The following is a 104,051-nucleotide window of genomic DNA, read 5'->3' on the forward strand; positions in this document are numbered from 1 at the left end:
TATCTATCTATCTATCTATCTATCTATCTATCTATCTACCTGTTTATCTATCTATCTATCTATCTATCTATCTATCTATCTATCTACCTGTTTATCTATCTATCTATCTATCTATCTATCTATCTATCTATCTATCTATCTATCTATCTATCTATCTATCTATCTATCTATCTATCTATCTATCTATCTATCTATCTATCTATCTATCTATCTATCTATTTCTCTATCTCACACGTTTTAGGCCAATCACACACGTCATTGCCTGTCGATAGACAAGGGACAGTACTGCTAGTACGCGCAAGTATGACCCGTGATGTGGTCATTTGACCGAAAGCCCTTGCGGTCGAGAGACAATGTGTAAGAAAGGACAGTTGAGTCCAGGACAGCAAGGCAGTAAGGACTGTACAGTACCTTGCCGGAGGATATTCCAGCTACCCGTCGCCTCAGCGTGGCCCTCCGGTGGAAACATCCAGAGGTGGATCTGGACAGGCTAAGAACGAGTAGCGAACCAGGCCTTCTAGCAGGTCTCCCTGGGTGAGCTTTTGTTTTTTTTTTATCTCACTCGGGGTGGGGATGGAACAAGTAACCTGCAACCCAGTCCAAAAAGTCCGCCTCGCCGTTCCACAAAGGGGGTCGTCATCAGTTCCGGATTGCTGGATTGGCGGCCCTTGCACGGAACAGTGGCGGTTACATTATAGGAATATGAGACAAGCTCCCCGCAGTTAGCGCTGTCCCTGACACTTATAGCGGGTGACTTAAGAATCGGGGACGGTGGGCTGTGTACACGGCCCGGTTTTCCCATTCAGTCAACCAATATGGCCGCCTACCGTTGGGTTCCCTCAGACAGGACAGGGGTGAAGAGCCCCATGTCCAGGCCTGGTGGTTGGATAAAAGCCTTTCTAACCATCAACGGGATAATGGCGATTCCCTACTGGACCTCATCGAAGGTAAAGTACCTTATGAGTCCTCGAGAATGTACCTGTACGAGCTAGAGAGACTTGTAGTGTTTAGTTAGGCAGTTCTGTTGTGTAGCAAAGCATTTGAAGTTAGTGTAGCCAATTGTGTTTATTGGCTGTTGTTGATGTATTTGTAATTAAACCGCCACATTGTTTATTGTTGTCAAGTTCTTGTGTTAGATGTGCTGTGGTGTTTAGCAGTGTTTACAGAAGGCCTGGATAGAGAAAATCGTAACAATATATATAATTTACGCGGCTGAACCAAAATTGCGTTGAAGTAAATTATTTATGACACGGTGCCTATTTAGATTGAACTATATAATTTACGCCATAAATCTAGTAGCTTGAACTTATAAACTTAATACCATTGAGCCAACTTGAATTGAAATTATGAATATATAATTTTACCGTTGCGCAACGTGCTAAAATATATACTGTCTTAAGTCAGATTGGTAGATTCAAATATCTTATACTTTGGTAGTGTGGCATCTAAACGAAAGATAACAATGAAACAGAGCCTCAAGTATTTCAATAGTATGTCACCCTCAAATCTGATGACTTTGACATGCCAAACTAATTGTCCCAGGACGAGTTCTTAATATATCTATAAATTAGGCACTAGGAAGAATGTCAGGTCAGTTACCTACTAGCACGGGTAGGCCTACATAAATAGTCCGTTTTTGTCCTCTCGGTTGAACATTGCATTGAATATCGTATACACCTATCCCTCCTACCTTACCTGCAGGCCTTTTCACCAACCTTTCGCATTGTCCCTTTCTGCCTGTTCACTCTGGCACCTCTGACTTTAAAAACAAATCCATTAAGCGAGTTAGAATAAACATTAACTAGTCGACCTGCGGCGTAGCATACGCCGCTAAACATTAACTAGTCGACCTGCGGCGTAGCATACGCCGCTATTTTGCAGGGCCAACCTTAGGCCACTGCAACCTATGCGACCGCAGTGGGCCCAGCACTTTTAGGTGTATAAATTATTAAATTCAACCATTTTATATAACAGATTTCCTCGGCTTCTTTTCGATTTAACAGGAGGTCCTGAAAATCTACTGAAATCGAAAAATATACGAAAAAGTCCTGGAAATATCCGTAAATTATTAAAATCTCATACCAATCTCCTGAAATATACGGACGAAAATTGACTTTTTTTACACTTTTAAATTACCTAGGATAACTCCCTCCGTCCGAGTTGCAAAAATAAGTGTGATCTTTTCTTCGTGTCCAAACTCTTGAGCGTGCTCTGTCACTTCTAATAGTTACTACAGAGTAGATTACTCCCCCCCCCTTTTTTTTTAACGTGAGGTAGAAATAAAAAAAAAGAGGGATATTACAACGGTCCTGCTCTGCTATTGTGTGACTACGTGTTCTCCCCCCCCCTCTTGTTTTCTCGTGGACTATCCGCAGAGTGATCTTTCCTTTACTCCTTACTACTCGTTTAAACTGTTGAGGGAAGAAGAGAATTATATATATAGATTAGGATGAATGAAAACAAATATTAAGGTTTTACAACAAGGTAGGAGGGGGGTTGGCTGAGTGGCTTGGGTTTCGACTTCTGAGCCGAAGGGTGTAGGTTTTGGAATATCGATGAAGACTGAAATTTTGAATTTCGAGATCTTTAGGACGCCCATGTGTACACCAGGGGCGGACTGGCTATATGGGTATTCGGGCTAATGCCCGGTGGGCCGGTACTCAAATGGGCCTGTAGGACCACAGATATCTTCTTTTTTAAATCACATCTGTATTTTATAAGATAATGGCCGTTTAGATGTTACTAAGGCAGCTATTAAATTGTTTAAGGTTTTATAGTATTCTCTTACAAAAGGGGCTCTCAGAGCGACTTATAATCACTGTATGCTTGTGTACAGCTATCGATACATTATCAAACTTACATAATGATGTTGAGGACAGGTATACCTAGAATGAATGTCCATCATATAATATACAATTTATGGGCCGAATGAAATAGAAATGCCCTGGCCGATTGCGACACCCAGTCCGCCCCTGGTGTACACCCAACTTCAATGAGTACTATTTGTAAGTCACTAATACTATATACTCGGATAAGTCCATTATAGCACGGTCAAGGTATCTGGGAGTGTTCTTCAGAGTGTTCATGCCTGCTTACAAGCTGGTGGTATTTGTGCCAAAAGATGTTAGCTCAGAAAACACACAACTTTATAATAACTATTATTTTTTTTTATTGCTGTCTACATGTCTACCATTGGATATTGTTAGGAAAAGTTAAGCCAATGTGTCTTGAAACTCTAGGCCAACCAAACGAATAAGAGCTCCCTCTGCCGGCTTGCCTGAACAATTAAGTTCTGTTTGAGGTAGATCCAGTCCATGTTACAACCATCTATCAAACTACTATTTTCACAATCTCGGAAACTCAAAACGCACGCGACTACGGGAAACGTTGAGTGGATTGTTGACACGGTTGTAGGGCCTCATGAGTGGATTGTTGACACGGTTGTAGGGCCTCATGAGTGGATTGTTGACACGGTTGTAGAGCCTCATGAGTGGATTGTTGACACTGTTGTAGAGCCTCATGAGTGGATTGTTGACACGGTTGTAGGGCCTCATGAGTGGATTGTTGACACTGTTATAGGGCCTCATGAGTGGATTGTTGACACTGTTATAGGGCCTCATGAGTGGATTGTTGACACTGTTATAGGGCCTCATGAGTTGATTGTTGACACGGTTGTAGAGCCTCTCGTCGCAACTGCTCACCTTATTGTTTCCTCATGCAATCGTTTCCAACCGGCGCGATGTTGCGAATGGTGGCGTCTACCGCGTAAAAATAAGACTTCAGTTGCTTATAATTTATAAATACATAAATAAATATAGGAGAAATAGGGATAGATAAATATATAGGCATATGTCACCTGGATGGACATCTCGTATAAATATATGCAGCGACATAACACAACTCCATGACTAAGACAATATCACCGTCTTATGTGAAACAAATCTTTCGTTCAAACGTAATGAAAAAAAGTATGTTCTACAATCAAAAATACTTAATTTAAACAAAATCAAACATTACCAAACTGAACAATGTTCGCTCTAAAAATTATCATCATGATCAACAGCTTTTTGTCCAGAACATCAGCGCCAAAACGTCCTGATTCACACATTATTTTTTATATTATTATAGAATAGCCAACATGTGCAATCTGTTTATTGGTATAGAAATTCTAGATTTAGATTTTTTTTTAAATTTTCTCTTTTGTTGCCTTTATGCAGGCTGTTACCTCACCTTAAATCACAAGAACTGAAAGTGTTTTTACAAAGCTTATATCAACTCTGTCCCTCTGTCTGTCTGGTGAAAAGTGTGTACACGTTGTTTCTCCCACACCTATTCTCGGATCAAGCTGAAACTTCGCACAATTATTCACTGACATAGACAAGACATGAATCAATAAAAAAAAACACTAGACAACAAATTACTGGTAATTCATTATTTTGTTAAGTAGAAACAAGAGGAACTATTACTCCACTATTCATAGGTATGACTAAATTTGTTGGGCTTATTCCCCTTCAATAATTGTTAACACTCAAGTCTCCCTCAGGCATTCACATGCATTATCCGATCAAGGTGATACCTTAATTCTAGTGTCCTTAGAACATTATGAACAAAACAATAAGGTTTTAATTTTTCAGACGTTCTTTAGGTCCATTAGGATCTTTCATGGTTAGATCGTTAGATTCTAATTTCTGTGCTGTACGTTAATAGAATCCGCTGTAGTATCAGTAGCAGACGCCTTGGCTGGCTTGGCCACGTTCATAGAATGCCAGAAAGTTGACTACCACAAAAAATTCTGTATGGCGATCTAACAGAAGGAAGGAGAGCCGCTAGTCACCCACTTTTACGGTACACGGATGTATGCAAACGCGACATGAAGCTCTTCGAAATCGACACTAGCAGCTGGGAAAAAGTGGCACTGGATAGATCCAGATGGAGAGCGAGCATAAAGGAAGAGCTTAGATTACAGATGGCATACACAGCATTAGTAGAAAGAAGGGTGAAAATGAAAAGGGAAAGAAAAAAGATCGTCTCTCCAGACCTAAAATGCCAAAGATATTAATACAAAAATTCAGTTTTCTGGAATTTAAAGTCGATGCACTATTGTGTTGCTAGTGCAGCTCCGTGCGCTAAGAACTAGGACAGTGTTTCCCAAACGGTGTTACGCAGAACCCTAGTGTTCCACGAGACCCGAATAGGTGTTCCACGAACTACTGGAATAATTAACTATTGGGCTACCACTTAAATTAATGTATCTAAAAATTAAGCAAAGTGTTCAGCTATATACTTAGAATGTGGGAAGTGTTCCGTTAAGGAAAAGTTTGGGAACCACTTATCTAGGACATACTAATCTTCATTTATAAACAAATGTCTGTAAACGTATGAAACAAGCGTATAGTATAGGAAGTCTTCTTTGGCAGACTTGAGCATTAAATGACACACACTTCTAAATTTAGCTCTATTACGACAGGCCATAGAGTCATTCCACCACCCCCTCCCACTAGTGTAACCTCTGTCAATCAATCCTCATTTATAATCTAAGGACTTCGTTGATCTCATTGTTTGGCCCACCTTCCTCCACCTACAGATCTATATCACCTGTTTCGAAAATGTTCTCTATTGCATATAAGTTCATTAATTCAGTAAGGGCGTGGTGGCTGTATGGTTGAGCACTTGGCTTCCTTTTCTGGGTGTCCTGGGTTCGAATCTTGGTGAAGACTGGGATTTTGAATTTCAACCTACCCTAATGGGGTACCTGACTTTATTTGGGAAAAGCAAAGGTGGTTGGTCGTTGTGCTGGTCACATGACACCCTGCTCGTCAACCAAAGAAACAGAGAAAGTAAGAGAGAGATGGGGAAAGAGAGGAGAAAGAGAAAGAGAGAAAAGGAGAAAGGGAAAGAGAGAGAAAGAAAGAGCGAGAGAGATGGAAAGAGAGAAAAAAAAAGAGAAGGGAAAGAAAAATTAGAAGGGGATGTCAATCGCAGCTCGCAAAGACTTTTCTGCAGAGAACAGTACCAGGAGAAATAAGGAGAGGCTGACAATGGAAGCTATGAGATGACAACGTCAAATAATGGACCGGTCTTTCAATGAAATATATTCTTATCATTGCAAAGAAATGAAGACAGACGATCGATATTTTATGTGAGGTGCCCCAACGATCCAACAGACCAAGGAGCGGGTGAAGGTGAAAGGGCTAAAACTTGCTACAATTTGAAAGAAAATGTAAAAAAAAAATTAAAAAAAAAAAAATTTTTCCTTTCCTACCCTGTAGTTTATACAATGATTTAAAAAACAAACATATGTGAGTGATACATACATCATATAACATTTTTGGTTGGTGGTTCATTCAGGCCGAAATGTTGGTAACAATTGACGTCGCAGACATCTTCCTTAGCCTTAGAATGGTTAAGATTGAGGAAGTTCCTCTCATTACTGTTGGTAGAGCTAACATAGCCCGTCTGCCTCGATGACACTAGGGCAACAATGAATTTTGTTTACTTTTTAATGAATCTCGATCTTAACAGCTTCAGAGAATTTGAATAAATTTAAAAAAAATAAAGTAATAATAAGTGAAAAAAAAATCATTTTCTAATCCTCATTCCTCCTTTTTACGTATACCTGCCATGAACATTCTGTTATTCCTGCTAAATCACGTGACCGTGGAGAAGGGTTAGTGGGGAAGACAAGAGACGACTTGTATAAACTCTTACCAACAAACATGCAACTGAAAAGTCTTCAACCCTAAGAGAGAGTGACTGTAAGTGTGAGTTGACAGTGAATGTTTTAATGACATTAATGGCCCTGGGAAAGCAGGTAGATGTCATTGGATTTAGTGCTAGCAAGAAGAACAAGAGACCAAGACTCAAGTATTAAACAAAAACAAACAGAGAAAACATTAAGCAACCAAAGTTCATGGAGTGGTTTGTGTTCTTACAAATATACTTCCATTGTATTCGGGATTGTTGAGTCACTTTATGGAAATAAAACTCGGTCTTTATTGTTCTCTATACTTCTCCAAACTTTCTTTTATAACATAGATATAACATTCTCTTCCTCATTCACTTTCTCTCTCTCACTCTTATTTAATTCTCTAGCATTCTCACTCACTCTCTTCCTACACATTGCAAACTTAACGTCTTTGAGTCCCTCTCTCCATATATAACGTCCTCCTCCCTCTATTCCGATGTCACATACACAAACTCCCTCTTTTACTCTTCTCATATTCTTTTTTTTTTCCTTTGCTAACATTTTGTCACTGTTTTAACTCTTTTTGTCTCGTACTTTTTCAATAATCATCTCCAACACACTACCTTTAACCTTTAACCCAATCTCTATGTATGATTCTCCTCATTCTCCCATTCTCCTTCTTTCAGACATTCTATGACCTCTCTTTCTCTTTCTCTCTCTCTCCCTCTCTCTCCGTTTCTTTCTCTGTCTCTTTTTTCTCTCTCTCTCTTTCTCTTTCCCTCTCACTTTTTTTCTTTTTCTTCTCTTTGTCTCTTTTTTTGTCTTTCTCTTTGTCTCTCTCTTTCTCATTCTCTCTATCTCTTTTTATCTATTTCTCTCTCTTTGGTTGAATTTTGATTAATTCATATTTCGTTAGGAACAAGGAATAATTGTGCAAAGTCAACTTGATCCGAGAATAAATCATTGGAGAAATAACGTTTAAATAAATTGTACAAGACAAAGTGAGTTAATATTAACTTTTTATTCATAAAAGGAACACCTAGTTTTAAACTAGAAATACATTGAATCTCCTATGGTACCAAGGTAGTGTAGGAAATTTACCAAAATTAAATAAACAAAGAGTTCTAATCGGTACAAAACCATACTATAGACCCAGGAACGCTAATACTGAATGTCTCGACTAAGATTTAAATTCACTTTAACAATGGGACACCTGGCATTTACATCGTCACCGTGGAAGATATCTTAGCACAGCGGTAACTTCAAACAGCTCAGAATTAACCAATATGGCGACAACCTTGTCAAAGAGAAGGTCACCTATTATCAAGTCTCAAGCTGTCCGGTTTTCTTTCTGCTGCTGTGATCTAGTCTCAATGCAAAGTATTTTGGTGCAAGCATTTTTTTTTAATATAAGAAACACGTGAACATATAAGACATTAAAAGTTGGCCTTCTTCTGTCGTAGAACGACTAGGGTTCGTCTCGTGGAACACTTTGTCATGTGACTGTGGAGCCCTGTTCTCTAGAGACATTACCGTTCATATGTAACGCATGATAATGTGGCAGTCTCGTTGGTGGTAGAGGATCTTTTTTTTGGCACGTTTTTCTCTAAAGGCAGACGCCAATGCTCTTTGGCTGTCCATATATTCACCTTCTCTGTACATCTAATGTGGTCTTGTGCTCTGTCTTCCCAATAAAGTAAAAAAAAAAGTTCCTTAACCAATGTCAGGTACTCATTAGAGCTCATTAGAGCCCGAAATTAAAAATCCCAATCTTCAACAGGATTCGAACCCGGAATCTCTGGATCGAAAGCTACGCACTTAACCGCCCCTGTCCTCCCAATAGTCAGTATTAATATTCACTGCTTTAAGGTCCCCTTTGATTACATCCACATATAGGAAATGGGACAACCAGCTTTTCTCGAAACCAATCGCGAGTTGTCCGTAAAGGATGACTTTCGGAATACGATCAAACTCTATCAGGTGGACATAAAAGCTGACAATGTTTTTTTTTTTAATCGCGCGTTATATTGGCACCCCAAAATGACAATTTTGTCTATTTTTCGGAGATTTTTATGAGTTTTCAAAAGATTTTAATAATTTCAGATTTCCAGGACTTTTCCGGATATTTTGCAAATTTCAGGAGATTTCAAGGGGTCCGGGAAAATCAGGAGGTCGCGGAAACCATGTTATTATATATATATATATATATATATATATATATATATATATATAAGATATATATATATATGTATATATATATATATATATATATATATATATATATATATATATATATATATATATATATATATATATATATATAAGATATAATTTTTTATTTAATAATTTACACCTAGAATTAGCGCGGGTCCTATGAAAGTACGGGGCCCACTGCGGCCGCATTGATTGCATTGGCCTAAAGCCGGTCCAGTTAGCCATACTTTTTCAAAACGTGTATTCAGGTCCATGTACAAGCTATCGCAAAGTAGAAATAGTTTCAGAAATAAACGAGTCCAATTTGAAAAAAAAAAGAATGATTGCTTTGAAAGACAGATGCTACTTTAGCGTGTGATGTTTGAGGGGGAGTAGGGCTCTATAATTACGGGATGAAAGATGCTCTAAGAGAGGGTTGGCGACCTTTTTTTATGGAAGGACCTAAAGTTATAAAAAAATCTACTGTCGGGGCGCATGAAAAATTTGGAAATTGACACTCATCATTCTCTTAAGTCATTCTATTGTAAATGTACTCAGTACATGTGCATTAAATAGTTGAAGTTTTAAATATGTATTCGCATAAACATTTCTGTACAACATCATTGAAACATTTTCGGCTAATTCGGTATAAAGTAAAATGACACTATAAAAATAAATTTTCGGACACAAATCGTTTGCAGTACCACCTGTAGTAGTGCTTGACAAATTATCCCATTCCAAAGTAAGGTCTCTGTTCTTCGAACAAAGATCTTTTCAGCATGTGCTCGGATTACCAACAAAACGTGTCATGTTTCAATGCTAATAATTATGCCTAGTAGTATACCATCTGTATACTGTATATAGAAGAGGCAATCGGCGCCGCAGATAACATCCGCTGAGCTATTGGAGCTGTCGTTTTTATGCAGTGGGCGCCTTCACATTGCGGCGTGAGGGGCAATGAAACGGCAGACGCCCTCGCAAGGGAGGGTGCTATGGCAGCCACACACATCGAAGCACCAAGCACGTACTTACAAGCAACGGCACAAATCCGAGCACTCATTCATGAGAATTGGTTAAAGTCCTGGGAGGAATCCGACAGAGCACGTGGTGTCTGGCAGTGCATGCGTCACCCAGATCGCGACGATCCATGGTGGCGACTGAGGAGGTCAGAGCAGTCAACATTGTCCTATTGGGGCATACTTTGCCCGGTTCCGCACTAACTTTGACTCCCGATGTCCTCACTGTGGAGAGAGCGTCGAAACAGTGTCGCATGTCTTGTACGAGTGTCCCCAGCTCCGCGAGCTAAGGGGGGACTTGCCTGTGCAGTCACTCGACTTGTATGGTAGCTATGAGGCACTACGCTGGACGGCTAAGTTTCTTGCCAGAGCACTACGGGAGGACTAGTCCTTCCTGCTCTGATTTTTCAATAGGAGTTCATCTCAGGTATACTGTATACCATCTGTATATTTGTATACCAACAAAACGTGTCATGTTTCAGTGCTAATAATTATGCCTAGTAATATACCATCTGTACATCCATACTCTATTCATAATAAACCCCCTAAAGGGAAAAAATTCGTTTATCTAACTTTCATTTCAACAATACACTCTACTTCTATAAATGTACTTGTCTATGAAGATCCATTTATTTTATTGAACATATTCATACATATAGCTCATTTCTTTTATATTTAGTTAGGAAAAGTGTAGTTTAATTTAGCGATTTTGATATTAATTAAATTTCTAACAAAGTTACAAAGACAGTTTGTGTGGAAACACAAACTCAAAATCGGCCCACGAAGTAGTCCACCCAGGTAAAAGGCAGGTATCAATACTTTCAAAAAGAACATTAGAATGAAATTCAATCAAAGACAAATGACAGAGAAGAATGGAGAAAAAAAAGGGTTAGGACTGTGAAAATAGATTTGACCCTGGCCTAACTGGTATAATGAATATCTAATTGATGTAATTATCTTATAGAGGGTCAATCTCTTATTCAAATCCTCAAGAAAAAAAAATCCTTTTGGTTGAGTGTTCTATGGTTATCGTGCCACTGTGCAGTTCACGCGATTATATGAAAAACTACTTATTAATTGTTGTTTTAAACTCTGTGAAACTATTATGCATACTAAATAGATTTTTCTCTAAAAAAAAATTTTAAACATTTTTTGGTATAAATGTAGTAGTTAGTATGACAGAATTTACTGGCGAGACACATGAACACCCTTGGCTGGTATGTATGTGTGTGTGTGTGTCTGAGTGTATGTATGTCCTACTTATATAAAAGTATACGATCCTTAGCCGACAACCGAGTGTTGGCACTTTGGTAGAATGACTGGGACGCTTCCGATAAAGGGCGAGAGCTATATAGGCAGATGAGTAGAGCAGACCAAAAGGATTCATGGTGGCAACTTGATTGTGCGGAGAAGGCCTTCCTAGCCCTGTTCCGTGTCCAAAGGTGTTTACTTCGGACGGTTTCGAGAACACAACGACACACGGTGCCGCCACTGCACAGAGGATGATAAGACAGTAGACCACATTCTTAATGAATGTCGCGTTTTGATAAGGGGACAAGGCGACCCAAAGACTAACTGATTTCACGTGCTCTAAGGAAGTAATTTTCAACATGTTTGCTGCTAAAGCGGTTTCTAATACGGGTTACGAGATGAGCAGAAATTGTCTTAAGGGGCCAACACATTTTGTCTATAACACTAACCCTAAACTGGGAGAATATTTGTGTTTATCCTATTGAATAAAATATTAAAAGCATTTCTTAGACCTAGGTCCTAATGCGCCGTTGGGGGACTATAGATGTTTACTTTCTCCAGATCGTTTACCAGCAATCGCTTCAGTTTTAATCCAGTGGATCTGATGCTACATATAAACATTCATATAGTTGCCAAGTTGTTTTAAACTTTTTAAAATGTATTTTAATTCTTTTTTTTTTCATTATCAACCTTAACCCTCACCCCGACCTTCTTTGAGCTATAAAAATGTTACATATCCCATTAATTAAGTCTTTGACCGGAATCATCATCAGTTCAATCTGTTTTGCCTACATCATAAAAAAATGCAAATACTGGAACGGGAAGAATTCAGAAGTCTAATTGCTGTCAGCGACGCACTTTATTATATTGACAATTTTAACAACTACAAAACGATGACTTGGTTCAACTACTGGTATTAAAGTCATAGTTATCAGACGTTGCTACGTTGGACACTGCGGACTTTATGAAACATTGTGATTTCTTTCAGGCTGTTAAAGAAGATAATATGAACATGCTAAGTTTGCAGGACGGCAACGGTCACATAAACAAACTGACCAACGTGCACTGTAAATAGTTTGTTTACTTGTTCAGCTTTTTTTCTTTCATTTTGTGAAACAAACATTTACAGTGCACTTAAATATCGCAATGACAATCTTATAGAACTGCAGTTGGTGAACAGGTCACAGGTGTCTGGTACAGATGTGACGCCAGATTTTTTTTCTATAGAGGGGTGAGGGGGGGGGTCACCAGTTCGTTTCTTTAATATTCACCGTAACAAGAAATCCTCCAACTGATTGGTCCAAAAATGTTTGCGTTGTCTAAAACGGTGCATCTGTGCACTGCTGGCCTAGATTGAGGGATGAAAGTAAATGTAGTTGATCATCCTTAAGGAAATATAAAGTGAGTGAATGAGTAAGGGAGAGAGAGAGACAGAGAAAAATATACACACATGCTTACGTACACACATACATACTTACACACATGCATACTTACACACATACATACTTACACACTTGCATACTTACACACATAAATACTTACACACATACTTAGGTACACACACACATACATAAATAGGTATACATACTTAGGTACACACACACATACATAAATATGTATACATACTTAGGTACACACATACATACATAAATAGGTATACATACTTAGGTACACACACACATACATAAATAGGTATACATACTTAGGTACATACACACATACATAAATAGGTATACATACTTAGGTACATAAGAAACGCAGACAGAGCAAAAAAAAAACAACACACATATAAGTAGAACGTCTTCAAATTTGAAAGAAAATAATTTATAACAAAAAAACTGAACGCCTTATACAAACAGTTTGAGATCTACTACAAACAGTTTATGGTTTGGACACTATGTCACGACCTGCACATCAGACTGAACGCCTTATACAAACAGTTTGAGATCTACTACAAACAGTTTATGGTTTGGACACTGTGTCACGACCTGCACATCAGACTGAACGCCTTATACAAACAGTTTGAGATCTACTACAAACAGTTTATGGTTTAGACACTGAGACACGACATTTAAATCAGATTGTAATTCTCACGCAAACAGTTTGAAATCTACTAGATTCTAGATCTATTTGATGGTTTGGACACTGTGCCAGATAAAACGCCACACGCAAACATTTTGAGATCTACTAGATTCTAGATCTAGTTTATGGTTTGGACACTGTGCCACGACATGCAAATCAGACTGCACCAGCGTTGTTACCTTTTCGAGTCACATGACAACATACGTCAGTGAGTGGAAGGCTGTCGAGGACAATAGTTGTGTCTTCATTAAGCAATCTTCGAGCTTTGCAACATTCTTCGTAACATAAGTTGGATTATGTCAAAAAGATAAAAGCCAAAACAACATTAGAAATGTGAAACAAAATGGTAGGTACACATTAATTATTATTTAATAACATTCATTAATTTTTGTTTTCTAACATGCCTGCAATTTAATTAATACAATACATTTTGTTTTAAAGTTTGATCTTTTTTATTACCAAACATCCAGATATTGCTACGAAATTACAGAAAAGAAAACATTTAGATGAATTTCTTTCAAATCTTTCATGAACGATCCTATAAAATGATATTCAAGCTTTCTCTTTTTTCTTTCTCATCTGTGACTATGTTTATAGGTTAGCTTTTGAGAACTACTTTTAACTGCTGCGAGTTTTGTAACTTACTTAATCTCAAAATTATTAATAATTATTATAACAATAATTTAATTTATAGAGCGCTGTTAACAAACAAAATGTAGGCTCAAAGCGCTGAGATAACATTACAAACGTAAACACGAGAGCTAAAATGACATACTAATCTAAAAAAGTTATTAACAGGTAGGTCTTAATATCCTTGAATGTAGTGAAGCATGTTGTCCGTCTGAGGTCAATGAGGATTGGGTTCCAAGCCTTTGGTCCGTGCACTGAAAAAGCCCGCAGACCGTAGCTTTGGAGGGAGAAACGTGGCACCACTAGAAGCGTTAAGTCCATTGAGCGCAGGGCTCTCTGCCAACTTAAGAGGGAGTCATCAGTTCGCTAAGGCACAAGGGTATTGCTTTATTATAGATATACAGAAGACAAAGTGTGGCCACCTTGTAGTAGATTCTCTCTTTCACGGGAAGCCAATGGAACTTGTGCAAGAGCGTAGTAGCAGAATCTCGTCTTGTTTTTCTTAGGACTATACGTGCGGCGTTGTTCTGAATACGTTGCAGCTTGGATATTTTGTCATCGGGTATACCTGCTAGCAGTGATTACGGATGCCCAACCTGTGACCCTAGCTGTGCATCAAGGATTAGCTTTTTTTTTTAAATCCTATACTCTTAAGCGAGCAATTCTTGTATGTATGTATGTATGTATGTATATATATTTATATTTATATATATATATAAATTTTATTTCGAAAACGGCTCTAACGATTTTCTTTAAAAGTTCATGGTATGTGCATAATAGTGAGAAAAAAATTCTCAACTCATTGGCCACATCGGGAAAACTCGAGGTCGACCGTTATATCGGTTTGAAAATGCCTCATTATCGAAAAATTAGTTTTGGCTAGAATGTTTTATGAATGAAAATTTTCCATGACGTAAACGGGAAAAACGCTGCTTACGTCACTAGGCTTACCGCAGTACACTAAAATATTTCTTTGCAAACAATAACGAGTTCTAAAGAATCAATAGACCTAATGAAACATTTGCGCACCATCTTAATGTAGATTGATTTATTATAGAACTATGAAAGAAAAGTAATGAAATTAAATGTGCCGATATATGATTAGTTATTGTGTTTTAAGTGCTTAATAAGTTGTTTACACTTTAATTGTGTAGAGCGGTGTAGATACCTTTTACTTTGTTGTTTATTTTGCTGGTGACCTCCAGCTGTCTCGTTCTGAGGTTGCATGCAACCATGTGCTCTCTTCTATGTCAGCTAAGTCAAGTTTGCGCCATAAGCTGGTCTTTTAAGGGTTTCGGTGTTACGTCAACCACTTTTTAGCTCACCAAAAAAAACACTGCCTTTGGCATGCGTTCGTCTAAGATTCGTCTCCCATATAGGATACTGCTCTGTCCAGCGTAACTGTCGGACTTAAAGAATTCCCTCTATACAAAGGCCGCGGATACACATTTGAGACCAAAAGAAAATTTGCTGCCGAGGACAGACGCAGACGCTAAAAGAAAATCTTAATCGAGCATCGCGGACAATGGTTATGCTTGCCCTGGATGTGGCAAGATATGTAGGTCACAGCTGCAATCCTCGTGAGCTGTAGTTTGTCTAGACTGTAGAAGGACTTAAAAGACTTTAAATTTAATCGACATGTACAATTAGGCCTACAATTAGAACTAACAGAACACTAAAACAACTCTTCAGATTAGTAGTCTTTATCCGATCGTTCATTTTCGTAATTACAAGAATATTCCCAAAATGACTTCGGGTATATAACCTTCCGAAATTATTTAACAGAGCGAGGTTCGGCCACCTGGTACAAAAATATTCTCAAAATGACTTCGGGTATATATCCTTCCTTAACAAATTATTCATCCGAGCGAGGCTCGGTCACCTGATATTCATACATTAAGTTGCAAAGGGAAAAGATGTTTACTCGTGGCGTAAAATGCCACAGACACAGGTTAAAAAGAAATATGCGCTCCACCATGATAGCATGTACCTTATGAAATTACATCAACTGAGAATGTCCAACTGTCTCTTTCAGTTAACTGAGAATGTCCAACTGTCTCTTTCAGAGGTCATCTGCTGCCAGATACTTTCTTCTTTGCTATTTAGTCTGCACCTGATGATTATTCACAAACTGAACATAATCCAAGATGTCATTGACATGTTCTCACTAATCAAGCACTACACATCCAGTGATCATAAAAATACAGAGCATGTCTCCATTATACAAACTTGTATTAGTACGCATCATGCAGCTTTTGGGAGGGGGGCGAGGTGGCTGAGTGGTTAAGCCTTTGGCTTCTGAACCTGGAGTGCATATTTCTTTTTAAATATCAGAAAGTGCATCGCTTTCGATATGAGTATCATCATCATCATCAATCCTTTGAGTTCCTCATGAAACATAGGGCCTCAATAAAAACACGCCACTCTCCACGGTCTCTTGCTAGCTTTTTGATGGCTTCCCAGCTCTTTCCGGTCCCCTCGGATTCCTCTTGTATACTTGTCGCCATGTTCTTTTAGGTCTTCCCCTACGTATTGTTCCCTGTCGGTTCCAATAAAAGGCCTGCCTAGCTCTTTTGTTGGTATCTTTTCTAAGGATGTGACCAATCCATCTCCACTTCCTCTCTAAGATCTGCACTTCTATATTTTTCTGTCCACTCATCTCCCACAGTTTGGTGTTTTCTACTTTGTCATACCAGTGTATTTTTAGGATATTTCTCAGGCATCTGTTGATGAAGGTGTGTACTTTGACTATGATATATAGCATAAATAACGTAGATTGGTAACAATTTTGTTTATACACTTGCTGTTGCAATTTCTCCACAGAAAAAATGTCAGAAGCATTAGGACTAGGACAAGAAAAGACGAGGCTTACCACGTGACATATATAAGTGATACTTTTATAAACAAAACAACACAAACTTTACTTCTTTAATAATGTATGAATACTAAGGGATACAACAATAGTAGATAGTATGGCTTAAAGGACTTAGATTCTCCCTCGCCATGCAGCCCAATGGGCTGTAAGCTGTCCTAGATCTGTAATTTGTAATGTATAAAGTCTCCAAGTGGTGTCCACTGATTTGTGATACTACATGGAAGTGTGTGGCGCCATGTTCCACATGATGTCCACCGGATCTCGAAGATTCTAATGATGTCCAACCGGTAGGTGACAACTCTTTTAAAACGTGGGCTAGTTTACCGCATTGGATGTATCAATTAGTTTCGTTTTTTTCTGCATTGCAAGGCTTGCCATGGATGGGCGTAGCCGCGGGGGCGGAGTGGAAATTTGTGACTGATTGTTGCTTTGATTTTGTTTATTTTAGGTGTGATTTTAATGTAAAACCATCATTTGCCCCGGCGCAGCCAATTTTTTAAAATGATAAAACCCCTATTCAATATAAGACTAAAGCATACAACAGTCACCAGATACTATGACGGTAGCCAAGAAGTGTTTTGTGTTAAAAAAAACCTCCAGAGGGCTTTAAGTTAAAACCCCCTCTAGAGGGTTTTGAGTTAAAAAACCCCTTCAGCTGGGTTTGAAGCTAAAAACCACCTCTCCAATTTAAATAAACGCAAACTACACATACAAAATTGTATGAGCATAGCCAAGAGTTTAACCCACTCTCCCATAAAGGGTTTAAGTTTAAAACCCACTCCAGATGAATCGGAGTTTAACCACCCCCCTTACAGATAGCTTTGTGGTTAAAAAACCTTCTTCAATATTATTCTAAAACAAACTACAATCACCTAATTCTATGACCGTTGTTAAGGGGGTTTTGAGTTTGTTTGAAACAAAAACCTCCAGTGTCTGTTATTTTTTTATTTTAAAACCCCCAACAAATGATTTTGACCATAAAACTTCCCTTTTCGATACAAAATCTAAAGCAAAGTAAAGTCACCAAATTTCATGAGCGTAGCCAAGAGGGGTTACAAGTTTGTACCAGTCCTTTGTCTCCATTAATAAAGTGCAATGAATAGCGAATTTGGTTTTTGAAAAAAATGTCTTAGTAGCAGGATAATGCACTGTAGATACCCCAGTGTCACGCGCCGCTGGGGAAGGCCCCCTGAGAGGTGTGTTTCATTAAGATTAGGGGTGCACCGGATAGTACTTTTTGATATCCGGCCGGAGCCGGATATAACCGGATAGTACAATTAGATATTCGGCCGGAGCCGGAGCCGGGTACCTACATGACTCTAACAGCTCGTTGTACTGAAGTTTTTGCAAATCTTCTATATAACATACCTATATTCATATTATTTTGTTATTTACTTTCTTACTTTAAACTCTATCACTGATTGATAAATTAAAATGAACAGCATTTTTTTTTACAGATATGCTTATCATAAACTAATCTTTGTAACATGAGATGGTGTGTGCGTATGTATTGTAAAGTAGAAAGTGGGATAACTCATGCAGAATATATAAACATATATGTAACTAATGTAAATCTTTCAAAGGTAAAGTTCACTCTTGGTTTTATAGCGTAAATCTTTCTTAAGTACAATCTAAGTTGTATAGTGGGTAGATGTTTGTGTTCATGTATTTGACACCATCAACTTATCATTAGGCTCGTGTTTTAAAGGCCACAAATCGCTTCTGGTTTGTATCTAATACAGATAATGGCTTAGTAAATATCTTAAGTACAGCAAATTTGCAGCCGTATGCTGGCCATTAAATTTTGTACAATGCAAAACATAGCTGCTTCGGTCAAATGACTCATTCAACCAATGGGCAGTTAAACCAAAATATGATTCGGTGGTATTATCAGCTGTCCAAGTGTCCGTTGAGAAAGCGATGCTTTTAGCATCAGATAGCATTTCACGAAGCTTTGAGGAAATATTGTCGTAGATATCTGGAATAACACGTTCTGTAAAATATTTGCGACTAGGCACAGTGTATCTTTTCTCCAGTACTTTTAAAAGTCCAATAAATCCAGGCTTCTCAACTACTTGGTAAGGTTCCATGTCAGTTGCAATCATCTTTGCTATGGCCAAGTGAATGCGTTTAGCATTATCACTATTAATATCCCACAATTTAGCTTTGTCTAAGATACAATTAATTATTTTTAAAAATTAGCTTTGGTCCTTCAGTTCCAGGGGTTTCTAACGCCATCAGGGACCAGCGTGCGTTACAGATCGGAAACAGAACACACAGGTAGCATACAAGTGAGAAAAGAATCTCTTTAGTAAACAAGATGAAAATGTTTAATGTCATTAAAGATAAAAGGGGGGAGGGGTTACAAAAGTGAGGAGTATAATCCTACATCCTTAAGTAACATACAAAGTCATTAAAGATAAATGAGATCATTAAATCATCATATTGACTGCTGACTGTATAAATATGTAAATGCCCTATTGTTTGTATGACTTATTGCTTAGGTTCCTAGATTGGGTCGTTGTCTCAGAAGCTTATCCCTATGCCTTGGTGCTATAGACAGTGTTAGTATGAGCATCAGTTTAGGAGGTGCAAGCTCAAGCTGAAATACGGCGGTTGAATTAGGAATTTCAGGGCCGCTGTTGTGTGTCCTCCAAGTGGCACAGCGGCGTTGGGGCGAAATCAACGATGATTTTTCAGTCTGCGGGTGTTAAGTATTTTCAGGTGTAGAACTTCGTACTCTAGTATTTGCTGATGTTAGACATCTTCATCCAGTGACGGAGTGAAGGGAAGGTTCAACGGTAACAGCAGGAAAAGGAGTTTCGGAGGTCGTTGTGTCGAGCCAGGAGGCTAACGGGAGTTCATAAATAGTAGCCGGGAGGAATCGATGAGGATGCCTTAGCAGGCATGAATTCCGCATAAAACAGGAAGCAATCGGTGTCTGTAGTCACAATCAGGCTGAAATTAAAGCACCGAGCTAAGTACATTCATTATATAAAAGGGAACACTGTGTTTTCCTCGGGCATAAGCCGTCAATCATTTAAGTTCAATTAACAAACAATGCAAGCCAATTAGATCAGATCAATACAAGGGGAATGATCATAATACAAAAGGGGAAGGGGCAGAAACAAGAACAGTGGACAGTGGTCAGCGGCCATGACGCCATTGTTTACATACGGCCCTCGGCCATGAACAATGGAATATAGAAAATATAGGGCGCAAGCAAAAGGAACAAGGGGAGATAATTTACTAATCTCTTCTTAGATCAGTGCCAGTGCATTAGAAAGATGATCAAGGCGATCATCTCAGATGAAAGAAATAAAATAAGACTTACAAATATAACATTAGGTTGGGTCAATAGTCAATTAAGCAATGGAGCAATAATAACACCAACACATGGTGGACAAAGTTAATGCAACAAATAAATATGTACACATAAAGTGACAAATACACATACTGCACACATTAAACACAAATGAGACAAAATCAATCCAAATTACTAAGGTCCAGCAATAAACATAATCTTACCAGAAGGTGCAAGTGAATAGAATAGTAATCAGGGTGCACAATGAATGGAATCTAAAATGAACACCCCTCTACGCTCGCGGTTGAAGAGGTTTGATATATATAGGCCGCTTGGCCGGAAATAAGGATTGGGCAGAAAGCATGTGATGGTTCAAGATTGACAATGTCACATACAGTCAAGATAGGTCAAGTCAAAATAAGCGCTTCCCACATCTTTGCCAATAAGGTAATAAGAACGCCTGTCCAGAGGTCAAGTGTGTCGTGCGTCAGGGTCAAGACAAAAATAACAGGGGGGGGGCAGTCTGGCTGCTTCGCAAGATGAAAGGAGCTCAGATGGCGCTAGTGATTAAGTCAACAAGGACTGAACACTAGAATAGAGTAATGGTGGGCAAACTGGTGAGTAGTAAATGTGGATGACATAACAGGGGCAAAAAGCTAAGGAAAATGACAACGTGGTCGCCAATCTAGGGAGGAGAGAAAAAGGTGTGGTTTCGTAGTACAATACATTTTAGTACGGTAAAAATAATAATGACGATATTAAGAAATAAAAATTAATGCATTGATAAAATTGAGTGATACTGTCAGCAAGCTATTGGGCTGTGACACTCAGAATATGCATTTTTTTCGTTTTAAATACTGTAAATAGTGCTTGGCGGTGGGTCTTCGCCCCGAAACTTTTGGGAGAGTACACAGCGCTCTCCCAGACCCCTAGATGGCAAGGTCCGAGATTTGTACAGTTTTTCTACTAGCTCCAGTGGGAACTTATGAAAGAGTACAATATGTTTTCCGAAAGAATGAAGGGTCAGAAAGAAATAAAGATTTATTACGTACACCCCTAATCCCGAAAAAAAATTCTGGCTACGCCCATGTCGTCATGTATCGGGCATTAGACGTCCTGATGGATTTTGTCCAATACCTTTGGGGCTTCGCCGCCATCGCTGCATGTAAAATTATCTTTATGTTTGAAACCTCAATTGCTACAGAAACGGCAAACTTTTAACATACAAGACAGTCTGACCATAATGAGACATACTATTTAAAGTATAATGTATTTTATTCTTTTTTTTTTTTATTGTTCCACCAGGGAGAATTTGTAACACAAAAATGAATGACTCAATTGTGTTTTGTGTGTGGTTAATTGTATCCACAAGTGCAGTAGATGTAGTGCTCGAAGTGAATGGTATTGTGTTTCTCATCAATGACACCATCATAGTTCAGTAAGTATGTAAGAGCCATATTGTTTTAAAGAGGTAAAGCCTAGTTATGGAAATATTAAAAAGGAAATAATTAAATAAAATTATCCGTTTTCGTTCCCCTTCATGTGTATTCCCTAACCAACGCCTATGAAGAAACGTTAATATCATGAACCGCTGTATCGGACCAGTGTAGTGTACTTTTGTGGACTTACTAGAAAACGTTATTGTACCTCTGGTAGTAAGTTATCATTTTTTTGCACTATATTACAATTTTTGAAGTCTGTACTTTTATAAACCTACAAGCTTATGATCAATGTCATAAAATAAGTAGAACACTAGAGTTAGAAGAAAATACTTTTTCATAATCATTTATATGAGAAGAATTGAGAAAAAATTTATAACAGAAAATAACATAATTTGTATACACATTTCCAAGGTCGACTTCACTAATTCCATTATTATTAACTTAGAACTAACTTAGAACCGTGTCGTATTTCTTTAAAAATTTAATTCGTCTTTATTTGTTCATAATAGGGGAAAATCTTCCTTTCCTGATTCGTAATTCTTTGCAAATGTCTTGGTGGGTTTGGTCTTTTCATAATGTGCTTCCCACGTGAGTGTATGTATGCATTTCATTAGATTTATTGCAAGGGGCACAACTGTATTATTGTTCTCACAGAAAAGGAAGTACAGCTAGTTCCCTTCAATTGATTATAATGTTAGTATACTTTTTCATTCTGTACTAATTCTATACATTCATTCAATCTTTCATTCTTCTTTTAAGTTACATTGGTTTAATTAATTTAATTATTTTGTATATTTTTTTTTTTTGTTATTAATAAAGAAGTTACTATGTGTATTGAAATTAATTGTCTTATTCCTTGTACGTGATTTATATATTTTCCAAATCATGACTCTATTCAGATATACAATAAAGAGACATAGCTTCAAGATGTCTGTTTTTAGCTTTAGATACACCAGCGGTTGTTAGTATGCCCAGGTCAATAATTACATCATTCATACTTTTAGCTTGAACTATACTTGTGTGTGTGTTTTTTTTAATATTCTCAAACATCTGACATTCTGTAAACATGTTTCTGCAGGTCCTACGTTTCTTTCTAACAGATTTAACAATTAACACTGAAGAGCTACTTTTTCTGATAATGTTGCTTTAAATATTAGCTTTTAGGTCAAGTCCCGTGATCTCGGTCTGATCTTTTGTGTAAGTGCATGAATGTGTCTGTGTTTGTTTTATCTATTTCGGAATAAACACCCATACTTTTTTTTTTATAGATCATTAGCCAGACACCTACACAGTAATAATAATCTAATCTCTTTTAGGTTTGTCCCTAAGTATTAATTAGACTATTATTGTTGTGTAGGTGTCTGGCTAATGATCTTTAAAAAAGTATGGTTGTTTATTCCGAAATAGTGGGGCGTTTTGTTAAAGTGGGGAAAATTCTGTTGAGTCTTAGGCCAAAATACTAGATGGTTAAAGGGAAATTTTAGGGGATCTAACCAATCTACTGATACGTTTTAACCTAAGCGCTTGTAAAAAAAAAATGTAAATTTGTTATTACTTGTAGATTAAACTCCTCATTCTCTATTGTCCTGTACTAGTGTGTTGTGTTTTAATTAATAAAAAGTGATTCAGTCCGTCGATGGTTCTGTCGGGATTGTTATAGCATTGGTCTTGTTCTAACAAAAGGACTTTATTCTAAGCAAAATCATTTTGTCAATTTTGTTATAGTCTGTGTTTATAAGGGAGGTCTGAAGTCACTACGTTTGGTGTTGTTTTCAGATTTTTTAGGTACCGGTACTGAAGTAATGTATGCGAGGTTAAAGTCTTTTGGTATCTGTCATGTTTTTAAAATGTATTTGTGAAGTTTTACTAGTAAGGGCCTTATATGGGAGAAAACGTGTTATAGAATTTTAACGTCAGTCCATCCGGACCTGGGGATATTTCGTTTTGTGTCGTGTTTAGGGCAGCCCTAAGCTCGTCAAACGTAAATATCTATCTAGTAATCCTTTTTGTCTGTCGTCGTTACTGTTGTAGAAGTTTCTAAAAACAGGTTTTGTACATGTTTGCGTCCGTCTGTTCTTTTTGTACATGTTTGCTTTCTTCTATTTCCGTACTTTTTGTGTTGTCCTGTATTTCTGTTCCGTTTGTGTCTTCTGTCGTCCTTATGGTATTGTCTATTTGTATTTTTTGTGTGTTCCGGCATTAAACTTAAATCTAACTTTGGCCCCTTGGCCATTTTAAGGCCTTTAAGTCTAATTTCTGCTATGGAACCTGGACACGGATCTCAAAAACGGCTCTAACGATTTACCTATAAATTTAACAGTGGATGTATTTCACAAAGCTGAGTTTATTTTTAGTTCTCTGCAACCATCTCCATGGCAACGTCTAGATTGATTGTTGACGAGCTCCTGCAGCAGGCGTGCTTTCTTAAAAATGTAAGGATTCGATGACCATAAAAGGAAGCGAAGATTTAGCAGGGTAAAAGGCGTGGCTTATTTTGCAAATGCAGAGAGAGAGAGAGAGAGAGAGAAAGAGAGAGAGAGAAAGAGAGAGAGAAAGAGAGGTTACCCCTTAAAGTGCTGAGCTTTTTTACATAAGTATAAAAAACAACATGGATTTACAATGCTAGTTTTAGAGGCTAAAATATCACACGCGTCTAAAGGGTTAAGGAGTAAAACGTTTGGGAAAGACAAAGAAAAAGCAGTTGTAGAAAAAAATCTAGTTCAGTTGTAGCTATTAGCTTGAATGAAGATAGTTAACTTGTTTAATTTTATTGTATATTTTATTCAAGTGATTCCTAGTTCCAGAATTAAAGCTTTGTATTTATTGTTTAAGAATCTTCATTGTTTGAATTAAAAGTTGTATTTAAATCTCCGGCATAATGATCTGAGTGTTCAGTCATTGTTTAAAATAGAACTCTACTCTATACTATAACACAGGAAACGCATTATCTGGTCAGCACAATCTCACCGTTACATCAAGACATTGTCTATGAGCAGTTTGACATGAAAGATCATTACAATGTATATATCGCTGAGAAAAGAATTACAAACCCGAGGTCCACACTGGAAAATCTCTTGTTTGACCGTTGTAATTTTCCGAAGTAAAAAATAAAAAAATAAAAAAAATTTGGATAGAGAAATAGACTCAGATCTAGTGCCAACATTGTTTTAAAAGGACTATCGCGCTCGTGGATTTCAGAACGTGGGGCATAATTTATTCAAAAGTTTAATAAATTAATATTGATTGTAATTTTTCACACCGTCTTCTAGATCTTATTCTAAATTTGATTGAAACAATTCAATAAAAAAAATCTTAGCGTAGTCAGCATTAATGTGACTTGTTTAATACATTTAATGTTGCTTTAAGTTTGTTCAAAGATTATCTAAACTTTTCTTATAATGTTACGTACATCTAATATAGATTACAACTAGAGTTCTAAATCAGAGGTCTAGTTCTAGATCTAAATTTTCATATAATGAAAAAAAAACCAATAAAGTATGCATAGATCACTGGCCGAATCGGTAACATTGATCGTTCAAGCAGCTGATGGTGTAAAAATCACGTGTTCGATACCCGCTTGGATCACACAATTTTTAAATTAATTTTTTTAATATTTTATTATATTTTAATTTTTATAATGGCGATATTGTCTTTTAAAAAGTATATTTCTAATGCTTTTCTTGTTTTTCTATTACTTTCTTATAAAAAAAAAGATGAAGTTGCAAAAGCTGAGGTGCAAAGTGAAACATTGCGTGTAATATATTAAAGAATCAATAAATAGAAAGTAAAAATGAGACGAAATTTGACAAAGTTATTGTTTTAATTTTTTTTTATAGAGCTCATGATTGTCTTTGCAAAGTGGAAAATATCGGTTGTACTATATATCACAAGAACAATGTTGAAGCCGAACCTGTAAGGGATAAAGCTACTCTTTACAAGTATTCGAATGACTACTTTTGTGAGTTTGATAACCAGAAGGTGTATTGTAATCGTTTGGAAGACAGTCATCAAAAAAAGTTTTGCTCTACTTCTAGCGAAAAAAGCTGTTTACTTACAGCGTTAGTCGCCTATGGTTACACATGCCCACTGGGACATGTCAGACTGTTGATATTGAGACCCGAAACGTTCATGTTTCACATCTGGAAGAAAGAACTTTTGAACTTATTTGTCTGCACCATATGTACCAGCCCAGAGCAAGAAGACAAAACTACAAATGACATCCCAGAGCCAGGAGAAAGAAGCTCAAATAGCACAAACCATCAGGATAACCAACGTATCATTATAATAATTCTAAGTTCTGTCCTTGGCGCTGTGGTGCTATTGATTGTTGTGGTGCTAATTATATGTCTAAGAAGACAAAGACAAAGGCAACGGAGTGTGGTAATGAATCGTGAAATGCCTGAAGCTGTTCAGCGTAGCTTACCTCAAATCAATCACAAAGAAATAGAGTTGAATTCTATTCATGATTACGCTTCACTAAATTTCTCCATTCATGACTACCTTGATCCCAGAGCTATCACTGAAGAGCAAGCGTTATCTAATGACCATCACATGACAGAGTCAAGAATAGAATATGGTAGGTGACAGGGTTCTATTCTTTGCTTGCTTTAGCTCCTTTTTATTGCTTGGCTTGGCTCGTTAGGGACTCTTACAATTAAGAACAATTATTACTAAATATACTTCAACTCCAACTAAAACGGAAATATAAATAATACTTTAATACATTTTTATTCATAAACACCAGTCCAGGAAGCGACTATCCAACCTTCCTGGACCGGGGACAAGACCTCACTGCGTCCCGAGACATGACGTTAAACTGCGCTCCTCTTTCCTTAGCATTTTTAGAGCTCAAAAGTGCCCTACTTCTTTTCTATCATTGTGTCTGCCTCCTCTTTTCCTCAGTCTGCCTTCATTGATCATCACTCTGTCTCCTTATCTCTAAATATCTCACTACGTCCTAGACCAGTCCGTTTGCCGTGGACTGCGACGGGTAAGAGGGGATAAAGAGATCCTGGTGTTTAAGTGGTGGCTATCTGAGGATAAACCACCACAACACAATACTTTGGCTCCAAGATCCCCTAGACCTAAGGCCAAGATGGCCCGCTCTGGGTCAATCGGCTGGTCATGACGAGCTACCAGCTAAGGTCTTCGACCTATGCTGGAGGGCGGTGGCTGGAGGGTCAATCAGAAAGCTGCTGTATCGGACACACGTCCGATGCAGCAGCTGACTGAGTATAGCACCTGTGTAGCCCTGGCGGGCTCATTCTGGACTTCCGAATGGCCCGTCCCTTGTTGGACTCGATGGTGGGTGGGGAGCACAGGTGCCGAATTAACAAGAACATACAAGAAAAAAAAACCAACAAACTACTTGCCCCAGATTTAAGTCTGGGCAAGAGACGCCGCATTAAGGCAAAAAAGGAGGAGGCCACAAAAAGTTGTACTACCTGGCCATCATTTTTGGTAGTCAGGTGCACAGAGGAGGGGAAAAGTCTGACAAAGCTGAGCCCTTTCCTTATCTATAAGGGACTCAAGTCAGTAGTGGGAGAGCCCAAGAGTGTGTCTAAGTTACACAAATCAATGGAACTTCTTGTAGAAGTAGATGGCAAGACACACTATGATGGGCTTTTATGATGATGAAGACTCTGTGATCTCCAAGTGGAAGTCATGCCACACAAGAGTCTAAACACCAGAAGAGGTGTAATCAGCTCTAGGGACCTACTGGAATGTTCCGAGAAGGAAATAGTGGAGGGCATTGAAGGAGTCACCCACGCCCGGTGCATTACCAGGCGCAGGGATGGTGAGGAGGTCAAAACCGCCACTATTATCCTCACATTCGGAACTAGGATACCGCCAGAGTATGTGAAGGCAGGATACCTACGAGTTCCAGTGAGGCCCTACATACCTAACCCCATGAGGTGCTTCAAGTGCCAGGGTTATGGACACGGCGCGGCAGTCTGCAAGAGGAACACTGTGTGTGCCAGATGTGCTGGAGAGGGTCATGAGGACAAGGGCTGCACAGCCCAGTTCAAGTGCCCAAACTGTCAAGCTGAACAATCAGCCTACTCCAAGGACTGCCCTGTGTGGAAACAGGAGGTTGCCGTGCAGGAGTACAAGGCAAGAAATGGATGTACCTTAAGCTTAAATCGGCTGTACTGGCCCTACCCTAGGGCCAATTCGGCTTGACAAAGACCTACGCCCAGGCTGTTGCTAAGATAGGAAGATCCATAGCCACACAGACGGACACATTGACCCCACCACCCCCTCCTCCTCCTCCAACTCAGAAGAAAACACCGCCAAAGAACACACCTCTGAAGAAACAAGAAAGCCCTGTTGTCATGCTAAAGAACAGGTTCTCTGTGCTCACTGATGAGAGCATAGAGACTGAGCCGCATGTCAAAACCAATACTCCGGGAGAACCCGGAGACATCATGTCTGACACAGGTTCCCCTCTGAGAACCCAGCCAGACACCCCAACCTCTACCGAATTAGAGGTTGACCAACTCCCTAAGGGGAAAAATCAAAGCGGAGAGGATGCCCGAGGCGAGAGAGGAGGAAATGACATCCGCTCTAACCAGAGGGATCTCCACTCTGCAGAGAGAAAGACTTCCCCAAAAAGGGGGGGGGGTTGTCCTCCTCTCCATCCAAACCCAAGAATAAAAATACCAAGGTCACTGGAATAAAGGGAAACTCCTCCGCGGGCCTCCCAAGGCCAAATAGCTCGAAGTAGGTCATCTAGAATAAGCCATTGATTCCAGAATTGTACAGTGGAATTGTAGAGGCCTCAAGGCCAATTACGTGGAAATGCAGCTACTGATGGACTCTTAGACTCCTGTAGCTGTCTGCTTACAGGAAACATTTCTGAAAGATTGCATCAGCTTCCGAAGCTACCGTGCTTATAGCAAGAGTGTTGAGGATGCAGAGAGAGCATCAGGTGGAGTCTGTATCCTTGTGAAGGATAGCATCCCCCATGAGAGGGTAGAACTACAGACCACACTACAGGCCGTAGCAGCTAGGATAACCCTTCACAAGGTTATCACTTGCTGCAGCCTGTATCTACAACCAGGCGCTCCATTGAACCGAATAGACATGGAGGACCTATTGAAACAACTCCGCCGGCCTTATTTAATCCTTGGGGATTTCAATGCCCATAACACCATGTGGGGATCCAACAATACCGACACAAGAGGTCGTATGCTGGAGGATATCTTCATCCAACATGATTTATGCATACTTAATGATGCATCACCGACCTACTTGCACCCAGGAACTGGATTACTCACATGCATTGACCTCACCGTATGCGTCCCCGGACTTCTGGACGATTTTAAATGGTCAGTTAGCAATGATCTACGGGGAAGTGATCACTTCCCAATCATCATTACTAACAATCTCCCTTCATTAGGACGACCTCAGCGTGGAAACTGAAAAAGGCCGATTGGGAACAATTCCAAAAAAGATGCTCCGAAGATATCACAGAAAATATCCTCCATGAACAGAACCCATCTGATACCTTTGCTAGCAAGCTACTAAGTATAGCCAGGAAAGTTGTACCCCTAACCTCTGCAAATCCAAAACGGCCTAGCAAACCATGGTTTGATACAGCTTGCAAAAGTGCTATTGGTGATAGGAAAAAACGACTGGCTGCATTTATAAAGAATCCTTCCCAGGAAAACCTAAAGCTATTCAGGATATCTAGAGCGAAGGCTAGACAAACCATACGGTCAGCAAAACGGAATTCCTGGAGAAGTTTTGTCGGCAGTCTGGATGCAAAAACTTCTGCTAGAGCGGTTTGGAAGGCAGTAAGGCGAATCAAAGGGAAAGAATCAATTGCAATTGGGCATTTGAAAAACCAAGGACGAACTGTCACGTCCCTCAGAGAAATAGCTGACTGCCTTGCATCCTCAATAGCAGAAAAATCATCCACTGCACAATACACGCCAGAGTTCCAAAAAGTCAAAACCAGGGAGGAAAGACACCCCATTGATTTCAGGTCAGAGACCAATGAGGACTACAACAAACCGTTCTCGCTTGAGGAACTGAGGGAATCGCTGGACAAGTCACATGACACAGCGCCAGGAGAAGACGAAATCCATTACCAGTTCCTCAAGCACCTTCCCGAACCCTCATTGGCAGTCCTGCTAGGGGACTACAACAAACCGTTCTCGCTTGAGGAACTGAGGGAATCGCTGGACAAGTCACATGACACAGCGCCTGGAGAAGACGAAATCCATTACCAGTTCCTCAAGCACCTTCCCGAACCCTTATTGGCAGTCCTGCTAGGGGTCTATAACTGTGTGTGGCAAACAGGCGCTTTCCCAAATAGCTGGAGGAAAGCCACAGTTATACCGATACCTAAACCGGGAAGAGACGGCTCTGACCCAGCTAACTATCGACCAATAGCACTAACAAGCTGCATCTGCAAAACCATGGAAAGAATGATTAACAGTAGGCTGGTCTGGTACCTGGAAAGGAATAAAGTGATCTCAAACTACCAGTGCGGATTCCGGCAGGGGCGGACAACAACTGACCACCTGGTAAGGCTGGAAGCTTATATTAGAAATGCATTACTCAGAAGAGAACATCTAGTAGCTGTATTCTTCGATATAGAAAAGGCCTATGACACTACCTGGAAACATGGCATTATACGTGACCTGGCGCTTATGGGGCTTAAGGGACACCTCCCCCGTTTTGTGGAAGAATTCCTGAAAGATCGAAAATTTCAGGTTCGAGTGGGCAACTCCGCTTCTGACACTCATGACCAGGAAATGGGTGTACCCCAGGGCAGCATTATGTCAGTCACCCTGTTCAACATTAAAATAAATAGCATCATAAATGCGCTGTCCCCTGGCATAGAGTGCTCTTTGTATGTTGATGACTTTGTCATTCTTACTTATGGGAAAAACATGAACACCTTAGAAAGAAAATTACAGTTATGTTTAAACAAAATTCAGGGTTGGGCAAACTATAATGGTTTCAAATTCTCAGACTCCAAAACAGTTAGTATGCATTTTTGTAATCTAAAGGGACTCCACCCAGACCCTGAACTATTTATACACAAAAAGAAGATCCCTGTCGTGAAAACTACAAAATTTTTAGGCCTCACCTTAGATTCCAAATTTAATTTTCTCCCCCACATTAAGGAACTTAAGAAGAAATGCCAAAAGTCATTAAACATACTGAGAGTACTCAGCCGTACGGACTGGGGAGCTGACAGAGATACCTTGCTGCTGCTCTATCGGAGTCTAATTCGATCCAAGCTAGACTACGAATCCATAATATATGAAGCAGCAAGGTAGTCGTACCTAAAAATACTGGAACCATTACAAAATGCTGCCCTGCGTCTCTGTCTCGGCGCGTTTCGTACATCACCTATCCCAAGTCTTCATGTGGAGGCTGGAGAACTCCCCATGGATATAAGAATGAAAAAGCTTTCAATGCAGTATATAGTCAAGCTAAAATCCAACCCCACGAACCCTGCTTTTGACTCCATATTTAACCCCACAGAGGTAGAATTATATAATCGAAGGCCTAACGTCATACAGCCGTTGGGCCTTCGAATTAGAGAACCCATCCAAAATTTAACCCCATCCATTGACCAAATCTCTAAAATAGAAACCCCTCAGAACCCTCCTTGGCTAATGAATAAACCCAAATTAAATTTATACCTCCTTAATTTCAAAAAAGAAAATACAGACCCAAGCATACTACAAGTCCACTTTAGGGAACTGCAGGAGAGCTACGGAGATTGTGGCACCATCTACACAGACGGATCCAAAATGGAGGGAAAGGTCGCGTGTGCCTGCTCCTTTCGGAACAAAACAATCTCCCGTAGACTCCCCGATGAGTGCTCCATCTTTACGGCCGAATTGCACGCAATATTGCTTGCACTTATGGCCGTAAAAGCATCAGAAAGGAGGAAATTTATAATCTGCTCCGACTCCAAATCTGCATTGCAAGCTTTGGGGCGGATGAAGACTGACATCCCATTGGTACATAAGAGCCTGAAGCTGTTGGACCAAATAACAGCCGACCGTAGGGATGTCACCTTCATCTGGGTCCCCTCCCATGTTGGCATTGAGGGAAACGAAGCCGCAGACAGAGAAGCAAAGAGAGCCCTAAATCATGCGGTGTCAGGAACCCAAATTCCCTACTCGGACCTGAGACAAAGTATTGCCTCTGCCACCTATCGAGAGTGGCAGAACCGATGGGAGGCTGAGACTCAGTAAACTCATGCAGATTGTGGCGGATGTCAGGTGGCGGCTCACATCTAAGGGTCTGACGACCATGTCCAGACTTAGGATTGGCCACACCTACATCACGCACTCTTTTGTACTGAAGAGAGAGGAGCCCCCACTTTGTGAGTACTGTGACTTTCGCCTCACCGTGGAACATATCCTCGTTGATTGCCCCAGATACCAGGATATCAGGGCGAAATATTTTAGAGCTTGATTTTAATGATATGAATGTATAGAATCTGGCCCTTGTTGTTTAGAGAGAGAGGGATCCTTAAGGGACTGCAGGCACGACAAAGCCTAAATTGTGCCGATGTGCCTCAAATCAAAAATCAAATCAAATCAAGACCTCACTAACTAACACACTGTCTCCCACATTCAACGAAGACTAAATCATTCAGTTCATAACACGTGCGAGACTATTCACATTCATAATCTTGGAGTACATAAACAGGGGGATTTAACTATCATACCAAAATATCAAAGTAACATATTCATTCTCGCCATACCTCCCCCTGACAGTAAGCTACCGTATTAATTTTTAAAGATGACAATATATAATTTATAATATTGTTATGACTTTGCCATGCGCACCGCCATCCAAGATAGTGCAGAAAGAAGGTGCGCACTATCTGTGACTAAACAAGTCGGATGTTGACATTAGGACTAACGATTTCCGCCCAAGTCTAGAGCCAATATGGAGATGCTGTGCTCAAGGCAGATGTCCTTTGTGTTTGTCATGTCTCCGTGTAAATAAACGTCAATGTCCTCGTTGAGTTGCCTCACTTAAGTTATTACAATTGGTCTCAGAAGTGGGATTATAGGCAACTCAACGAGAGGAGGTAGGATTTACAATGGCAGCTTTGAAACAATTAGACCAACTCTCGGTTAGAGAGCTTAGGAAGGAACTTCGTAACCGATATGAAATAATTGGTGGTACCAAGGAGGTGCTTACAGCTCGTCTCCGGCAAGCCCTAATTGATAAAGACGAAGATCCGGAAACCTACCTATTTAAAATTGAACCGGAGATTTATGAGCTTATTGGCAAGATAAATGAAGGTATTGATGCATTGTGTGAACAAATTACAGTATGGGGAACAAGGTAGATAAAATGGTGTCTCAAGTGAAAGAAAGAGTAGACTCGTTGGTAAAGGAGCAGTTGCCTGTAGACTCGTTGGTAAAGAAGTTGAATGGTCAAGACTGTGGTTGCACAGACAGTGGTGACGGAGACGCTGGGGATTTGAGCGCCGTCTGTGTCTGTGTTGTGGGCAAGTCTTGTGGTTGTGACTTTCAAGACGAGAAATGTGATGGCGATTGCTGTGATGATTTCAACGGGATGTATCGAGTCGAACGGAAAGAGACAAATGAAGAAACTGAAGACTGTTATGTGCCTGAAGCGTTTGTTCCTGTTGTACCTGTTACCAATACCTCAATGAGCCGGACAGATCAAGACAACGTTGGGTCTGCGTTCGAGCCTGTTGCTGTGGACTTTAAAGACCTCTGCCTATCTTCCGGTGCCTACGAAGGAAATTCGAAGCTCGGCAACTTCATCCAGAAGTTTACCATGAATTGTACGTGCGGCGCATCACACATAGAATTTAGATGCCAAGAAAACCACCAACAGGGCATATGTACTTCTACTATCATCATCGACATTGGCATAGACGAATGTCAATCGGACTACTCTAAATCTGAGCCGTCAAGAGGAAGACAATTTCCACTTGAAACTGAAGAGACCTGTATTCTGGACGTGAAACTGTTGTCTGAGGATGACTGCGGTGAATTGGACTTTGTTTGCAACGTGGCTGCATGTGAACCTGCAGCTCCCTTGAGAGGCGTCTGTCGGGAAGGTCTGCTGAGACAGCGTGTCCAATCAACGGCTGTGCTGAAGAAAACAGTGCTCGACAATATCTCTTTGTGTGTCAAACGGCCACGTCATCGTCGCAACAACAGCCTGGTCAACTGGAGAAAGAGAAAGCGGCACTGGAGGAAAACAATGCGGATGGTTTCGTGGGGAACACGCTCCCTGCCGCCTGTGGCTCCCACTGATCGACCTCCACCTGAACTGTCAAACCTCAGCTGCACTGTTTCTTTTCGGGACGAAAAGTGCTAAGACGGGAGCAATGTTATGACTTTGCCATGCGCACCGCCATCCAAGATAGTGCAGAAAGAAGGTGCGCACTATCTGTGACTAAACAAGTCGGATGTTGACATTAGGACTAACGATTTCCGCCCAAGTCTAGAGCCAATATGGAGATGCTGTGCTCAAGGCAGATGTCCTTTGTGTTTGTCATGTCTCCGTGTAAATAAACGTCAATGTCCTCGTTGAGTTGCCTCACTTAAGTTATTACAATATAAATATTTTAGGAAGATAATTTTTATGTGACAAAATCGTTTAATGCATATGTTGAGGTATACTGCATTAAAATCTTAATTTTAATTTTAATTCAATACTCATTAGTGAATAGTAAAATAGTTTTTGGAAACTTACATACGCATTAATGTTTGCAATTGTTCTTGCTTCCTTAGTTACTCCCCTTTACACATATATCTTTGTGACATTAGTTTTTACTCAATGGCACAACTGTTCTTAGAAGTCTAAAAACAAATATTTACCCCATAGTTGTGAAACTAGTTTCCTGTTCTTTACTACATGGACAGTTGATTATAAATCCATTTGATTCATCCAGAAATTGTATAGGCTCGTTATTTCTTGATTAATAATAATACGAAGAAAGTTTTTCCGGAAACACAAAATTAAATGTAACCCCGAATCGGTCCGCACAAGGCGGTAAAAATGCAGGGTTTGAATATTTTTTGCAAGAATATCAGAAACTAAGAGCTACATAGTATCAACAACTACAACCCCATCTCCGTCGAATCGGCGATACAAAAAGAAGACACGTGCTGTTGTCAAAAGTATTGTCGATACTGTTTGTATTGTTAGTTCGACTAACGACATGATATCACAATAAAGTTATTATTATTACATTATTAATATTTATTGTATTAAATGTACTGCTAGTTCTGAAGATATAGTTCAATGTGTGGTAACTGAGTGGTAAAGCACTTGGATCTGAACCGGAGAGTCCAGGATTTGAATATTGATGAGGACTGGGATATTCAACATCAGGATCTTTATGGTGCCTCTAAGTCCTTCCAGCTGTAATGGGTTCCTGACATTAGTTGGAGAAAAGGAAAGGCGGTTAGTCGTTTTGCCAGCCACATGACAACCTCGTTAGCCGTTGGCAACAGAAATTGATGAATTTTACATCTTCTACCCTTGAGACCGTATGATCTGAATAGAGAATTTTACTTTTTACATTAGCTTGAAGTAGAGCAGTGCGGTATAGTGGGACTGTACGTGGATAAAATGAGACACTGATTATTATTTGTTGTTAACTTATTTTCATCTCGTTTGTTTACTAAATAGATTTTTCTCTTTTAAAAAAAAAGTAAACATTTTGTTCAAAATGTAAGTAGCTAGTATGACAGAAAATACTTAATTAAGTAATACAATTTAAAAAAAAAAAAAAGAAATGGTGTGCATTATGTGTTTAAAATATGCTAAGAAATTACCTCCCTCTTTAAATAGTCTCCCTTGTTTTTTACTATTAATAGTGAATAAATGTAAAATTGTGTATTTTTATGAAAACTGCTTGAATAGTTATTTAAAAAAACTTATGACTTTTTGAAAAGAAATAAAAAATATGTACCATCACTACTTTAAAAGATCTAAAATAGCATGATATCGGATTTTCAATATCTTTTCTAGTTTTTAAGTTCTAAACAAAACGGAGGGACGGACGGACGGACAGACAGACCACACTAAAGTAAAAGAGACTATTCCGCTTTCGCGAGGCCGCTAATAAAATCACTAGATTTAAAGACACTCCAGGACAGAATAATAAAAAGTAAAGAAGAATAATACATAAAACACTGAACTATAATTTACAAAACAAAGACAAATAAAACACACAGAAAGACAAAAATAATAGGTCTTCCGAAGACAAGCTGGCTGAACAATGTAAAATAATGGACAGGGAAAAGTGGAGGAATTTGGTTAAGCCAACTGTCACTGCACTCCTACAAAGAAATTCAAGAACAGATTTGGATGATGCTAGGACGAATTCTACAGCACTTCCCTAGTTTTCTTAGATCATGGAAAGAGTTGCCTGAATCAGTCAGGAAAAGCAACGAGTGAACATATCATGGGCGTAGCCAGGATTTTTTTTCGGGGCGGGGGGTTGCGGGGAATTTTTTTCCGCTCCCTCCCCCCAACGGCAAATTTTTTTTTAGATGCCTGTGTGTGTGCGTACTTAATCTTTATTACATTCTGACCCTCCATTCTTTCGGTAGACGTTTACTGTGCCGCCAAGCACTAATTCTGGTATTGATAGCCAACAAAATGCATATTCTGAGGTTTCTACAGTGCATTTTCCTGCTATGAACAAGTTTTATTTCAAAAACCTAATTTGCTATTCTTACTGATATAGACCCTGCCGCGCCGTTCGGAGCATTTGACGTCAAGCTGTTTCCATAAAAATCTGTCACTGGTAATGTCTGAAGCCTCTTCCTACCTACTCTGAGGACCACCATGAATGTGTGTTGCCAAGTTGTATCGCAACTCTTATTATGCGTAATTCATTTTGTCGGAGAATATGTCCCGCAAACCTCATGCGACGCTCTGTCACAATCTTACTAAGGGGTCGACTCCCAGTTCGGCATATGATTTCCTTGATTTAGATCCGATCTCCATAACTGACTCATAAAATCTGTCTTAGCCATCTTTGTTTAGCCTAATTTAGTGTTTTTCAATTTCGGCAGATGACTATTCACTGCATTTTATTAGAGCCCGCCCCTGGTAGAAATGTGTAATCTCTCTTGAATACGCTCTTGGAATTAGGTGACTGTAGTTTGCTTTAGATTTTATATCGAAAGTTTTATCGTCAAAATCATCTTTTGGGGGTTTTAAACTAAAAAATTTAGCTATGGTCAGAGAATTTGGTAACTGTAGTTTGCTTTAGAATAATATTGACGCTCTGTAGGGGGATTTTAAACTCAAAACCATTTGGAGGGGTTTTAAACTTTAAAAAAGCCATCTGTAGGAGAGGGGCTTAAATTCAAAACCCCCAATTGGCTTGACTACTCTCAAATAATTTTAGTTTGTAATTTGCTTTTTTATATAGAAGAGGTGGTGTTTTTTTAGCTTCAAACTCCACTGGAGGGGAGTTTAAACTCAAAACCCCTTTGACTACACTCATAGAATTTCGAGTGTATAATTTGCTTTGTTTTTAATTATAAAGAGGTATTTCTTACCTTCAAACAGCTGAAGGGGGTTTTAAACTCAAAACTGAGTCAAATCCCATTTAGCTACGCTTATAACATTTTGATTGCTTAATTTGTTGTTTTTTTTTTACATTGAAATATTTTTTAGCTTCAAACCCTACTAAAGAGGGGTGGGGGGAGTTAAACTCAAAACCCCTTTGGCTATGCTCATAGAATTTTGAGAACTGAGAATTTGCTTTTTCTTTTACATTAAAGAGAGGGTTTATTGTAAATTTTGGAGGGGATTTTAAAGTCAAAATCTTCCTTAACTGTGCTCTTGGAATTTGGGGATTGACGTTTGCATTTTTTTTTTCGCTTTTATTTTATTGAATAGGTGGATATAACTGCAAAATTCGCTGGTAGGGGTTTTAAACTCAAAACCCCTGGTATGGAGTTTTAAACTCAAAACCCCCTTAGCTGTGCTGGGGCAAGTGGTGGCTAGTGTTAAAATCTTACCTAAAATAAACAAAATCATAGCAAAAAATCAGTCACTAAATTCCTATCCCCCCCCCTGCGGGGGGGGGATTTATTTCGAAGGGAGGGGTTGAACCTCAGCCCCCCCCCTCCCCCTGACTACGCTCATGGAACATTATATAAGTCTCTGATTAAGACTAGATTGACACATGGGTATGCTTAGAACGTAATTATCATTTCATTTGAAATAATGTCTGTAATTTAAATAATAGATTAAACAAGTATTTTATTTAATAGGAATTTTTTGTTCTCTTCCCCAGTGAATCCTGCTATTACCGATGACATTAGTTGTGTCGTAGGTAGTTTTTCATTACTAAACAAGGACACTTTACTAGCGGATAGCATTAACAACCATGAGCTTGGTAACACAAGCAGTGAAACATTGTGCAAAGTAGTTGATAATGGTACCTGAGATGGACTCCAATTGGTGACAAGGCAGGGAGACCTAGGTCTCCCGTAGTGCCCTGGTAAGGAACTCTGCTGTTTGGCGTAGTGCCTCATATCTTCCATACAAACTTAGTGGACCACTGGATACGTCTTCCCGCAGCTCACGGAGCTGCGGACACTCTTGCAAGATAATGGCACCAGAAGCTGTCAGGGCAGTAAACGACTTTTACGTATGTGGTATGGTAAATTGTACATGCTTTTATGTTTTATTTTAAGCTAAAAAAACAGGTCTATCTATGTATCTTTTTATTTATATACTTATCTATCTGTTAGGGGCAGGCATGGCGAGAGTAACTGTTATTTCTTGGTTGCTATTTTGGTATAAAAGAGTTATATTCCTTTGTTTAGTGTCTGTTGTCTCGGCATTTCGGGTCAAATCGTAAATGATATTTGTGTGTGTGAGTGTTGATCTTTCCTAATTTCCTGTAAGAATTAACTTGAACACAAGTAAATGTAGCTACAATATTTTATTTTAACCAGTGCTAATTTTTAACTTGACAAATTCTATACGTGATTCAAACTTATAAAGTCCTTATTATTTGCGGTTATCGCTTGATGAAATAATAAAGTAGGCCCAGAAAATAGGTATTGAGTGCAAGGGATTAAGAGAGTTTGTTTAAAATCAACAAAAACTGGATTGGGAAATTATGGCAAAAGTAGCAGAGGAAAGGAAACAAATAAAGAATATGTAGGAGAGAAAGCTAGATTGAGAACTATAAAAAAAAGTTACAACTGTCCATATATGGGAGGAAGGACTCTTTGAGTTGGAAACATGAGTAGTCTTTTTGAGTGTCTGACACTATTAATCAAAACAAAGAATATGACCATCGTTAATTGCCGATGTCACCAGTGAGATTGAAGATATAAAAAAGAAGATTTTGAAAATGTCTAAGTACCTAACAAGAAACTAACTGATTATCAGTATATTGTTAATAATATTGTTTAAGTTGTTAAACCATTTCAAGAACAAAAAGCTAAACAAAGTAAGTGTGCTACTTTACATTGAGGAAAATACCTTTTTGCAGCAAGTGGATGACATCTTTTATCCGGTAAAGTACCTCAGAAGAACTATGTTACCAAGAGAGCGGCATTTTGCCATCATTGAAATGATCATTGAGAGTAAATTTCCAACGCCTAGACAGATACCTCTGTGGAACTTTATTCACAATCCAGTGCGACCACAGATCATTGTCTTCGATATTGTCACATTGAAGGCTGCAACTATTTCCTAGCTGATACACTTCAAGATTAACTCCAGCAATTTTACATGATTGTATTAGTTGTAATTATTAAATTTTTTTATCCAATACAATGAGAATTCGTAGAAGCCAACGCGACTTAAACTGGAAAACATTGTTTCCTTCTAGTCTATTATTGTTATAGGCACATAATGAGATATTTATTTTCATCTTACTGTAGTTTTTTACAAATGAAATGTACATTTCGAAGCCAGTAGACCTACCGTCAAACAGTCATTTTGTTGCTCTTGCCACTTTCTTCTAATTTGATGTACATAGTGTCATCCTTAATAAATGAATGCTCTAGCTGGGCATAACTGTTTCCTTTGGAGTGATATGGGCTATCTATTTGACATGTACATACACATTTGATATATAGGTAACAAATGCACTACTAATTTTCTGTTGTGCTTTTAGTTTATTTGAATTCATTTATATATATATACATTTGAATGAATGTTATTTGATGAAATAACATTCATGTCGTGAGAGGGGGTTTGTCAGGGGCAGGAATCTGTTATTTTTTTGTTGTTATTTTGGTATGCAAGAGTTATATCCCTTTGTTTATATATCTCTCAGGTATGAATGTGAATACTCTTGCATGTGATGTGAACTCAATAGTTTAGTCTTCCTTGATTGCGAGTTAGTGCGTTAGTTAGTTGGGTCTTGTTCCCAGCCCAGGAAAGTCGGACAGTTGTATCCTGAACTGGTGTTTGTGTACTTAAATGTTTTCTAAGAGTATTGCTGTTGCTATGTATTTTTTTTGTATGTTAAAGTTATTATTACTCTCCTGGATAGCTGGAGTTTCTTTGTGGAGTTTATTTAGTAGTAAATTATCGTTCTTAAATAGCCCCTAATGAGCCAAGAAAAGAACCGGACACCATCCATCCATCCTCTAAATATGTATGTATATTTGATCTAATCTAATCTCTTTCTGCACACACACACATATATATCAGTGTATAGTCAATTTTTTTTAATCCAACTGTCTGTTATTTAGCTAAGTGTTTATCTGGCATAAGATGGGTCCCAGGTTCAAATCCTGCTGAAGACTTGGGTTTTTAATTTGGACTCTTTAGGACGCCCAAGCCTTAATTAGGCGGTTGGTCGATGTGCTGGCCTTATGACAGCCTCTTTAACCGTGAGCCGCAGAAACAGATGTCCTTTACACCATCTGCTCCATAAATCGCAATGTCTGAAAGGGGAAACTTTGAGTTTCCTAGACCAAAATGGCATAGACATATATTCTAGTACAAATTTTGTATTACCAGTATAACCAATATAAAGTACTAGTCGACCAACAAAATATACGAAAAAGTCATGGATATCTCCGGAAATTATTAAAATCTTTTAAAAACTAAAAAATTTTTTTAAAAAATCCTGAAATATATAGACAAAAAATTGTCATTTTAGGATGTCATTCAAAATGGTAAACGCCAATCCTACTCGCGATTAAAAAAAAACGGCATTAAGCAATACCCGTAATTGTTGAATCTGGTGAAAGAAACTAATGAAGAATTACTTGAGGTCAACAATTCTCGAAGATACAATGAAATATTTGGTAATTCCTGCTATTGAGCGTGATCTATGTAGGAAACATAATTTTTATGATATACCGTATGGCATAGGTACACACAAGGCTCGTAAAGTAATTCTGTAGGTAGTAAATAATGATTACAAATGCAAAGACGAATTTATTTTCTAATACTTATTCTTAATTTTCACTTATTATCCGTATCCCTACCCAAAACTTGGCCCCCGCCAAATCCGTTTTGCATAGAGCCCCACAACGGATGAGTCCGGCCCTTCTATTTAATGACGGGTGAATTTAGAGTAGATTACTTGTTCTGCCCTCCCTCTTTTTTTCGCCGCTAAAGTTACGTGGGGTAACTCTAGTCCGACTTGCAGAATTTAAAGAGTGATCGTTCCATGACTTCTTTGTCACAATGATCACGTCCGGCGCTGCTACTTATTGATGGGTGAATACTACTTGTTCTCCCACTTTGTTTTCGCCGCTAAAGTTACGTGGGGTAACTCTAGTCCAACATATATAAAAGAGGGATCTTTCCTTTACTTTTTTTTGTCCAAACTGTTAAGCTATGAAGAGAATTATATATATATGTATAGTCAACCTAAGGCGTAAGACACGCCGCTATTTTGCAGGGCCGGCAATAGGCCACTGTAACCTATGCGACCGCAGTGCGCCCCACACTTTCATAGGACCCGCGCTAATTTATTGTGTAAATTATTAAATTAAACCATTTTATAACCGCGACCGCATGATTTACCAGGAGGTCCTGGAAATCTCATGAAATTGCAAAATACACGAAAAAGTGCTGAAAATCTCCGGAAATTATTAAAATCATTTGAAAACTCAAAAAAATTTCCTGAAATATAGACAGAATTGTCATTATTGGGTGCCATTCAATATGGAAAACACCAATCCTAAGCGCGATAAAAAAAAAAAACGGCATTATTCCGTAATTTTGGAATCTGGTGAAAGAAGCTTCTCGCACCTCAAACAAATGAAGAATTACTTGAGGTCAAAAATACTCGTAAATAGATTGAAAAATTTGGTAATTCCTGCTATTGAGCGTGATCTATGCAGGAAATAGATTTTTTTATGATGTACTGTATGACTTTGCTACATGCAAGGCTAGTTAAGTAATTCTGTAGGTAGTAAAGAATGAATAAAATGCATAGACGAATGTACTTTCTAATATAAACTCTTAATTTTCACATATAATCAGTATCCCTTTTCAAACTGTGCCACGCGAATTCCGTTTAGCATAGGGCCCCACAATGGTTAAGTCCGGCCCTGCTATTTAGTGATGGGTGAATAGAGAGTAGATTACTTGTTCTCCTCCCTGTCTGTGTATCTAGAGTTGCGTCTTGTGTGAGGTTTCTCTTTTGTGCACCATAATGGTTTGTGCGCTCTAGTTCCTAAGGTCGCACTTTGTTGATGTCATTGCTTCTTTGCCTGTGTTGTGGTTGTGCTGATGGCGGATCTTTTCATGGAGTTGTCTTTTGGTGTTTTCTGTCCCCAGTATTGAGTAAGTTAGTTTATGTTACTTTATTCTTCGTGGGGTAGCTCTAAATTCGTTGGTCATATGAACCTGTGAATGGCTATCTCAAGGAATGCGTTTCTTTTTTAGGGACGCAGGCTTAGGACTCTGTAAGCGTCAAGCTTGCTCGGTGGGATGCGTAACTTGGCTACCACCTTAATCATTGGATTGTGGCCATTATGTGGCCAATTCGAGCGGTGCATTGTTTATAAGGTGTGTTTTAACTCATTTTAATAATATGGCTTGTGTTTGCTTTGAAATACTATTGATATTTATTCAAAATTTATGTCTTGAATCTAATATTCATTCATTAATTAAATGGTTGAACATACACTCTTGTTGTTAATTAATGTAAGTTAACTTACGTTTTCATAAGTGTTCATGTTGAACTATCGTTGTTCAGTTGAATGACATGTATTCAATGTTCAGTAAGCCATAGTACTAAAGGCCATTGCTATTTGATTTGGTTTATACTGTCGAGGTGGGAAACCAGGGAGTCAAGGAACTTATGTCAACGAGCTGGAAGCCGACCCGACACTCCCCCACTCCCTGGTTTCCCACCTCGACAGTATAAACCAAATCAAATAGCAATGGCCTTTAGTACTATGGCTTACTGAACATTGAATACATGTCATTCAACTGAACAACGATAGTTCAACATGAACACTAATGAAAACGTAAGTTAACTTACATTAATTAACAACAAGAGTGTATTTTCGAATGACTATATCTAAAAGCGTGGTCAAGAGGCCAAGTGCACTTGAACTTGGCTTGGCTTGGCTACCTAGAAGGTGGCTCGAGGTTCGACACCCGACTCGGGCAGAGCTGTGTTTACTGAGCGCCTAAAGGCAGCACGGAAAACCAACTCCTAGATACCCCCCCCCAATGGTCCACAAATGAGATTGGACCAAAGGCGCTCTGAGCATGCTATAAGCATGAAAGTAGCGCTATATAAAATTATAATATATAATATATATACAAGTAAAAATTTGGGCTGTTGTATATTTAATCTTACTTTTCTTTCACAACAAAAATTAAATATATGTATTTTAGTTTTAAAAAATGTTTATTTTTTTTACTTTTGTGGAAGTTAAAGCCCTTGTTAGACGCACTGTCGTAAATCCGGAGCTGTATTGACTTATTCCGAGCATGCTAGAAGCGTACACTTCTTAATCACCACATTTTTGCAATTACATTTCAGCCAAATGTGAAAAAAAGTTAGAACCAAAAAAATTTTTTGACCCTTTGAAATTTTGTATATATTTTAATATCTTTTGTGGTGTCCTCTTTTTTGTGAAGTCTCCGGGGCTGTATCCCCGCCTGCCATTCCTTCAGTCCGGCCCTGGTAGTAATCTTCCAGTTATTAGCTTTAATGCTAATAGTTTTTTTAGATGTAAATTATTTACGATGCATTATAAATGTATTTTATTGAGTTTTCAGAGCTGCTTCTATACTAATAGTTTTATACCTGTAGGTATGTTATGCCCTTTAGTGTATTGGTAAAATCCATTGATATAGATTACTTGCCATATACTGAATGTACATCTATAGTATCTTGACCTAAGGGGCTTTATTATTATGATTTTGAGGTTGATATTTGTCCTTGTAATGTTCTTTTCCTTTTATTGTTTTTATTGTTGTTACTTTGCACGGGTCGTTGGTTGGAGATTTAATGTTAGCCTCAATTTATATATGCTTAATGTTAATGTTTTTTTTTAATGATAGAGCCAACCTTATTGGAAATAATAGCTTATGGTGTTGCCGTATACTTAATTATGTTTTTAATTTGTGGTGTCGTGTATAAGGTACATCGTTAAAAATTATTCTTCCTATTTTTTAAATCCAAAAGACTATTTAAGTTTCTAGGAAAAATCAATGTAAATTTGTGTTTCTTCTTTGTAACGATTGTAAACTAACTTTTCACTACCATACAAACTTAATCTTCTTTTAAAGTTTATTTAGTTCAAAGTCTAATAGTAATAAACAGACAAATAAGTTGTTTGATCTAGATCTAGAAGTTAAATAAGTTTCATAGTGTATTTAAATCAGTGGGTGACAATATATGTAAGTCTCTTTGTTAAAATTTAGGAGTTTAAAACAAAAAAATTATTCATTAACATTATTTCAGTTAATTAAATAATTAATAATGCTAATAATCAATCTTTAGGCATACTTAACTGGTTGGATATGAAAATTAAATTGATTCCCCCAAACTGCTCATTTACAATTTTTTTATATGTTTATATATTAATTTGTTTTTGTTGTTTTAAACAGTATTACCTATGTTAAAAGTGGCATTATTCCGTCTGAATCAATCTATACTTATGTGGATAAGCCTATGTGGCGCTCCATTTGAGGTTCTGTCGTTATATAAACATGTGGTGAAGACCAGAATTTCGTCCTTTTGAAGATTGAACCTGGTAATTTTTGTATTATATTGTTGTAAAGTTTTAATATTATCCTATCCGCATTACTTAATTTTTGTAATAGCGTTTTCTTTTTATCTGTGGTAGTATTCTACCAGCAATTGACTCTCATACTGCCATGTTGTGAGTATGCTAAATGTTACGTATCATATCTGGATTTTACTGAGGCTTAAGAGTTTCTGCTTTACTAAACTAATTAATATAAATTTGTTTTTAGAGTATTTTTGTATTTTGCTTGTTATAGTTTTTGTTTTACCTTAAGTATTATGCATTTGTGTATTACTTTACATTTGTTTAATTAGAATTAATTGACATGTCGATAGCTAATATATTGTTACTGTATAGTTACTAGCATATAGCCTGAAAGAATAATATCAATTGGTCAATATTTGTATTTTATCTGAAGCCAACATTTGATTGACCGATATTAGAAATAGTGTGAAAAGTTTGTCGATGAAAACACATGGTGAACTAAAAATATTGGTAGAAATAAATGCGAAAACAATTTATAATTTTGAAGTTCAATTTCTTATAGCTTTGAATCAGGTTCGCCTTTTTAGAATTTTTATTCCATCAACATTTTGTAGCGAATTTCTAGCAAATCAACAGTATTTTACCTAGAGACATTTAAAAAGAAACAACATTAGTAAGATGAAATTACTCTTTTGGGGCTCAATAAAAATGTTGGCTTTCTAAAAATGTAAAAAGGAATTGGAACTTTTTGTTTTTCAATGGCGAACGACATGTAAATATTTCTGAAACAAAAAAAAAACTATTTACGTATTTTTTTTTAACCGATAAATTGAATTTACTTTTGCAATCCTAAAACCAAAATGCTACAAATAAAAGAGATTAAGTCTTAGTAGTTGTATTTGTCATGATCATATACATTTTCTTTCACATGTCATTTATTGATAAAATTAACATTTTACAATGACTATAGAATGCTTAGAGAAAGAGAGCGAGCGAGAACAAAGAAGAAAAAGAAAGAGAGAAAGATGGAAAGCGAGAGAAAAAGAGAGAGAGAGCTAATGCGTGAGCAGGAGGAAGAGAAATAAAGAGACAAATAGACTTCTAAAAAAATAAAGAGACACATAGACTTCAAAAAAAATAAAAAGACAAATAGACTTCAAAAAAATAAAGAGACAAATAGACTTCAAAAAAATAAAGAGACACATAGACTTAAAAAAATAAAGAGACAAATAGACTTCAAAAAAATAAAGAGACAAATAGACTTCAAAAAAATAAAGAGACACATAGACTTCAAAAAAATAAAGAGACACATAGACTTAAAAAAAAAAAAACAGACAAATAGACTTCAAAAAATAAAGAGACAAATAGACTTCAAAAAAATAAAGAGACAAATAGACTTCAAAAAATAAAGAGACAAATAGACTTCAAAAAAATAAAGAGACACATAGCCTTCAAAAAAAATAAAGAGACAAAAAGATTTTAAAAAATAGAGAGACAAAAAGACTTTAAAAAAATAGAGACAAATAGACTTCAAAAAATAAAAAGACAAAAAGACTTTAAAAAAAGAGAGAGACACATAGACTTCAAAAAAAAATAAATAAAGATACAAATAGACTAAAAAAAAAAAAGAGACAAATAAACTTCAAAAAATAGAGAGACAAATAGACTTCAAAAAATAAAGAGACAAATAGACTTCAAAAAATAAAGAGACAAATAGACTTCAAAAAATAAAGAGACAAATAGACTTCAAAAAAATAAAGAGACACATAGACTTCAAAAAAAATAAAGAGACAAAAAGACTTCAAAAAATTAAGAGAAACATAGACTTCAAAATAATTAAGAGACAAATAGACTTCAAATAATAAAGAGACAAATAATTTAAAAAAAAAGAGACAAATAGACTTCAAAAAATAAAGAGACAAATAGATTTAAAAAAAAAAGAGACAAATAGACTTCAAAAAAAAATAAAGAGACAAAAAGATTTAAAAAAATAGAGAGACAAAAAGACTTTAAAAAAAATAGAGACAAATAGACTTCAAAAAATAAAAAGACAAAAAGACTTTAAAAAAAGAGAGAGACACATAGACTTCAAAAAAAAAATAAATAAAGATACAAATAGACTAAAAAAAAAAAAGAGACAAATAAACTTCAAAAAATAGAGAGACAAATAGACTTAAAAAAAATTAAAGAGACAAATAGACTTCAAAAAATAAAGAGACAAATAAACTTCAAAAAATAGAGAGACAAATAAACTTCAAAAAATAGAGAGACAAATAGACTTCAAAAAATAAAGAGACAAATAGACTTCAAAAAATAAAGAGACAAATAGACTTCAAAAAAATAAAGAGACACATAGACTTAAAAAAAAAACAACAGACAAATAGACTTCAAAAAAATAAAGAGACAAATAGACTTCAAAAAATAAAGAGACAAATAGACTTCAAAAAAATAAAGAGACACATAGCCTTCAAAAAAAATAAAGAGACAAAAAGATTTTAAAAAATAGAGAGACAAAAAGACTTTAAAAAAAATAGAGACAAATAGACTTCAAAAAATAAAAAGACAAAAAGACTTTAAAAAAAGAGAGAGACACATAGACTTCAAAAAAAAATAAATAAAGATACAAATAGACTAAAAAAAAAAAAGAGACAAATAAACTTCAAAAAATAGAGAGACAAATAGACTTCAAAAAATAAAGAGACAAATAGACTTCAAAAAATAAAGAGACAAATAGACTTCAAAAAATAAAGAGACAAATAGACTTCAAAAAAATAAAGAGACACATAGACTTCAAAAAAAATAAAGAGACAAAAAGACTTCAAAAAATTAAGAGAAACATAGACTTCAAAATAATTAAGAGACAAATAGACTTCAAATAATAAAGAGACAAATAATTTTAAAAAAAAGAGACCAATAGACTTTAAAAAATAAAGAGACAAATAGATTTAAAAAAAAAAGAGACAAATAGACTTCAAAAAAAATAAAGAGACAAAAAGATTTAAAAAAATAGAGAGACAAAAAGACTTTAAAAAAAATAGAGACAAATAGACTTCAAAAAATAAAAAGACAAAAAGACTTTAAAAAAAGAGAGAGACACATAGACTTCAAAAAAAAAAATAAATAAAGATACAAATAGACTAAAAAAAAAAAAGAGACAAATAAACTTCAAAAAATAGAGAGACAAATAGACTTAAAAAAAATTAAAGAGACAAATAGACTTCAAAAAATAAAGAGACAAATAAACTTCAAAAAATAGAGAGACAAATAAACTTCAAAAAATAGAGAGACAAATAGACTTCAAAAAATAAAGAGACAAATAGACTTCAAAAAATAAAGAGACAAATAGACTTCAAAAACAAAAAAAAAAACAACGATGCACTGCACATAAAGGAATAGATTACTAGCTTACACTTTACCAGCATTCACTGCGGATAGCACGTAAGATTGGATAGGGTCCACGTCTACAAGTTGCATTAAAATCATCGTTCCATATATCCCAAAGCATGATGCCCCCAAGACCTTTTTGCTTCACATAGTCAACCTATTGATTTAAACAATGCCGTAGTTTTAGTGGACTTATACAAACAGATTGTATCCATTGTAAATGTCTAGAGTTTTTTTTACATGGTGTCACGTGTGTGAATGACTTTATAAATGAAAAAAGATGAATGAAAAGTATAGTATCATAATGAGAAAGGAGCCAATGTGTTTGTATGTGTGTGTGTATTGATTGTTATTGTCTGTCAACAATGAGCCAACAGGACAGTGGGGATGTGCGGTCAGGAGTTTCATGCGTTCCCAGACTCCACGGGCTTTTTGGGACTTGTCCCAGCACTCAAACCACTTTTCCATTTCTGTTTTTGAATTATAGCTAGGGCATGATGAAAACGTACAGCCTGTTCAGTTGGTGGAATTTGCCCTCTCTGGTGGGCCAAGGAGTCTGCAATAGTGTCACCATTAGAATCCATTGTAACTCATTGTATGATTCACTGACATATATTCGCAACGCCAATAGCAATGCATCTAAATATTTCTCTTCAATGTCAGTGACACAATTCTGGATCAAGTGTTTGAAGTCATTCTGTTCTGTATGAGATTTATTCGACACTTCCTCTTCCATTTCCAACACTGTATCTTTGTGAAACATGTTTTTTTCTGCCTGTTTATCAAGTTTAAATACAGGAATAAAATTGTGATTTAAATTCCTAATCTAGTGAAATAAAACAAGCTCAACTTTTGCACTAACTTTAGCGTGTTTGAAAATACTGTCGCATATTTTTCCATTATTAGTAATACTTTTAAAATTGTAAAATATTTATGCAACACATTATAAACACGCAATAAAAGTTTTAAAAAAAATGATAATAAAATCTGCTTTAAAAAAATTAAAGCACTAATTTATTTTACACTTAATAAATATGATACGTTTCTAACCATTAAGTTAACATCATTAGATATTAGTTCTATACATACGGTTTTACGAGGGTGTCATGTGGACAGCATAACGAACAACCGCCTTTACTTTTCCCCAACTAATGTCAGGTACCCATTAGAGCTGGGTGGACTCAAAGGCGCCCAAAGATCTCGAAATTGAAAAACCCAGTCATCACCAGGATTCGAACCGGGACTCCCGGTTCAGATGCCAAGCGCTGTACGCGCTTTCACTTTACCTAGACCTACGACAAACAAAATATTATGTTTGGGGGTCGCCTCCTAATAAAAAATTGTATTAGGGGTCGCGGAGCTAAAAAGGTTGAGAGGTTGAGAACCGCTGTTTTAACAGGAACTTAAATAATATATTAAGGGGGACTCTTATTGGAAAAAAAGTAGCTACCCTTATTGTTTGTCCGTCTTGTCTTACAATGGCAAGAAGGAGTGATTGTAAAGCTTCCTAAAAATTGCCATACGGCTGATTATAAATGCTGGGCATTGCCCTTGCTCCTTTCCGAGGAAAGGCTTTAGTTCTATGTTACTGAGACTTATTCAACATGTCTTGGACCAATGACTCGGAGAAGAGCAAGACTTTTGAAGAAGCACAACATGAGAAGGCTTATTTTCATACAGCTAAATACACCTTTCTGTTTTTGTATAAATCAAAAAAAAATTGCTTCAATTGATTAACTCTTTTTTTCATTGATTCAGAATTGTGCTTGACTGAGAAATTGTGCTTTAGCTCATAGTATTCTTACCGGCCTATCGTCCTCGAAGATAATAGGTTTTGGTGCCAGTGACCTTTTCCTGTCAATGATGACAGCTCCGCCGGACAAAATGTCAGTCACATGAAATCAATGAGTTTTATTTGTTCAGTTTTAGATAAATTTAAAGCAAATGTGCGCTGTATATTTACGATAGTTACCTTTGCTTTAAGACTGACATCATCTTCATAGTAATATATAAAATCTCCGTAAAATGGCATAGGATGATTTTCAAGTACTCTTCCAGTTACATAAGGACCGCCGTCACTAAGTCTTTGTACTTGAATTCCCTTAGCTAAGAATGGACAGAACTAGAAAAGAAAAAATGTAAATAGATGATTATTCATGTTATAAAATAAAAAAAAAAAGAATATAAAAACGTTAGTTTCACAAAAATCACAACCATTCCAGCAAAAACAAAACTAACGGAAAAACATAGCAAGACCCAGTCCATTCTCTGTTACCTCGACTTTTACTTTCTCTTCACATTTGTATTGCCTCGTGCGTTAGTTATGTAAATCCACAGTTCCATTCCTAATCTTTGTAATACTGACTTTTGGGAGGTACTATGAACAACACCCTTTATTTAGTTGAAGTATTTCTTATTGAGCTTGACTTAGATAAATATGTGACCACATTAAGCATGACATGAGCTGTCTGTGGGTCAAATCCTAAGTATTATTATCCTACCAATTACGGCCATCACGAGGCAGTGATTTTTCAAACATGTGAGTTAGTCGCAGAGTTAGTCACAGAGTCACAGCATTGCAGAGAAGGGTACGCTGCGGCCTCCACGAAAAGTCATTTACGTTGTTGAACATTTTTTAAAGGCAAATAAATATAACTTTCCTAACTTATGTTATCATGCGACGCCGGGAAAAGCTTCCTTTGTCATGCGCCTTTTGAGTTGTGTGTAATTAAAATCAAAATTAAAAGTAATGAAAACATTAAAAACGCGCACGATAAAAGAAAGCTCTTGTCTTCCAAACCGGAAATGCTAATAAAAACTGAAAATGTTAATTTCTGGCTCTTTTGGTGCCTCTGAGTCCACCGAGCTCTAATGGGTACCGGACATCAGTTGGGAGAAATTAAAGGCGGTTGTTTGTTGTGCTGGCATCATAAAACCCTCGTTAACAGTGGGCCACAGAAACAGATGAACTTTGCATCTTCAGCCCCATAGGTCACAAGGTGTTATAGGGGAAACTACTTTTTTAAAAATACGAAACTAATTTAATTTTAAGGCCGTTAGACCTTGAGGTTTCTAACAACATCATGGCCAGCGCGCAAAAAAAAAAAAGTCTTGAAATATCGAAGCAGGACGTTTTGGCGACGCCGTTTTGGCGCGAAGGTCGTTTTGGCCAATTAGGAAATTCTTAATTTATTGACGTAATGAACAAAGCATTTTAATTTATTTAAGCAAGCTATGATGATGAACTTTATCAAATTTCTTCTTTAAGCAATCTAGATGGAATACCATCAGGTCCAAAAGATTTGTATGATTCATGATAATATAACAGCATTGTCCATAATGCATCAACTTGTTTCAAGGTCTTGAATGAGCAAGTGCATAGTGCATTGCCTAATTTCTATGTAGGGCGTATTTTTGCAGTTCAGTTGCAGCCCATGTCGATCCGTAGACTTAACAAGAACCAGATATTTTTGGCACCTTTTCTCTGACTCTGCCATTTGCCACAGAATGAAGAAATAGTGTGGATGTCTGCTTGGAGTGCTGCCTGTATTTGTTCAACTCGCTATTATAAACAGCATAGTGTAGTTTTAGTGACCGTAGTGAGCATGGCTTATCATTCATAAGGTCATGAAAACATTGCACCATATGGCGCAGCCCTATCGCAGGCTATTTTGCTTTTTTTTAGGCCTGCTTAGAGACTGCAGGAATGTGGTTCATATGCTTATCTCTGACAAGAATGCCTAAACCCAATCTGTAGGCTCGGACTTGCTGAAAGAAGTGAAGAGTGAAGAGAAGAGACCGAGCCCCCGCAATGTGACAATAACTGGACAGCTGTGCGAACAATACTTGAGGCCTCTAAGTTAAGTAAAAGTCTCCAGACTTTCCAAGTGCTCCTCAGATTTAGTCTTGCACAGGGACCATTTTAATGTTCTGACTGCGCTTGACGGACCAATTAAATAACTTACCTAAGCAGTTTCTTTTACTCCATGATTTTCTCAAGGGTACATTTCTTAACGAGCGTTTTTAAAACGAGCAAATTTTAATTATAGTTATTTTTTTAAACACTATATAGTGTCTTTTAAAAGATGCATTTTAATAGATTTCTTGTTTTATGTTAAATATAAAATTTTAATAAAACATCGATATGAGGAATTTGTATGAGCGACAGAGCTTAGTTTCAATCTTAGCTGTAATTATTGTGGGAGGCTTCAGTCAGGTGTATCACACACATATACAAACAATTCTGTACTTACTTCTGAGAAACGTGTTGCGTACACATAAAGATATATTGAATCTGGAGAAGTAGAAGCTTGTTGGAAACACCTGCTAAGTGGAGAAACTGTAAATAGTAGTTTCTCTTTAGGGCATCCCCTTGAAATCGCTAAATTGGTCACGAAATTCTAAAAAAATTAAACAAACAAAAAAGATATTAGGCCCACTACTATTTACACTAATGACCTACCTAATTCAATGAGATTTTTAAAAAATTAAAGATTTATACTTGCTAGCTTAACGTTAAGTCTACAAATCTTTAGTGCAGCCTCGAGTGGTATGGCTTGCTAATTGCAAATTTAAAAAATGCGCATTCTTTTTTTTTCTTCTAAAAATTAAGACTATGAGAAAAACAGTGTACAAAAAAAAAATAATAATTAATTCAATATTTTAAGACCATTCCTAATTCCTTGCATAAACACATCGTTATAATGTCCCTCACCTCTAAGATCTTTGATTTCTTGACCAGACATAACTTTCTCTATTTTGACGTGACCATGTTTTTTTATAATAAAAATACTTATTTATTTTTATGAAAAGTACACAAGAATCTGAGTTAATAATAATAGTACTTTATTCGATATGAGGTACATAGTGTACAATCCTATTTCTAGTATATTTAGTATTTGGATACTTGCTCAATTTCAAGGATTTTTTTCTAACTCACTTTGTTTGTTTGTTTTTTTAGTAAAATAATTAAAATTTATTTTTTAAATCCAATACGATGAGGTACTTTTTAGAAAACTAGCATCTTGAATACGTCATAGGTTTTCTGCCTTAACGAAATCAAAATTTAAAATTGTCTATATTAATTAGACAAAATGCACCACTTTTTGTGACAAACGATTAGAGAATTATTCAAATGCGAGACATAGCTGAGACCGAAGTAGGACGTTTTGGCGCCGCCGTTTTGGCGCGAAATACATTATGTACATTTATTGTATTATTTCTTTAAAAGGAATTCTGCATATCTATGTTTTGCATGAGTGTTTGTGTTAAGACATATATTCACGTACAGTTTGTGTCTGCTATTTTTAGTATTTAAGTTTGTTATTTAATTATTGTTAAATCTCTAATATTACACAACTCCAGGCCACTGGCGGATCCAGGGGGGGGGGGGCGTTAGGGGCGATCGCCTCCCCCACTCGGCCGACTCCCCCCCCCCCCCGGAGTGGGGAAGCGGGCGAATTTTATTATAGAATTTACACAATTTGTATACGAATTTATTACTTATGTTAAAAATAAATACTAATTATTTATATTTCAACCTATTTTTAGATTATTTCGCCCCCCCTCTAGTATGTTGGCCGATTGGTGGGGTCGGGAGGGGGCGATGGTATCAATCCCCCCCCCCATACACTTTCGAGTGAGGAAGGCGGTCCAATTTTTTTGTAGAAATCAAAGCTTGCTAATAGAATCAATGTAATATCTATATAGTGTAGACTTGTTATTGATTTTTTAACCGATCTTTATATTATGTCGTTCCCTGTTTGCCGATTGGTGGTGGGCGGGGGGGAGGGGCGAATACCTCTACTGCCCTTCCCACCTAAACCCTTTGAGTGGGGGGGGGGTCCGTTTTTATGGAGAAATCATAGTTTGTGAACAAAATTAGTTGAATTAATATATACATTTTATATTATGTCGCTCCCTTTCTGGTATTTTGGCCGATTCGGTGGGGTAAGGAGGGGGCGATTGCATGTACTGCCCTCCCCACTATAGCCCCCTGAGTGCTGGGGGGGCGGTCCTATTTTTGTGGAGAATCATAGTTTGTGAACAAAATTAGTTGAATTAATATATACATTTTATATTATGTCGCTCCCTTTCTGGTATTTTGGCCGATTCGGTGGGGTGGTGGGGGGGGCAATTGCATGTACTGCCATCCCCACTCTAGCCCTCTGAATGCTGGGGGGGGGCCGGTCCTATTTTTGTGGAGAATCATAGTTTGTGAACAAAATTAGTTGAATATCTATATAATATAAACTACGTATTGATATGTGACCCATTGTATATTATGTCATACCACACTCTAATCTCAAATAGTATCATTAGTAAATTTAAATGAAAAAGGGTTGTACCAGGAGGGAGGGGCGATACATGCAATCGCATTTCCCCCATCATAATTTATATATACTATAAATTAAATTCTTATATCGAGTCGCCCCACCCCTATTCGTTAATGCCAAATGCAATCTTTAGCAGAAATTATTAAAGGAGCGAGGATTAATCGTTTTCACTCTACCGCTCCTACCATTTCCAGACAGAGTTTATTTAATTTCACATGAATTTATCATAATTATTTTAAGTAAGACTTTGCATTGAAAAAGTTAGAATTCAAACGAAATTTTTCAGTATTAGAGCCATGATTGAGATGAGTTATAAACTCAAATAATGTTTTCATAGTCGCCTTTTACCAACCTTTACTCAATCTGATATTTTTCTAGTTAAATAAATTTGGGACTATAATTCACAATTTATACTTAAATCTTATTGAATACTATTTATTGAATATTTTTTTTTTCGGCGGCGATCCCCAAAGGCAAAATCTAAATATGTGGGGTATCTTATCTTTTCAAGGAACAAATCGGTTTTATTTGCAATGTATTAAGGGCCTATAAATTCATATTAAAATAATTTTCAAGTACAACATTATTAAAAAGGTCCTTTTTTAATAGTATGAATAATGAGTCTCGATCTCCATTGATGAATAATGAGCTGTAGATGTCAGGAGAATACGTTTCTGCAGTGAAAAAAGAAGAAAACGCTTTTGGCGTCGGGTCTTCGCCCCGAAATCCATTGATGAATAATGAGCTGTAGAAGTCAGGAGAAGGCCCTTCTGCAATGAAGAATGCAAGAAAACGCTTTTGGCGTCGGGGCTTCGCCCCGAAATCCATTGATGAATAAAGAGCTGTACTTGTCAGGAGAATGCGTTTCTGCAGTGAAAAAAAGCAAGAACCCCACAAGAGAACCTTATAGCGCTGCCCCAGTTGTTTTGTTTTTCGCTGAAGGTTGAGAAATGCTGCTTTTTTATAATTCTAATATATATATATATATATATATATATATATATATATATATATATATATATATATATATATATATATGTATGTATGCATATGTGTGTGTGTGTGTGTGTATGTGTGTGTGTACGCACGTTTATGCATAGGGTTAGGGTTTACTGGGCGTTAGGGTTAGGGTTTGGAAAAAATCGCCCCCCCCCACTTCAAAGTTCTGGATCCGCTAGTGCTCCAGGCTGCCATCCATACCTTACAGTATGCATACATGAAATTGTCAAAATTATTAAGTTATTAAGACTTTTTTTCGTGGGAGCGGGGGAGGGGGAGAGTAGAATATGTAAATTCTGTTTGTCTCGGTATAAAATAGTGAAAAATTCTGTTTGTTATAAATTTTTAAACACATTTTAAAGCGAAAAACATTAGCTTTCGTACATTATATATGTTATTTGAGTAATTATTTGTATATCTGCTCCTAAAACCTTTTTTTTATGTGAACTATAACAAGTCCATTAATCAATGTGACTTAACATTTATTGCATGTAAATGTGTGTTTGTGTTTCACATCATATTCTTGAATAAAAATTTTGGCTTTGTGTATATGTGTTTATTTTATTTCAAAAATGTTTTGGTTAAAGGTTTTACATTAAAATTAAAAACAAAAAAAAATATGAAACGATCATAGACAACAAATGGATGCCATTATTTGTTGACATTAACATAGGAGTGAAATTTCCCAGAAGAGAGGGGGCGGGATAGGTGTCACATTAAATGACCAGTCCCAAGGCCAGACGCATGACGCCAACGACCAGTGCTCGGTGCTGGTCTTGTCTTCATTTGTTTAACTCTACCTGCGTCAATGCGAGATGTGTCACCCAAATCACCCTACCCTATTTCTCAAAATATATCTTTTTAAAGTATCTTCGTGTCGTGAATTTGTTTACATTTGTATATTCACGTTAGAGTTTGTACTGACCACATTCCGTGTCTTGATCTTTACTATGTGTTGAGTTATTGTCGCCATTCAGCTAATAGAGCTTTAGATGTTAACATAGTTTTTTGTTATATTAAAGTGTGACACTTAGCTAGTTCGTATATATACACTAATGTCAAATTTTTAAAAATGTCTTTTGGAAAGAAATCCAAAAATGCCATAAAGTGTGATTAGGAATCTGACTTATTATAGGCCTATATTCATAAAATAAGCAAAACCTTTATAATAAAAAAAAACCAATTCGCTGAACGGTGTTAGAATTCCTACTATACATACAATATTATGGTAGAGTGAAATAAACATTGTTATAAATGCTACGTGCTTATTAAATGATTGTCAATTTATATCTCGCGCCAAAACGTCCCCATCACCAAAACGGCTCGCGTCAAAACGGCGTAGCCAAAACGGCAGCGCCAATACGTCAGGTATCGAGCTGAGACAGGTATTAAATCTGCTCTGCATATTTGTTTTGTGATTTCTGTGTCAATTTTCTTTTTAAAATATTCATTAAGTTGGTTTCTTTTTTAATTATTGAAGTACGGCCTCAATAATTTATTCATTTATCCAGAATGTCTTAAATAATCATTCTTTAAACTTTTAATATGGATTACAAAATGCAGAATCTGTATTGGCTTTTGCGAATATTCTGGATACATAACCTGCATAAAAACAGGTGACCTTCACATCATCTGCCCTATAGACCACAAGGTCTGAAAGGGGAACTTTACTTTTTACTTTTAAGCTGCATAGAGAGGTGGGTAACTGATGCAATGGCGACAACGTTTCGATCAGAACCAATTCCAATAATCCATAGTTGCAAAGCGCCTAAAGGGGGACATATAATTAGTTTCCTATCTGTTAGTAGATTTAAGTATCACTATGTAGAAACATAGCCTTAGACCGCACTAGTTGGAGAGAGACGGTGACCAAGAAAGCTATGGACAGCGAGAAAACATGGGCCTCGACCCTTGAAGAAAAGCGTGCCACACGGAAAATGGCCAGCTCCTCTACCACCAAAGCGAAAGCTACCTTGACATGCAATATATGTGGACGGGAGTGTCTCTCCAAAATAGGGCTCCACAGCCATATGAAAAAGTGTTCGATATGAACCATAGTCGTTTCACTACTGAAGGAGGCCAATGATGATGATGACGATGATGTAGAAACATCTAGAAATATATATTTCAGTGAGATGTTAAGTCGCTGTAATGTTATGAAAGAATCGCTCTCTTATGTTCAACTTTTGTTAAATGGACTATTTTTGTGCATAGAAACGACAACCTCCCTAATTTATACTTAGTCTTATAATTTATACTTAGTCTTATAAAAGCCAAGTTTGTTATTTACATTTATTTAAAGCAATCTTTGTTCTAACAAAAACAATCCTTTTGTGAACTGCATTAATACAAATGTTATATGGTCTGTGACTCACAACTGAAATATTTGTTTTATCAGGATCGCCATATAATCGACTTGGATGATCATGTGTTCTAGCAGGTGGTCTAAAAAATTGTGTCTCCAAAACGAGCTTGTCCACTGCCCTAAAATGATATGTAAAATTAGCTGTACCTTAAATTGAAGCTTTTTATTTAAGTACAAATATTAAGTACAAAGATTTGTATTCTAATTCTACGAGCCGACCCGCAGCGTAGCATACGTCCCCCACTCTTTTCTTTTCTAAGCCTCGCTCATTGTCACTGCAAAACATACGTGGGGGTAACTCTAGTCCGACTTTTAGAAATAAAAGAGTTATCTTTCCATGGCTTTTTCATCGCGGTGTACGTCATGGTTGAACCACGAAGAGAATTATATATAACCTATAGGTTATGGGGTGACCGGTCATTTCATCACCGGTCACTTCATCTTCGGTCATTTCATCCTTGGTCTTTTCATCCTTGGACTTTTCATTCCCGGTCACTTCATCCCCGGTCATTTAATCCTTGGCCTTTTCATCCCAGGTCATTTCATCCCCAGTCACTTCATCCCCGGTCTTTTCATCCTTGGTCTTTTCATTCCCGATCATTTCATAACCGGTCACTTTATCCCCGGTCACTTCATCTTTGGTCTTTTCATTCCTGATCATTTCATCCCCGGTAACTTCATCCCCGGTCATTTCATCCCAGGTCATTTCATCCTTGGTCTTTTCAACCTTGGTCTTTTCATCCTTGGTCTTTTTATCCCCTGTCATTTAATCCTTGGTCATTTCATCCCCGTCTTTTTATACTTGGTCTTTCATCCCCTGTCATTTCATCCTTGGTCTTTTCATCCTTGGTCTTTTCATCCCTGGTCATTTCATCCCCTGTCATTTCATCCCCGGTCATTTCATCCTTGGTCTTTCATCCCCAGTCATTTCATCCCCGGTCATTTCATCCCCGGTCATTTCATCCCCGGTCATTTCATCCTTGGTCTTTTCATTCTTGGTCTTTTCATCACCGGTCACTTTATCCCCGATCACATCATCCTTGGTCTTTTCATTCCCAATCATTTCATCTCCGGTAACATCATCCCCGGTCATTTCACCCCCTGTCATTTCATCCTTGGTCATTTCATACTTGGTCTTTTCATCCTTGGTCTTTTTATCCCCTGTCATTTCATCCTTGGTTATTTCATCCCCGGTCAATTCATCCCTGGTCTTTTAATCCTTGGTCTTTTCATCCCCGGTCTTTTCATCCTTGGTATTTCATCCCCGGTCATTTCATCCTTGGTCTTTTCATTCTTGGTCTTTTCATCCCTGGTCATTTCATCCCTGGTCATTTCATCCCCGGTCATTTCATCCCCGGTCATTTCATCCTTGGTTTTTCATCCTCGGTCATTTCATCCTTGGTCTTTTCATTTCATCCCCGGTCATTTCATCCTTGGTCATTTCATCCTTGGTCTTTTCATTTCATCCCCGGTCATTTCATCCTCGGTCATTTCATCCTTGGTCTTTTCATTTCGTCCCCGGTCATTTCATCCCCCATTGAATATTTTGTTCTATATCTTATTGTTTAATTGTGCTGTTAAGGCTTTGACTTAAAGCTCTCCTTGCATGTAATATATAAGTAGTTTTTTGTAGAATGTTTTTGATATCTTTGACATGTTATTAATACGTTTATAGTGTTTCCCCTTCCACTTAACATTCTTGATGACAAATCTTATAATATATTGTAAATCTGGGTGTGTACTTAGCTATAGCGCTTCTGTTGGATGTGGGGAATGTCATATTATAATATTATCCTGCGCATGACGTAATGATCAAAGGCCAAGGTGTAGAGGAAGTAGTGGAAATCATTTAAGAGATGAGAACGATTAGAATACTTATGATCATGCCGCTGATAACTCCTGACGACCATCTTTCACTTAATTTTATTTTTCAATCGCTCTTTCTTGATAATAGGAGTGTCATTTTAGCTTTGAAATAGGTTTTATTTTTTTTAATAAAGGCTGACTTCACCCATCCTCAGGGTATCATGTCACCTATATAGGTTTTGCTTTTATTTCTTTGAAACATTCAAATCGATAACTGTGTTCTAGGCAAAGGGAATGACAAAACATTGTTCAGTAATAGGAATCGATGCATCGTCTTCTGTACTTACAATCAATAGCCTATCTATAGTATCTTACCTGTCTATCATATGTAGATGAACACAAAAACACTATTTTTTTTACACGACGTCTATATTTATAGATGTGAAATTTTTATAGTTTTAAATTGCAATATCAGGTGACCGAGCCTCGCTCGGATGAATAATTTGTTAAGCCCGAAGTCATTTTGGGAATATTTTTGTAATTACGAAAATGAACGATCGGATAAAGACTACTAATCTGAAGAGTTGTTTTAGTGTTCTGTTAGTTTTAAATGTAATTGTACATGGCGATTAAATATAAAGTCTCTTAAGTCCTCCTACAGTCTAGACAAACTACAGCTCACGTCCGTCTTATAGTTTTACAATCTATATTTTGAGTAAAACTATTGTAGTCCTACTATTATTGGCTTGGAAAAAAGTCTTTGCAGTGTAACTTCTCAGATGATTATTTCAGACATTTAAGTATGGAATAAGTATATTCATTTTGGCTTTAGTACGAAACATCAAGTGACGCAAATCACTACGTTATAGGGTAAAACAGGCACTTTGTGACAAAGTAAATTGCATTAGTATTCTTAAGAAACGTTTCCGTGGGGCACCCCTGTTACGCCGAACAATATGTTCTTCCCCCACACGGGATACGTGCCCTGCCCAGCCTGACTGCCGGACTATAAGAAGTTTATACCGTTATGCTCGTTACCCATACGGGATACGTGCCCTGCCCAGCTCAAATGTTTAATAAGGTCTATTGATCCTTTAAAACTCGTTCTTGTTTGCAAAGAAATATTTTAGTGTACTGCGGTAAGCCTAGTGACGTAAGCAGCGTTTTTCCCGTTTACGTCATGGAAAATTTTCATTCATAAAACATTCTAGCCAAAATTAATTTTTCGATAATGAGGCATTTTCAAACCGATATAACGGTCGACCTCGAGTTTTCCCGATGTGGCCAATGAGTTGAGAATTTTTTTCTCACTATTATGCACATACCTTGAAATTTTAAAGAAAATCGTTAGAGTCGTTTTTGAAATAAAATTTATATATATATATATATATATATATATATAAATATATATACATACATACAAGAATTGCTCGCTTAAGAGTATAGTATAGTATATATATATATATATATATATATATATATATATATATATATATATATATATATATATACATACATACATACATACAAGAATTGCTCGCTTAAGAGGATAGGATTTAATTTTATTCTTATCTAATGTGTCATACTTTTTGTCATGTATATAAAAATATTTTAAATATTGTTTTTTTTTTTAATTTTACAATTACTATTTGTTAGATAAAAAGAACAGCGGATGAAATGACCGGGGATGAAATGACCGGGATGAAGTGAGCGGGGACGAAATGACCCTGAACCAGACTATGGTTAATATTAAATGTATATAGAGGATACTAAGTGAAAATTAAGATTTTGTAATAGAAAATAAATTCGTCTTTGCATTTTATTCATTCTTTAGTAAGTACAGTTTCGCGATCAAAGTAACTTTTCGAGCCCTGCATGTAGCGAAGTCACCCAGTATTGAATCAAACTTTTGTTTCCTACATAGATCACGCTCAAGAGCAATAGCAAGTATTGTCAAATCGTTGAAATTTACCTCGTGAATTGTTGAGCTCAAGTAATTTAAAAAAAAAAACAACAATAATACAATTTCGTCTATTTTTCATGAGATTTCCATGTGCCCGTGGTAAATCAGAAGGCTGAGGGAAACTTGTAATACAAGTTATAATGGTTTTATTTAATAATGTACACCTAGAATTAGCTTGGGGCCTATGAAGGTGTTGGGCCCACTGCGGTCGCATAGGTTGCAGTGGCCCAAGACTGACCCTGATATAGATATACGCTGCATTCTCTTTTTAGCCTTTCTTAAAACAATAATTGAAGTGACATCGCTGTTGACATGTCAACACTTGACGTAACTTTCTTACAATTGTGTAAAAAGCTATTGTTTATTATAAAACTTAGGCGTGTTTATTGTATGCATTTAAATCTTCAACACCTTTTAGCCCACTAGTTTGTATTATTAACAAAAAAAAAAAATTTTTTAGGGAGGATTTCTCGCTAATGTAAATGCAATTACTTTACTCTTTATATGGCGACTGGATCTAAATACAAAGGGGTGAAAGATTCTAGCTTGGTGATATGCCAATAGATCCAATACTAGACGATTACATTTTATTCATTTAACTTTTTAAACATCAATATTCATCTAATCAGTGAAAACACGCTAGATTACGTACATTGATTTTGCTACCCGGTAGACACAATTCAAGATTAACTGACCTTAGAAGAGGAGATGAAAAAAAAACAACACTTAAGACCTTTGCAAGACTCACTGACTATACTGCATGTGGTTTTAGCTTGCTACTGTAGATTCGTAGACGTTACCGTACAGGAAAACCTATCCCTTAGACCGCCGCACTATGTGGAGGGAGATTGCGACCAAGAAAGTATGGACAGCGAAAAAACATTAGCCTCAAAAGTGAAAAGCGTGCCAAATTAGCACCGAAGCGACTGCCGACATAATTGAAACATATTTTGGCTGAAATGTCTCTCGCAAAAAAGTCTTTACAGTCAATTGAAAAATTACAGTAGTAATTACATTTAAAAACAAAAAAAAAATTTACCGACAAACTCCACCAAAATCAAAATCTATTTCTTTTTTAAAAAGATACTCTGTTCCTGACAAAGATACATACAAAAACAGTCTTTTTGATCCATTCTGAAAGTTTGACGACATAACCTGTAAAAGCAAATGAATGATTACGTTGTAGAACGTAGCCTTATGTCATCCTGTTCTATTATTTCATTATATCAACAGTCTTTTCCACAAAAGAACTAATAACTTTCAATAATTAGATCTTTGCTGTAAAGCTCTGACTCAGTCACAAAAGCCATTGCTTCCATAAGAAACAGTATAAAGCCAGGGAACACATTAACGGACGTAGGCGGTGTGCTAATGGGAGAATAATGAAATCAAGAAAAAGATATGCACAATAGAAAGGCAATTATTAAAACTCTTTTACAGCTAAACTTGTGTAATGGGTAATGTTGTACTAGTCCGTTTCGTTTCTTTGATTAAAAAGTTGAATCACAAATTGGGCTGGAAGTGCCTTTTTTCTTTATATATCTTTGTATTTTTCACTTTTATTTTTAAATTAAACTGACATTATGCTATAATTTTAAGTAAGCCTGATAGAGAAAACAATTCTGCACAAAAATACAGGTAGTTGGGATCAAACTCGATAGAGGCTATAAAAAGGAAAAGACCTGAAACTAGCGCGTGAAACTACACATTTACAGTACTTTATTTGATGAGTATTGTTATAAACCTGGTGGTGGCACAGATGGGGGTAGTGGTGTGAGTGTAGTCAGCCGACGCAAATCGCCCCAGGCCAGCGCTAGACAAGCGGTCAACCGTGACGAGTTACCACGGTCAGCCGAGACGAGTGTCAACATGAAGGTTCGAGTAGGATCGTCGTCGTGAACAGAGCTCAGGAGCGTCACGAAAGTTGTAGTCGTCTGACCACCTAGAAACGTCGAGCGGCGTTCTGTCCGGTTCTAGAAGGCCAGTAGGGACCCTATATAAAGAGCGGAGGTGTCGCAGTCAAGACGGCTCAGAGCCCGGTTCACTACATTCCGGTCGACTACAGCACAGTTCAACGGTGTGGTTCTGTACGGAGCATTACGACGGTTCAGTGCGGAGTACTGTCAAGTACAGTTGAGACGAACGGCGTCTTGATCTTGGTCTGTGATCGAGTCCGACACAACGAGCCCAAGTGTGTGAAGTCAGTCCCGAACTGTTGAACCCAGTGCAAGCCCGGAACGAGACGGAGAGGCCAGTGCAAGACTTAATACGGCGGAACGGTGTTATCGGAGAGATATTTGTTATGGCAGAGCTATTTGTACTGTTCTACGTGCTGCCAATTGTACAGTATTGGCTGTTATTTATGGACATTAAACCTTTACGTTATTTTGGAGCCCTGACTTGTCAAGTTCTTTAAGTTGGTGGTGTGTGGTGCAGTTTGCAGAGAGCCTGAATAGTGAGATTCGTAACAGTATTTTACTCAAGATCTGTGTTGTTTTTTAGGACTAGCTTATTTCAAGTACCCGGCATTTTTCGATACACAACTTCATACAGAAAATAATTGTGGAAAATTTTTTTTAGTGATTTAAACTTTAAATGATTACTTGAAAAGGTGTTACTCTAATCCAGTGGTGCTCAACCTTATTTGGTCGGCGGGCCATTTTAATTTCCGACATTCATGTCGCGGGCCACATCAACAAAAGAAAAAAAACAACAACAGGAAATAGACAATGAACCATTTTAATTAGAAACCATTGAATCTAGTACTTACATTGATTTAGAAAATTTATCGTACACCAACTTTTAAATATCCGGCTGCATAGATGAGACGCCAAGTCTGAGCACTGAACATAGAATTCTATATATTCTTCCGTGAGACTATTTTGTAATATGGGTGTCACCCGATTCATCATTGAAAAGATTTGTCCTCACAAATAAGTCACTGTGATCATTGTTAACTCTTGTTTTCGGAGATTTAGAAATGTTTCTGCAAGCAACACAGAGTAGAAATCCATTATCTGAATCACTTGAAATTTGTCAAGCAGATATGTTTAGCTTTTATTAAGTCAACCAGTTCAAGTTGCAGCTCTGTCTGGGTACTTAACACATTGGACGCAGATGAATTTTCCAAACCACGAACTTTGTTCAAACTGAACACCATCATCACATGGTCCAGTCTGAACACGATCATTATCACCCATACTTGTTGTTGAAACTTCAATGACAGGACTCTGCTAGTGGTGGTCCCATGCTCCTCATAACTACTAATTTCTCTGATTTCAAAACTGTTGTTTTTACCACGAAAAAATACCAATATTATGAGAGGGATCAGATATGTTCGTAAACTCGTCAGCGGCAATAGAAAACATTTTGAAATCTTGTTTGTCTGTTACATTTGACTGGAGGAAGATGTCTACCATTATCTTTTTCTCGCCTTGTATTGTCAAGAGAAAGCTTGACAACGTCAACAGGATTCTTCTATTTAGTAGGCCTACACAGTTCTTCCACCTCTGCTAGCAAACACTTTTTTATGCATTCGCCGTCGGAAAAAGGTTCTTTATGGTAAATGTTCTCATCAATCCTCCTTTTTAGGTGAAGTCTAGCAATCGCGTCTAAAAAAAATGCCCATTCATTTATTTATGTGTTTGGTTTCATAAAGCTGTTTATGTCCTTTAAAAGAGCCACTCTATCTTTATTATTCTTTATAAAACAAAATATGGTGGCTTATTATCGGTACTAATCTATTTACCCTAACGTAGAGAAAGATTTTTTTCAAACTTTTGTTTTAGGAGAGGGGATTTTCTACATTTTTTCCAACGTTTCGGAGGGCCGGATGAAGCCACTTCGCGGGCCGGATGTGGCCCGCGGGCCGTACTTTGGGCATCACTGCTCTAATCAATTTTGAATATTAGTTTGTTATGAATGTCACTGCCTATTTCGTGTCTGTTCTAGTTTCTTAAATTTTTCTTTAGTAATGGGGTCTTGTTTTCTCCTATTGGGTATACCTTATTTCTCCAAGCAACCTTTGTAAAATATTGGTCCTAAATAATGCTATGTTCATAAACAAAAGATCGCATGGCTGCATTATGATGAATGTACGTGTTAGTTCAATATATTTTATATTACTAGGTAACTAAAATTAACCGCATAAATAGACGTAAGTTTCATTTTTTTCTGTTAGACAAAGTCATATGGCAAATTTTTGTTTATATCCTTATTCTAAAAAGGAATAATAAATAGAATTATACAGTAAAAATAATCACTAAGTTTTTTTTATATATTTTTAATAGTTTTGAAAGTCTCACTGATAAGATTACAAAGAGATTTTGTGTTTTTGCAAATGTACACAAGGTAGACTATGAGTCAGTCCATCTCTTCTAATTATGCATTAAAAATAAGCACTAAGTTTTTCTTTTAATAGTTTTGAAAGTCTGAGTTTGTGTTTTTGCAGATGTACACAAGCTACACTATGGGTCAGTCCATCTCTTCTAATTGTTTAGAAATGAGTATAAAAATGTAGGATTTGATATTTTTAGCCTGAATTTAAGAAGTTACAAACTTCAAACAACTAATATATTGCCTCTTCCATAAAACTTTGTACTTCAAAAATAAATTTATCCAATGCTCGAGATCCTGCTTGTATACTTAGGCCCTATATAAATCGATCCGGTATCAATGTATTAAGTAGCAATAATCCCTCAAAAAAAAAAGTTAAATGAAAGAAGATTGAGATATACATATATTTTTGTGACGGTACGCACAGGTACGGGGTACCGGCACCTTTTTTTAATGTCGGAAAAATGATTACTTTTCTTGTACTTCAACGTTAATTGTTAATTTATTAGTAGTTGAAAGTTAGGCAATCTATCACTGAGTACCGGCACCTATTTTATTTTTTACACAAAAAAAGGACTTTATATACTTTCAGCCGACATGCCGTATTATTAACACCTCTATGTGAAAGTCTCAATCATCTAGAGTATTAGTCATTATTTTAGACTAGATTTAAGTAGAGTCTAGACCAGTGGTTCCCAAAACTATTTCGTCTCGTAGACCCCTTGTCATGCTTTCTGGTTTTCGGTAGACCCCTGCTTAACTTGTACATTTTTACAAAGTCATCAACATTTTTTTTTTTAAAATTTAAATTTAAACTAGCCTGACATTACCCGCGGCCTGCGGGTCTACGTTTGTGTTTACTAATCTAGTGGATTGGATGTAGATGTATGTTAAACGTAGCTAATGATCCTTTCAAGTTTTTTTCTCTTTCGATACGAAAATAAAATTAGTTTTGCGAAAATGGGTTTACCCTAAGCCGATACATTCATATCTATTAAAAACGAAAAGAGCGATAGCTTTGTTAAATGAATGGGATTATAAAGTAAACAATTAAACAAAATAATTTTTAGTACGCGATTCATGAATGAATATAGGCCTATCTCAACACGACTTCGCAGCTTTCGTAAACGAATGTAGTCTATATTAAAAATGCTTTAGAAAACCAAATTTGAATGTTTATTTAATCAAAACATGAAATGAATGGACTATAATTAGTATGTTCATGTGTTAAAGTATAAAACTATCTGTGCGAAGAGAAGTTTTATCATCTTAGAGTTGAATTAGAGTTTTAGATCTAGGGATGGGATTATAAAGTAAACAATTAAACGAATTAATATTTAGTAAGATTCATTACGGTAGGCCTATTATCTAATGAAAGAATGTTTGTCAGGAAATCTGCAGTCACAGATATAACGAACTAATTAATTTAAAAAATGCTTTTGAAACACAAAATTGAAGGTTAATTTTATTATATAATAAAATCAATGGATCTTCTTTTGTATTTTCATGTGTCAAAGTAAAAAACTATCTGCGCAAAGTGTATTTCTTAAAATTAGATCTAGGTCTAAATCCTTTCGATCTTTTGTCATGTCAACATTGTAGACATGGCCTAGATCCATAAAATACTATAGCTGTAATAGAGTCGGACAACTTTATTTTTTTTTAGGGTCTTAAGTTTGTTTTAGGGCTACAATACATACACTAAGGTCTAAGTTGGTACCCAAGAAACATTCCTGCCAAGTTTTATCAAGATTGGTCAAGCGGTTTTGATGTCTATAAGTAACATACATACACCTCACATTCTACTTTATAGTATAGATTTTAAATTTTTTAAATTTCTCTTATGCATCATTGTAAAAGTTTTCGTTAAGTACATTTTCTCGAGTATTTCTTGATCTTTCACGCGTGGCTCCTCCGGGACTATCGTCACTAACGGAAGAAGGATCGCCTTCTGTCGTCTAAACCAGCAAGCTTCGAGCAGGAAGGGATGATTAGCCTTAGCTTGCCACCCACCTAGCAGAAGGAAAACTGAATTCGAAACTCTGCTGCCTTGCAGCTAAACCCAAACATGGGAAAGGTTTCGGGGTCAAGCCTGAGAGAAAATGTGGAGCCGGCAGTCTGCACCACAGCGCTACACCCTGTCAGAGCCTGTGACGCCGATGATCCCAAATTGCATATGACGTTTGTAAAGAATTACATAAGAAGCTTTTAATTTTATAACTCATACCACCGATGTGCCCTTGAACTGTATTGTTGCGTAAAGAAATTCTTTTCATAATAGGTGTAGATTTGTGTAAAACAGGTTTTAAAACTACAATGGCTGGTAAAATCGCTGTTTTATCAATAGTGTTTTCCGCATTTTACTATAAGTAAAGAGATATTGTAAGACGCTCACAAACCATCATCTTCTCTAAAAGATGTCGTAAAGAGATTTTGTGGATCTATTCAGCACTTTATCTTTGAGTTTCGAAAGTTTTTCAACTCTTTATCTATTTTGTCAGGGTGGCATTATCTCAGATGATCCTCCAGCGTAATTGGTTTCATATCGTTGTAAAAAAAAAGGCAATTGGCAACCGCTTGTTTGTCAAGAAAGGAATGAATCCCAATTTTAAATAAAATCTACACATTTCTTTTTTTAGTTACATGCAGACAAAATTAAACTATTTTAAATAAGTATTGAAATTGAATACATAAATTTTTCGTTTAAATAGCAGGATGAATATTAAAAGGATTGACTAAGGTGCAAACCACACATTAATGTATGAAAGAATTAGTGTAATGATATGTAAAAATTAATGTAACGACCTGCTTACTGAAGTCTATTATCGTAAACCCCCCGTGGACATCTCATAGACCCCCAATTTTTTTCTTTTATATCGTAGACCCCTTGGAAGTCCTCATAGACCTACTTTGGGAATCACTGGTCTAGACCTAGATCTTGTAGGCCTATTACTATAAAAAATTAAAATAATCAGTCATTAGACATCATTCGCAATTTTATTATTTATTTACTAGGTCTGGGCATTGAAAAGTAAATCTATTAATAAACTATAATAGATCTAAGTCTAAGTACTAACTTATTAAATAAGTCATTGTAAGTAGAAGTATTATAATGAATATTGTATTGATCTAGATTGACTAGATTATATATAGAGATCTATAGACAGATCTCTAATCTAGTAGATTAAGTATAGAGTATAGTAAATGTATTACAGTATTATTAGATCTATGTCTTATGTCTATATCTAATAATCTGATAATTAATAAACTTTAGTCTTTGTTAATATCTAGACATTTTTCTAATAAAAACTGACTATAGGCATAGCATAGGCTAGACTCGGCAATCTAGTCTCAAGATAGAATCTATACTATTACTAGATCTATTCGATTTTTATATATTGTTATAAACCTGGTGGTGGCACAGATTGGAGAAGTGGTGTGAGTGTAGTGAGCCGACGCAAATCGCCCCAGCGCTAGGCGAGCTGTCAACCGTGATGAGTTACGACGGTCAGCCGAGACGAGTGTCAACACGACGGTTCGGGAAGGATCGACGTTGTGAACAGAGCTCAGGAGCGTCACGAGAGTTGTAGTCATCTGACCACCTAGAAACGTCGAGCGGCGTTCTGTCCGGTTCGAGAAGGCCAGTAGGGACTCTATATAAGAGCGTATGTGTCGCAGTCAAAGACGGTTGAGAAAAGGGGCTCAATACAGCACGGTTCACGAGAGGAGGTACACGACAGGGGTTCAGAACACGGTCGACTAGAGGACAGTTCAACGGTGTGGTTCTGTACGAGCATTACGACGGTTCAGTGCGGAGTACTGTCAAGTACAGTTGAGACGACTGGCGTCTTGATCTTGGACTGTGATCGAGTCCGACACAACGAGCCTAGTGTGTGAAGTCAGTCCTGAACTGTTGAACCCAGTGCAAGCCCGGAACGAGACGGAGAGGCCAGTGCAAGAGTTGATACGGCGGAACGGTGTTATCGGAGAGATATTTGTACAGTGTACGTGTTGCCAATTGTACAGTATTGGCTGTTTATTTAATCAACTATTAAAGTGTTACGTTACTTTGGAGCCCTGAGTTGTCAAGTTCTTTAAGTTGGTGGTGTATGGTGCAGTTTGCAGAGAGCCTGGATAGTGAAATTCGTTACAATATAGATCTAGACTAGATTTAGATTATAGATCTAAATATATTAATGGAGATATGATATGCGGTGTTAGCTAATAGCGTTGCACAAGAAACGAACTTGGGTTTTTCTAAACTTGGTACTTAGTAGTAAAACAGCACCTTCTTAAATAAATCGTAACTAGAAAACAAAAGCCTATATTTATTTTAGTATATATAGGTGTGTGGTTGTATATTATATAGCCTTTGTAAATTCTCCTATAGAGAAATGACTTTTGTAATTTCGTTTACTGAAAAATTGGGCTATTCGCCTCTGACACATATATAATTTTTATGTCCAGCAACAAAGCTCATTAAAGCATTACTTACATGTATAAAGGAACTAAAAGTAAACCTGTAATCTGTCAAACCAAAGTTGTCTAACAGTCTTATGCTTAAACCATCGAATCCTTTCTCAAGTAAAAATTGCTTGGCATTGGTTGCAAATTTATTTATTAAAGAATCGGAAGTTAAATATTTGAAAAATTCTGTGATACGAATGTCATCCATATCTGTAACTTCCAACAGAACTTTAAAATTGGCATTCCTTCCCTTGTAGAATGGTATTCTTTGCATGCTGATACGAGAGATAATAAAAGAAAATACGAAATCAAACCTGCAATAAATCTCTACAAGAGTTTTTTTTAATTAAAAAAACAACAACAATGAAATTAATGTTCAGTCTAAAAATAAGTGACCAGTCTCAAATAAGACATAACCTAGACGCAAGCCTAAAAAAACTTAGTGTCCTGTCTAAACAAAAAAATGTAACCTAATACCCAGTATTTTAAAAAAATATAGAACTAAGTGCCAAGTCTAAAAAAAAACCATAGATCTTAGAGTCGAGTCTGAATAAAAATATAGAACTTAGTGGTCAGTTAAAAAAAAAATAGCATGACATTCTTATTTACTTTATTTTTGTCACATAAAGCGCCGTGAAAAGGTCTCCAGACTATTTTCCCCAGCTCTCCCCTTCTCTTAGCACAAACCGCAAACCACTTTTGCTACTCACCAGTTTACCCATCTGGACAAGCCTCCATTATTATATTCAAGTTTCATGTCTATCAACCTTGTTGGCTTTATCGCAAGGGAGAGACGATTTGAGCTCCTTCTACCTTGAAAGCGACCAGACTATCCCCTTCTAGACCATGAGCGCACGTCACGCTTGACCTCTGGCCAGGTGTTCTCATTAGTGAATAAGTATGAGGAGGTAACTTGAATGGATGTCACATTGTCTAACTTGACCTATCACATGATCAATCACATGCCTTCCTGCCCAATCTCTATTTCCTGGCAAGCTGCATTTAAAGGGAGATAACTCAGAAAATCTTATTTGGTTGGCCTTTTAAAATTGTTAGGGTAGCAGTTATTGACATTCTCAAATAAATGATGCTAAAAATGGTTGCCTTGGTTAGGGCGGCCATATTTTTTATTGTATAGTATTTATCTTTACCCTCCCAACCATTGTTATCCATTTCCTATACTTGTTATTACATTAAATATTTATATCTTTCGTATCTAGTATATAGATCACATTCAAAGACCGCATCACAAACCAAGAGGCTAGAGACAGGGTTACTGCAGCGATCGGACCCCATGATGACCTGCTAACAGTCGTAAAAAACGCAAGCTTAAAATCTATGGCCATATTACAAGATCTATGGGGCTCGCAAAGACCTTCCTTCTGGGAACAGTACCAGGAAAAAGAAGAAGAGGCAGACAAAGAAAGCGATGGGAGGACAACATAAAAGAATGGACAGGCATACCATTTAAAGAGGTTCTAAACAAGACTAAAGACAAGAGAAATGGAGAGAGACTTGGTGCACCGTCTAAAAAAAACTCCCATAGAACTTAGTGTCCAGTCTATAAAAAACATAGAACTTAGTATCCAGTCTATAAAAAACATGAACTTATTTTTCGATCTATAAAAAAAACAATATAGTGTACAGTCTATAAAAAACAGAACTTAGTGTCCAGTCTATAAAAAAACATAGAACGTAGTGTCCAGTCTATAAAAAACAGAACTTAGTGTCCAGTCTATAAAAAACAGAACTTAGTGTCCAGTCTATAAAAAAATAGAACGTAGTGTCCAGTCTATAAAAAAAAACATAGAACTATGTGTCCAGTCTGTAAAATAAAATAAGATAATAAATAAGCACATTACTACTTATTAATCTGCGGGTGAATATCAAGTCTCGGACTCCCATAAGGCAAGATAATACTGTAGCCAATAATCAGGTAGTCACATAAACTTGGGTCAACATTGTCTGGTTGAAAAGAAACCCTGGCACTTTTAGATACACGCAAATAGCAATGTGTCTGACAGCCACCTTGAGAAACAAAAGCATTACATAAATTATTAAATAAAACTGATACCAAGTAATAAATGAAAACACAATATTATGCATTTCTTTTAAGAAGTCCAAGCATCTAAGTATTCCAAAATTCCAAATAAACCTAGTAGTCCAGATATTCCAGCAGATTCCCTTCATGTTTCAGTAGTCTAAGCAGTTCCAGTAGCCCTATAGAGCTAGTAGTTCTTGTAGTCCCAGTAGATCAGCCGTTATAGTAGTCCAGCAGTCTAAAAACTAAAAAAAAAAATCTGGTAGTGCAGAAGTCCTAATAATAAAAATAATAATAATATTTCTTAATAGTTCCAATATTTCTATAATGCTAGTAGTCACAGAGGTCCGAGGAACCAAGTATTCAATGTACACCTTGTAGTCTAGATACTCCTCTAGCAGTCATAGCATGCCTAGTACTTCCAGTCATCCAGCAATTCTATTACACCTAGTGGTCAAAGTAGTCCTATTCAACAGTCCTAGTAGTTCGTGTAGTCTAGTAGTCCTAGTTGTTCAGAATACATCTGCACTAGTATTCTCAATAGTCCTAATATTCCAACAATCTTTGTATTTCTAGAAGTCGCAGTAGTCAGGCGGTCCTAGTATTCCAATTGGTCAAAAAGTCCAGAACTCCAAGTATACATAATAGTCCCAGCTGCCTTTTCCTTATAGCTGCATGAGTTCTACTTTTCCCTCTAGCTCTAGTATTTCAAGTAAAGTAATTATTTTAGAGATTTTAGTAGTCCTACTAGTTCTAATAGATTAGCAGTCCTAGTAGTTGCCGTAGTACTAGACTAACTAGAGGTTTTAGTGTTCCAGCATTTCTAGTTTTCTTAGAGTTAAAATAATTGTAAAATGTTTGACATGTTTCTGATGTTCTTTCAGAGTTGAAGATAATCTACATCCTAATCACCATCGAGACAACCAAACGACAGTCCAGCGTGCATACCACATGACCAGACATGAAGTCCAGTAGTACTAGATGTCCCTATAGTCCATTTAGAAATCTTTGCTTCACACATTTTATTCCAACATTTAAACATGTTCGCAATTCATTTAGTAAACCTCTTATAATTTTAAGTAGTCTGTCTTATTGTCTTTCTGTCAATCTATCTCGCTTGGATCTAAACAAATTACAGCCATTTGGAATGTTATTCTAAGACCTTTTAAATCTCTTTGTAATTATTCACTTTGTCCCGATTGAATTATTCCTTTTGCTCATTTGTATTTCACTATCCTGTTATGATTAAACTTCAATAACTTTTTGTTTGTTATCAGAAAAGGCTTTATTTTGGTATTGAATGCATGCTGTTTTTACACAACACAAATTAAAGTTAATGAATCTAAAAATCATTAAATTTTAAATAATAACAATAATAATCTTTATTGTCCGTGAGGAAATTTGTCTATCAAATTGTTTCTATTTGATGATTTGATTGCCAGGGGTACAAAAGAGTGTTTATGTCTGTTTGTCTTTGCTATCGGTGTCTTGTATCTCTTTTGTGATGGTAAAATCACAAAATCCTGACCCAAAGGGTGATTTTTTATTTCTAGAATCGTTTTTGCTTTTTTATGGATGTTCGTCTCAAACAGCTGCCCAAATAGGGTTTGTTTTTACCAATGACTTTACCAGCAGCATTTAGGATTTTATGGAGTTTTTTTTTTATTTCTAATGCTCAGGTTGTCATACCAGGGTGTCATATTAAAACTTAAAATATTGCAGATGTGAGCGTGATAAAACACAGCCAAAGCCTTTTCACAAACATTGAACGAGGACAGTGTTCTCAGTAATCGCAATCTTTGCTGCGCTTTTTTGCTGATATAATCAGTATTTGCAATAAAATTTAATTTGTTGTCAAGGATAGTGCCAAGGTATTTAAAAGTTTGCATTATTTCAATAGTTTCTCCAGCTACAGAAACGATTTCATTTTCTTTCTTTTCCCTATGAAAATCAATTATCATTTCTTTTGTTTTTTTGACATTTAATAATAAAAAAATATCTTTACAGTACTTTTCAATGTGTTCTATTTCTCTGAAATACTCATTTACATCTGAGCTCTCTGAGAGCAGGGCAAGAAGAGCCACATCATCAGCGAATTTGGTGAAGGAGCAAAAAGGACCATCGGATTGAAAATCATTGGTGTACAAAGTGAACCACAATGGCGATGTCACAGCCCCCTGGTGCGCCCCTGTGCTACCTATTCGTGCATTTGATATTACTTTGTTCACCCTAACCCTCTGAGGTCTTTGTGTCAAAAATTCATTACCCCATAGTATTATATATTCAATGCTTTTATTTTTTAATAAGTAAATGAAGTTGTATGGTATTAAAAGCTGATGAGAAATCAATAAAGAACAATCTTACATAAGTGTTAGATAAATCCAGATGTTTGTAGATACAATTTAAAATATTTAGGATGGCATCGTCTACACCTTTTGGTAAGCTAATAGTAAAGGGTCCAACTTACTATTCAGAAGTAACATTTGAACCAGTTTTTCTAAACATTTAGACACAATGGAAGTAAGTGAAACAGGTCTAAAGTCATTCATTTCCTTTGGTTTGGAAACCTTTGGCACAGGTACAATTATGGACAACTTCCTCACAGATGGTATCTCCTGGTTTAATAATGAAGTGGAGAAAATCCCTAGGAAAGGTTCAGCTAGTTGTTCAGCAGATTTTTTTAAGATTCGCCCTTGTATACCATCATGCCCAGCAGCTTTCATTGGGTTGACGTTTTTGAAAATGTTGCAGACTTGGTCTTTAGGGGTCAATTCAACGTTAGCATCGTCAATTAGGAGAGAAAGAATTAAATTAGGGAACCTTAAAGCTGCTAAAGAAACGTACAATATATGAGAATATTCACTTTGAGGCAAGCCTCCACATTAGTGTTATATATAGTGCACGTTGTACTTGCTTGTTGAGCATTCGCTAACTTATTTTATATTGAATGTTTAAAGTATTTTTTAACTTCATTGACAATAATTTAGAAGCCCGTAAAATTTCATTACAATTTTAAATACTTTATTATAAAATTAGCAATTAGAAAATGTAAATACATACTCTGAGTCAAATGTATCCAACCTAATAGAATGGCGATAAAGACAGGAATTTTCATCTAACAAAGAAATGAACAAAAACATGGGTGCTATATTCATTAAATAAATTTCTGTTTTCTTACAATATAACCTTTTTCTGATGCATTTATCTTTAATTCACTACTGAAATTGTTAACATTGCGCTCTGTAACTATGACCATTTGCTAGTGATAAGGAAGGTAAAACTACTCTTTAAGAAGACTTCTACTTCTAGGCTACCAAGAACTAAGCGAATAAACGTTAATCATGTTGGTGATCCAGAGAAATCTGCACGTTTTGGGGAGTGTAACAGTTCATTTTGGCATGTTTGTGACTAATATTGTGTTAGCCGTGCCATGAGCAGAGGAGAAAAACTCTGAACTCTGTGGAGGATGTAGAAGTTTTTGGCGGTCGTATCTGAAGTCGACTCAGTAGAGAGAGGACTTATAAGACATATTGCATTTTAAGACATAACGTATTTTAGTGACTATTTTCAAAATTTTTTTGGGGCAGTGGCATATTGCTGGATATTATTACTCTTCTTGATTCATAATGTTCATTAAACTACATTTTGTAGAACGACTATGGGTCATTTCGTAGAACTTTTATGATTCATCACGCAGAACGTATATGGTTAATTTTGTAGAACGAATATAGGTCACCTCGTGGAATCATTATTGTTTATCTCGTAGAATGACTGTAGTTTACCTCTTTAAAAAGTTGATACTTTAAGTATACGAACTACGGTTCATCTTCTTATTAATAATAAATAATTACCTAGAGCTGCTATGGTACATTTCGTAGAACGATTATGGTTCATGTCGAAGAACAATTATGGTTAATCTCGTAGAAGGATTAATGTTCAACTCGTAGATCGATGAAGGTTCATTATGTATAACGACTATGGTTCATCTTTAAGAATGACCACGGTTTAGCTACTACTATTTATCTAGTAGAAGAATTATGGTTCATCTCGTTCAAAGACAGTGGATTATCTCATAGAGCAATTTTTCATGTGACTGTAAAACACTTTTCAAGGGGTATCTTGCCTATAAAAAGGAAGAGGATTGATTGTAAAGCTAGCTACCTCGCTTCACTTAACAATTGCTACAGAAACCGCGAATAAATCAAACCAACTAGAACTTGTCCAGAAAGGTTCCTTTTCGAAAGAGTCTATGAGCTGTACAAATGAAAGCCCTCTGGAAGCTAGCACACCGACAAACCTTCTGGCGACCAAGACCTCAACCAGGGTAGGGACCTGGAACATCAGAACCCTCTAATATAGTGTAATCGATGTGGCAATGAAGTTATCCCTTGTGACTAGTCGGATTAAAGTATTGGCCGTTATAGGTGTCTAGGGGATTTATGGTTTGAGAATCCACACTTGCACATATAAACTACAAGCACAGCGTTATAATGCAGGCAACAAATACTATATTTAGACGCAAAATTATGTACAGTTTATTATACAAAGGATAATTAAAAGGTAAAATGCTGTACAGTTGCTAGGATGGGATCTAGCGTATTTACATGTAGGAGACTATCATCATCAGATATTAGAACCAAGTGGTCTGAGTGTCATTAGGCTGGTTGCTTAGCTTTTGGTCCGGTGCTGCACTGATGAGACGGGTGTGGCTGGTACTGATGTTGTCTGCTGGTGGGCTGGCGTAGTGGATCCAGGCTCCGGTTGCAGTCCAACTTGTATGGTTGCATAGCTAAGCTGCGTCTACCAATCAGTCAAGCCAGTGACGAGTCTGTGACTAGCGTTGTTACTTGGACTCTTGAAGGATGAGTAGGACTGATGTCTACAGATCTGGTGCCAGCAAATCTGTTATCATCTTTAGGTTGCTAAGATTTCAGGCAGATGTTGCCTATAGATAAAAGCTGCAACGATATGATGTATGCGTTGGTTTAGCCATAATGATAACACTGGGAGGTAGATGCCTTTCCGTGAAGGACATCTTCAGACTGATGTATAGAAACTATAAGCAAGTTTCATAAATATCAAAGGGAACTAACAAATGAATATAGTGTACCATCAAGGAAGATAACAATAATAATGGGGACTCCCATAAAGGGAAATAACAAACAGTAATAAGTGATATATGATAAGTAATACAAGTGATGTCCACCCGTCACGGTGAATAGCAAGTACATACACCGCTTAGATAAATGAGATGAAAGGGAAAGGGAGATCAACGACTGATACTCGCCCATGCTCTCACATAAGTAAACATAGAGCATCAGTAAATACATACTTAGTGATAAGACATGTTTACAGAAACGTGCTAATAATTCCCTGCCAAGGAATTAATCAATGATAATATATTGAAGGCTCGTGCTGAGCGTTAATATATCTGCGATAAATTGATAATAGTTAAAGAGCTAAATACATCTAGTAAGAATTGATAATAAATTCTAGTCCAGATGGCTTGAACATTTAGCCACAAAAGTAATTATATAAAATATAAGTGTACAGTAATCTACTTACATTATCCATGATAAGAAAGCACAAATATGTACACAAATAATGTAGTAATAAATGCAAAAATATATAGATACATTACTAAGTAAAATGGTTCTCAAACACTTTACTAAGTCACATACCACCAATCCAAAGTGAAATAAGGGAATGAAAATAGTCCAGAGCTCAAGCAAGAGATAGATGTGCTCCCTGTCAGCTCTCCAGCGAGAATGAGATCGGACGATGAAGTCTTGTCCATATACACGTGGTGAGGGGGGTGAGGCGGGAGATAAGTGCAAAGGTGGTCTCGACTATTCGGCGTCTTTGACAAAGGGGTCCACGCTTGACTGTGACAAGAGTTTCCGGGAGATAGACATTGCGCGAAGGCTCGAGTTGAAAGTCCAGGAAATCAGCCCAGGTGGTCAGGTGGGTTATGAAGGGGAGATTATCAGAGCTCGGCAAAATCAAGGGAGATTATACCTTGATAATGGCTAGTGCTCGACGAACAGCGTTGCCCGAGGCGTTGAGTTGAATGGGTACTTTGAAGTGACCAGCCGCTCCCGGAAAGGGGGGGGGTCAACGGATGTTTTCCAAGATAGATGGAGTCTAGTGTGGCACGTGTCAAAGTGGGGATAGTAAATGTGACATCGATGCCGAAGGAGGTGGGGTTGGATTGGAGGGGTGGTGGCTGTGTTTTAGCGCTTGATCGCTAAATTAGTAAAATTGATGATTTATAGCGTGCAAATAAATTAATTAAATGCTTAGACCTGAGTGATACCTTCAGTGAGCTAAAACGGTTCGTCACATCCCTACACTTTATATATGTTAATTTGAGTGAACATTTTCTTAAGCAATGCAGGCTGAGACGTGTAAGCTAATCAGTTTGTAGCATAAAAATAGTATTGACAGGGAGGAAGTCTTATTTCATTAGTACTGTCTGTGATAGCGGGGCATTGAAAAAGTGCATAAAAATAAATGTATATTAACTTTAAAAAAAAAAATAAAGCAGAGTTAAAAACGGATATTGACGGCTATTCTTCAGTTTTTAGTTTGCAGCCCCCAAAATTGATTTTTTAATCCACAGTCTTCGAGTTCAATGTAATATATATTTAAAACTTTCTCGAGTGTTTTTTTATAGTCCCAACATTTCTCCATATCTTTCTCTTCTTTGTTTCTAAAGTACCGTCTTGAACATATTCTATTTAGAATAGTAACCTTTTTTAAAATGTAATCTAAGAGGAAATTACTTTAATTTGGAATTTTTGTCTTCAAGGCGATTTCAAAAGAAAGTTTTCATCCTACCTTTACGCCAAAGAAAAGTTTAACGTCTTTAAAACAACACTTGTCATGCTCTTCAACGTCTAATACTTATAATAAAAGCAAATGAAATGAATCAAATGAAGATTACAGATTACAGCAATGATTATAAAAGACGGGGATAGTTGGGATGAAATTTGTGCTATCGATTATAGAAATGATAATTATCGACTAGGAAATGTTAGAAGGAAAATAAATATAATCGAATATAACATTTACACTTGTCTTGAGTCTCGGAAAAAAAAAGCACCTGATAAACTATAAATACTTATATCATAACAAAGCCATTAATTGTATAATTTGATAGTGTGTAGGATTAATATTCTTAATTAAGCGCCTGATGGTTAGCTCAATACAGAGACATAAGCGTAATTACGACATGATTAGAATGATTTATTTGAATTCAATATAAGCTTTAGGTACGTTCTATAATGGAATCTGTTAAAAAATTATGAGTTTTCTAGTTAACTTAATAGGCTTATAATTATTAATTAAAATAATGTCACGTATGTTATGCAGGCAATAGTGTTGTTAGGGATTTGGGGGCCAGGAGTGGATTGACATTTTTAGGGGCCCCTGCATTTTGACATTCAACATCATGTCATGAGATAATAGACTTAATAAATATATAACTTAATAAATAATATGTAAAACTTATATAGTTTTTACAAAGCTTATATTAACTCAACTCCGTCTGTCTGTCTGTCTGGGAGGATTCTTTTCCTCGTTTTTTCTCCCACTTCCCATTCTCGAGTCTATTTGAAAATGTGCACAAATATTAATTGTCAATGCCAATAATTGATTAATAAAAAAAAATAGCTAATTAGCTTATTAATTTGGGGCCATTAGTTGGAGAAAAGTAAAAAGAGGTTGGTCGTTGCGCTGGCCCCACGACACCCTCATTAACCTTGGGCCACAGAAACGGGTGGCCTTTACATCAACTGCCTTTTATATAGATAGCAAGTTCTGAACGGGAAACGTTACTTTATTAATTAGTGGTAGTTTTGTTTATAGTTTTGAGCAATTTTAATCATTGTGCTACATAAAAGTTTTGTTTTAAAGAAGAAGTGCTTGTTTTGTGTTTGTATAAACTAAATAAATGTTTCAGTTACAAATTTAAATTTTAGAAAATCTCCAATTAATGTATTTGTAATTTATAGTTGAGGATCATCTCATCCGTCCCTTGACTTTCGCCGTGGGTGTGCTGTTGCAGTTCGCGTCACCAAATCCTTTGACTTTTCCCTATCAGCAGCTATTCTGAGCAGAATAGCAAGAGACAGGCCGGTCCATTCATTTATGCTATCCAGTAGCTTTTATTTGGGCCACCTTTTAATCGAGCTTCCTCCACTGAACCTCGAAGAGTTACTTTTTGATGGTGAGTCATGTCTTACAATAGGACCAAAGCAGCTCAGCTTTCGTCTCTTCACAGTATTAAGTGTGTTGACTTGTAAAATTATGTCTTCTCTTCCTGGTATCTGATACTCAGCATTAGTCTGTAGCATTTACTCTCAAAGACTTTAGGATTGTTTTTTTTTTAGTCTAGGCTTTCAGTGTCAAAACATTCACAACCATGTAACAGTATACAAAACCACAATGAGAGAATACAGTTTTATGTTTAATAGGAAGCTGATGTTACACTTTCAGATATTCATCAATTTGTTATTAGCAGCGGATACTATTTAAAACATAAGCCACACCCCATAAAAGTTACATTATACACTCAATATAATGTGAAGCCATTCAATAACACCAAGCACTAACACAACGGCACCACTAGATCGTGTACAATCAGAAAAATGCTAATTTATAAAAAATTGCTTTTTAAGCAGCATTTAAAAATTCAATAAAATAAAAACCAACTTAATTACATAATGATGTTAACATACATGTATACATGAACAAAATTTTATAACTCGCTCCACAATTGATCACAGGCAAGACACATGTTACATTCAAGTAACAAATAATTAAGACTTACTTGTTCAATATTAAATTAATATTATCTGAACAATGTGGCCTAGAGGATGTGCTGTTTCAATAGCCAATGGAATAGGCTCACATGCTCATATAGACACGATTAAAATGAAACTATGCACGGCCATGCAAGACACAGATTCACACCTCAAATACAAAAAAAAAAAAAAAAAACAACAACAAAAAAACACTAAAATTTAAACTTTGTAGTTTTATATCCCCGAGCTCATAATTCGACACCAAAACTTCCTCATTTTTATCAATTAATCTTTTTTTTTTTTTAGTTATATTATCCTTTTATTAGTGCAAAAGAAAAAAAATACTATATTATAGATTTTCGGATATAGTATATAGTCAGTTATTGTAAATAACCAGTTATAAGGATAATCCTATATTGAAGATTACGTTAAAGTATTGCCGATGCTCAAATATTGTTGACACTCAGATATTACTGATACTAGGATTATTTAGATACAAATATCGAAGATACCATGATATGTTAAATACCCAATTATTATAGATACTTGGATATTGTTGATACTTGGATTATTTAGATACAAAAGTTGAAGATACTTGGAATATTTAGATACCAAAAATGAGGATAACTAGAATTCTCTAAATACTTAATTATTGCTGATACTTGGATTATTCGAGTATAAATATTGAAGATACTAGGATATTTTAAGTACTTAGTTATTGTAGATTCTTAGATATTGTTGATATTTCGATTATTTACACACGATTATTGAAGATACTAGGATATTTGAAATACATAATTTATGTAGACACTTGTATATTGTTGATACCTGGATTATTTGGATACAAATATTGAAGATACTAGGATATTTTAAACACTCAATGATTTTAGATACTTGGATATTGGAGACTGGACGAATGGGCCCCATGATGACCTTCTGACCACTATTAGGAATCGTAAATTCAATCCGTATGGTCCTACATCGCTACCCTCAGGGCTCTGAAAGACCAATCAGCAGGGAGCAGTACCAGGGGTAAGTAGGACAGACAAACATATACACAAAAAATAACAATTCAAAACCCGAATTAAAAAAAAAATTGAAAGACTAATTGATACATTTGAGGGCAACTTTAAAAAAAAAAATATTGTTTTCATTTCTTCTGAAAATAATTAATTTGAGCTCATCCCTCTTTCCCACTTCGTACAGAAGTGACCGTTCTAAGAGATCAAAACAGAAGTGACCATTTTAAGAGAAGTGACCTTTCTAAGAGATCAAAACAAAACGATTTTCTAAACATTTCTGTCAAATAGTTGTGAAAAGAACGTTTGAAACATCAGGAACACAAATAGTTGTGAAAAGAACGTTTGAAACATCAGGAACACAAAAGTGTCAAACTAGTTTTTTTTTTTTATTAAAGACAAAAAGCTTCAGTTTTGTAATCTTAATGTAATTTGAGCGCTACACACCGAATCGCTCCTGTATTGCCGTTCAGTCTATGCAGCGATTGAAATACAACTACATTAGAGACAAAGATTATATAACGAAGAGTTTTATCTATGGCGACTAACTATAAATAGCTGGATTTTTAGGGTGTATCCGGTGTATAGGATATAAGACGTGTGGATCATCTAAAAAAATGTTTAAACGCTTACGATAGTTTTTCTTATCACAGTTAATTTGTTACATTAATTTTAATTGTATTCTACAACAGTGATAACAGTTTTTCTTTATCTAATTTTCTTCTGTTACTATAGTAATAAACAGCGTTGCCTAAACCAACCCTAAGACTTCGAAATGCAAACAAAGAGGAGATTTCTGTGTTTAAAATGTATCGTGAAAGGCTCCAATTTATCCAATTTATCCAATATTTTAACTTTGTGAATAGAAATTGAATTAGTAAAAATTATCTTTGAATAAAAAAAATTCAAACTTTTAAATTCAAAATGTTCACCTTTGTTTCCTCAGTTTTCATTGGACAAAATGTTTTTTAAAAAATGTATTTATTTACTTCACAATGAGAGTCTTGTCTAAAGCTGGATTCAAAAAAAACTTTTTGTGCCAATACTACAAAATTTTTACATTTATTTTTAAAATTAGTATAAATAAATAAATAAATTAATATATACATATATACATATATATATATATATATACATAGATATATTTTTGTAAAAATAACAACATGCACTATTTAGGAATATATCTGGAACTACTTGTATGTAGACACTTATTTAATGAGTGCTTCCAGTGCTCTAAGAGCCGACCTTCTGTTACCATCAGTTGCTATGTAGTTTCTCTCTGTTGGAAAACATGTAACGTATTTAGTAGTCTAGTACAATATTTAAAAAAAAAATGTTTGAATAGTCGAGCAAATGAGAGAATAGAGACAAATTTAACTCTTTCTCTCCAAATTAACGGTACCATCGTTGATTTAACCCCATTAAACTCATTCAATTAATATTTTATTTTATACACTTTAATTTTGTATTTTATAAAAAGAACATGCATTCTCCTCTAATTTTATACCAAAAGTAAAACGTTTTCTGATGAGAAAGAAAGATGCTATTAAAGTTTTAAAATAACAGGGTAGAATGTCAAATGTGAAAAAAAAAACTATCTGTCAGAACGTGGAAAATAATTACGGAGATAAAGAGTTAAAACATTTCACATTAATTAAAGATTAAAGTAGGTAGGAAGCTTAAAGTAATTGAAAGTCCCAATCTATTCGGCCTACTTCTATTTTATTCGTCGTATGGAGTGGTTTTAAGTTAGTACATTGGAATACATACTCCAGGTTTACATCTTGAGAAGAGGTAATCAACTTCTGCCTTCCTCTGAGTGTTTAACAAGTCATGAGCTTAGTGGCTACTACAGAAGCCATTATCATTTTTATCATTTACACTAGTGGACAAAGAAAGCGGTGAGTTTAAATCTGAATGACTTCAATAACTTCTAAGAGTTGTCTAGCTCTGAGTCTTTGCAAATAGATTTTTACGACCAGATCATGGAATGAATACGAGCATAAGGTGAAGAAAGAAAACGTTTCATGGAAACTTTCAAAGAGTCCATGAGAGCGGTCAACACTGACCCTGCCATCGTGAAGACATAATGTTTGAAACTTTCAAAGAGTCCATGAGAGCGGTCAACACTGACCCTGCCATCGTGAAGACATAATGTTTGAAACTTTCAAAGAGTCCATGAGAGCGGTCAACACTGACCCTGCCATCGTGAAGACGGAAGCACGTAATAATAGCGTCGTGGCGTCACGCCTAAATAGCTGAGGACAAGTAAACAGCCGTGGTAGGGACAAGTAAACAGCCGTGGTAGAAACAAGTAAACAGCCGTGGTAGGAACAAGTAAACAGCCGTGGTAGGAACAAGTAAACAGCCATGGTAGGAAGTTATAAAACAGTCATAGTAATAACAAGTAAACAGCCGTGGTAGGGACAAGTAAACAGCCGTAGTAGAAACAAGTAAACAACCAAGGTATGAACAAGTAAACAGCCGTTGTAGGGACAAGTAAACAGCCGTGGTAGGAACAAGTAAACAGCCGTGGTAGGGACAAGTAAACAGCCGTTGTAGGGACAAGTAAATAGCCTTGGTAGGAACAAGTAAACAGCCGTGGTAGGGACAAGTAAACAGCCATGGTAAAGAAAAGTAAACAGCCTTGGTAGGAACAAGTAAACAGCCGTGGTAGGGACAAGTAAACAGCCGTGGCAAAGAAAAGTAAACAGCCATGATAGGGACAAGTAAACAGCCGTGGCAAGGACAAGTAAACAGCCGTGGTAGGGACAAAGTAAATAGCCTTGGTAGAAGCAAGTAAACAGCCGTGGTAGGGACAAGTAAACAGCCGTGGCAAGGACAAGTAAACAGCCGTGGTAGGGACAAGTAAACAGCCGTGGCAAGGACAAGAAAACAGCCGTGGTAGGGACAAGTAAACAGCCGTGGCAAGGACAAGTAAACAGCCGTGGTAGGGACAAGTAATTAGCCTTGGTAGGAACAAGTAAACAGCCGTGGTAGGGACAAGTGAACAGCCGTGGCAAAGAAAAGTAAACAGCCGTGGTAGGGACAAGTAAATAGCCTTGGTAGGAACAAGTAAACAGCCGTGGTAGGGACAAGTAAACAGCTGTGGTAGGAACAAGTAAACAGCCGTGGTAGGGACAAGTAAACAGCCGTGGTAGGGCAAGTAAATAGCCTTGGTAGGAACAAGTAAACAGCCGTGGTAGGGACAAGTAAACAGCCGTGGCAAGGACAAGTAAACAGCCGTGGTAGGGACAAGTAAACAACCGTGGCAGAAGAAAAGCGCTGGAAAAGAAAATCAACAGTAAATTCGAATAATCTGTTCATTTGAATATTCAGTGCTTATTTAGGTTACAGCAGCCGCATGGGGAGACACAAAACTGCAAGGCCAACTCTCAGCCCCCGTGGCTGACAAAAGAGGTAATTATCGCATCCGGAATGGACAAGCTATGTATATGAAGACTAACTTAACTTAACTAATCATCTGGGAATAACCGCTTACTATGACGCTTGAGCATTCATTATTGTCTACCCAGTCCATCAGCCCATCTGGGAGTAGGTACAACTATAAAGGACAAATGCAATGCTAATGGATAGCGACTTAAATCCGTTATTGTTATTTGTTTCTTTTCCCATCTTGCCAAGTACATTCTCACTCCCTATTCTCTTCCCTAGTGTTTTAAACAACAGACACAAAGGTGTAATAGTGACGGGTGAATCAAAGAACAAAAAAAAAAGGGGCGGATCAACGTCACTTTAAATATACTAGGTTTAGGATTTATCTAGGTGTCATTCTGATATAAAAGGTTTCTGCTTTATCTAGGTGTCATTTTAATATACTAGGTTTCATGCCTATCTAGGTGTCATTTTAATATACTAGGTTTCAGGTTTATCTAGGTGTCATTTTAGTATACTAGGTTTCAGGTTTTTCTAGGTGTCATATTAATATACTAGGTTTCAGCTTTATCTAGGTGTCATTTCATATTCCCCCTACTTCTACGCTCAGAAGTCAGTGAGATAAGCTTATAGCAGTGCCCTCAATTTGAATGGGAGGAGGGAGGCTTATCGTGGTTGCTTGTTTGTAGTTAATAAACTTCTTATATTCGTACTGAAAATATTGAACCTTCCATTTTCATCTGAATTGCTTAGCGAACAGAGGACCTTAGGACCTCCTCTGAGTTTGGTGAACACACAAACTCTCTTTGTAATCAAAATAGATTAATAATTACCTGAAGTTGATTAGGCCGATGGAATCGATCCAGGGAACCTCTCTCACGGTGACGCCATTCATTTGTACATGTAAAGATACAGATAAAAAAAAATTCCCGGCAGTAAAAAGAAATAAAAAAATAACCCCTCAGGATGTCCAAGTGTAACCTTCTCGTCTGTTGGTGTGAGTATCTTCACTAACACTGTCTGTGTGTATCTTCATGAGCACTGTCTGTGTGTATCTTCATGAGCACTGTTTGTGTGTATCTTCATGAGCACTGTTTGTCTGTGTGTATCTTCATGAGCACTGTTTGTGTGTATCTTCATGAGCACTGTTTGTGTGTGTCTTCATGAGCACTGTTTGTGTGTATCTTCATGAGCACTGTTTGTGTGTATCTTCATGAGCACTGTTTGTGTGTGTCTTCATGAGCACTGTCTGTGTGTATCTTCATGAGCACTGTTTGTGTGTATCTTCATGAGCACTGTTTGTGTGTATCTTCATGAGCACTGTCTGTGTCTATAATCATATAATTCTAATATATGATAAATATCTAGCTGATTAAAGATCTTCATTTTGATGGGAAATCAGTTTCTCAAGGAATATGCTCATAAGAAGTCTTCTTGAAATGTCAAAAAAATAACACAACAAGAGTAAATTAAAAAAAATGATTATTATCTTAACCTTTGAAGCGCTAGCGAGATGTAATCAAGCGCCATTATCCCCTCACTGGGTAGAAAGCAGCTGGAAGCAGATGAAATCTTCAAAAGACATTTGAAGAACTAAACTGAAGGTTGAGGGGCGCGCATTTAAAACCCAAAACGAATTTATGCTGACACGCGATGACGAAAAGAAAACTTATTTACCCCCTCCCCTCCCACTCTATTGAGGTGGGGGGTTTGTCTGCATTAGATATGACAGAATATGTAGCTCTTAACTGAGTTTGAGTGGTCATGTGAAATACCGCAATCATCGGAATCTGAGGCAAGCCTTACGTAGCCAACATATATAATTAAGACTACTGTGAAAATGTGTTTAAATTCATAAACGAAGATATACCACTATTATATAAGACTGAAAATAATATATATGTACGTGTTGATGTATCTATAAATATTCGTTTAATTGAAAATACAGCGCCAAACACGAGCTTGTATTGGGTCATATGTATTTCACAGGTAATGATGATTATTAGTTTTGCTAACTTGGTTCAGATAATAATTTTTCAACGTTGTATGTTATAGCAATTTGTATGGACATTCTCATTTGCTGGACTGGTACACTGTACATCGCTAGATAAACCGATACAACCGGCCAAATAACATGTATTACACCGGTACATAAACTTGCATTTAACCGGCACTGATATTGTCATTGATAGTACATTAATAGCGAATCAATCATTGTACATCGATAGGCAAAAACATCAGTGACAGTAACTCACTGAGTACTATAGATGTTATTTTGTGTAATCCATCGATCAAGGCACATCTTTGATTATACATCAAAAATAGTACATCAATGATGAAGACATCATTTATCCACATTACAGAAGAGAAACATCTTTTTCTTCTGATACTATGATGTTTTTATTTTTACTTTTAGGCTATACAGAATACTTAAACTTTTTTTTTGAATAATGGCTGTTTTTTGCCAAGCGTTTTAAATCAAATATGAGACAACATCAGTAATTTGTCCATTACGCAACAGATCGGAAGGTCTGACATGCTTGATTCTGTGATATTGTGTTGGATGCAAGCCTCTTGGAGTTGGCACTGCATCCTGTTTAATAACAGTCAATTCCACATGTCCATGTAGACGAGTAATCAGTTTTTCTTGCTTTTAGGTGCATGTTTGTGTGTGGGGGGATCGCCATGTGAGGAGAATCAGAAACGAACAAGTTAGGATTGAGTGGGTGGAATTTAACTTTTGATGTAACATTTTAAGTTGCCAACTTTGAATTTAGACAAATGTTTTAAAGCTAATTAAATAGTGCAAGCTGGTTCCTAGTCAAATTTCGTTATATAACACTTCACCTGTCTCGTTAAGTTGGGTCAAAATGAACAATGTTTGATATAAATGTAGACAATGTTTGATATAAATGTAGACAATGTTTGATGTCAACGTAGCCAACGATTTATATGTTTCTAGTTTTTGATATGTATCTAGGTAAGTCCACAAATTGTTTGGTACAAATCACGGCTTTATTTCACTTTTATAGTTGATACATTCTTAAAACTTAAAAAAATCATTAAAACATAAGTAAGTAGCTGTTGCAATCATTATCGTGAACTGAATTTATATTCACTTTAGACTGCCCCCTCCCTTTTCAATTAATTTTCTATGAGCTGAGAAAAACATATCTTTTTTTCAGAAATGCATCTCTTTCAGCCCTAGTCTTTGCTTCTGTTGAACTTGCATCCTTTCCCTATCCTATATGATCTCATCATTTATTACGTAGTACAATTATGATGTTAGAAACACGATGAAGACTAAATGGCAACTTGCTGTACGTCAAGTCGTTGTTCTGGCCACATGACACTCTCGGTCAACGTCAGCCATAGAATCAGATGAGCCCCACACCAGGATCGCAATGTTTGAATTTTTATTTTATTTTTACTATTCTTCTCGGCTCATTAATTCTTCAAATACTCAAAAAAAACAAAACAAAAAAAAACACAAAACAAAAACAAAAAAAAAATAATTAAAAAATTAGAGGACACGGTTTTCGAAAAAGGCTTTAACGAATTTCCAAGAAATTAAACAGTTTATTGATAGCTTTGTGAAAAGCATTATTTGCTCATAGACCACACAGGCAAAACTCTAGTTTGACTATTATAAATTTTTGAAACATAATAATTCAATTAGGTCCTGGAGGTTCAGATTATCTATACACATTAAAGAGTATACAAATTTAATCTCCGTTCAGAAACTATTAGCGCCCTTCTAAGTCGAGATCTATCTATGAGCCTATCACCAAACTAGAATCTATCTTTTAATGTCATACTAAGAACCGTAATCGCTTTAAAAGTAAATCATCAGCTTCGTAAAGGTTTTTTTTTTAATCTTTACACTATTCAATGCATATAACAGTAACTAAGATGTGACTGTGTGAAATAGAACGAGGTCTGACTATTACCATTACCAGTTTCTTGCTCACCTTTTCTTTGAACAGTAACAATTTCGTGATTCTCAAAAAAAAAAAAAAAAATGGGAGCACGTCTGTTGATCAGAAAGATCTACTCGCTTTTTGTTATCAAAGTTGGCAACACATTTGTTGTATTTATGAATTAATTGTACTAATTTAATTAATACAATTAAATGTAATTAGCTATATCATTATGTCTTGTTTTTCTGTCCTTTTATTTCATATGTTTTAAGCTTCATGTTAAATCTACTAATGTGATTTTTTTTTATTCCATTAGGATCATAATGTGTGCAATTATTTAATATAGCGTGTACGTTTTCTATTTGCAGGATTTGTAAAACATTAATTCGTAAATAGTGTTTTTTTTTTGTTTGTTATTGTCCAATTAGACATGGGCATTCATTGGACATCAGGTCATCGGATTTAACTTCTGAAAATTCCAAGACGTATTCACCACTTCAGCTCATTGTAGAAGATAAAAGTAACTTCGTGTTTGAATTATTGTGTGTATAACGAAAGTTAAAAAAAAACATATGTAATACGCACCACATACTGCATTTCCCGAAACAGAGCATTAGCAGATCCCATGGGAAATGTGGCAATCTGGACACAATTCATATCCCTAAGCTTGTTGTAGCAAGGAAAGCTTAATTAAGAAATGACGTAATAAAACTATGTTAAAAGCTACTAAATTGCTTATGACATTTTGGATCTTTTTAGCGGCCCCTAAAAGGGGAATAGCCGATATTAGTTTTATGTGGTATGTCTGTACGCCTGTTCCGTTTAGATCCAAGGAACTAGATAAGGTATTGAAAAATCGACATCATTATATTTGTGAAATTTTGAAGCAACGGCTACTTTTTTCTTTTTGTTTTAACAGTAATAATAATAATTATAATAATAATAATAATATAAATAATCTTTTTTTATCCGTTGCACCATTTTTACAACTATTGACTATTTACAGTAAAAAAAAATTGAAGTCAGTTACCTGCATAGTTTCTAAAACTTTACATAATGTATTTTGAATTTTGTAATTAGAAAATGTTTTAACAAAAAGCGTGGTCTGTTACTACTAAGCTACTTTGACATTTTAAATAAAATGTTTACTTTTGTTTTAAAATTGAAAGTATGTATTTAGTATGTATGTATAGAAGTCGAATATAACTTAAAACAGTGATGCCCAGCCTAATTCGACCTGCGGGTCGTTTTCATTTCCATCTCTCGTGTCGCGGGCCACATGACCGAAAGGATAAAAAAGCGTAATGAAATGGAACTATAACTATGTTATTAGAAACACATGGCTCTAGCACTTACATTAATTAGTGAGATGTTTGAAGTTTATCTTCTTTTCTACCCTTCGGAAAAATGGCTTTATTTCTGTACTTAAAATGTGAGCAACATTATATCTAGCTTAACCACCGAGTCATTTTCTTTTCATCTCTTTTTGGCAACTGTTCAATCCTTCAATCTCTAGGCGTAGTTTAACAATATTTTATTCGCGACCCAAATCAAGAATGCTGCCATATTTGTATGTTGTTGTTTTTTTTAAACAGCCACTTTTTCTTTACAAATCAAATACATTGGCTTATTATCATGTTCCAGAAAAAAGTAAGGATCCGTTCACTTTTCCTGTTGGATTATACATCTAGTCCAGTGATTCCCAAAGTGGTCTATATAGGCTCCCAGGGGCTTACGAAGACTTCCAAGGGGTCCACGAAAGTTAAAAAATAAATTGGGGGTCTATGAGATGCCCACAGGGGTGTACGATTATAGATTTCATTTAAGCATGTCGTGAATTTTATCCTAAATCCCATTAATATAATTATTTCATACACTAATATATAAATATGATTTGTACCTTACTTAATCCTTTATATATTTATCTTGCTATTCATATGAAAAATGGTTGTATTTAATTCCAAAACTTATTTAAAGAGCTTAATTTTTTCTACATGTAACTAATGTTTAGCATAAAAAAATGTAGACTGTACAGCAATAATTATTGAAAATTGGCATTCATTCCTTCCTTGTCAAACAAGCGATTGCCTAAAAAGAATTACGCTGGAATTGGAATGATGCCACCCTGACAAATTAGATAAAGGTTTGAAAAACTTTCGAACACTTAAATATATAGAATAGAACAGCAAAATCTCTCCTACATTATATAAAGAAGATGATTTGTGAGTCTTACGATATCTCTTTACTTATAGCAAAACACAGAAACACTAATAGATAAAACATTGATTTTACCAGCCGTTGTAGTTTTACATAAACCTATGTCTGATATTATTTAAAGAATTTCTTTAAGCAATAATACAGTTCAAGGACACTTCGGAGGCATGAGTCATAAAATTTAAAAAAACTTCTTAAAATCTTTGAAAACGACATTTCTACAGTTTTGTATCAGCGGGTCGCAGGCTCTGACAGGATGTAGCGCTGCTTGCTGCAAACTGCATAAATTTCGCCGGCTCCTAATTTTTCCTCAGGGTTGACCCTCGAAACTTTCCCATGTTTCGGTATAGCTACAAGGCAACCGAGTTTTGAATTCAAGTGGGTAGCAAACAAGGCTAATAAGCCCATCCTGCTTAAAGCTTACTAGTTTAGAAACAAGTTACTCGTTTTCGCCCCTTCTCATGTTATTGACAACAGTTCCGTGGACTCAATATTTATGTCACACGTGAAAGATCAAGAAATACACGAGAAACTGTTCTTGGCGAAAACTTGTAAAATGATACTTAAGGCCAATTAATTAATTCATATTTAATGTTTGAAGGACTACAAAATTCCCATTTGAAACATAATATCCATAACAACGGAAGATAAACCTGGAAAAAAAATTCCAGTGTTTGATGATTCCAGCAAAACATATTTGGTTTAAATTTGAATTTTATCAATAAAAAAGATAGATCTCTATAACTTACTTTGTAGCTTTATCTTACTTTTCAACTCACTCTTCAACTCACTAAAGGTAGAAATTAGTTTTTAAAAAAAAGATGAATTGGCAAAAATGCAATACAAGTTAACTTAAATGATTTCCGCCCAGTAGCACTAACACCTATTGTTATGAAATGTTTTGAAAAATATATTCTCAAACAACTTGTAGCAAAAGTCAATAACAGCCTAGACCCTCACCAATTTGCATACAAAGCAGCTAGAGGAACTGAGGATGCCATTCTATTGCTTTTGGACCAGCTTTATAAGCATCTCGATATACCCAAAACATATGCACGAGTCCTCTTCGTAGATTTCTCCTCGGCTTTCAATACCATACAGCCACATCTAATGATAAACAAACTGAGTAACTAAAATGTAAGCCCTTACTTGCAAGCATGGGTTCTAAACTTTTTAACCCAACGGCCCCAGTATGTTAAAGTCAACAACACCAAATCGTCAACTCGAGTACTATGTACGGGTGCTCCACAAGGTTGTGTACTTTCTCCTGTACTATACACTCTTTACACTAATGACATAAGAAGCATCTATAACTCAGTTAAACTCATTAAATTCGCTGATGATACTGCTATAGTCGGTCTTATTTCAGGAGACGAAACTCAGTATCGAAGCTCGATAGAAGAGTTTACAAACTGGTGCACCGACAACTTTCTAGAACTGAATGTAACAAAAACTAAAGAACTTATAATAGATTTTAGAAAGAAAAAACAAACTATACGTGAACTGCAAATAAACACTACATCTATAGAACAAGTAAAGGCATATAAATATCTAGGCATTATCATCAACAACAAGCTTTCATGGGAAGACCACCTTGGAACTCTGACAAAGAAAACAGCCCAGCGACTCTTTTTTCTATACAAACTCAACAGTTTTAAATTAAACAAGAAGATCCTTGAGACATTTTACGGCGCGACAGTACAAAATCTGCTAACATACGGAATAAGTTGTTAGCAAGGCAACGCCTCATCTAAACTGTTGCAATGTCTAGAAAACATCATTAAAAAAGCATCAAAAATTACACTCACAACATTACCACATTTAAAGGAACTTTTTGAACAAACGTGCCTAAGAAAAATCGAAAAAATCTTGGAAGACAACGGCCACCCGCTCCATCAGAACTACGCCAGGTCGTCGCGAAGTGGGCGACTGCTGTCAATCAAAACAAGAACGGAGCGGTACAAAAACTCGTTCGTACCTCACTCGGTCAGACTCTATCACCGCCACTCATTGATCAGGGAACATGAAATGCACCAAGATACCTGTGTGTAGTCGCTGAATGAACTCTTTATGTTGTCTGTTGTATTTATGTGTATTTTTCTGTTGTGTTGTCTTTATATGAGAAACGAGTCCTTGTAATCACAACAAATTTCCGTAAGGATCAATAAAGCAGTCTTAGTCTTAGTCTTAGTCTTAGTCTTAAGCAGGGGGGTCTACCAAAACCCAAAAAAAAACTTGGAAAGGGGTTAACGAGACAAAAAAAGTTTGGGAACCACTGATCTAGTCCCATTTCATAAACACAATGTTAAAGGTCATGGTACCAATCCATCAGAGAAAACCGCGCTAACGTATGTAAAATAACTTTATCATCCCTTTGTAGAGTGGATTTTCACACTTTGTGATTCGTTTCGGCGGGCCGGATGGAACCACTTCGCGGGCCGGTTGTGGCCCGCGGGCCGTATTTTGGGCATCACTGACTTAAAACATCATTTCATAGGCAAAATTTTTTTATTATGCATGTTCACTACAGTATTTCGAAAAGATAATAATTTAGAGATTCATGTCACCTGTCGGAATAACAATAATAAAATATCCACAAAACTGTAGATACATATCCGTACCCCCTTTTTTGTAGTGGCGGGGATGTAGCTGTGTTAGTTAATAGTTTTCAATTCATAGATTCTCATATTTTTGCTGAAAATATTCAAAGCTGTCTTTTTTTTTTCTGCCTGAGTGGACCACTTTGGGAGCCTAATCGGAGTTTGTGTTTCCACACAAACTATCTTTGTGACGTTATTTATTTTTCTTTTTTTTTTTTTTATATTAATTTACTTATATCATATTTCGAATGTGTACCATAAAAGCACGATAAATAATAATAATTTTATAGCATTCTTTACAAGATGGCTTGAAACTAATAGCGTAACTCTGATACAAGTTAGGGAAAGAAGAACATAGTAAGTGAATGACAATGAAGTCTCTAATTACCAAGATTGTTTTAATGCTAGCCATGCACACCGGATGCGCCCGTTGATTTGTTCCCAGGCTTTAAAATGTTTATTCTTGGCCGGAAATCTCCTCCCTTTTTTTAAAAAATACCAGAAACGGACCACATTTTAAATAGTCTCAGAATATACTTTTAAGCCAGTGAATTTTTGTATCTGGTACAATGTAATTTTCCACCCGCTTTCTTTCTCTTTTCTTAGCGTTCTCTCTTTGTGTTGCGCTCAAACGCAGTGCTTTCCAACTTTTGGTATGTGAATCTAAGCCTCTCAATCCTTCATTCGTAAGATAATTTGATGGTGATGATAAGCTTCCCAGTCACTTGAATAAAGTGTTTTACTTTAGACTTACCTTGTAGTGTAAAACTCTTGACGTTCATAATGATACCCATCGGTAACTTGAACAAAGCCGATTATGAACGTATTTCTTGGAAGTGCATTTAGTTGGAGATGTCGAAATATCATCATCTCTGCTAGGTCCACGAGCCAAATGCGACACATACGGTCTAGATAACCAAACTGGGGGAAACAATCAAAATACCAATAAATGTTTACATCGATGTATTTAGGAGAAATATAATAGCAATAAGAGACGTTTGGATCTTATAAAAAGAAAATGGATAAATATGTTGAGAATTAAAACAAAAATATAATTAAACCTAAAGTGCCTTTTGTTTCATTGCATTTATATGAATCAAATAGCCTCCTTAGTTATTAAAGCGGGTCAGTAAGCAAGTAGACCTACCCTTTTCATAGTTCCTTGCGTTCTGTAAAGTAGATGTTGCAGAGGGTGTCATGCGGCCAGCACAATGATCAGCTGCCTTTACTTTGCCTAGCTAATGTCAAGTATCTATTAGAATTTGCTGAAGTCGGGTCGCAGCAGCTGATCTTTGAATCAAAGCTTCTTCTTTTTATTTTTTGTGCTCGTTAGTTTACCAGATGTTTTCAAAAAGATTTTAAATTTAAAAGTCATAGAGTAAAAGTGTCAAGCTTCTTCCTCAATATAAAATGTGTTAGCCATACACGGGAGATCTTTTAAAAAAAATAGATTTTGGAGTGGCGAAAAAGGGTTGTGTGTATACGCCCTAAAGGGAGGAGCACTTACTATTGTAAGAGATTAAATAGAACTAATAAGCTCATTTACCATTGGATGATTCGTGTCCTGGAACCACTTTAAGATACCTTCGTCAATGGAAACAAAACTTCTGGGTATGGTCTGGAAAAAAATATAAGTAATAAATTTTGTCATTACGATTTTTATCACTCTAATAAATTATAATAAATGTATAAATAAATGTATCCAATAAAAAAATAGAGAAATATAAAAAAAAAATACTTAAAAAAACAACAACATCAAACTTATATAAAATATATCAGTCATATATTTACATTTGCAATAGATCTAAACCAACAATAATAAATCAATGTGAATAGATATCATTTTTAACAAAACTTTTATCAACTCATTATATCTGTCTGGATAAAATGTTTGTACTCATTATTTCTCCTAAACCCAATCTTGGATCAAAATGAAATTTATCAAAATTATTTCTTGTACCTAACAAAACAAGAATCAATAACAAAACAACAACAACAACAACAGTTAATCAATTATTGATAATTAATTATTTTTTGTGGCATTACATTTACTACCAAATCAGTAACCGAAGATGCCTGAAGGAACATTATAGTTCACTAGTCGACAGCTATTTTGCAGGGCGGGCCTTAGGCCACTGCAACCTATGCGACCGCAGTGGGCCTCGCACTTTCATAGGACCCATACTCTCAATCGGTCCGCGCTAATTGAAGGTGTATAAATTAATATATTAAACCATTTTATAACTTAAAACAGGTTTCCCGCGCCCTCCTGTCGATTTACCAGGAACTCTTGGAAATCTCCCTAAACTGCAAAATATAGGAAAAAGTCCTTAAAATATACGGAAACATATAGACAAAATATGTCATTTTGGGGAGACATTCAATATGGAAAACGCCAATCCTACGCGCAATAATAAAAGCGGAATTATGCAATACACGTAATTGTGTAATCTGGTGAAAGAAGCTTCTCGAGCCTCAAACTAATGAAGAATTACTTGAGGTGAACAATTGTCAAAGATAGATTGAAACATTTGGTAATTCTTGCTATTGAGCGTGATCTAGGTAGGAAACAGAATTATTATGATAAACTGTATGACTTTGCTACACGCAAAGCTCGTAAGTAATTCTGTACGTAGTAAGGAATGAATAAAATGCATAGACGAATTTATTTTCTAATAAAAAACTCTTAAATTTCACTTACTATTCGCTTCCATACCCAAACTTGGCCCCGCGAATTCCGTTTCGCATAGGGCCCCACAATGGTGAAGTCCGGCCCTGCTATTTAGTTACGTGTGAATATACATAGTAGATTACTTGTTCTTTTTCCATGACTTCTTGGTCACAATGATTTAGTCCGGAGCTGTTATTTAGTGTTTAAAAAATGTTTTACATGTATCGGATGTTCCTTCAGAGTTGAAGATACTTTACTTCCTAGTTTGAACCTGGGACTATCGATAATTCCAAACGGCAGTCCAGCGCGCAAACAGCACGACCAGACAGCCATCTGTAGTGACGGGTGCATACTACTTGTTCTCACCCCTTTGTTTTTTTATGTGGGGTAACTCTATCCGCAGAAATAAAAGAGTGATCTCTCCTTTCCTTTTCGTCCAAACTCTTGAGCCATGAAGAGAATTATTTATATAGATACTCTCAGCGTCTAAGGGACCTCACTCCTGATTTTTTCTCAATGTTGTCTCATGAAGCCTTAAAACCGCACGACAGTGAGACATTGAAGTCACAGTACCGCCCCTTCCTAGATGAATTGCCTTACTAGACTGACGAGCTCCATCTGCCTATGCTCCAATTTCAATTATATATATATATTTATCCTCGCTTTACATGGCATGGGTGGGTTCGGTCAGTAGCAGATAGGCCGGGTTCTTCTCTCTTATACAGCAGCAAAAACAAAAACAAACAAACAAACAAAAAAAACCAAAAGACCATTATTTATCGTACAAAGGTAGACAACTAATGATATTTAGGATATGCTTCTTTTTCTTTCATGGTAATCGAACTTGTAGGATAAATTGTTACTTGCAGAAGGACTCAAGAGAACTCATTTTACGATTAATGTATTTATATCTAGTTCATATGTATACTACAGAGCTAACGTTTAACCGTTCAAACTTCTTAGGATAGGACAATCTCCAATTAATGTTCTTTTCTCCCTAGTGCCATTAGAGCAAGGGTTCTCAACCTGTGGGTCTCGACCCCCTTGGGAGTCGATTGACGATTTGCCAGGGGTTGCTTAAGACCATCGTAAATATGGATTGTTTTGTCTATTCTTCTATTGGTGTGTGTGTGTGTGTGTGTGTGAGGGGTCGCGGCAGAGTGGGGGATTGTAAAAAGGGGTCGCCGAGCATAAAAGGTTGAGAACCGCTGCATGAGAGCATAAGACGTTTTTCATGAGTCAAGTCAGGAAAACAAAGTTGGTATTATCATGCACTATTAGACTCACTTGAATACACGTTTAACATAATTATCACCCTTGATTTGATTGAACGTTGACACTCAAGAGGGCCAACTGACTGAAGGGGATGAACCGCTTGGTTACCTGACAAGTTGTTGCAAGTTTAAAACCTGATGTTGACGAGAAATGTATGATTTGAGACCTGTCTCGAGTGGAGTTTTAATAGCTGAGCGCCTTAAGGCAGGACGGAAACTCCTCGTAACCTCCCCTGATTATATTAGAACAATTGATTTGATCAAATGAAAGCTGTCACATTCTTCATAGCCGCTTCAGTAAGATTACTTAATTTGCAAGGAAAGTCATATTTAAGGGAGTTTTTTTTTTAAAGTGCCCAGCTGCATCCCTTGCCTGCCTCCACCCAAATATATGTTAATTTTGATCTTTTGTTCTCTTTATTGTTAACAATACTCGGTTTTAAGGGTAAAAAGGTGTTTATTAATTTTATTTAGTTCCACAAAAAAAAATACATAAAAGTTACATCCAGTCGAAAGTTCTCGATTATTATATAAGAATCCATAAGTCTGTTATAGGAATAAAACTAATAGCTGCTTGGTCGTGCGGTATGAGCGATGGATTGCAGTTCGGACTTGTTGATGGTCCCAGGTTCATACCCTGCCCTCTGCCATTTCCCGTCGTCAATCCGGAGTTTTGGACTAGGAAGTAAATTATCTTCAACTCGAAGGAACATCCGAAACATGTCAAACGTTTTAAAAACGTAATGTATTAATGTGTCTATGAGAATACATCTCTTTTTTCTGTTCATTCACATTTACTTACATTTACTCGTATACGAGGAGAATTTGCTCTAACGTGTGGAGACCAATCAGTTGGGTTAACAAATCGTAGGTCGATATCATCGATGTCATCTGAAACACATACACTGGATGAATATTTTTTACGCTTGGTTTACTTTGATTTTTGAGTAACGACATGGCCTAAATTGTGCCGATGTGCCAAAATATCAAAATATCAAATGTCTGCCTGGTCGTGTGGTTTGAGTGCTGGACTGACGTTTGGACTAATCGTTGGTCCCGGGTTCAAACCCTGCGAGCTGCAATCTCCCATCGTCCTATCGGGAGGTTTGGACTAGGGAGTAAATTATCTTTAACTCTGAAGGAACATCCGAAACATGTCAAACATTTTACAAAAATGTTATAATGCTATAATTTTATGCTATAAAATATTTACGTACGTTGACAGTTTCTCCCATTTGCACCAGGCATGAAACATTTGACGATCTTATTAAAGTCCTCCAGAACGTGGATGAATGGCGATCTCTGACGCTTTTACATGACGGCAGTCATCTGAGGCGTGTCTACAAGACCAGCTCAGGCGTCTTAGTCAGAGAGGCTTATTCTTCATCCTGAGTATCTTATTTTTATTTTCTAATTGTAAATGGTGCAATGTTTTGTGCACTACTCCCGCTTATTTTTTATTCTTCAGTCCGAAAATGTCTCTAAATTTATGGGTTTTACAAATGGTGATTAAAATGTGAATATTTCTCTTTGTTGCAAATCTCAACTGCCCTATTTTGTACGTATTTTCTTGTTGGTTTTCTTGAATTGCAAGGTTTCAAATAGAAAATGCCTATTCTATTATTGGCCTAACTAAAGTTAAATAACATTTTAGTTGTATGCTCTTATTTCATTTGTAAAAAATTCTGTTAATAAACTCTAATTTACTCTAATGCCTTTGTTTAATCTTTTAATAATTTCACCAATATTGGGGATTCATGATAATTTGTCATTTATCATTACACCTATAAAATTACCATGTACTATTCAGAAATAAATAAAAAATACAACAACTTTTATTAACTTGGGTTTTTATTTTAAACAATAGTTTACAACATAACCAGAAGGAAATCTACTCTACGTCCATATTCACCATTCTCTCTTCTGTCACGTCAACATAAATACTTGGTTGTAATGTGAACCCAGTGTCTCAGAAGTCTCTAGTCTTACCTCTGTTATAACTATTAACATCGACATCATATATTTCTTCTTGCGTCATTGCCGGACCTAAAGCCACAAATAGACATGCAAACGATGTCATGCAAGACAAAACATAACAACAAGTTAATATTGATTGAGAAAAAAAAAATGTATTTCAATGGAAATCACCCGGCTTACACTTAACGGTGTGTAATCATAGAGGGTCCTTTTGTTAATTTAGAGCTTGGAACGGGTTGCCTGAACATCTATGACTTAGAAGAGTGTGTCTAATTAACAAGACTAAACTAACACAAGGGTACGCTTAAGACGTAATTATCTTATTTGAAGTGACGTCTGTAATATATAAGTGCAAAAAAAAAAAAAAAAAAAAAAAAAAAAAAAAACAACTATTTCTTGATCAAATCGAAATGGTAGAAAACAAGAGTGCTAGGGTTTTCTCTTTTAGTGGGATACGAACGCTCAGAATGGAGGGGAGGGGGGGGCGGCCTCACATTTTAACAATAAAGACAAAAGTATTTATATGTATTGATCGAGGTCTCGTTAAAGTTACTAACTGTACTCGGCTCATAATTTGCTATTGAGTTAGCTAGTAACATCGACTAAAAATGTTTAATTATACATCCATTTTTCATCACACAAAAGTCTCAATTTCCATATTTTTACACTTTTGGTGTAGAATGAACAGTCATTGTCACATGATAAAATCTCTTTTAGATTTTTTTGATCCTTAATGCAAATTTGTATTGATTGCAAGGACTTTTTAAAAATCAATTATAAACAACAACATTCTATGAAATGAACAGAACACAGCACATAAAGAAGTTCGTTGAGTGGCTACGCACAGGCCTCTGTAGTTCCAGCAACTCTACCAGTAATGGACGTGATCTTTTAAAACAGATACTTAAGATGAGTCTACTAAAATTTAATTATGGATTTTCTAGACATGACGTCGATTTTTCAAATATGTCTGATCTTGTGGTTTTCTATGGAGTAACTCAATGCGAATAAGTTCTAATACATTAAAATAATAATTTATTCTGCTTTTAAAACTGCTTAATTTGGCAACGCTTCAAAAATTTAGTAGATTCGCCCAAGACTAATGAAAAGAATGATAATACGTGTGTACCGAAAAATCCAATACCAAAAATAACTTAAAAATAACTTAAGTCACCGTATTTGGGGCTTGTTGGTTGAATATCAGGCATAGGCCTACTATAATATTGTTGATCGATTTGGGCTTTTTAATACATATTAAATTGAATTGCTGTTGTATTTTTCATTGTTTACAAACTTACTAATACTATTTATTTACGCGATGATAAGACATTTTTGATTTCTTTTTTTCGGGCGATAGTGCGCCACTTTCCTGCGCATGCGCAATAGGTTTGTCCACCGCTTGTTCAAAATTTACCGCGCGAATATCAACTTTATAGTTCCCATCGCTAGCAAACCTTAATGTCTTATTATGGCTATTTTGTACCTTTGCTCTATGCCTATTTTTTTCAAGCAATCTCGATCCAATAAAAATATTTTAATATTTTTTAAAATTTTACGAAGGCTACAGAGTTTTAAAGAAAACAGCCTGCACCGTTTACATATATGTCTGTTTTTTTTTAAATTCACTGAATCGAGCTGTTACAGTTCATTTAGCATTAGCTATGCTATAAATTGGGCCGCTATCTTTAAATGCAAACTTAGATTATTGTGATAAACTTCTTTTAATACTAATAATATAATAATAATACTTAAATGTGTAGAATTTCGATAAACGGTTCGCAATAAATAACAAGCAAACGAAAAAATGTGATATTAGGTCTTGGATACAGTAGTAGAAAGAAATGATTGTTCAAAGCTCTATAATGTAAAGAAAATGTTTAACTGCTTACCTTCTACTATTGCCATAAATATATTTCTTTGATTATTTAATGATAATATAATGATATTGTAACGCTATGTATGTCTACACTAAATCTTTGAGCTTTACGAGTCACCGTACATGCGTTACTGAGGTTTCAATTATTATCATATCGGGAATTTAATTTTTTATGAATTCGAAACTATAAAAGAGATAATTATTGTGTTGGTGGAGGTAGAGTGGTGGAAAGACGCTATATTTAGACCGTATGGAAACACCGTTTTGATTTGGTTGATTGACCTTCAGTTTTAGTAAGAAACAACTTAAGAAGTTTAACGATGCACTTGCATATTGGTTAGTAATAAAGTTCCCCTTTTAGACCAAGTGCAGTTGTTGTAAATGTCATATATTCCTGTGGTCCCCCCACGGGGGACGAGGGTGTCATATGGCAGGCACAACGAGCAACCGCCTTTACTTTCCACAACGAATGCCAGGTACAAAATTAGATCTGGCTGGACTCATAGACGCCCTAAAGATACCAAAATAAAAAAATACCAGTCTTCACCAGGATTCGGGACCCACTCAGCCACCGCGCCTCTACCTGCATATTAGTTAATATGTAAAATTAACTGTAAGATGTAATAATACGATTTTTTCGGATATATACACTGAGAATTATAACGAAATCAGAAGTTCAGGTGTGTTGTTTTTTTTTACACTAAAACATAACTGTTAAATATTTGACCTCCTGTGCATAGTGCTAAAAAATGAATAAAAAATAAATCACACAAAAAAAAAAGATATATTACTAACACAAATACAGCCATCACACAGTAGCGTCGCTAGGGGGGTGCGTGCTTTGCGGTCTGCGCTATGTTTGACACCTATCATTGAGTGATACCAAAACGATAAAATATCAGAAACACTAAAATGTTAAAACATTTTTAGCGACCCCCGAAAGGAGAAAAGACGCTACTAGTTTTGTGTGGAATGTCTGTCCGTCCATCCGACCGTCCCGTTTAGAAAAGATACTGAAAATCTGACATCATAGTATTTTAGACCTTTCAAAGTTCTGATGCAACGGCTACATTTTTCTTTTCTGAAAGCGAAAAATCTAATTTTTTTAATCACTTATGCTAGCCTTTATTTCATAAAATACACCACTTTTACAACTGTTTACTATTAATAGTGACAAACACGGGAGGCTCTTTAGTGCCAAATGAGAAAACTATAACACATTTATGCAAATGGTTTTAGATTTTTTGGTTAAAATTGTGTTTTTTTTATATTTGTATTGTCTTGTAAGTACTACTTACTACTACATTTACACACACAAAAAAAATCTTTTTTTAAAGAGAAAAAATCTATTTAGTATGCATATAAGTTTGACATAATTTAAAACAAAAATTAATAAGTAGTTTTTCATATTATCGCGTGAACTGCAGGGACCATTATACAGAACAAAACACTTTACTAAAGGATTTTTTTTTTTTCACTGAAATGTTATTATCTTGAGGCTTTGAATAAGAGATTAGCCCTTTACAAAACAATTAGATCAATTAGAAATTCATTATAAGACATCGGTTATGCCAGGTTCACATCTAGCTTCACATTCACTTTCATCTATCCTTTGGTTTGCTGGACCGCTGGGGCACCACACAAGATCTGTCAATCTGTCAACATTCTTTCTATTTTCTTCTCTGTCATTTGTCTTTAATAGAGTTTCATTCTGATGTTCTTACTGAAAATATTGAAACTTGCCTTTTTACTTTGTCTGGGTGAACCACTTCGAGGGTCGATTTTGAGTTTGTCTTTCCACTCAAACTGTCTTTGAAACCTTGTTTTTTTTTGGGTCGAAGATGAACAAGCTTACCATTTTCTATGAACACGAAGATGACATTAAAGTCCATCTTTGGCTTTAAAAAGCCATCCGCATACGTGGTATTGGTACGCTGAGAC

General features: G+C 36.3%; 3 protein-coding genes and 1 long non-coding RNA gene across 4 annotated transcripts; 2 read left to right on the plus strand and 2 right to left on the minus strand.

Moving 5' to 3' along the window:
• Positions 1–13,442: 13,442 nt before the first annotated feature.
• LOC129922125 (uncharacterized) lies at positions 13,443–39,191 on the plus strand. The gene is made up of 6 exons (XM_056006768.1): positions 13,443–13,573; positions 16,681–17,019; positions 21,342–21,474; positions 25,315–26,054; positions 37,773–37,903; positions 38,925–39,191. Exons 3-6 carry the CDS (start codon positions 21,362–21,364, stop codon positions 39,189–39,191), a joined length of 1,251 nt encoding a protein of 416 aa, XP_055862743.1. The 5' UTR covers positions 13,443–13,573; positions 16,681–17,019; positions 21,342–21,361.
• Positions 39,192–45,070: 5,879 nt separating this feature from the next.
• LOC106063955 (chitotriosidase-1-like) lies at positions 45,071–79,257 on the minus strand. The gene is made up of 10 exons (XM_056007227.1): positions 79,197–79,257; positions 75,417–75,471; positions 72,178–72,343; positions 70,344–70,590; positions 62,553–62,668; positions 57,755–57,863; positions 52,299–52,445; positions 50,018–50,167; positions 48,078–48,202; positions 45,071–45,305 (listed from the first exon to the last, which is right to left on the minus strand). The coding sequence occupies exons 2-10, from the start codon at positions 75,469–75,471 to the stop codon at positions 45,302–45,304; spliced, it is 1,119 nt and encodes a 372-aa protein (XP_055863202.1). The 5' UTR covers positions 79,197–79,257; the 3' UTR covers positions 45,071–45,301.
• A 2,126-nt stretch (positions 79,258–81,383) lies between these two features.
• LOC129922051 (uncharacterized) lies at positions 81,384–83,086 on the plus strand. The gene is made up of 2 exons (XR_008774055.1): positions 81,384–82,511; positions 82,551–83,086. It is a non-coding gene; the product is annotated as an uncharacterized LOC129922051 (long non-coding RNA).
• A 4,943-nt stretch (positions 83,087–88,029) lies between these two features.
• LOC106056222 (uncharacterized) lies at positions 88,030–102,251 on the minus strand. The gene is made up of 7 exons (XM_056006227.1): positions 102,124–102,251; positions 100,247–100,303; positions 99,060–99,148; positions 95,859–95,930; positions 95,067–95,233; positions 90,084–90,183; positions 88,030–88,228 (listed from the first exon to the last, which is right to left on the minus strand). Exons 1-7 carry the CDS (start codon positions 102,137–102,139, stop codon positions 88,052–88,054), a joined length of 678 nt encoding a protein of 225 aa, XP_055862202.1. The 5' UTR covers positions 102,140–102,251; the 3' UTR covers positions 88,030–88,051.
• Positions 102,252–104,051: the final 1,800 nt, after the last annotated feature.

The sequence above is a fragment of the Biomphalaria glabrata genome, chromosome 12 (assembly GCF_947242115.1).
Source record: "Biomphalaria glabrata chromosome 12, xgBioGlab47.1, whole genome shotgun sequence".
NCBI lineage: Eukaryota > Metazoa > Mollusca > Gastropoda > Planorbidae > Biomphalaria > Biomphalaria glabrata.

Bases quoted from the DNA above. Each gene is read 5' to 3' on its own strand.
- LOC129922125 (XM_056006768.1), top strand. From the start codon at position 21,362: ATGAATGACTCAATTGTGTTTTGTGTGTGGTTAATTGTATCCACAAGT. The intron at 26,055-37,772 runs GTAGGTGACAGG...TCTCTTCCCCAG, and splicing joins AGAGTCAAGAATAGAATATG to TGAATCCTGCTATTACCGAT. The intron at 37,904-38,924 runs GTAGTTGATAAT...AACCATTTCAAG, and splicing joins GCAGTGAAACATTGTGCAAA to AACAAAAAGCTAAACAAAGT.
- LOC106063955 (XM_056007227.1), bottom strand. From the start codon at position 75,471: ATGAAAATTCCTGTCTTTATCGCCATTCTATTAGGTTGGATACATTTG. The intron at 72,344-75,416 runs GTATGTATTTAC...TTGTTTCTCAAG, and splicing joins TTGGATACATTTGACTCAGA to GTGGCTGTCAGACACATTGC. The intron at 57,864-62,552 runs GTAAATTTTTTT...ATATCATTTTAG, and splicing joins GATTTTGGTGGAGTTTGTCG to GGCAGTGGACAAGCTCGTTT.
- LOC106056222 (XM_056006227.1), bottom strand. The intron at 99,149-100,246 runs GTAAGACTAGAG...TATGTGTTTCAG, and splicing joins TGTTAATAGTTATAACAGAG to ATGACATCGATGATATCGAC. The intron at 95,234-95,858 runs GTAAATGAGCTT...TGTTTCCCCCAG, and splicing joins AGGACACGAATCATCCAATG to TTTGGTTATCTAGACCGTAT.